Here is a 144,179-nt window from a genome sequence, read left to right on the forward strand (position 1 = left end):
GGAGCTAAGTAATACAAAAGAAATGTGGGGAATTTTGTGCAGAGTATGAAAATTAATCTCATTACATACCTTGCTGGCTGGCTCATCCACTTTCCTGCCGTGTGGCAGTCATCACCGTGCACCAGGCCTTGAAGCACCAGACACATTGCTTCTCCTCTGCTTCTCTCAGTGGGAAGATCCTGCTGCTTGAACAGCCCTTCAGGGTGGAGACAGTGGGACAGTGCTTGTTCTGCTGGAAAGCTTGCTTTGCTTATTTCCTGACTTACCTGTGCTCTACACCTTTCTTAGCCACCACCTTGAGTACAGGATAAGTGAAATAAAATGAAATGTTGGCGTTTAATCATCCCAGTTCAAAAACTAAATTTTAACTTTTTGAAAATGACTGGTCTGTGTCTGTAAATTGGACAATACCTTGAGTCTACCTCTTGCTATAGTAGGACCATTTGCCCCTGAGTGAAACTGATGCCCCAGACTGCCTCAACAGCTGCAGTAAGCAGGTAGTAGCTCATTTCCCTTCATATTTTCGTGTCACAGATGATGCTCTGCAGATCTGAATCTACATGAGACAGATAGCCTCGATTCCCACTGGGAAGGCATGAAAGGATCACTTCTCACGCTCTACGTTGCAAAACACTTTAGAATGACATTTGTAAGCTATTTTTGATTCGGAACATTGCTTCTGAACGGTTCGTACTTGGAAGTTTCTCGTGTTCTGCCGCGCCGGGTTGGAGCGAGACTTGAGCGGGGCTTGCGCTGCGCTGGGCGATGCGCGGTGCGCGGCCGGCAGGGGTCGCGGCAGTGCCGGCGGAGGGGCCGCATCGTCCCGCATCCCGCCCGGCCCCGCCGGGGCAGCGCCCGGGGCCGTCCTGCGGCCGTCCCGGGGCCAAGCTCTGCCCCTCTGGCTCCGGGCAGGCGTCGCTTAAGGAGGGGAAAAGGAAAAACAATTTAAAAAAAAAAAAAAAAAGGGGGGAGGGAATAGTGGGAGGGCGTGGGTGTGTTCTTCTAACTCAAGGAGAGGCTGGCAGGCAGTGCTCCCTGCTCCTCTCCGTGAGGAGCCTTGGAAATCAGACTACCCCCAAGAAAAATTGCTGAGAGCAGGGTTTTTGTTCTGTTCTTGGAGTAAGAAGGCAAGTGGTGAATATTAAATGCAGGTTACTTTCAGATGCCGCTGCCATAACCTCAACCTACGGCAGCGATGTGACATCGGAAGGGGAAACACATGACTCTAGATGGCATAGTTCATCAGCTGGGTCTTCAGACCTTCCTTACATCCATTTTTTATGTGCTCCATCATCATCGTCACCACCATTATTATTACTACTGTAGTTTAGAAGGGAGGAAGGTTCCCTGTTTCTGAAAGCTTTCCAAAAGAACCTCCATCTATTCCAAAGTTCCACTTCTTTCCAAGCAGTAAGAAATATTTTTAAAATTACATTGAGAGATTGGCAGTAGCAGGTTCACTTACATATTTATGTTTCTTTTGCTGTGGAAGCATAGAATGTTTATAACAAAGCTTTAGCGCTGATTTCCAAGAAAACAAGAAGGAATGAGATGTGGTGGAGATAATGCCTTAGTGCAGGGGTAGTCAGTTCACGTTTGTAATCCTGCAAAGAGTTTAGCTGAGTCCTTCAGGTTGCTCAGGACACAACACATTTAAAAGACTTCCCTGTTCTCTACCTGTATGAGGGTTAATTTTGGCTGTGCATTATCCTGGCCCACACATGAGCAGGCGAAGATGGACTTTCCTCTGTTTACTGCATGGCTCTCCTGAGATCCTGCGAAGTGCTGGGTCTTACAAAGAACACATAAACAAGAAGAAATGATACACAGAAATTAGGGCAATCTGAGGGTACATAGAAAATGCGCAAATGTGCATATGTATGTGTGGGTAGATGTGTATATATGAAGAGGCATCTCAAAAACAAGAAATGAGAGAAGCTATGTGGCACGGCAGGAGCAGGCAGTGCATTGAGAAAAACTCATCCTCAGCTCTCTGAGCTGAAGAGAAAGGATGGAGTAGCCCATGTACTTCATCTGTCTACTGGACAGCATAAGGATGATTACAAGGAAATGAAGAGGCTGAGGAAAAAGCAAGATTTCTCCTTTTCTATCCCTTTGCAGAGAAGGGTGATCAGTCCAATTTGCAATCCAGTTTTTGGTAAAAAACCCACTGCAGTCAGTGCTGTCTCCTGAGCGCAACAGAAAAGAGGACAAAGCTCTACGACCTTCAGGCAGATGGTGTTGTTATCATTTATAGTTCTTGTAGTTATTGCTGTTTCTTAGTTGTTTTGCCTTATTTAGTGTTTGAGAGCATCCCCTGCCCTGGCTGGCTGTGGCTGCCGTTTGATAGACGGCAGAGTAGAACTAGGCTGCGGCAGATGGCCGCGAACGGAGCCGGGACGGGAGCGTGATAGAGCCCCCGCAGGACTTGCTTCCAACCTGGCTGTTTCAGAGTGGCGGTTGGAAGGACTCGACGGGAGGGATGCGCCGGGGGAGCCGCTCGGGGACTCCGCCGGGGCAGCGACTGTGCACCGCGCAGGCCAAGCCGCTCTCCTGCCCTACCCTCAGGGACGCTAGGTTTTCTTCCACCGGGGACGCTCCCATCACGAGGGCCACCCGGTGCCACCGGGACGTGCCTGCACGACCGGGAGCAGGTGGCCTGGCCGCCCGCGTCGGGAGTTCGATGACGCTGCCAGCACCAGGGACAGCGCCGGCCGCGGTCCCGGCCCCCACCTGGCCCCCTCTCGGTCCCTCCGCTCCTTTGTTCCGAGGCCCCGCGGAACAAAGACTTCCGCCGCCGACGGCACGGAGACCCCGGCCTCTCCCGTCCCCGCCCCCGCCCCCTCCCCACACCTGCCGGCTTGGCCCCGCCACCGCCGTCGTCTCCACCGGAGCCGCCTCTCCGGTGCCCCTGGCCGCACACGCCCCGGCCCCCGCGCACGCCGCGCTGCCACCGCCGCCCCGCCGCCCTCCCCCGCGCGTAAGCTGCCCCGCACACACTACCCCGCCGCCGCCGCCCCCTGCTCCGCGCTCACAAATCGCCGCCTTGCTCCTCGCCCTGCCGCCCAGACCCGCGCAAAAAGTCCGCACGCCGCTCCGCTGCCCACCGGCACCGCTCTGAGCCTGTCTCCCCACACCGTCCCCGTACTCTACTCTCCTCCACTCCCCCTCGCAACCGCCGCACACTCCTCTTCGCGCGTCCCGGCTGCCTCTCCGCACACGTCTCTGCTGCAGTGTCCCCGCCGCACATCCAGCATCTCCCGCACCCATTCACCAGCGCCGCACATGGCTCTGCCGGCCCGCGGCACAGACGATGTTCTGCTGCCTCTCGCGCACCGCGCCACTGCCCCAGGGCCCGCGTTCCTCGGCTTCCAGAGGAGTCCCGCAAGAGGAGGAGCCACTACCGAGCGGGCACCCCTAGCTACCGGCTGGGCGATGCGCAAAGAACAATCCTCGCGATGATAATATTAGAAAATGTATTTATTTCCCATTAATCGACTTTACATGATTCAGCCCAAGAAAGCAAGAGGTCGAGTCACCACCACCTTGAAAAACCACCACGGCTACTCCAACGCTCCAGTAGTCCCCCACGGCCCCGTTACCTGCTGATGACAGCTGCCCTCGCGGGTACCCGTCCCATGACAGTGACATCTCTCCACCGGGCTGCGCCGATCAGTATGCCAGTCCTAGTTAGTCTCGGTTTCCATAGGTGAGTACAGGTTGTCGAGCTCTTTATTGCTTTGTCTCTCCTTTTTTTTTTTTTTGACTTTTCAGTTTTCTATTATTTTAGTATTAACGTTTTTGTTATGGTGTGTTCTAGCGAGATCTTTCATGCTGCTTTGAGGATCCGCTCTTGGCATTCACCGCGTGCCTTAATTGTATGACATTAAATCAAGGTCCGCTGTGAACACGGAGAGTCAGAGCCTTAGAGCGCTCTCTCTCTCTCTCTCTCTCTCTCTGGAAGCAGAACAGCAACTGATCCCCGAAAAAAAACCCGGTGATTTCCCTCTGCCCTAGTACCATCCTGGCCTGGGCTGCATATAACTCATGCTCGAATTTTCTGACTAGCTGGTCTGTTGTTTGCAATGCTCAGGAAGCTGTTAAATATGTATTTAATGGATTAAAAAAAAAAAAGGGGGAGAGAAATTAAACGTGTGCCTATTAGACACTTCCAGGTGATTGCTCTAATTTCACCAGCGTCTTCGCATGATTTTAAATACAGGAACTGGCTCTCCCCGACTCGACGTCTGTGATTTGGCATCCCTGGCTCAGGGGGATGACCGTTCTTTCCGGCTGCCTCGGTCCGCCTGGTCCTGCGGCTTCCCTGGAGCACGGGCGGGAGGAGCCCTCACCCCCAGAGCATCCCCGCTCCTCTCGGCCGGGGGAAGGAGGGGGGAGAGGGAGGTCTTTCGGCGATGAAAAATGAAAGGGCAGGACGTGTCATCTTTCTTTGTAAAGCGGAAAAAAATTTAACTCACTCGCACCTGCCCCTTTCCCGGGAGGGCCTGGGCAGCCCATCTGGCCTGCCTACACTGAACTGGCGAGTGAGGAAATGAGGGGTGAAGTCATTACAATAATTTAAAAAAAATAAAATCAGCCTAAGCTTTTTTTATTATTATTACGCTTTTTGCCATCTTTCACCGCTCAGGACGGGGACCATTCCTTTTCGGTGACGATGGCGCGCCGGGGAGAAGCAGAGGGGCCGGGCGCCTTGCATCACCCTGTGGGCTAGACCACGGCCGGACCCCAGGAACTGGGCGGCTGACCTCGATTGCTTCCTCGGCCCCAGGGCCCGGGAGAGAGAGAGGAGGCGAAGCGGGATGTACTGCGGCTGCATACGGCGGCGCCCGGTCTCCTGCGGCGGGCTGGGCTTCCAAGAGATTTTCCCGTAGCTTGCCGGGGCATCTGGGGGCAAACTGGGCAGACGGCTCCGACCCCCCTCGGCACCGCAGCTCCCGCGTGCGGCCGCCTGGAAAACAGACAAAGCAAGAGCGTTAGAAAGGCAGGCGGGGAGGAGAGGAAAGGCAGGCGGGGAGGGAAGGGCGCCGGGAGCCCGCACGCCGCGCGGTTGCCAATGACAAAAGGAAGAGAGGGGGGAGTCAGAGCAGGGGAAGGGCGGGGAGGGAAGGGGAAGGGGAGGAAGGAAAGGGAAGGGAAGAGCAGGGGGGCCACACGGACTGACGCGGATCTAGGGCCGGCCAGACCCGAGCCTGTGGGGCTGCTCGGTCCGCGGCCGAGGAGAGACAAGGCGGAACGCCCATCACCGCAGCGCCGGGGCGAGCGGGCATCTGAGTCTCTGCAGTGAGGTGGGAAGGGGCCAGCCGCGGGGAACCGCAGAGAGCAACCTCCTTGCCCGCCGCTGCAAAATCCCCGGAGAGCAAGCACAGGGGAAAGCTTAAAATGAAAAAAAAAAAAAAAAATTAAGGGTATGGAGGGGGGTGGGGAGCAGCATTTCCCCCTTCTTTCTCGGCTTGAAGAGCGTACGAGAGCAAAGAACTAAACCCATAGGGGGAAATCCAACCATTCAAATAAAAATAAGAAAAATGAAACCACTCCGAATACTAAAAAAAAATCATAATCAAAAAGAAAATGGTCAAACCTGCCGGGGGCTGACGGCTCCTCCGCCCAGTCGGAGCCGCGGAGAGCAGGAGAGAAGGAGAGTGCCGCTAGTTGCTTTCGGGGGATAGGAAGCGGTCCGGTCTCTCCCCCTCGCTTGCTGCTCCAGAATTAGGGATTAATGCCTCTCCAGCCAAACAAATAAGGCATCTGCCTTCAGTACAAGAGGATTACACGGGGTTGCTGACGTCACCAGCCAGGCAGATGTTGGCTCCCAAAGTCCTGATCATCTCCCGTGTCCTTGAAACCCGGCACAATCCCAGACCCGGGCGGCCCAGCCGGGTCCCTTCAAGGTCGAGGGGGACCTGCTCGGAGGGGACCCCGCCGAGCCACTCTCTCCCAAAACGTCCTCAGGCATCATCGGGAGAGAAAGGTGTGAAAAGCCGAGCCCGGCAGAAAGTTCATCCCTCCCCCTTCCCTCCGGGTCCTCTCCCCCAGCTCCCCCGCCTTCCTCCCACCTCCCCAGCCTCAATGTCACATGAATTTGTACAGTCATAGCGAAGAAGAAGAGCCTGATCGCCGGCTCACCCAGAGGTCACCCTTCCCGCACGGCAGGCGACCCCCCTCACTGCGGCACCGCCGCATCCCCCGGTCCCTCGCCGCCCCAGTCTCCCCCCCGCAGCACCCCGGAGCCCGACAAGGGGCCGGGAGCACGACGGAGTCGGGCCAGGCCGCGCCGTGCCCCACGGGCTTTGTTTCCGCTGTGCCCGTCCCGGCGAGGCAGCGGCGGGCAGCGGGCGAGAGCGGATCGCTATCCGTGCGGAGACAACTCGCTCCCCCGGCCCCGGAGCTACGCGGTGTCTCTGCGGCAGGCAGGCCCCATCGAGCGGGCAGCGAGCCGAGCCGAGCCGAGCCGGGCCGAACTAGGGCATGCAGGAAGCGCGGAGGTGGCTCAAGGCCTCCTCTCGCCTTGGGAAGCCGGTGGCAGGTGCAGAACTAGGGCTTTTCCTGGCTAAAGGACTTGGAAGTTGCATTTGTGCAATTCTTAGGTGGAGGTAGAGCAGCTTGTCCTTCCCGGAGCTCAGCCCTGAGTTTGCTGGAGCCGTGGGGCGGGTTGAAAGTGTCGCAAAGTGCATCTGAAAAGGGAATCCAATTAGAAGAGAGATCAAAATAAAAAAAGAAATTTGCCTGAGAATCATGTCTGTTGCCTTTGCTGTGGCATAAAGTCCATGACTCATCATTGTTAGTCCCTTTGCATCGAACAATGGTTTCAATCATTTCGGTTCTGCAGAAAGGCAAACTAGATGATGTGACATAACGGAGCAGGATGAAGAAGATGGGATTGCCAGTATCTAGGCTCCTGTTGGGTTGATGTTGTTGTTGTTGTTCAAAAGAGTTGTTTTATAGATCTGTTCCATATTATCCTTGTCTGTCAAAGTGGCATTTAATTTTTCCAATTGTGGAACTTGGTCACTGATAAAATCAATTTAATTTACACCACTGTCATTCAGCCGATCCGAGCAGTAGATTTATTTTTGGCTCGGAGTTGAAGGGAAAAAAGCAATCGTATGTGGAATGAAGAGATCCTTTTACTTCTTTTGCGGGCAGTAAGAAGAGAAATCCCTGTCATGGCATTTTAACAGACCTTGCTCTCCTGCAGGAGAATTATAAATGTAATTTCTCAAATCTTTTGCTTAGAAACTTGAGCAGCAACACGAAAGGGATAGCAAGAAAAACAGATCAGCCCGGCCTTCGGCGTTCCGTGGGGGCAGGCAGTCCCGTTTACCTCCTTTTCCCGGGGTGACACCGACTGCTCCCAGTCCCTGTCCATGGTCCTGACCCTCCGGCGGCAGCGGGCGCTGCTCCCGCGACCGTGCGGGCGGCCCTGCGCGCCTTTCCGCGCCATCGCGGCCCGCGCCACCGCAGGGCCGGGGAGTCTGCGGCCCCTCCGGGGCACTTCCACCAACATCTTCACTTTGTTGTGATCACTGATAATACTATTTTTTTTTTTTTTAAAATTCAGAACCTTAGAAGAAGGTGGTGGTGGTGAGGATTTACCTTTCTTGGGTTTTATTTGATAGCTCTCCTGTTTCAAAGAGCTTTTAATCACTGACGCCTGGGCAAGCCCACATTTTAATGGGAAGTGGTTGATATCGGACAAGGGTGTTTAAACCTCGGACTCTCATTTGTTTCCTTAAATGGATTAACATGGAAATTCAAAAGTGGTTTTTGGTAACTGGTACCTACCTATGGGCTGAAAAGAACCGACAACATTGCGAACTATATTTTTCATTGCACCTTGCAACGGGAATACCTTGCACACACTGGTTAAATATGCTCTAAAATCTCAGTTTACATATATATGGCCTCTTTCCGAATCTAAAAGAAAGATCTTACTACGTGGCTACATGCACGCGCACACAGATACGCTCTCTGTCTCGTGCACATACATGTATGTATACATAAAGTTTAAATAACTTAGTGGAAAAGTCAGACCGTCGTTCACGAATCTTTTCTCAGATCACAACACACACACAATTGGCCAACGCTGCTCCTTAGCATTTAAAATGAAGGACAGGTCTCGTAATGTTATTTCTTCAGTCCCCACTTCTCTCATAACCTGCTCTCCTGAGTTGAATAACGCGGGCAAAGAGCAGCTGAAATAGCCCCTCCGCTGCAAAAGGGTCTGAATGCAGCAGCTTTAGAAATTGTGCACTAGCCCTGCAAGGAGAAATGTGTGGGATCTCTCGAATGTGAGGTGCTACCCGCTGCGGAAAAGGCAGAGCTGAAGCCATTCACACTTCGTAGGCTGGGAGATTTCTTTCAAAAGAGCCCTGAAGTGTTTAAGATTTGGGGGAAAACCCTTGTACCGGAAGAAAATGGCCTAAGCACAATAGGACTCGCCATTTTCTCCTTCCAAAGCACAAAGCAGCTCCGCGGCTTCAGCACCACACAAAGAAAGTCCGGACCCTCTCAATTCTCTTACATTTTCCCCCACGATTTCAAAAGCCTTCCCTTCCAACCGATCCGCTTTCCCAGGAGCGCTCTCACAGAAATAAAGAAAGAAAGGAGGAAAGGGAGGGGGAGAAAAGCAACTAGGCTAGGCGAGAGGGAGACAGTTCTGGTCTTAGTTTATTTAAAGCAAATCCTTCCAGGGAAAAGTACTCCTATCACACGTACACTTGAGGAGCGTGTGTGTGTGTGTGGGGGGGTTGGAATTCCAAAAAACCAAACATCTGGAAAGCTGTTTTGACCACCGCATTCCTTCAAGCTGGGCGGACGCACCACGCACTACACAGACCCGAGCAGATCGCGCTGCCTGCGGATGTTTATGTACACACACAGGCGTGCAAATTCCCGTGCCAAAAAAAAAAAAAAAAAGCTCATTTTCATTCCAGTTAAGCCCACAAAATGATGCCGAAAACAGTCCTCTGTCCCCACCACTGCCAGCATCGGACAATCCTCCGCGCCCGCGGAGCCCCGCACCCCCGGCTGCTGCCCTGCCGCCGTGCCGCTCTCCGCTCAGCCGTCCGCCCCTCTCCCGCTTTTATTATCTTATCTCAGTAAGTCGGCAGAAGACTGATAGACCGATAAAGAGGGGGTGATAGATTAAAAAAAAAAAAAAAAAAAAGGTAGAACAACAAGGAATCAAAACAAACCGGAGCAACACCAACCTAAACATCAGCCTGTCAGTATCGCTCTGAAATACAGCAAGAGACCTCGTACTTACAGCCAGCGCTAAAGTGAGTAATCCTCATCCCAGCGTGGTTGGGTTTGTTTGGGTTTTTTCCTCCTTTTTTTTTTTTTTTTTTTTTTTGTCTAGTTGTTTTTAAGTACTTGTTCGTTCCCATTGTCCATCGCTCGGAGTGGATTCAAGCAAAACCAGCCGGTTAGCAAGAACAAAAATAGAAGTGATTTCATTGTGTAAATGCAGCAAAGAGACAAGATGCTGTGTTTCTCCTAATACTTTCTGCTTAGGAACCGTCAGCTCTCAGCTCAGAAAAGCAGGACTCCGTGTGAGTCTCCCCCTCCTCTCTCCTCTCTCTCTCTCACACACACACATACACGAACACGAACATGCACGCACACACACACACATACACACTTACTTTTCGTCTTCTTCTTACCTTCTTTTTTTTTTTTTCCAAAAGAGGGCAGGTCGTTCCCTGAATCCCAATGAGTTAAGTCAGTCACTTTCCTTCACATGCATCACAGCCTCCTTAGAGCTGCAGGCACAAAAGAGCATTTAGCTGCCTCCAATTTGTGTAGAAGGTCTGGCCTTATTTTTTTTTTTAAGTATATTTAAATCATGTATTTTACTCAGTATAAAAATACCACATCCTCAACTTTGACGACTGAACCACTAATTGTAACCTTTTAAATAAATTCTTGAACTTGTATGCATACTTAGCTGGTCTGCAGGGGCTTCCCAAGAAATTGATGCACAGTATTTCTCATCTGTGCAGACCTGCACCCTGCTTTCTCCAAAGGTCAGAGCTATACAATCCACAATTACTTTCTGATGAAGTCTTATATCAACAAAATCTCCTTGAAAGGATTACAGGCTTTTAAAAATAAAGCTTTAATCTTAAATATACATGGTAGCATATTCCATTTCAATCAAATATGAGGGATTGTTTCAAAAAGTAACCGCACACACATACACGTGTTTTAATGTGGGCTGATTTTTTCCAGGCGGACAGAGAAATTCATAAGCAAGGTTGAATTTACTCCACATTTCATGGTCTATTTTATGTCAGTTCTTTGTTCTGGCAAATGTGGGAACATCCATCCATGTGTATGTGTGTGTATATGTGTATATATATATTATATATATATATATATATATATATAACATATTCATGTATGGCAGAGTGTGGCTAGCCTGGCCATGTCAGAGAGCCGCGAGGCTGGCAGAAGTCTGTCATGAGGCAAATGAAGTGCCAAAGTGACCCAGCGGTTGCCCTCCAGCTACGGAACCACAGTGAGAAGAAAGACTGGTCCGTGCCGGGGGCTGGTGGGCACTACCCGGCCCAGGGCCACCCGCCATCTCCTTGTTCCATGGCCTGGGGCCCTGGGGGACCCCTGGGCACTGCGGGGTGGCCAGGGCAACCCCAGCATCTTGGTCACCTCAGGAGTTCTTGGCACTTTCTTTGCATGCTTGTCATCTCCTAATTCCAGCTGCACTTGCACAAATGGGTGGTAATCCGACTCTAGAGGAGATTAAGGAACCAGAGATAGCTGCATTTGGGATTACCAAAAGGAAATGAAGGAATCTAATCCACTCCCACCCCTTACGCTGCTGGGTTTCAATAAGACCTTATACCACCTTTTAGGATTTTAAACAAATGAATTCACTTGGAGAAGGGGACAGAAAGAGACCAAGTGATGGAGAGCGTGTTTACACATTAAATGAACTCTGTAGCAGAGGATAAGGTGAATTGCAAAAGTAGCCACAGTTGATCTGCTTTCTTCTGCATCCGTGTACAGGCCCAAGGCTTGCAGCTTCCTCAGTGCTCTCCTCAGGACCAGGACAGGTTTTGGGACGCTACACTGGAGCCCCACGTATAAACCGCAAAATCAGCCTAGTACCGATTAGGACACTCCCGCCCACCTCCTCCCTCTGTCAAATCACACACCTCAAAAGCCAAAACCCCACAGTATAACGTGAAGCTGTAAGTATGTTGTTTCCAGTCAATAAGAATTATCAGTAAACCCTAGAACATCCTTACCTTCAGAGGGTTTTTTTCTGCTGTATTCTGATTGCATGAAGTCAATAAGAAAATAATTAGGACTTACTACAGTGATAAAAATAAAGTCCTCTTGGTTTTTCCTAGTTTTGCTGTCAACCAAGGAAACAGCATATGCTTTTGCTTCCAAATATACAGGAAGTCCAGAGGAAGAGGACTGAACTAACCTAGTACTAGACCGGGTCCTCCTTCTTTGGAAAGACCATAATAAGAGTGTCACAGAAATAAAAACCAAACCAAAAATAAAACAAACAAACAAATAAACAATCAAAGAAACAAAAACTCCAACCCCCCCCCCAATCCCACAACTAACAGAAAACCTGTGAAATTTATGGGTGTTTCCTTTTTGTAATTTAACATATGACCTTCCCTTTTCCCAGACGATTTTTATATTCGAAGTGCTAGACTGCCTACAACAAGCCTCTCAAAATAGTATTTAACATGAATACGTTTAATTGCACTGAGCTTCTTCATATACTGATTATCCTTGGTGCATCATCGGGGTAGTCTAAAATACTCTTCAATTGTAAGAAAAGAGCCTTAATATGAAGGAAAAAATGGCTAGTCATCCCTGAGTAAGATTTTGTTTTGTAGAGTGCTTGTCATGATCCTTTGCAAGTCTGGAAGCAACGTGAATCAAAAGCCTCGAAAGAAGACCTACGTCGACAGAGGTTCCATATATAGCAGGCGCTAATTATTAAAGCTCATTCTCTGATTTAGGACTCTATTTTCCTTAGCAAGCCCATCATCCTGACACAACGCAGCTCAGGATGTTTGTTCAAAGCTTATGAAAATGTAACCCTACTCATTGCTAGAAGTTGTTGCTAATTAGTTGATAATAAACTTCTCCGTCCAGGACACAAAAGTCTTTCAGAAGTGCAAGGTGTTCTTTGTGATTCCCTCACAAGGGGAATTAGCATATCAATTCGGCAGTGGAACAATACGGTAAGGCGCTTGCCTTCCCCCCCCCCCCCCCCCTTCTCCTCCCCCCACTCCCTTCTTCCTAGCGCTGATGTGGTGGGCATGAAAGTGAAAGGCCGGGTCCCCTGCTCCGCACCGCCCCGGCCGGGGGCTCGGCAGGCCCCGGGGCTGAGCCCGGCGCGCTCAGCGCACTTGTAGCCGCGTCCCGCTTTGGGCATCAGCCGCTGGGTGTGCGGGGCTGGCGGACCACCGGCAGCCCACCCCTCCGCACCGCTGGCTTTACGACCCCTCCTCTGTGGCACTGACAAATGGGTTTGCGAGCCCCCGCCCTGCCTCCCCCTCCCCTCGCCACCGATGAAAGGGTTTCAGCCTGAGAGCTTTTTGCACATGGATGTTTTACAACGCCTCCCGCCCCCGCCAAGGTAATTCTGCTACCCAATATCCTTAATAAAGACTGTTGTTCCCCCTTCACTTGTTAAAGGTTTCTCTGACAGACTGGTCTTTTATTCCTCACCTCCAAAGGGTGGATTTCTAGACCTCCTTACGCAGGTGTAAACCCTGAGAAAAACCAATGGTCCTGATAAAAATGTTCAGTCAGTTATAAATTCAAATAACTGAGGGGGAAGAAATCTCATTCTTAGCAATTTAACAGGAATTTGTCCTATTGATTGCAACCTCCTCCTGGTCTTGGTTGGTTGTGTGTGCTCTTGATTTTTTGGTTTGTTTGTTTGGTGTTTTTTGTTTGTTTGTTTGTTTGTGGTTTTTTTTTTAATGCCTGGTAAATTCACAAGAAGACACAAAACCTGCAAATGCAAGGCACAACCAAACACTCAAACCTACTAGCCACTTGGTGACATGTGTAAGTGGATTCCATAGAGGAATAAAAATCTGTTTATAACAGGCCAGAGAAAGCAATTAGACAAAATTCTGAGATCCTGAGGCCTTTGATCCATCTAACTGTTCTTCTACCCAGAGGCTTGACAGCTGCAATAGTTTTTATCCACATGGTTAGAGTACAAATAAATGCCTAGATTGAAATGAGAAATGTGGTTTGGACCCTACAGGTAAATCAGAGCAAGTCTATGGAATGGCATTTACCCTCCTTGGTGGTTGTGGATAAACTCTTTGTTTGGAGTGTGGGGAAAAGGCCAGCCTTTGAGGACATAAAAGCTAGGCTTTCCTAATCAGGGCAGAAATAAACCAAGAGGTTTCAATTTTCTGCTTTTTTTTTTTTTTTTTTTTTTTAAAGAAGGACCACTGTCCGGTTGTCTCTCACTCAAAAAAGAGTATGCTTGAATACAGTTATTTTTACACATTACAGTGATATGTAGTGTGCATTAAAACGTGGTGATATGCTAAGGAATAGAAGAAAATAAACCTCACTTTTCCCCTTAAATCACTAGGGAAGCAGTATACGTTAGGAAAAATATGTTGTGTAATTAAAAAGAAAAAAAAATATTTATTAAGAGAAAATGTTTGTTTTCTTAGGTTTGTAGAGAAAGTCTTGAGTAATGAGAATAAAAGCCCAAATCCTAAGAGTTTTCATGAAATTCAGTGTAGGGAAAAAAAACCTGTTAAGGATGGTTGTTTCCCCGAATGCAAAACATCAGGGAAGAATCTGAAGAGAGCTTTACTTTCTGTGTAAAATCTCCATTGTTGCTTGGCAAACAATGGGAGCTCTGGGCGACTGGAAGGCTGTGAGAATGAATAGGGAATCCACAGGATGTGTGCGGGTCAGTGCTTGGGGTCTCTGTCCTAAAGCCCCTTTCTCAGCTTGCCACAATAAAGTAGCACAAGGTTTAGTCTTTCCTGGGTCACTGGCCATCTTCTATTATTCAACACTTCACAACAAAAAACACTTATTAATCAGCGCTGACCAGAGGCCCCTTTTGAAACAAGAGAAAGGGAGAAAGAGAGGGGGGAGAGACAGAGAAAAGAAGATTGAGAAACCCTGAACAGACCCTCCCAATACAAGAGCAACCATAGGCACTTTCTCAACTGGCCAAAGAGATTTTTTTTTTCTTTTTGCCACAACAAAGTTTCCAATCAGGTCAGAGAGGACTGGACTTTCCCCCCTACCCCCACCCCTGTTTTCCCTCTCACTCTCTTTCCTTCTTGCTCTGAAGATGATGGAGACTTTGTTTTGCAAGTAAGGATAGCTTTAGGTCAAATTGCCAGGGTCTGATTTTAGAGGTGTATCCTTGCTATATTGGAAGATAAGGCTGTTTCTCATCTGGGCCTCAACTCTGGAGATGGCGTAGGAGAGAAGAGGTTTGCTTGTGGGGTGCTGCTCTTGGGCTTTAAGAGCTGATGGATGAGGTGTCAGGGCAGAAGTTGTGTGAGGACTTGGTTCAAAATGGTATGAGAGAGAGTCGAATGTGCCATTTATTGACTCTGCTGAGTGTAATTGTGGGCTTGTTGTTGTTGATCTTGATTTTCTGGCACTACATATTGCACAGGGCTAAACGATGCATTTTGGAGGGAAAAGGAACTAATGGATATAAGAGAAAACCTTTGTATTCCTCTGTGCAAAAAAGGATTCAAAGGCAGCAGCGAAAAGGGATCTTAAAGGACCTAATAAGTGATAATTTAATTTGTAGGGGGAGGTGTTTGTTTGTTTTTTTCTTCTTCTTTGTTGCCTTCTGATAAAATTTTGAGTTGTTTAAATATTCTTAAATAAGCTGGTGTGTCTATGTAAAGAAGTATGCATAGATTGTCATACAGCCCACGTTATGATGTTCATGTCTCTTACCCCCATGAAAATTATATAAAAAACTTTGTACAGAGAAGTTTCTTTGTTGACTCGAATTATTTTTTGAGTGGAGAACACAACTGAAAAATTGTAGTTCAGACTTTGTTAACAGAACAAGAAAAGATGTACCTAAGAGAACAAAGATATTTGTACTATTTTTTTTTTATTTAGCAAATGTATAGAGACAGTAAATATTGAATCCCCTGTGGATTACCTGAGAAAATGAAATTGTTATTTCAAGAAAAAAAGTAGTCCACAAAAAAGGTAAAAAACTTTTTTTTTCCCTGGTTAAATCATGTGTGTGTGCTGTGTCACGTCGCGGGGGGGTGGACTTTTTTTGTTCTGAAGTCGATGTGCACATTTTAGCTAAGGTATATAATTAAATATTATGAACATAAGGAAAAGCTGTTCCTTAAGCCCTCTGAATATCATACTTTGTGTCATGCAAGTTGCGACTAGTGTACCAAAGAACTGCTCACTAAAGGGTTTTGTTAGTGGAAACTGGAATAAAGTGTTATTTGGAGGGCAGCCTCAGTGGTGCTTTACCATAATTGGCATTGCAAACATCAGGCTGCAGTTCACATTTTGTTTGCAGTAAATGTATTTTACTTGAGTGTTTATAGTAGAGTATTCTCTCTTTTCCCCTCAAATATTGTGTTACTCAGGTTTTGCAGAGCTTGACGTTCCAGCAATGGAGTAATCAAGTGTTACCTAAATTATTTAAAGCCTGGGATTAAAGGCCTTAGCTCTGAGTGCTGACAAGCTTTCAAATGTAGCCTGGGAAAAGTTTTGTATCTTATCCTGTGTGTGTACACTTTGAAAATAATTTGGAAAAGTACGGTGAATTTTTCTCGAAATGTATGCACAAAAAGAATGAATAATTCTTTTACAAGTTGCTCTCCAAAGGAATGAGTGACTATTAAAAATACAGCAGCAATATATACACAATAATATTGTGGCACCTGTAGTGTTATTTTAAAGGATCTGTTTCTTTCACCAGAGCTTGTTTAAAGGAGCTCTTTTATTTTAGAACTTTGGTTGGGTCTGCAACAGAGAGATTGCATTAATTCAGCATATATGACCATTTCAAACATTAAATTCCTGTATGTTTGGAGGCCTTGCCCTGCATTTCTTAGTCTTCAGGATGCTCAGTGGCTTCATGCTTCTGTGTACTGAAAACGATGTTAATGTATGATTACTTTAAAATGTTGTGTAAAATATATATATAAATGCATTTTTAACTAGCTACATTTTATTTACACCTGTATGTGGTTTTGGTGAGCTAGGTCTATATTTATTTATTTGTGTTCTTCTTCATCATAACTTTGTTTAGTGAATGGATAGATTGTTGGTGTTAAACAGCTGTAGACAACTCATTCCTTCTACTAGATAATGTATCATTTCTGCTATACTGTAATGTAAAAACAGATTCATAGGTCTGCTATATTCTGAGCTTTCATTGCATCACTGTGATATACTTTGGATAATATTCTGTAAAAGGAATATCATTCACAGAAGCGAGGATTTTTCTAGGTTGTCAAAAAAAAAAAAGTAAAGACAGTTACATTTTTGTAAAAGTTTCATCATTATCAGGTTGTTCTGTGCCATCAGAAGACATGTATTAGAAATGTTACTATATAATGTCAGCTCCTCTTTCCATTCTTACTAATGGCTGATTGCGTGAATAAGTCCCATTTAAATCAGTGGGACTATTCAAAGGCTGAGATCCTACTCTACATGACAAAGGGAATGACAAAATTTGGCCCACAGAATTGAATGGGACTATTGGAAGAATGAGATGGCACTTGGAATGAGGAAGGATACTCAAATCTGTCTTTAGTATAAAGCACCATCTTTACACAGTGCTTTAAAAACACTGACATTTCTGCATATATGAGTTTGTAGCTACAGCCAAGAGAGGCAAACACAAGCCACTGGGGATAAGTAAGGCATGTGAGTCTGGCAAGGATGGAAAGCGCAGAGTATGAATTGCAGGTAGAAGTGAGGCTTAAGGTGATGAAGATCAGAAGGAGAGGACACAAGGACTTTGTCCATGGAACATATGCACCAGGCTAAAGGGCCAATATAGAGCTGGAGAAGGGTTTAAGAGATAAAAGAAGCTTGAGAGAGCTACTGTAAAGTACTCGGAAAACAGAAGATGATCTATGTGTTTATACAACATTTGTGGTTTTAAAATAGTTTCATATTTCCTTACATTTATATTTTAGGCTAGAAAGATATTTAAAATATTGCCTCATCTCTACAGTACATCCTGGGTTAGAAATTACTTACTTTACAGTAACTGTTCCAGGTATCTAAGAGAATTCAGATGCTTTTGTCATAAATTACCTTTGATCCAGTGAAGACTGCTTTACTCATATGAGAGTTGTATCCACTCTACTAGCTAAAGGCTTTCCAGCCAACTTAGCTCTGGGTAGGCTCTGTTACATTTTGAGATATATAGATCAAGGTTTTATAAAATGAAGTCCTGAAAATCTGACAAGGAAAAGGCAAATTTTAGTCTGGTACAGATATACAAATCTGTCTGACAGACCTTTGAATGGCTACATCTTTTACATTTGTTTTCACATTTCACTACAGACTGATGAAGGAAAGATCTTGCATACACACATGTTGGGTCTTCAATCTGCAAATTAGATGTGTGTAAACATCTGTGTGTTTATTTTAGTAAGTCTTCTCCTTGATATTGAATACCAGGGTTATTTTCATTCATTAGAAAGTGTGCTATATTTAAATATAGGGAAAAAGAATATATGATTTACCTCCTAAGATACTCATTTATTTATCCACCCCAAAAATTGTAGTGTTACTATGGCTGACGGTGTTTTTGGCAAAGACAGATACAGAATAATCAGTTAAAACAGCATCAGAGGTATATCATGCTTTCTTGGGTGTAAATGCACTTTTAATTAACTGAGAACACAGAATATTTGGAGCTGTGTGGGATACAACAAAACCTGATGTGCACACCTCAATGCACCTTCGCTCTTCCTCACATCGCAAATTTTCCTTCCAGTTCTACACAGCAACATTGTACCTCTGTGGAGATTTTCTCCCATGTTTTAATAAAGGCATTTATTTCGAAGGCCTGTGACATGCAGTTCCATTTAAGAGCAGGCTGATGACAGCATACCTGCTGGAAGGTCTCAGATCCTTGTAAACCAGGAGTTTGGGACCCACGATCTCAGCTGCTGATGAGCTGAAGGCCTGCTGGGTGCAGTGGCAGGGAGTAAAGGACTGAAGCTGTTGGTTGGTTTGAAAGCTGGTTTTATAGCTTTTTTTTTTTTTTCTTTTTTAAGGTGGAATCTGACTGGTGAAGTGCTCACCAAAAATAAGTATGATGTATCTGAAGAATTCAAAACTAATGAGTCATTCTTTCCAAAGCTTTGATTATTTTTTTAATAATACATTTAGGGTTTGTTTGCCTGCTTTTGAGCCTGAGGCCCTCATACTTTCAGACTTTTCATCTGCAAAGGCTGGAAATGTACTTTAAAAACAAGATTTGAGCTTCCCTTGCAGATATCTTGATTGCAGCAGCTGGGGCTTTATGAAACACTGGCTTGTGGAAGTGAGAGAGCTGGCAGCATTAAGAAGCTAAGGAAAGGGCCTGAAATTATTGTAAAGTCTTATAGCTCAGAGAGATCAAATAACTATTCAAAAGGCTTTAAAAAGCCTGTGTCGTTCTGTGTGTGTATGTGTGTGGGTGGTTTGTGTAGGGGGGCGAGTTTGTTCACAGATTCTCAGTAAAGGACTGTGGAAATGTGGTGAGAAGATACCGGTGAGAATAAAGTTTGTTGCCGATGTGTTGGAGATAAGGCTGCGTATTGATGGATGAGCATCACAGAGGTGTGCAGGGATGGAGGCAGTAACTCCTTGCAGAGGCAGGTGCAGGGGTTTGGGAGGGAAGCTGCTGCTTGTGCACCTGATGACTAGCTGCTTAAGCACATAAAAGTTGATAATCTAGGCAGCAAAAATTCAACTTGCTGCAGACAAGAACTTCTTCAGCTTGGCTGCCAAAGCTTGAACTCCATGCAAGGTTGAAATTGCTTAAGTATGTCTTTCATGGCAAAAATGTTTGGCTTTTTTTTTTTTTTTTAATGATAGATGTCACAGTTTCAGTAAAATGTACCAGTAGATGGCGTGCAAAAATATGCAGCACTGCTCATAGGTTTTATTGGACAGATGCGAGTTCTGGACAGATTGCAGCTGACTTTGGGTACAAAGACACGTAAGAAGTGAGTTTAATGAGGAGGCTCCTGGTAAGCAGGGAGGATGTCCATGCAAGAGGAAAAAAAAAGTGAGATTAATTCAATCTATTCTTCATGTGTTTTCAGAAACAGCTTTTCAACTGCTGCTGCTTGTTTTTCGACCAAGTCAAAGCATACACACTTCCACCAATGGTCATTTTCTCCCTTGGCTTCCCACGACAGTCTCCTTTTCTGCAATGCTGCCCAAAATACATGGTTAGGGTTTATCCTGGGGAGGAAAACACAGAGAGAGAAGCTTGTTTCTTTGCATTTTATTCAAATTTTACAAATATCAGTGCTTTGGAGAGTTATGGTTTCATGGAAGAGGGGCTGTTTGGCTTTCTTAATTTTAGTCAGTGGTATTTTTATTGCATATTGATCTGTTTAATCTTGTTTGATCTTCCTGCAGAACTGAAAATAGTCCCTCTGAAATAGTTTCTTGGTTTGTTTTTTTTTTTTAATGTGTTAAGAAAATCAAGATGGTAGGTTTTGATAGCTGCCAGTTGATACTGCCCACCTGAAGAGGTAAATGCAGCACTTTGTGAATTTACTGCCAGTATCTCTTATTCCAATATAAAAAGGTTTGGAAACTGTTTCTAATTATAGGTGATCATGGTTGTGGTTGTCCTTACATATATGAAAATAGGCATATTTGGTAATATTAGTGATGCTCTGCTGCCTCCTCTGGAGTTCTCCAACAATGCTTTTGAGGTTGGAGCTGTTCCTCACCTGCTCCACAGAAAAAAATTATATAGTGTTATGAAGCAGAGTATGATATGGGTGTCAGATGACCTACTAGAAAGACTGGACTTTGTTAGTGGTCTGATATACGTTGAAAAACTTGGAGTCACTGATTAAATCCCCTACTAGCCAGCTTTGTTCAAGCATTTACAGTGACCAAACACTTCTGAAGATGCAGACTTCCAAAATCTCTGAGAAGCATCGTCCATTTCTACTCTTATCTATTTACCATGGTTCACTGAAATACCCTGAAGGCATATGAGAATTTGCACAGATGAGATTTCTGTTACAAAGTTGTGATATAAGTGCATCCATGCAAATGACCAAGAGAGAAAAGTCTGTTGGACAAAGGGCAGGAATATTCTGTGGTGCTTGTAGGCTTTCTAGCTTTAGCACAAACTGCTGTGCATGGAGGTTCAGAATAGAAAATATGAAAATCTAGATTGTTGCTAGGTTCTAAGCTAGAGTTTTTCAGAAGTGGAAAAAGGAGTCTGCATGCACTGGAATTTTTTTTGCTTCCAGGAAAGTTAGACAGACAGAGCTTTCTCCTTCTAGAAAAGCTTTGCAGTTATAACAGATTTGTCAGTTAACAGAGACCTTCTTAAAAGTTTTGCTAATATTTTAAGCTCATTGCTTCTCTGTGTCAATTCTGCTTGTTATTTGCACAACTATCTTTGTAAGTGGAAGGATATAAAATGAAATATCCTGTGATGACTTTTTTTCCTATTAGGTTTATATATTTTATGTCTTGTATCTCTACAGTGTGCTGTCTTAATTAAAGCTCATTTGCAGCAGTCTGCATAAGTTGTCTGTTTCTCGTGACAGTGCTACAATTTAACCCAAAACCAATAAAACCTTTTCATCATGCCATTCTTTCTTGATTTCTTGCTTTTATGTGTATGATGGCAATTTTTAGGTGAGATTACAGTTTGAAGATGTAGCATACACATAATTCACTTAATTAATTTATATTATGTTTCGGTACATTAAAATGGTCACATCTATTTTATTTACTTGACAACTGAGTATTCTATGTCTGCTGGCAAAGTATGGTATCATCAAGTACACTATGATGAAATGGAAATGGAAGATGCTGAATTCTGTTCTGTTGTATATTTTCGCCCATTTAAAACAAAGCATGTAAGTATCCATACTAGATGAAAGGTTAAATGACAACATTTTAATTTTTTATTACTCACTTGCCCTTTTGGCAGTGGAATTTAGTAGGAGTTAATGATCTGAGGTTTCCAGTGTAAAACATCATTCTAGTTCTACTCTTTTAATCTGTAATTTTTATTGCGATTCTTTTTTTTTAATAATTTAATATTTCTGAAAAGTAACTGCTTTCTCTGTCAAATCAGGAACTTTTTGTGGGACACAAAAGCTAGTTTTAGTGACTCAGATTATTTGAATCAAGATTTAATGTGGTGTGTTATTTTTCTGTTTTGGGGTTTTTTTGTTTGTTTGTGTGTGCTTGTTTTTTTTTTTCTGGAACACAGTTCTGTGGAATGATGAAATGGGAAAAAATAAATCATTTTTTAGTAATTAGTGCTTTGTACAACAAACATTGTATTGATTTTATGTTTAGCAAGGGTCAGTATTTATAATATGAACTAAGAATTATTTTGTTGTGTTTCCATTGAGAGTGATGTATTGCATGTCCATTAATGGCTCTACTGGGTGCCTTGAGACACTTATTTGGGAACCACCAGATAACATGTTATGTATGAAGGAAGATAAACAGTGCTGTTAAAAAACATCTAGTTTGATGAAGTCTACCTAACTGAAATTTGAAATGAACTGCTTCTTAGTTATACCCAGTCTAACCAACATCCTCCAGATTTTATGGACCTTTCCTCCCCTCTCTTCCTTTTTAAAGGCAGCCAGTCAGCTCTTTGTGCCAAATAATACCTACCCAAAAGCTTTTTGAACCCCTAGTAAACTACTTTACATATATACATAGCAGCAGATAAGGTTTCTGTAAGCAGGCCTGGGAACAATGTTCAGGACAGCAGACTTAATTCCCAGAGAGCAATTCAGAGAAGCAGCCAAGCCAACAACAGCAGAAGGTGCAAAGTTAGAAAATTAATGCTCTGCTGTGATTTAAAATAGTTTGCAAGTATAATGATAACTGTTCCCTTGTCTTTGCAAGGATGCTTAGCTATATTTTGTCAGTCCCAGAGACTTACTCACCTCTAAAAATACTAGCTTCAGAGTTCATGTCTCTGTTCTTCTTTTGCTATCCTTTGGATTGATAAACCTGACTTTGGACAAGAGGATCAAAGTGAGCAGGTGGAATGGCATTTTTTAACAATTTCCGAGAATGATTGGGGTGAGTTTTAAGTTTTTCTTTCAGATTAGCCAGGCTCAAAACTAGTTTATTGTCAAAGGTCCAAATCACCACTGTTATATTTAAAAGCCACCACTACGAAATTCTCCACAAGTTAAAAAAGATGTGGGTTTTTGCTTGTATTCTTACTACAAGTTCCTAACATTCTTCCTACTGAAAAGCAGGGTCTCCATTCTTCAATGTCTCTCTCTGGGTTAAAAACCATCCTTGACTATATCCTGTATCAAATTCAATTTTTTTTCTCTGTTTTTGCCTTACTGCATGGTATATCACTCTCTGTCACATTTATTTTACCTATATAAATTTTTTCTTTCAAATTATCCTCTGTCCTCCCACACATTCTCTTCTACAATTTTCTAGAATATTATGAATACAAAGGTTAATTATCTAATAGTCAGATGCTGGTTTGACATAGATAAAGGAGTGTTCTCTCTGCTTTAGTCTAATGAAGAGTGAGGGAGAGAGGTTAGAAGACCTGGTTGGCAACAGAAGAATTTGGTTCAGAAGTTTCCTTCTGAGATTCTCTTTTTTTTTTCTCCCTTTGACCCATGTATGTAGTCTGATAAGGGTAAATCTTGGCAGAAAAATGGGTTACGTGGTCTACCCTCTCTACAGTTTGAAGAAACAAAACATACTACGAGCCATGATTTCCACAAACTTTAGCATCCAGCTTACCATGGGGTGCCAGGGAAGGTCAGGTCATTGGGCAGGAACAGGACCGTCTGTGTGAGCTATCACAGAGGAGTGTGGTTATCCGAAGGGTTTAATCTTTGACCTCAACTGTGGTACGAGCTGTAGCTTTTCCTCAATCCTGAGACCTGATAGACACCATCAGGAGGGCTGACAGGGGCTTGATAAAGGGAAGCTCAAGCGCAGTTTGTTGCTATGTTGCTGGTGCAACCTGTGCAAAGTCTGTGCAAACATCCTGTCAGCAGTGCTGGGCAGGGCAACCACCTCCCACGCTGGGCTGAAGATTTAGGTGCTCTTACTAAAATGACTTGCATAGTAATCGTGTGCTGACTGTTGAAACCTGGAGAGCTGGCTCTCACCTCAACATTATTGTCTGCACTTCATTTGCCCTAGTAGAGTGCATTTAGCTGGAATTAACATTGACCAGTGTGATAGTTTTCACCCTAGGCCTTCCTGGAGACCAGCTTGTAACCAGGAAGGAACTCGGAAGGTGACCAAGGAAGTATTCCATGCTCTTCCTTTCCGTAACACAACATATAAATAAGGCGTAGATAAGAGAGCTCGCTCTCAAGAACGGTGGGTCCCTGTCTCGGTCTTGCTTATCTGGAGCTGAGGCCTGCAGTGACTGCTGTTGTCTGGCATGCGTGAGGGGAGAGTGCTGGGCCGTGTTCAGCCATCCTGCTTCTCTCAAGGGAAGTGGCGAGATTTTCCTAGTTCTTTATTTTGCTGGTTTACTGGATTTTTAGGTGATACCTTAAACACCTATTAGTTTTTTATTTTTCTAATTTTTGTAAGCCTTATAAGTTTTATAAGTAGTAGAAGTATATTTTGAAAGCAGCAGCCCTCATTCCCTTACCCTGTAGTACAAGTAGTTTGCACATTCCTTAACCCTCTTACCCCATTCTCTGCTCCCCATATCAAATCTACCCCTGAATTCAGTGGCAATGTTTAGTCTCTTGTCAAGGCAAGGCCTATGCTGTTTAGAGAACACCCATATCTAGGCCTGAACAACAAAACAGAGTCAAAAACTAGGTGATTATGTACCCTTTGTGCTCTGAAGATGGTGAAGATGATGAAAATGTGGTCCCAAAAGCCCCCAGACTCAATTCTCAGGGGGTGGACCAGGAGGTGGACCAGAGCAAAGGCTACAGGGTGGACACACTTGGGATTGGACAGATGGTATTATAAAATGTAACATCTCAAGCACAGCCAGTGCGCATGTCTTGTAACATCTATTGCCTTGGCACAATTAAACCCTTTCCTTATCTTACCCCTCATTAACTGCTCCTGAGGTTTTTTTCCTTTAGTACCAGCCGAGCAAGCATCATAGGTTGTGCATACCTGTTTTGCTTCTGTCCCTTTTCATCTTTTTTTTGTCCTTTTTTCCCTTCTCCCTTCCCCTTTTCCCTTTTAAGAAGCTTTTTGGGGTTTCTGGGGTTATAGGTATATAGTATTCTCACTGTATATGTCTGTTTTATATGTGTAATATATTTTTTTTGCTATAGCTTTGGCTGTTTGGTTTTTCTTTTTTTTCTTTCCTCTTTGGGAAACAGGCTCTGTTGTTGAGTTTCGGAGACTTGGCGGGAAGCCAGCTCAAAACTTGCACAGCCAGCCTGATGTTTGCTCCTATGATGCACAAAGGGAAGGGATTGCAACCACTGTATAAATGGTACACACGGTAGAGGTGTTAGACCTGGGTTAAGCAGCAGATTTGCCAGAATAAAGCTTTACTTCTCTTTTAGGATGATATATTCTTTAACAAGTTCAATAAATAACATTACACACAAGCTTGAAAACCTTACTTCAAGTGATAATATTTACCTAGTTAGTCAAAGATAACTTATGTGCTGTGTAAATGGACTGTGATCAAAAATACAGTCATACTGTTAGGAGTAATCATAATTAATGATCTACAGATAGACCATTATATTAATGATATAGACAAAGGAATTGAGTGCATCCTCACCAAGTCTACACTTGACACCAAACTGAGTGGTGCAGTTGACACATCTGAAGGACGGGATGCCAGAGGGACCTGGACAAGCCTGAGAAGTGGGTCTGTAGGAATCTTATGCAGTTCAACAAGATCAAGTGCAAGGTGCTGCACGTGGGTTTGGGCAACCCCCAGAATCTTTACAGGCTGGAGATCGAACAGATCGAGAGCAGCCCTGCTGAGGACTTGGGGTGGATGAGAAGCTGGACATGAGCTAGCAATGTGCACTTGCAATGTACACAACCATATCCTGGGCTGCATTAAAAGAAGTGCATCTCTATCCCTCTACTCTGCTCTTGTGAGACCCCATCTAGAGTACTGCGTCCAGGTCTGGAGCCCCCAGTACACGAAGGACATTGACCTGTTGTAGCAAGCCCAGAGAAGGGCCACTAAGATGATTAGATTGTTCAGCCTCTGGAAAAGAGAAGGCTTTGAGGTGACCAAATTGCGTCCTTCCAGTACCTGAAGGGAGCTTATAAGAAAGATGAAGAGAGACTATTTATGAGAGCATGTAGTAAGAGGACAAGGGGGAATGGTTTCAGACTAGAAGAGAATAGATTTAGTTTAGGTATTAGGAAGAAATGATTTACTGTGAGGGTGGTGAGGCACTGGAACAGGTTGCCCAGAGATGATGTGGATGTCCCAACCCTGCAAGTATTCAAGGCCAGACTGAGTGGAGCTCTGAGTAACCTGGTCTAGTGAAAGGTGTTCCTTCACATAGCAGAGGGGTTGGAACTAGATAATCTTTAAAGTCCCTTCCAACCCAGGTCATTCTGTGGTTCTATGATATGGATAAATGTTCAAATACAGGGAAAAAAAGTGAGAATGTTTACTTATGTAAACTCTACATTTTCTGAAGATGACAATATCAATTAAAGGGATAGGTCTGGCCTACCTAAGGTGGGAGATCTCTAAATCTGATTCTTCCTCAATTAAAACCCCTTTGCTATTGCATTGACGGGTCCACTCATCACCTCTCAGAAGCAGGCTGGGAATGTGTACAAGATGTTAATATTTTTATGAGAGGAGACCATTCTAGACCACAAATCCCATGAGGTAGATTCCTTCTCTAATTATCTTTTCTCTGAGGTACTTATTCCAACTATACTTCATGGTAGCATAAATTGTGTTAATAATTTTATTAATTTAAATGGGAAATGGTTTCTCAAAAGTAGAAAGTAAAAGAGATAGAATCAGAAGAGGAAATGAAGGTTCCACCTTGATGCTAACACAGCTGATTTTGCAATGTCCTGCAGTTATGTATCCCCGTATGATGCCTGGAGTAAATGCACTTACTTTATTTCGTACAAGGAATCATACTGACTTCAAATGGAAGCTAATCGTGAATAGTCCCTACAGTATTTTTAAACACCTAGTTTATTTTAAGGAAAGATTTCATTATAAATTGTGTTACAGTATTAAGATCTATATACCAAGTACTATTTTTTGCATGGTCTAGGTGAGTGCTAATTGCTGCATTCTGCAGTCATAATATTTTTATCTTCATGGTCAAACTAAATCATAAAGAGGACATTGACAAGCCAGCTATGGCAATTTGCTATGATTAAAGATAGTTAATACGTCAAAAAGGTACAGGCTCCATTGTGTCCAGTGGTAGGTTACAAAATTATACCAAGCAGGGGACAACTCTCCCACCTCAAGGATTGCCTGGTGTCAACTGTGGTTAAAAGTTGAGGTTTAAAGTGACAAACATTGAATTGATAAATAAAGTGTTATTGACCAACTGAGATTAATCCCAGTTTATGAGAAAAAGAACTGATTCATCTCCACTGAGCATCATGTGCAGGACAGTGGTGCCAGGTGGGTATTGCAATGGCCTCTCATGTAGCTGGTTGTTGCTGCATGAAGTTATTACTGACTGACCAAATTGCTATGAAAATAGTGGTGGTTGGAAGGTTTGACCACCTGGGGTTTTGTAGTGATGGTCAAACACAAGGTGTAAGGTTGAATAAAGGTATTTGACATCTTCTGTCAGATTCTGGGAAATACATGTAAGGTGAGCCACGTTTGAAGGTGAAGAGACATGAGATACTGAATGAAGGGCATTTGTGGAAATGGCTACAGCAGGAGAATAAGTTTTGAACACAGGCCCAGAGCAGTTGTACTAGCCTAAAATCTGCCAAGAAATACAGGAATGAAAATGTCTTTGGGAGTAGCATCCCCTGCTTCTCCCCATCACGGCCAGAAAATATGAACCGAGTTCAGTGTGCCTGCAAACAGCTTCTGCAGGAGAGGAGATGACCAGGATCAAGCAGCACTCACTGCAGGTCCCCTCTACTGTGCAGGTTGGGAAGTCTAAGAGCCACCTATATTCCTGAGTTTATGCTTGGGTGCTTCATGGTGTCAACTTGCTTTAAAAATTGTACTCTTTCACACAAAAGATGTTAGTATGATCATGTGTTGGAACCTCACAAGACACAGTGCAGAAATCTCACTCTAAATACCTGTAGGGGAATCACCTATAGAAAGGGACCTGCATCAATCACCTAGTCTAATACCTGACTAATTCAGGGCTGACCAAAAGTTAAAGCTTGTTGTTAAGGCCATTGTTCAAAAGCTTCTTAAACACCAACTGGCTTGGGGTAACAATCACCTCTCTGGGGAGTCTGATTCAGTATTTGATCATTCTCTTAGTAAAGAAATGCTTCCTAATGTCAATTCTACACCTTCCCTGGTGCAGCTTTGAAAACCATTTCCATGTGTCCTGTCCCTTGATACTGGGGAGGAGAGGTCAGCACCCCCCTCTCCAAACTAGACAAGCCCAAAGTCCTTAGCTGCTCATCATAGAACATTCCTTCCAGCTTCTCACCAGCTTTGTTGTCATTCTCTGGACACATTCAAGGACCTTCACATCTTTCCTAAATTGTGGGACCCAGGACTGCCCACAGTAGCAGTGACTTTCTTTTCCTCATAGTAATGGGTTTTAAAAGTTGGGTAATATCTAAACACAAGCATATGTGATACTGCACAAAGAAATGAGACATATCAGTTTTAAAATCACTGATTTAAAAATATTGTCCTTCTGCTTTCCAGGAAAATTATTTTTCAGTTGTCAGAGGTAACATGAGAAAGGAGGGAATTGTAGCTATACGAACTGTGGGGCTGAGAGGCAGGAGAACTGGAGAGGGGATCATAGAGTCTAGCCATGAGAAAAGGGAGGGTGTGCCCTGCTTTGGGATAAGGGGAAAGACTGAGAGACCTGCGGTGTAAAGAAAAGAAGATTAAAAAGACTAAGAAAGTGGATGAAATAGGATAGACATTTAGAGATGTAAAAATAAAAAAAATATTTTAAAGATTAGGAAAGTAGCATTAAAAAAGAATAAACAAAGTAAGATGTTGTGCACCTTTGGTACTAAGGTGGATACAAGTAGTAGGCAGGGGTTCATTAGTTTTGCAGAGGCCTGGACAGGAGCACTTTTCTCATTCTTATTACTTTGATTTCTGTAGACACGAGTGCTTAATCAATTTTTTTTAAACATACCCCCAGTGAAGCAAAAAAAAAAAAAAAATCTCAACCAAATTTTTTTCTCTATGTTTCAGGAACCTGTTCTTAGAGAGTAAAATGGGAGATATTCTGTTAATACTATGAAACTCATGAAACTGCCTTCATTAGAGTATGTATCTGATTCCACTTGGAATTAGCAAAGTTTAGGTGCCTTAGGTACCTTCCTTTGAGATCCCCATCCCAAGTGCTCTGAAGATGGTGAAGATGATGAAGAGGTGGTCCCAAAAGCCCCCAGACCCAATTCTCAGGGGGTGGACCAGGAGGTGGACCAGAGCAAAGGCTACAGGGTGGACACACTTGGGATTGGACGGATGGTATTATAAAATGTAACATCTCAAGCACAGCCAGTGCGCATGTCTTGTAACATCTATTGCCTTGGCACAATTAAACCCTTTCCTTATCTCACCCCTAACTAACTGCTCCTGAGTTTTTTTCCTGAGAAAGTGTGGTGGGAACGTGAAATTTAAATTCAGTACCTCTGTCTCCAAGATATTTTCCTCTTTGGGACACTGTAAAGTCTAGAGGCTATTAACTTAAGATCTCCCTAGTTCAGGAAGCAAGGAGAAGCTGGGAAACAGTGTACCCAGTTGACCTAGAAGGGTTATACATATAGTTATCAGATTTAAGCTAAGAAATGTTTGTGTCTCCCTCTCTTTTTCTGTTTCTCACTCCTTTCTTTTAGGCTTTGGTTGAAATAAGGAATCCCAAGATTAATATTTTACTGTCTGGTCAGGGCAGATTGAGAAAACTCTTGATGTGCCTCTGAGCCAAGCCAGAGACACATTTCACTTGGAGGAGCATGTTTAATGAAGGGGCATAGTGCAGTTTTCTGCTTCTTTTCTCCTTTTCCTTTGTACTTGAAGCCGTGATTCTGTAGCACATTAGTATAAAAGAAAACCATTCTGAGGGAAGCCATGGATATTCAAAAAAAGATGCATTAAGATATTGCAAAGGCAGAAAAGATGGTGGTGAGACTGTCACCCCGGGAAAAAGCAACAGATTTCTCTTATGAAACTTTATACTGTGCAGTGTTTCAGTGTATCATATGGTAAGTAATCTCCCAGTAAAATACAAGCCAGAAATTGTCTTTGGCTCAGGTACATAATGTTGAGTGGACAGCCCATCACTAGGAGCTCTTGGTATTAACCAAACCAAAACAATCCAAACCAGAAATCTTATTTATTTTTTTCTGAAAAGCTAACAGCTATGTTAGAGAGTCTCTGTTTTGAGAGGATATTCCTGGGGGTTTCTTCAGGGAATGTTCTGCCTCTTGTTGCTGTTTCGTTAGTGAGTTTTGAAACAACTGAATTATGTCTTTTTTAAAAACAAACAAACAAGCAAAACTGGCAATTTATTATAATTTTTTTTCCCTTAAATACATAAAATGCTTTGTTTTGTTTCGTTTCTTAATAGCTGCCTACAGCAATTCACTAGATTAAGTTGAATTCCTTTTCACAAGAAATAATATGCAACCATTGTAAATTTGAGTGGTGGTTATGGTTCCTGGTGATGACTAGACTCTTGTGTGGAATTCACTTTGTTCTGGCTGCGTGAGAGGTTCTGTTTCAGTGCAAAAAATATCCAGAGTGAGGAAGGACTTATTTTTCTCCAAAAGAGCATGGGAAGGTGGATTAAAACTGAATTTTTCTTTCTGATGCTGAGATCAAGTTTCAGTTTGACTGTTGCCGGTTTACATGAGTCAGATGCCTCATCCAGAAATTGGCATGTCTTTCTTGTAATTTATATATTGTCTTGGATTAAAATTAAAATAGTATTCAGCTGCAGATGTGACCTAAGTCATACTGCCCAAACTCAACTAAACTGAGGGATCAGAATTCCAGTTACCCATCTCCACTGAATATAGAGAGACTGAAATCTTACCTCAGTATTGTGGTCTAATCTATATCTAGACTGACTAGTGGCTGCATGTTTTGAGGTGACCTGTGTCTCGCCTCTTGGTCATACATGTGAAAAACCTGCACAAGTTTTGCTCTGGTTCCTCTCTGGTACCCTTTGGGTTTCTTTCCAGTGGGGTTTGGTCTGTGAAGGACTGGCACATCTTAGGGAGAAGACCTCTCTTTCGGTTCATGTTGATTTGACCAGCTGGTTGTCCAGGTTGTGAGTTCCTCTCCCACATGACCATTCACAACATCACACGTGACCACGTGCAGCATCCATTTGATCACACACTGCTCACACAGGGCTCTTCCAGGACTGTCTCTCTCTCTCTGTTTGCACTAGTGCAAGAGCACAAAGGGTCTTCACTGGAACTAAAGAGAATCCTCACATCTCACATACACAGTCCTGACCACATCCACACCCTGCAGAGGTAGAGGGTGAAGGGTGGGGTGAAGGGGGAGGTTAGAGGATGCAGCATCGGTTGTGAGAGCTGGCAGAGGAAAGAGTAGCCATGGCTCTGGCTATGAGGGGCCATGTGTGAGAGCAGCAGAGTTCCTTGCACACTACTAACCCAAGAGTTTTGGGGTTTTTATATTAAAGGAAGAGTTTCATTTTGTAAAATGCAGGTCTCTGTTCAATGTGACCAGGAGCAAATTTATCTTGTTAGCACTTATTTACAACTGACAATTCTCAATTAGCATTTGATCCTAGATTTCCATTTCTATAAATCCCTAATGAGGGTATAAATTACTAATGAAAGACCTAAATCTTAGGGCCAAAGTCTTACTTCATTAACACAGTAATGTAAAACTGAAGTGTTTCTGTTCTTCTGAGCAGAGTTGCTTCACAACAACACTGGTGTAAGTGAAATGGGAAAGAATTCTTGACACTTTTGTAGCGGGCAGCATGAAGTGATATTGTTCTGTCTAATTTTCAAATTTCAGAGGAAACGTCTCAAATGTTTCTGCAGTGCTATGCTCAGACTTGTTTGTCTGATTTGTTTGACTTCGAACTATTTGATTCCTTTAAATGTCTTTTTTCTTCTTGCACTGGCTGCTCAGTGAATAAAGGCTGTGTGGAACCACAAAATATTTGTCATCTTTTGGTGTAATCAGTAAGAATTTTATATTTATTTTGACTAGCATCCAATTTCTAAATGACATGGCTCATAGGAAATAGGTAACAATTTTAATTTCAGAAAAAATAGAAATTATGTAATTTATCACAAATGTTTAAATTTCTCATTGAATGTATCTTGCTAGTCTATGATAGTATTAATAGGCTGATGTAGCAAAGACCTAAGATTAAACTTGCTGTACTGAATATGTCGTTGGTGTGAATGCTTTATAAGACTCCTAATACTTGGTTAGGTGTTGGGTATTTTACTTACTGTAACCACTGGAAACAGACCCCTATTCAAAGTGTCTTTTAGGAAAGATCTTTTAGGAAATCACCTGTGTAGTAACATGTGTCCTATCGGTGTCAGTGACGTTGGTTTTGACATAAATGTTAAAAAATTCAGTAGGTTTACTTGGTATTGCAATTTCAAAAATACGTTAAGGCACTGGTCCCAGTCCCACTGGGTACCACTCCATCTTGTCATCACTTTGCTCCATAACAGTGTATGGCAAGGGTCTTTCTCACTTTGCACTCTCAGTAAAGCTGAGGATGGCCTAACACGAGCTAAAAACTACATGATCCAGCTTTGTGTTCAATTAATCATGTTTGATGTTCAGATTTTAAAAGACTGAATGTTACAGGCAAGAATTGTACTTGAAGGCCAAATATCAATAAAATGTGGATTACAATTTTCTCTGTTATGTTTGCAAGCTCTTCCTCTTAATGAGCTCTTTTAGTTGAGCCTGTTCAAAGAGTTTCTGGAAAACTGTGAGGCAATTAATTAGAAATACTAACCAATATTATATGGATGACAAATTATAAAGCAACAATTGTTTTATTTATGAAGAAATAAAACTAGCCTGTTGTTTTGAGTCAATATCAATTTTACTATTTCTCTCAAGTTGAGAAAGTTCAAACACAAGTTTAGTAAAGAAGAAAAGCCTACTAAATATCAAAACATTGGCACAATTACAGTAAAAATTGTTCTACAGCTTTTTTTTTAAATCATTCCTTATAATATATGACTAGTTTATATGACTCTAAGTATGAATTTCTAGTATTCTTAGAGTATTAGCATTCTACCTTGTAGAATATTGTATGCTGTACATTACACGATTGTACTGATTTGTGGGCAATAGAAACAAGTGGGAAAAATGCAAATAGATGCTTTGACTATGCTGAAATGAGAGGAGGACCACACTCTTCTAGATCTTAGGATCTCTTGTCATTCTAGAAAAAAAAAGTAAGGAAGCAAAAACTTGCCACATGTTAGCAAAAATGCATGTATTTAACACAAAATACAAAGCTTTAGTACAGCAATCACAAACTGGTTTTCTTATTCTCAGGAAGTACTGAAGCAAGTAAAAGCTTGTAAGGGAAGTTATCCTAAACAGAAAGCTGTCTCTGTCATAGAAGGTCAGATTTGAGATGCTTAAGATGAGACTGGTCTTGTAGTTTATAGTTGCTGAAACCATTACTATGGCCTTAGATAAGTTTGCACTGTTTGTGTAAAGGCTATCTGAGAGGTTATGAAGTGATGCATCAGCTTTTTCTCTGAACAGCACAAAATATTTATTTCAAACCTCTCCATAACTGAAGATAAAACATAAATTTTGTGTCACATAGTTGGCAAAGGCAGTTTCAGAATTAGGCATTCTGAATCCTACGTGGCACGCTTTATAAATGTCTGGTTTTAATCTAAAAACAGAGTTGTCATTTTGCTAATATACCAATATGTAAACAGTAAAATGATAATGTGCAAAAATTGAAGAACAAGTATAAAACATTTTGTAACAGCTTACTTTATTTCTTGTAAATACTTACTTTTTGGTGACATACTAAAATAAACAATCATAAGTAGAACTGTAGCAATTTTCATGAGCACAGTGATATTTCTGAATAGAAATGAGAACTGGAAGAGATTCTCAAGTCTAATGTTTGCCAAGAATTTGTGTTTTAGGTGTGTGTGCATGTGGGTTTTTTTTGTGTTTGGATTTGGTTTTGAGTTTTTTGTGGAACTATACTCTGTTCAACATATTATTGTTTTGTGATTATAAAACTTCAGATAGATGTGAAAATGAAATAAAATTATTGTTGTATGGTGCCTGAAACCTATTTTAACTTATTAATATAATCAAGGTTTCAAAAGCAAAAATAACTGTAATTCTGGCCTTTTCTAGTTAAGAAACAAAACCAAATTGAAATCAACAGAACAAAATAAAAGAATTTTTTTAACTATTCAGAAGAAAAATCAAATCAGTAATACTATATTTAATTGTATATACTATATTTAGGTTTTACAGGAGGCCTTTTTAGAATTAACAGTTTTTTATATAGCATAAGTAAATAGATGAGGAAGGATTTCTGTCAGATACTATAGCGACAGGCTTTAGTTTAAATCCTTAAGACAGACAGATAGAAGTAGATTAACTGGCCTTAGCTATTTCATGTTCCCTGTCTGAGTGGAAACGTGGTTCCATGTTGAGCTAGTGTTTCCGAGCAGCCTGAAGTTGTAAGGTATTTATTGCCTTTTGATGCATCTTGTTTAACATTTGCTTAACATATTTATTCAAATGAGGCCAGGCATTTCTTTATCCCTTATCAAATGAAGTAGGACAGCTCTAGGACAAGAGCAAAGAGATGGCATCAAGAGAAGCACCTTAAGGCTTTTTTTTCTTTTTTGTTGATAAGGTAGTACTTAGTGAAGAAAACATCAACATCAGAAGATAGGCTCAAGAAGTCATTTGTTAGCCAAACTTTAAATAAATTTGTTCAATTTCTTTAAATGTAATATACTTTGAATGCTGCAAGAAAGCAAGTATTCAACAACCAATCTTAAACCCAAATCAAACTCCTCCCTCCCATCCCCAACCCAAACCAAAACAGCTAACTCAGCTCTGGGAACACCTAACTCAATCAAACAAATAGACAAACCTAAGAGTAAGGCTTCTAGATGGACTATGATTAGGGTTTAATTCAAGCACTTAAAAGATAAAGTCCCAAATAATCTATCCTGACCAGCATTTTTTTTTATTACCTTGAATAAAGGACTGTGCTGTGTAGTGTAGTTTCTAACTTTGTTTGTAGTTTGTAGTTTCTAACTCAACATGATGATGACACATAGAGGTTCCATCCATCGCCCATTCTCATTTTCTTTCTCCTGTTTTTTTTCATATTGGTTACTATTCTACCCTGTGCTCATCACTGTGATTTGTATAGACAAAATGTGTACCAAATCAGTAACAGTCTTAATCACAGCTGATATTTGGTTCTGGCCTCACTCTTCAGGCATCCATTGCTTTACATTATCTGCTTTAAGGATTAAGTGCCCAGACTTGCCCTTAGGTCTATCTAGTGTGGTCCCACAACATCAGTAGGTCACACAGGTGTATTGTTGGGATGGCTGTGGAAGCCAAATGCAGAATGCCTCTCTATTGACCCTGGGGGAAAAATCTGTCCATGTAGCCACAGTAACTTCCCATGTGATCTTTGCTTCAAAATGTTTACCACAAAATCTATGCTTAAGTGTCCTGAGTAAGTGAAATGTGATTTTAAGTACAAGAGAGAGTACCCCCTTAGAAATTACCTGCTAACCCTACAGCAATGAGTAGTCTCACATAAACACACTAATCTCAGGAGAGCACGAGAGGAAAAGATGTCTTAAAAATTATGGTGATTTAATTTTATTTTGCCCTAGAATGACATTCTCCTGAGTATTTGTGAAAATGAAGATGAATATGCAGGGCTACATTTGGTTGATTTCACGCCAGATGGCCAGTTGCAGAGGCTGAACTAAGCTGAACTGATTGATTCGTTTTTGCCATATTGCATGCTGGCGTTTACCAGAGTTCACATCATTCAAATACTAATATTTTTGGTGTTTTTCTTTTTATTTATTTATTTATTTTTATTTTTCTCAGTTTCTTGGGATGGCCTCTGCTTTCATAATGGACTCTCCCTTCTATCTTTTCTGCCTCAGTCTTTAAAGCTACTGATTTTTTCCCTACCATAGTGTTGTTTGGTTTTGGGTTTTGTTTTGTCTTTAAAAAGATTTAATAAACTGCTCACAGAGATATGAAAAGGAGAAAATGCAGAGGGCAAACATGCACTATGGCATATTTTTCTCCTCCAGAGGTTTAGCTTTCTCCTGCACTGATTTATCACATGTGAATAGAGAACACAATATCTTGCATTAAAATGTAATCCTTAAAATTCTGTGGCTTCAATTTACCTATTATTTTGGGGACCATATAACAAGTCACTTAAATTCCAGAAGTTCTAACTTTCCTGGAGATATTCTGATAAATGCTAATGGAGATAATAATAGTTCCCAGAAACTTCTGGAAATTAACAGAAAAAATGTTTCTATTCGCTTTGAGCCATTTTATATATATATGTATAAAATATATATACACATACAATAAACAATACATAGGGAGTAGGATACCATGTGTGGATGTGCACATATGCATCTTATAAATCAGAACAGGTATATTTTGGGGGAAGATTTAAAAACCCTAATGAACATGGGCTTTCTTGTTCAGTTCTGTGAGCTTTGGAGAGATTGCAGTAAAAGTCTCAGAAAAAGTAATATCCAAATATACACAAGAGATAAATATAAGGCAAAAGAACTGTGGCAAATGTTCTGTGGCAAAAGAACATCCGTGTTTGTGAGTGGAATCTTTCTTTTCACTCAGTTTCAGCCATAACTCTTAAGTGTAACATCAGGATCCACTGCTTTGTTAAGCCAGGTGGTTCATAAAGCACAATTTCTCACTGATTTCATACCTTAGATAATGAGAGCTTTGTAGGGTCAGAGGAGAGGGAAAAAGTGTCATAAAATTTATGCCTTATGGACAGCACTACAGGAGAAATCTGGATCAACATATTGGTCAGAAAAACAGGAAGAGATGGCAAAGCCCTACCCTGAGAGAAGCCAGCAGGGATTTAACTGTGGACCTGAGGGGTGCTGGAGTTTTTCAGAGAGGAGTATGGGGCATACTCATTTTGTGAGACTGAACCTACAGATAGAGCCATCAGCCTAACCTCTAGTATGCTGCAATGTCCAACCAATGCTTTTGGGGCAACTGGCCTGCGTGATTGACACCTGCAGGGACTGGGGATCCTCCAGATTACCTCAAAACAGATATTTATGCTGGCTGGCTGCCATAGGCAAGATGATTGCTTCAAGAACTACACCTAGGGAGGGCAGGGATATCCTTAGTTCTCTAATTCAAGTTCATTGCAGCTCAGATGGATGCTCCTCATCAAAATTTTCTTCCCTCACCCAACGGAACCGTATGAATTCTTCCACTGCGCCAGGCAATGCAGGGGCAGGAACACTGCTTGCCCTAGGTTGCACACCTCTGCTCTGAAATGCTAGCTCTTCATGGCCCCAGGGCTCAGTCACAGACGTGTTCTGCCACAGGCACCCACTAATGGGGGTGACAGAAGGGAAGGGGATTTTAAAGTATGGATCTGCACATAGAGAACAATGGAAAAATTAATAGAAAAACATTTTTAAACTATCTAGACCACTATGAATTTAGTCTTCAAACCCAAAATATTATCCAACCTTTTTCTTATAATTATTTTACCAGCTGGCACGATGAAAATGGTATAGCACTACAGTTTGTCAGCTACCTCACCCCAAGCACCTTCTGACACTCAAGCTCAAAAAATGTATGGTGGAATTGATATAAACATCAACTTTTCTCAACAATTCTCTGCACATCTCTGTCACCTATTACAGTGTTGTGAGTCAAAGAGAGCAGTCAGAAACTCAGCCTATAGGACTGAGAAGGATTAAAAAGGGTGAACCTACAGTACTTTATTGACCTAGGTCCTCACATTAACCTGATCTGATCCTTTAATTACTATGAATAGAATAGGGCTTACAGTCCTACTTAATAACACCCCATGCTTTTTATTCTATAAAGAGCTTTCCTATTCATGTGCCCTCTTCTTTTCAGATTTACAGATTTGTAGCAAGAAGGAATGCATGTTTTTTTTCTGGCACTCCAGGGGAGAAAGCTACCTAATGTGTATGTGTGGGATACTGGAAAGCATAACTGCAACCTTTCTGTTTTGAAAAAAGTTATTTGAAAATCAGTCCTCATTCAAGTTATTTGTCAGGAAAAGGTGAGAGTAGAAAAGCCAACCAAAACATAAGATATTAATTTTATAAAGGTAGTAGAAGGAACTTAACAGAGTTTATATGCTAATCAGAACTGTAATCACATCAGATGCTTACTTTTACCCCTTCCCATGCACATTCTCCTTCCCCATAGGCTCAGAGAATCAGCACATTACTGTAATCTAGGCAGACTGATATATATACATATGATCATATATATGGGTGATATATGATACTATAATTAATAACTGGCATTTTCTCTGAATTCAGGAAAGCAGCTGCAGCTCACTGATAAGATACTTTATGAGAATAAAATCAAAGCTAAGCATTAATAATTATAATTTGTTGTGATTGAGGACAGTGAGACTAATTTTATTTCTTGAACTGAACTGAAAGATGAGCTGGACACTGGGTTAAAAATGGCAAGGGGATACAGGTTGTGATTAGGAGCCTAAGACATTGTGCTAAGAGCGCTACACGAAGTAGAAACAGTCTCCCTAATTGTTACATGAACATATTGTACCTACCATTTTGTGCAGATCCGCCCTGAGGCCAGGTTGAGGGAACAATCCATATTTGGTTTTCAGTTAAAGATTTAATGAGTGACAGTTAAGAATCAGAAAATTTAGGGATTTTTGGGGGGAAAGGAAGGGGAAAGAGAAGGAAGAATCTGACCAAAAAAATGACTGAGGTGGAAGAGAGAACCCAACTGAAATCTGCTCTTCCTCTTTCAGTCATCACTTCCAGTATGATTTGCCTGAGAATATAATCCTTTGGCTGTTGTAATTATAAAAAGATTACACTTGCATACTGAATTTGGAAGAGAGTGCTGTAGATATTTTACCATTTGGAAGTTTTTCTGTTTATTAAGGAACAGCTATTTCAGCACTATTTTAAGGCTAAAACTTGATTAACATGTAGTAATGAAGCTGGTCTAATTTTATTTTACTAAATTTACTGTAAATAACACTGTTAGTAAAATAAATACTGAAAGAATACAGCATCTGACAGCAAAGGCGTATTTAAAGTGTTTTATTATAGTCCCTTAGCTTTCCCAAGACAGGTATTGTTAGGAGCCAGTCTGATTAGTCTATCAAAGACACGCTGCGTCTTTCTCCCCTACCTTCGTCCCTCTTGAAGATAGAATAGTCTTTACTATGCTTTTAAAGAATGAGGATTTAAATTGAAGCAAACCAGTGCTGAAGCATTCTTCCTGTTGACATTTTATATAAAAATGATTGTTAAAATTCTAACCCACAGACAGACAGTCAGATAGAGAGACAGACAGAGAGACAGATATATATAATCCCTACTTTAGCATTATAGTCTTTCTCTCTATTGCTACTCTATATGTCGGTAATCTCAAAAGACCATTTATTAGATGTGAAATATTGTATGTTCCTGTAGCCTCCTTTCTTGATTGTGTTCCCAGGGCCTTGTTGGGCAATTGATTACTCTGTGCACAATCCTGCTGCTTTAGGTATTAATGGCAAAACCCCCATTGTCTCCAGGATTTAGGCCCTTTATGATTTTTTTGAAGTTCATTATATTTTGCAAGCAACTGAGTTTAAAATCCCTGATTGGAAAGACTTACTTCTCACATCTTCTTGTGAAATGTTTTACCTTTAGAATGAAAAAGCATTCAGAAACTCTGGAATGGTTTTGATCTGCAGGATTAAAAGAAATCAGCACTGAAAATGGATTCACATCATTTTCTTTTTGGGTACCAGATCCTTGGGGGAGGGGAAGGAGGAGGAGAGAAAAAAAAAAACCAGCTGATTTAATATAAGTGGGCTGAATTCCCTCTCCTGGTGGGTCTTTCAAACCTCCAGTTTCTGTTCTTGCCATTGCTCTGTGAATATCCCCCTCCCCTTTTTGTTAAAAGCCATTTACTGTGAAAGCCGACAAAAGCAGCTTTCAATCTGATTAAGCTTCTCCTGTAAAAATATACAAAAATAGGGATACATTTGGGTCAGTGTCACCCCACTGTTCATCTGTCTCAATTCCCTAGACTGCTTACTAAGGATACTGTACATGACCATGGAAGGCTCCTGCAGCCATTAGGGGCTCCCCAAAATTTCATATATGAAATTCCAAGGTGTAATAATTACCACAGCCCAAGAACAAATTGTCAGAAGGGCCTGAGCAGCTTGACATAGCTGTGTGCTCACTGCTGGAAGGTACCAGTTTTCCAGCCTTACCTGGAGTGAGCTGTTGCTTAATACACATGGAGGTAATTATTGTCTCCTGAAATCCTCGGTGATGTCTCTGTCTGTTCTTCCTTGTGCAGGGGTTCAGTGTCTCATACTCCCAGTTGTGGATCGACTTCTGGAACTTGCTCACTAAATGGCCCTTGGTCAAGGCAAACCATGCCCCATCTCAGTCTACCAGTAAAATGGGTATAGAATAATTGTTTCCAGTAGGTTTTTGAGGGAGGTTCAGTACCTATAAAAATTCTCTGATGTTGACTTTTCTCAACATCAGCATCTGTATCTCTCTCTTGCCCATTTATAGAAATATATATAATATTTGTCTCCAGCAGATTAATATCTGCGTGAGATGTTTGTGCAGCAATTTACAAAGGTGCTGTGATAACACATGTAAGCATTTAAACTGTATAGTGCTGAAAAATAAGCTTGAACTGGAACTGTGATTTGTTTCTGCCCTTGCAAGAGTTTTATAACTTTTCTTAATAATTTTTGTCTCTAGTACACAGCAATGTTGAAGTGCAATCTTTATTACTAAATGAATGAATGACTGGTGTTGCTTAGGGCACAGACTTAAAAACCATTTTCACACGAAGCCCAAGTATTGTTACTGTTGCAGTTGTCCTGTTGTTTTATTAGCTCTGAACAATGTTGGACTATTCCTGAAATCTAATAATCTCTGTAAAGTGTCTTCCCTCAGTAGCGTCTTTGATAATGGAGAATAGATTCTAAAAACACAATAAAAGCATAAAAGAGAATATTATCATAATCACTATAAAAAGCTAGAAAAAAAATCCAAACAAATGAAAAAGAGACAGACTACCTAGGAAGAAAAAAGAATATATACTAAATGCTAACTTTTAGTAATTTTGTGTGTATATTTATGATTTAACCTGCTAAGAGCCATGTTAAATACAGCATAGGATTTGGTGGAAATTTCAGTGCCAACAACACACTCTTTATTTCTGAGGAGAAAAGGAGAGAATTAACCGAAAAATATGATATGTTTTACTCAAGTTATTAGTTGAATTATAAAAAACATATTTTGTGGGTTTTTTCCCTAATGGCCGTCAGTTGCCATCATACATATATAAAAGGAAAATGGTAGTTTTAAATATTATAACTGTTCTGTGTGTTCCTCATATTAACTAAGAGCCTTATGATCTCTGAAGAGCAGAAATGGCCCCCGAGACAAAAGCGTCTTTCCAGTGTGTGCGCGCGTGCATGCACGCGTGCATGTCTGCCTATGCATATATAGATATGTATGTGCACGAGGCAAAGAGCCTCACACGTTTATAACTGGAGAACAAACTCTTACAGTTTTCATTTGATTTTTAAAAGCAGAAAAGATGAGCACTAGCCTCAGAATGTCAGGATGTTACAGCTCTTTTGCTATGTAAGTGGAAGATATATATTTTTAATTATAATCTTTTATACCAGTGACTTTTACATGGGGAAACATTCAGATGTTTTATGTTTCACATTTATTTCAACAATCATTGTCTCTCCCAAAATATTTTCCCTGAAACCTTATGTACAGGTAATAAAATCCTTGTACTGGAGCAGGTTCATCTGATAATAGCAATACAAGGTTGTCTGATTATGCCAAAACGATACTGGATAAAGGAGATTTTATTAACTGACTTTGAATGAAATCCATAACATCTATGATCTTTCTCCTTTCCAAATGAACCGAAAGCTTCATTAGAGATCAGAAACCTTTTTTTAAAGGATACATGTTAGAGTATAAACTACATTTAAATTGAAGGTAAGGAACAAATTATAACCATTAAATTTCTTTGCCAGAAATTCTACTCTCTGCTCTGCCTCCTGCCACTCCTCAATGTTAGGATCTTGATGCAGCATCTACATGCTAACACTTCAGGCAATTCCCTCCCCTATTTTAAGTAGTTCGAGAGGTAACCTCAGTTCACAGAACATCCTAAAAGAAAGGTTTAGTGCTGCTGGATGCCATACTTACCTTTTCTTCTTGTGTCTTTGTAAAGGTCAGTAGTACCTAGGTTCTACCATCCATATTAGGTTTCGAAGCACTGCTCTTACTGGTGCTTCTGATGTGCATTTCATCTTAGGAAAATACTTTTTCCAGGAGGAATTTTGCCTGGCATGTTTCTGTGCAGGAACAAAAAGATGAGTGTTGTTAGCTATGTTCCTGTAGAAACAAGGTTTTTCATCCCTCTGTTTGCAAAGGCAGTTACCCAGTAGGCCTGGCAGTAACTTTTCTCCCTCTTTGGCTGTCTGCAGGATGACACGTCAGCACGAGCTGGGAGCAGAGAGTTGTATGCAGTCCTTTGCTTGCCAAAAGCTTGCTTTTTGTAGGAGCATTTTGCCTGACTCTTTCTGGTTTTGTAGGGAAAGCCTCAGCAGAAAGAAGGTGCACACTGGGGAGTGTCAATCTGTCTTCCTTTGGCTCTGTCACAGTCCTATGTCTCCCCCTTGGAAGGGAATCCAGCTTCCCATTTAGAACTTTCACAGGACTTCTCTGTGCCCAGACTGAGGAGGAACTTCAGGTGTTTCAGGGAATATTTCCTTCCTGAAATAGGAAGAGACACTTCGCTCTCAGCTATTTGCCATTGTGCACAGCAGATTTTCCAAGCAATGTTGCTTGTGGGTCTCAGGCTACTTTTTCCCAAATATTTTTAGCAATTCAGTAAATTTCTATTTCAAAAGATTTTATTTGAAAAGATGAGAGTAATTGATTGTTATCTTGCTTAAAAACAAGCCCCAAAAGCCTTATCACCACTGCAGCAATTTTAATGCAAATATTTTGGTTAAAGCAGTCAAACATCTAATATTCGTCAGTTTAGCAAACAACAGACTTCTCCCATAAAACACGATATAAATCTCCAGCATTAAAAAAAAAGCGTCAATAATTTAGGGGAATCCATATTTAAAAACAAACAAACAAATGCAAACACCTAAACTTTGGTTTCAGTTTGTGGTGACTAAAAATAAGGCCGCTGTGGGGAAAGTGTCTTGAACGATTTAGTGAAAATGGTTGTGTTTGGTCTGGAACAGAAAACTTTGAAAACTGCTTTATTTTAAACATTACAGTTATTTAAATCACAAATAGCTATCTTACAATTGACAAAAAATGAGATTGGAAGAAGAATTTTGCAAACCTGACATTTTAAATTCGGGACTATCCATTTCACATGATTTCTGACCTTACTTAAATACTGATTTCTCAACAAATTCAACAAAATACTGGATTTTGCAAATGACATGCAATAAAATATGAATTCTGAGTGCCTGCTGCAAAGGTAATTTATTTTAGTGAACTGGATTATTTTGATAAAAATAAGCTATTTTCAGCAGGGAAATAGTTGTTGTTTGTTGCTCGAAAAATGTATTTACTTTAAGAAAACTTATTTTCTATTACATAATGCAATTCCTTCAATTTTGAGTTTTTCTACGCTGCCTTGCAAATATTTTGCTCGCTTCTGTTAGATTTAGTACAGCTACACAAAGTTGCAGCCTTATATATTTCCCTTAAACTAATTTCTAGGGCCTTATTCTATAGCTCCTGAATATGCTTTTAGCAATAAATTAAGAGCTTCTGAAATAGACATTATTAAAAAAAACTAAAATGACGATATGGTAAGAGAAGTCATAAACCACTTCATCTGCCTAAATTTCTTTAGATACCACTGAGTCCCTGCTATAAATGCAAACAGTAGCGGCCACGCTTGCTTTTACCACACAAATATTTTTTGGACACTCAGGAGCTAAGTTTGTCTTTAAAGCTGCAGAATTGCCCTGTTTGGAGATCAGACTGTAGTCATCGAAGGGTTAAAGCCAGTTTTGAATTTAAGTTAATCCATATGCTAATCTATTTTAAATATTCCTGCATAACTACCATCATATTTTTAGCAGCACAGTTTGTTGTTCCAATTGCCAGCTATTTTTAATGATACAACAAAATAGGGCAGAATTTAGTTTTAAGGTTTATTTTGGCCTCTAACATTAAAAAGGGCAAAATCTCCCCTTGTCCAAGGATATTTTTGATTTGAATGGTCTATACCTGCCCTCTGCAATCAGCCAATTATTGTAAGTAGTGTGATGGGCCCAAGGTATTAGTGCTGAGAATGTACCTGCTGTCCCTTGGGTTAGGGATTGTTTTGCAATGATCACCTGTCCTGATTTGAAGATTGCATGACAGGACACTATTAAAGTAAGGGCAAGGAATTCAATTTCCCCATGTCATTTTCCCTGGCCTGGTTTTGAAAATAGGTCACTGTATTCTATTTGGATTTGTATATTATAACATCACCCACTAACATTTTTGTAGTGAAGGGTCTAGTCATATTTTCATTATAAATCCCTATTTTCAGAGGTTTATATACTGTAACTTGATCACAGAAAGAAGTTTCAGTCTAAATGGTGGCATGCAAGGTGTCTTCTAAGGAACATGGGTTTTACCCTGCAAATCACAACAGATACGTGTTCTGCCATTTCTACCAGAGTGAAAAATGAAAATATATTTTTAGCTGCAATTTGATATTGATAGTAGATTCCCTTAGAAAAAGATACCCTGCTATGTTTGTCTTTTAATTAAAATGATATCCAAAAGAGCTGGGTTTCTCACGCAAGTCTTAATAAGAATCTGAGTAAGTATAGGTTATAAAATTGGTGACTTGGCATGTATATTTTAATTATGCAAATCCACAGTAATAAATGCCCTTATATAATGGAAGGATTTAATAGGGTCAAAAACTGGTTGTTTGAAAAAGTTGGTAAATTAATCATATGGATCTGAATGTCGAGTTTATGTTTATCTCCTCGTTTAAACCACTTTTTCACATAACATGGAATTGTTTCTGAGGGAGCCAGCATCACTCCGTGGCCTAATATTTTAAATTGTGAGTAGATTCTAGCTTACACAACTGAATCAGCACAGCTGTGCAAATGTGTGTATTTAACACTGATTAAATGCTTCCACCTATACATTAAAAAATCCAAAGAGAAGTCCCTTACTACCATACTGTAGGTTTTTGCAGAATAGCTGTGGAATAGCATTTCATCACCTGCCATACACTTCTTAATGTATTTTATTTTTGTTGTTTTTTTTTTTTTTAAATAAGATCAGGAGCAGCCAGCCAGCCACCGAGCAAAATGAAACTTCTTCCAAGACAAAGATAATAAAGTATGTTTGAGCAACATGAAACGATAGTCTGAAGACTGCCGATGCAAGGAAATTCAGGGTTAATGCTGCGTTACTTCATTTTGAAGTCAACCCCATTGTGTCTGTTTATTGCAGGGGTCTTCAAACAGAGAGATCTCACAAGATGTGTCGAGGATGCTATAGCAGGCAGTAGGCTGAGCCCAGAGCCAGACTTTCAGATGGTTAAATGTAAAACTTCCAAATATTTTTTGGAGGGGAGGGGCATCAGGGAGGGAAGAGGAGGAGGATGGTCCCAGTTAGCATCACTGGTGGTGGCTGTGCTGTGGGGTTCAAGGCAGCACAAAAGAAAAAGGCACTCTATTACCCAGGGCCCTGCCTCATTTTGCCTAGATATCAAGATTCTTAGAGGTATTATTTTTACCTTGTCCTCGAAATACCCACCGATAAACCAAAATCCGCCATCCCTTGCAAAGCCAACAGTTTGCTCCTTAAATGGGTTTAGTCTTCATTTTAATGGAAGTGAAACATAGTCGACGGAGGCAAATTAAAACCATATAATTTTGTAATCTTAGTTTAGCTATAATTGCGGCAATAAAACAGTGGAAAGAATAATTGGGGAACATATGTTTGTGAGTGACATTATCTAGGTGACTTCCCTTTTACGGCACTGCGCTGCTGTCCTATTTGTCTCCCCCTCCCTATGCATTGGAATGACAAACCTGCGAGCCCAGAGTTAATGCTGATTGCGGCAGCTGCTTACACACCGAGTCTCCATGGCAACCGGGGACGTTGCCACGCAACCGTATTCTTTTAGGGACAGGGAAAATGCCCAAAGGCTTACTAAAAATACATGGAAGAGGGAGAAAAAAAATCTTAAATTTTCTTACTACTGTTAATGGGTATAAGGGACTGCGCTTGTGCTTGAAAGCAGAGGTCAGACAAATAAAAACCCAGCCCTGACCTTTCCAAAATTGCCTGCCGTTGCTTGAAATCTCCACCTTTATTGACAAAGATGACTTTTGATCGATTGTAAAATTGGTAGCTAACACGCGGCAGCCCTCGCAGCCTGCAAGATGCAGCGCCTGCCCATTGCTATTCTGGAGGGGTAGAAGGTCAGCTGAGAGCCATCAATGCCGTATTGATCAGCCGAGCTGAAAAATGCCCATGTTTCCAGCTCCTCGCACAGTGGGGCTGCGGCCCCAGCCTCCAGCACACTGTCGCCCTGGCACGCCACCGAGCGAGCCGTCCTCCCAGCAAAAGTGACATCACTTCACTCAGCTCAGCTGTTTCTGCAGTTTTCTATAAATAGCTAGATAAAAAATTGAAGGCTGCTTTTGGAGAATTTAGGCAGCCAATCTTATCATCGTCAGCAGACGAGACAGGCTGATTTTTTTTCCCCCCTACTAGTATTGCACTGCAAATTCTTCGTCCTGATTTCTGGAGCTTGACATAGAATAACCAAAAATTTTGAATGGTATACATGTCTGCATTCAGGATTGTGCTGGAATGGAGACTTAATTCATCATTCATCACCCCTCTAGCTGTTCAAACGTAATCAGATAGGAGTGAGGGATGGAGGGAAGAGAAAGGGTCGGCGCTGCCATACGAGATGTGCAGACCCGGCATTATGCTGATGCGGCATGTTTGCTGAGCTCTGTATCACTCTTACTTGCAGAAATCCCCACTTGTCAGGCTCCCAGGTGCCTCCCCTGAATTAAACAAACCATGAACTGGAGTCAGAGTTATACCAGGGCTCCTGTTGGCTGTAATAGTCGATACAAAGAATTAGAAGGAAGCAATCAGAAATGCAAACAAAAGCGCTGTTAATAAGTGCACTTCCTATTTTTCCTTGATTCCGGTTTTGCTACTCTATTTCTTAATTAACCCTCTAAGATAGCTGATGAAAGAAAAACATCATCTTCCTGGTCTGTAAATAACCTCTTTCTTGATAGTATTTATTTCTGGGAACAGGAGCGTTAAAAAGCTGCAAAACACAAAACGAACTATGGAAACTGTCTCAATAAAAATGGGCATTCTGCAAGTTTTATGAAGTTTTGGATCTTATGGCAGTTCTTTTGGAAAAGGAAAGGAAAATAAACTTGTAAACATGAATAACAGCAGGTCCAGGTGAAGAAAAGCATGTCTTCTGTAGACTCCATCTGTAGGTAGCCATTATGGTGTTGTGTACCATGCCTTTACCATCCCTGGGTTGCATTCCCAGTAGGAAACAAGTGGGTGCCAGGGAAGCTCACAAACCTTGCTCAGCTCTTCAGCATTCCTGAGCACAAGCCTCCATTCAGCATCACACAGGATCAAACCACGACTGTCCCCATCCTTGTTGATTTGAACAGGGAGTTGAAACTGCTAGGCAACAGAAAAGATGAAAGTACTTGTTTTTCAGAAAAGTTAATGGCACTAGAAATAGAAACCAGACAGTTCTTTGAAGGTGGGGAAGAGGGGACCAGCAGGTTTTCTCTCCCTACTGCTGTGCTGATTGCGGCGTGGTGAGTATTGCAAAGTCAAACACTATGGCATGTGTAGCATGAGGTATTAGAGCAGAGGACTACACTAACTCATGCCGGCCTCAAAATATGCATCTGTCCCTTAGCACTGAAAGAGCAAATGAATTGCAAAATATATGTACAGTTACTGATGTATGGGACTTTAAAATGCATTTGTTCTCTATGGAAACTGGTCTATAAATGATCCTGAATGTAAAATTCAGACTCTGGTCTAGGGATGGAGATCAGTGAGGGTTGTATTCTTAAATATCTTTTGAGTATTTGGGTGCACATGATCCAAACCCAAGCCACATCTGTTTATTGAAATGTTTCTGCTAGGGTTAATGGCCATAAACTAAAACACAAGAAGTTTCACCTCAACACGAGGAAAAACTTTACATTGAGAGAAGCAGAGCACTGGAACAGGCTGCCCATGGAGGTCATGGAGTCTTGCTCTCTGGAGACATTCAAACTCCACCTGGATGTCATGTGTTTCACTATGTGACCCTGCCTTGGCAAGGGGGTTGGACTAGATGATCTCCAGAGGTCCCTTCTAACCATAACAATGATGTGATTCTGTGATTCTGTAACGTTTAGTCGTTTCAAATGGTCAGTACTGATGCTCTGACTTGGGAGTCGAGAGGAAGAAGGAAAACAGTAGAATGAGAGAAGTCCAATATCTCTTCTCTGTAGAGTGGACAAAGTAGTATTCAACCCATTCATTGAGTGGAATGCAAATAAAATAGGCTAGAAGAACTTGTTGCACATCATTTGTTGCAGAGAAAACTAGTGGTTGAAAGATGGACTTTAATTTTGCCCAGATACTTGTTAAAAATTTATCTAGCTTCTAGAAGAACTACTAGAGAAGTACTGTCTTAGGAAAAAACCCCCAACCCCAAAACCAGCAACAGTTAAAATTATTTACTGAGATTGTATTTAAAGATCTGAACTCTGTTTTAAAATCAATTTATTTTTGCATATAAATGATTGTTGAAGCCTTGCTGATTTTTTCAGCAATATATTTATTTTTCAATAAGATCCACCTTTCCTCCTTATGATTAAATCCTGCAAGACATTTTAAATAGCACTTTTCTAAAATATACTTCTTCCACTTTGAAATAAAGCACACATAACTGCGATTTTTGGTCTTCTTAGTTAAAAAATCACCTGCTTGGTAAAGGCAGAATAGAGAGGCCTGAAAAGAAAGACCTTCCTACATTTCTAAGCCCAGTATCATCTTGTCTTATTAGTCAATACAGCTGGTATGTATTGAATACTGAAAAGCTGGACAACTGATTTTATTATCTGTGCCTGGTCTCAAGCCAACCCCCTTCTGGGGACAACGGTCTTGACTCTGCATTCTGTGACCTTTTCAAAATCTCATAATGAAAATATGAGTGGATTAGCCAAATTTGTGAATCACGGTCCTGCTCACTAAGTCAATAAGGCTTGCTTTCTAATTTCAATGGAAGCAGGAGCAAAACCAATGTCAGAGTGTGCTCCAGTAAAACTCCATTTGACTTCAGGTCAGGATAAAATTAATTTCCATCATCTTTATTGTCCTTTTATGTCTTTTTATGGACAGACGAACAAGAAACTTTATGTTTTCTGAATCCTTTCCCGAGAAAGGTTGGGTGAGTCTACCACTTTTATTTCTGAGCACACGAATATCATCTGTATAGAACCTCCTCTCAGTTCACTGTTGGTAGGAGTAAAAAATAACTTATAGTGTGGGTGAACATTGGTTGAGTGTTTGCTGGTATCACCAAATATGATATTTGTCTGTGGAAGAGAGGAGGAGTGCCCCAGGGAACAATTCACCAGACAACCTGAACTCATGTGTAAGAGCCCTGAAAACACTTCTGGGCCCCGTCTTTTCCCTCTCCCTCCCTGTCAGCGTAGGCAAAGCAGTAGTCATGTAAAGAAAATGTTCAAGAAACTGTGTCCTAAAACACTGTATGACACTATCTGGAAGGAGAAGGGGATTCCTTCTGTTGTCTGTAGTCTTGTCCTCAACTTTATTCTTTAAGGATTTTTTTTTTCCTGTGTTTTTCTCTTGCCACACAATTAACCAGACCTTGAAGATTTCTTCAACATTAGAGGTTGGCTGAATAGAAATAGAGTGTACACACAGGGACATCAGCAAACACAATGCTTTATTACAGGACTATTTACTAGTGGAACTATAGACAGATTAGCCACATTATTATTATATATCTGTTTAGTATCTTACAAATAAATAAACCAATAGTCTGTCCAAGGCTGTTTTTTTTTTTTTTTTTTTTTTTTTTTTTTTTTTTTTTTATTTTCTGAATGAGTTGAAGTCTTTCACAAAAAATCCTTCTTTAACAGTTATATGTTTGTGTCAAAGTATCTCAGGGCACAAAGCCCAGCCGAAAGCCAACTTAAAAAAAATAATCTTTGTAAGCGCTTTCATGACAGCGAACCATTAAATCTCCTGAGTAATGTAGGGAAGAGCTGGATCATGCATAGATTGCTCTTTACCCAGGATGCACTGTTGCCTGCAAGACTCTGAATAAAGAGACACACCTGCTAGCTAGCTGATAACACTCTGGGGTCATTTCATTGAAGAAACTGTCAGCCAGGAGGTATTTAAATAAAGCCACAGATGAATTCATGACCTGCACTACTGAGACTAAAAAAAAGGTGTTAAAGCAAAAAGAGAATGCAGATAAATGCACATTCCTTTGTACTGCAACAAAACTTCCCTGTGTAAATCAACTGAATGGGAAAGAATGGTGAAAGAATGCGTTTCTCCATACAGTAGTGGGGAAGTGAGATGGTACAGCTGCACATCTGGCTACCAGCCAAAGCAGTCGTGTGCCATGCTTGTTTGCCTGCTAGTGCTGCTTAGATTGGCAAATGCCCATGCAGTTTGAAGAGGGCAGGCGCGTTACTGGATGGCTGCCAGTAAGTGTGCGGGACTGATGCCACTGCTGGACGCCATAGCCTGGTAGGAATGAGGAATACAAAGGCATTCAATAATCTGAATGTCCCTTTGCTTCAAGAGAGTGATGCCAGGCAGCATTTAATGAGAGATTGCTTTGTTACAAAGTCCTCGACATCAAGTGGGCTGGTGAGCTCATTAACCTGACTGGAGCAAATAAAAAAGGCGCACTCAGAAGACTCCCATGATAGCATACTCAATAGTGTAAGAGTCCTTTTGCTTCCTTTATGGTGATCCATTAGCAAGCAGCAGTGTAAACACCATAAAGCAAGCCAGTTTTCTGATTGTTCAACTAAAGTCTGTTTTCCCTTGGGGATTATGCCACCAGTTGATGCAGAGACATCCCCCCACCCTTGTTATCTATTACATAATGACCTTCTATGTAATGAAGGATTTCCCCATATTTCTTAGGAGTGCAACTGCAGCTAAGGAAACTACTGACAACTCACATCTCTAAAATGTGAAAGGCAATGATGTAGGGCACATCAGAAAACAAATAAAACACAAAGTGATGCCAAGGGGAATGGAAAATATGATTATGCTTATGTTTATACAATTTCAGTTAGAACTTATGAAAATGGTACATATCTTTCTGTGTTGTCTTTGTTCCTGTTTACACAGGGCTCTGTATCCTTGCTTACCTAACTTGGTTCTCTGCATTTTCCACAAATGCTGTTTGCCCTCAGGAAAATTCATTATAAAGTAGTACTTCCAGAACATGTGCCTACCATGTATCCATTTGAAACACAGCCTTTTGCCGATTTACTAATCAAAGGGAAAAGAGGGAAGAAGCAAATCCCCAAAGAATTTCCCCTTTCAAAACAAAGGGGAAGATTTCTTGCTGTAGTTATTCCATTTAATCCACTGGAGTGATGCTAGTGAAAACATTTTTTTCAACACCTAAAAAGGTCACATTAAAATACCTGTGTTTAATCCCCAGGAACTGCAGAGGGCTGTTGCTTACCCATAAGCACCCATCAAACAGTACTAGAAAAATAGCTAAACAAAGTCAATGATTTTTTATTTTTTGGCAAGTAGGTGATCAGCATGGATCTGCTATACACTGGTAGTAATGATTTTTGATTATTCAACTGCTCAGTCAAGGTCTTATTACTCAAGTATCTGGCACAAAAAAAAAATTAAAAATCCCATTAGGCACTAATTAATATGCTTTTCGGAAGAATTACGTACTAGTTAGAGTTAAAATGTATTCTGTTCTCAGTAATAAGATTATTTTTAATTTTTTAACAAATTGCAGATTTCTTTAATGATTTTCAAGGTGCTGCCACCAATCAGATTCCATTATAGGATCAATTTAAAGTTCCCAGGCAGTAATTGCAGCACCACTGTTAGTATGTGAAATTGTGTAAAAAGTACCAAAGTAAATAATTAGTCTACCTTTTCCTACCCTTCTGTATTATATGACATAACAGTTAGTCTGAACTGTGTTTTGTCTTCAGTGCTTAGACAGTATTTCACATTTGTCGTAAAAGATGTTTTTGTCTCTATTTTCACATGTTGCTTCCCACCCTCTCAGTAAGCAAAATGCCAATCAACTGGAGCAAAAAATCTACAGCGGATTGCTGTGGCAGATCAGGTACAGACTCTTCCAACCCCTTCAGAAATTGTGAAAGAGAAGGCAGGGAAATGATCTTATAAGCTTTTTGTAGATTTTTTTCTCAACACTCAGAAGTAAATAGTGATGCCATATGGGACTGGATCCAGTGAAGGCCACCAAGACAGTCAATGGGCTGGAGCACATCATATATGAGAAGATGCTGAGAGAACTGTGTTTGTTCAGTCTCAAGATGAAAAGACTTTGGACAGATATTACTGCTGTCTAGAACTGCCTCATGGGAGAATGTAGGGAAGATGTAGCCAGCTTCTCCCGGAAGATGCATAGTCATAGTACAGGAGGCAGCAGACAGGCTGGAACATGGAGAATTCCTCTTGTATATAAGGGTGGATTTTGCATCTTTTTCACCACAACTGTGGCTATAAATTTTGGCAGGGTGTCCAGGAAGGTGGGATTGCTATCATTGTAAACATTAACAACTCAGCTAGAAAAGGCCATGAGCAAACTGATCTGACTGAACTTGCTTCAACCACAGGATTCAGTTGAGTGTGCTTCAGAGCTCCTTTTCAGTCCAAATTATTCCTTGGTTTTGGGGCTGGTCTGTGGGGAAGATTGGTCAGACACAAACTGGGATTCCAGTGAAGGACTGGCTGATGTGCAGGATTGACCAGGAACAAAGAAAGATGGTATCACAGGGTTGCTCTGCTACATAAGTCCACAGAACTGCAGCTCTGAGTGGATGTTTGCAGTATTTCACAGTGCAGTTCTATCTCTGGTAGCAAGTCCTTCACACTCATAAAAAAGGTCACTAAATGCAGGCAGCAATAGCACCTTGTCACTACAGTACCAAACACTTGCATATGAATTTTTTATTTGAATCATGCAACGCCTGATCCAAAGGCAGTCCTTGAACTGCAAACTCCCAGTGAGAGGACATTGCCAGTGATTTAACCTGACAGTGCGCTAAGATGAAAATCACTAGATCTACGAGCACTCATAATCAGGCCTTAAGCACAACGCTGGAAAAGAACAAAAGAACTGGAAATGTAAGAGACTCAGGGCCACCACTGTAACTTTGAACTGAACACTGTAGCAGAACGTAGCTCTTTTTCCTTTGAATGCAGCAACTTGGGCTGATACTGAGAACAGTAAAGAAAAGAGTATGATGAAGTTGGACTGACTGCTGACAGACTAGGAGAAGACAACAGGGAAGAAGCCAAGCTATCTCAGAAGCAGAGAGTTGCTCTGGGAACAGCTGCATGGCATGTGACCTGCAACAAAGCTTGAAAGCTAGGGAAGGCAAGAAAGATAAGCTTTGAGAAAACCAATATGAAATCAATATATTAAATACTACCTGTGCAACCTCTAGCCCAGCAATAGAAAACAAATAGAGTAGCAGGCATTATCACTTTTGTCAAGCAGATTAAAGGCAAATATTAAACATAGCTAGATTAGATCCAAGATTATATTTTTTTTCTCCATTCTCTTAGTGTTGTTACATGAATCTCTCTCCTTTAAACTTGAACAAGGTTATGTTGCAAAGTACCTGTGCTGTTCCTCTGAAATTAACATGGATGTTTGTCTATGCCACAATAAAAATGGCAATCCTAATGGTAAAAGTCTGATTCACATACATGTTTTTGAAACTGCTTCAGACAGTCCTGATAGTAGAGTGGAAAATTCTCATTGCTGTAGTATATGCTGCTTTTAACTCCTTTGGCAGACTTTCCTTCTGCCTTTAAGTCACATTTAATGACTTTGACCCTGCTAAGATAGGAGTGAAGAGGACTGCCTGTTTGGTTTAGAGCTGGACAAAGCATTTTGAGGAAAGAGAGGAAAGGATATACAGGAAGGTTCAAGAGTCATTGCAGCAGTGCAGAACTTGTTTCTCAAGTATTTGATGGACCAGCACCAGTAAATAAGATAAAGAACTCTTTAACCCTTCTCATAGACTTTGATTCCTTTTTGTCCACTTTGTTTGCCTTGCCAACTAACATCACACATAAAGCAGTAAGAGCATTGCTATCTAGGAGCATCCCAGAGCATTATCTGTGCTGGGCTGATGGGCACTGCTTTTTAAGCACTTTATTCTCCAAAAACCCCCAACTTTTAAAGTAGGCTATATGATTTGGTAGAGATTTATGATTAAATGTTCCTAGGATATCAGTTCAACTCGCAGTTCTGCCATTATCCAAAGAATGGCCAGACTTTGCAAACAGTGCCTGCAAAGTAATAAATTATTCTCTTCAAAAGAAGTGAAACTTTACTCTCTGTAAACCCTGTCTCCTGGGCAGAGACAGTACAAGTTCATGGGAGATTTTCAGCCATCTTAGGCTACTGGACCATATAATGTCAGCATTGAGCAGTGCAAAGGACCTATCTAAAGCTAGTGCATGGAGTTCAAAAAGGATCATGATATAATATCTTCCTGTACTGTAATACATTTGTCTCCTCAGCTTCATTCTCAATGCTTAAGGCATTCTTGTGCATTCTGTTTGTGTATGAGTTCCGCTTCGGGAATTTATTAGAACTAGCTGGCCATTTGGTGCTAAAATGGTGTAGGAACAGCAGCACTCCTCCACTTTTCAGTGCTGTCTATTCTGAGGTTGCTACTCGTAGCAGGAATACATGCTGAATGGTGTAATGAGTAAAAGCAGCTTGAGCTCAGCCTATTTCAGTGAGCCGTGGTAGTGTCTGCCCATGTTAACGGGGAAGTTTCAGATGGGGTTTGCAGAAGTCCAGGAGAGTGCTACTACAAACACAACATGCATTTTGTATGCAAACAGACCAACATTATTCTGATAAATATTTCCTCTGGCCCAGATGCACTGAACCATTGAAAAGACATAGTGTCAGCCAGTGATTTCAGAAAAAAAACCTGTCCTCATCACAGTCAGGTTTTTTTTGTTTGTTTGTTTGGTTGGCTGTTTTTTCATTGTGTTCTTTTTACAAGTGGAAAAAAGTGGCAGCCTTGATTTTCCTAGACTTACAGTGCTGCAGAAGCTAGTGCAGTATCATATCATGTTAAGATAGATGATAATTTTTCATTTCTCTGGCTCTTCTGACCCTTCTGATGCTTTAGTTGTTTATTCCTTTTGACCCCAAATATACAGACCCACTTCACAGAATCACAGAATAACAGAATATGCTGAATTGGAAGGGACCCACAAGGATCGAGTCCAACCCTCAGCCCTACACAGCTCCCACCCCAAGAGTCACACCATGTGCCCAAGAGTATCATCCAAATGCTTCTTGAGCTCTGTCACGCTTGATGCTGTGACCACTTCCCTGGGGAGCCTGTTCCAGTGCCCAACCACCCTCTGGATGAAGAACCTTTTCCAACATCTAACCTAAACCTCCCCTGACACAACTTCAGACCATTCCTTCAGGTTCCATCACTGGTCAGCACAGAGAAGAGAGCAGTGCCTGTCCCTCCTCTTCCCCTCATGAGGAAGTTGTAACTACAATGAGGTCTCCCCTCAGTCTTCTCTTCTCCAGACTGGACAGATCAAGCGACCTCAGACACTCCTCATGTGGCTTCCCCTCAAGGCCCTAAACCATCTTCATTGCCCTCCTTTGGATACTCTCTAACAGCTTAATACCTTTCTTATATTGTGGCTCCCAAAACTGCAAACAGTATTCAAGGTGAGGTTGCACCAGGTCAGAGCAGAGCAGGACAATCATCTCCCTTGACCACCAGCTGGTGATGCTTTGCCTGATGCCCCCTCCCCCCGGGACACAGCTGGCCCTCCTGGCTTCCATGGCACTGCTGTCTCACATTCAACTTGCCATTGACCAGGACCCCAGGTCCCTTTCCATGGCACTACTTTCCAGCACCTCATTCCCCAGTATATTGTGGGTTGCCCATTCCAGGTGCGGAATCTGGCACTTTCCCTTGTTGAACTTTATATGGTTGGTGATTGCTCAGTCCTCTGATTTGTCAAGGTCTCTCTGCAGGGCCTCCCTGTCTTTGAGGGAGTCAACAGCTCCTCCCAGTTTTGTGTGATCTGCAAACTTGTTTAGTGTCCCTTCCAGTCCTGTGTCCAAGTCCTTTACAAATATATTGAAGAGCACAGGGCCTAAGATGGAGCCCTGTGGAACCCCACTAGTGACAGGTCGCCAGTCTGATGTTACCCCATTCACTATTACTGTCTGTGCTTGACCTGTGAGCCAATTGCTCACCCACTGCATGATGTGTTTATCCAGCTGTGTGCTGGACATTTTGTCCAGAAGGGTCCTGTGAGAGACAATATCGAAACTTCACTGAAATCCAAAAAGATTACATTAACTGGCTTCCCTTGATCATCTAGGTGGGTTACGTTGTCATAAAAGGAAATTAGATTTGATAAGCAGGACTTTCCTCTCATGAAGTTGTGCTGGCTATGACTGATGATAGTGTTGTGTTTTAGGTGTTTTTCAATAATTCCCAGGATAAGCTTCTCTGTAACTTTACCAGGCTCTGAAGTGAGATTGACAGGCCTGTAGTTTCTGAGGTCCTCCTTCTTGCCCTTCTTGAAAACTGGGAAGCATTCACAAGCTTCCAGTCATCTGGGAACTTTGTGGATTCCCAAGACCACTCAACAATCATTGAAGAGGTTTTGTGATGATATCAGCCAGCTCTTTGAGGATTCTGGGAGGAATCCCATGAAGCACCATAAATTTGTAGGGATCCAGCTGGAGCAGCAGATCCCACACAATTTCAGGGTCAACAAGGAGTTGATCATTCTCATAGTCACAGTCCTCCAGCTCAGGGCACTGAGACGCCCTTGATCTGTCATCTGTATTCAAGGTAGAGGCAAAGACAGCGCTAAACACCTCTGTCTTGTCTCTGTCCCTTGTTTGTGAAGTGACCATGACTTCCTGCTCCCAAAACCTCCAGACCCGCCATGAAGACCCTTGCACTCCCAATATTGAACCTTACAATCCCAAATGTTTAACCTTTTAGATTTCCCATGTGTGGTATCCTAGAACCTCCATCAACACTTGGGCCAATTCATATGAATCATGGAAGAAGGAAGGAGTATACCGTGCCTGTAAGAGCTTTTCACAGTTACTGAAGAGGTTAAGTGGCAGGGTCTCTTGAAGTACAGTAGATGGGTAGGACAGAGTGAGAGTTTGTACAGTGGCTGTAGTAATTATTTTCTTTTTTTTTTTTTAAGTAATCAGTGATATTTTTATAAATCTGTGATTAGTTAAAAGACCACATGAGCTGAGAAGTTATTTAATATATACATGACCTGTCTTGATAGTTAATTTCCAGATACACATTTCATAGATTTTAACTGAATTTTTTTCTTCATTGTATGTAAGTTTGCTTAAGATAATTAAATTTTGGGTAGAGTCGGACAATGTTCTGATAGAAGAGGATTTTTTTTTCCACCTACAATTTTGAATCTAGTAAGGTAAGCATTAGATATTTTTCTTTTGTACAGCATAAATTCTTTCTGCAGCAGCGCTGGGAGAAGAGACTGAATACAGATTAACAGCAATTGCTCAATTCTAAGTAGGCACCATAGGACAGCCTTTTAAAACAGGGATCAAATAAGCAATGTTTGTCTTTTTCTTTAACTGTTATGCCATGTGATTAAAAAGGGGGCAGAAGAGATAGGTCTCATAGTTTCCAATCACAGGAGAAGCCTAATTTTGACCTTTTTAATGACATTTATGGAAGGAAAACATTAAAACTATTTGTGACCTAGGATAACGTTCTCCCAGGTCTACATGGTAGTTAGCAGTCATGTCGTGAAACTCACTAATTTCTGGCAGCACAAAACACCTAGCACATGCAAACCTAACACCAAAATCTGTATTTTTCTGGGTTTTGTGTCTGTAGAATAGAAAGAAGCAGCAAATCTTCATTGATATGACCTCGATTCTTTTCTTCCTCTAGCTTTAACCAACGAAGAAAACTGGACTTTGTGTGACTGCACCTTGTCTCACAGCCTCTGAGGAAAGAGGAGCCACTGATTATGCTTGCATGGGAAGGTACAGTGGGACACTGGGGCACAGTAAACTAGGAAAAGCTGGGTGGTTTTTCATATCTGAAGAAGCTAAGGTTAACCCATTTGCCTAATATTCATTTGGAGATTTTTTTTTTTTTGGACGATATGAAGAATAACACAACCTTCTACAGTATTTTGAATCTGACCTGATGGCACTGATTAACATCTAAAGATGCTGGTTCATCTCACATATTTGGCTGTATGTCTTATCCGGAGTTGTTCCTCCATACCTTGAAAAAACATTTTTGAAAACTGCTGGAAACATAAACTTTCATCCTCAGATAGGTCATTCTTGGCTTGTTTAAATTCTTGTCATCTGCAAAGACAAGAGCAGCTGTCAATATGCTCTTTGAAGCAGTAAAACTTCTTCAAAGCCTTGCAAGTCAGTTCAAGAAAGCCTAGAAAATGACAATATTCAGATAATTATTTTCCCAGATCTGAAGATAATGGTCAAGACAGGCACAGAAGTGAATTTCTGCCTGGAAAATGTTGTTTGCCCACCTTTGTTCCCTTTTCCTAATGTCCTCAGATGACAGCAAGACAGGTATTGATGAAACAATCAGGGTCAACACCAATAACAACAGGGCACTGTATTAAAGAATTCATAATAAAATTTTGGGTCCACATCTGTCTAAATACCAGGGATGAGCTTATTGTGCTCTTCCTCTTAAATCACAGATTTTTGGGATAAAGTTCATCTGTATCTAAATTTTGTGAGTTTTGTCACTTGGGCAAGCCATCCCTTGCCTGAAGTGGTGTGCTGTTTGAATCAAAAACTGAATGCAGATAACAAGGTTTGGTCCTTTGCTATTAAGGCAGCATTTAACAAAGCACAGGGTTCCCAAAAGCTGGCATAAAATACATATGAGGCAGTATTAAAAATAGACAGAAATGTAGGAGTGGTAACTATGAAATTAGCAAAAGAAAAAATAACTGCAAATAAAAATGTGCAATGTTACTTTTTTGGGGACTCTGCTGAACAAAGTGGGGAGGTTGAAGAAGCTGTACGTAGCTGTGAGTCAGGAGAAACAGCTGAATCCTGTAGCCAGGCTGCAGCCCCCCCCCTTCCCTGATATCCCACCTGTGCCCGCCACCAGCACAGCTCCTACTTTGACAAAGTGGGAAAATAGGTTTTACTGTCCCCAAACTACTCTGCTCGCCAATTGCCACCCAATTTTGAGGATCCTGGTTGCCTGGGAAACATAACAGGGTGTTGCTGTGGAAACTCAGCTTCACTGACCACTGGGTTCCCCTGCTGCCAGGCAAGGAGATGGGACTCTCCACATTTGTCTGTGCTAGCAAGTGGCAGGAGATAGCTTTGCCACCGGCGCTATCAATAAAGTTGCAAAACAGTGATAATAGGTTCTACTTTCACTTATTTAAGCCTACTCTGCTGTTGACTTTGGGAGGGAAAGAAAGATGAGGAAAATCCATTTAGGTAATAGATTAGAGGAACAAGTCAGAGTAGGAGGAGGCATTTGTATATTTATTTGCGTCAGAAAAGTTTCTAAGACTTTTTGTGCACAAATTGCTTGGAAAAAATGAACTTGAAAGCCTCACAAAATGTACTATTTCACATTGCCTTAATGTAAGCTTTCTGAAGTTTATATAGCCCATCCTTTGCTATTAATGTTCCTGTGTAGTCAGCTGGCTTAAACTGTTCATCTCACAATGAACATATGCTGTCAGTAAAAGCAATAGTTGCTGCAGTGTGCATTAGTTCCTTGTTTCCAAGACTCCTGACAAGTAGAAATGGCATTGACCGTGTTTAACCCTGGTTCTGTATTTTGGGGCAAAAGGGGTTAAGAAATATCTGAAGTAGAATGCTGTAAATTCCTCAATGGCCCCTGCTGGCTTTGAAAACAGAGCAATGGCTAATTTTTCTTCCTCTTTTAAGTAACAAATTGGAAAAAAAGACTATTACAGCTCACATTGACATCAAGGAAATAATAATAATAATACTTTGCACTTATATGACAGCTTTTATCCCAAGGTTTCAAAGGATTTTTCAAACATTAATGGTGTACCACATTATTCTCTGTTGGCAATGAGGTCACATGGTGGTGTGGGAGCTGAGGAGACATAAGGCAATTTATAGGGTAGTGGGACACTAATGCAGAATTTAGGAAGCAATGCAACCTACTGACAACAGCTCTATGGCTAAATCTTGTTTAAGATAAAATAGCCTGTCTAATCTGTCACTGCCACAGTTTGCTACAGAAAGGGATGAAATCTCCTCTGTAGCCCACTGATTCTACTGCAGATGCTACAGCAAAGGAAGCTGAGTTTAGGCTGGTTTAGCGGTATCTTGATCTATTTGCTTCAGCAAATTCTCGTCTTGTTTGGTTTTTTTCCTCTTCCACAATACTAAAAAATGCATGTAAAAATCTGTAGTTGTGTTATATCTACCTATGTTCATGGAAGAAAATAATAGATTAGAAATGCGGAATAACTTGAGTAATTGTCCTGATCTTTTTACATTTTTGGAGCTCCAAAATATTCTGTACTTAGACTTGCTCAAAGGGAGAAATTTTGGCAAGTCAGGGAAAATATCTCTCTTCTCCTCTTTTTTTTTTTTTTAATTACATACTGTTTTCTCACTTTAATAAATAATCACAAATTTGATATTTAAGTGAGGAAAGGAAAAAAAGGGTGATTGTTTTTCCACTGTAAAGGGGACATATGAGTAGCCCCCTTTTAAAAATACACCCGTATCCAATTTATAAACAGTCAGTGCTCTGGAGGCGTCTCTTAAGTGACCTTATGGATGTAGGGAATACTATGTTATCCGAGGCTCACAGGAACCCTGCCTTATCTGTAACTAATATAAATCAGAGAAGCTCTGATGAAATCTACGGAGCTACATCAGTTTACACGGGCTGAAAATCGTGCTCAACTGTTCCCAGTCAAACAAAGGCACGCAATTCCCCATTTGCCTCAACAAAGGCAGATGCTCTACCTCCTTACCTGCTCCATTTACTTTAATGAGGTGTTCACAGCAAAGCGTAAATGGTACCATTTAGACGTCAACATTAAGCATGGTGATGTTTTAAGAGTAGCACTTAAGGAAATTAAATGCGTAATCTGAGCTAATGTGAATGGTGTATGACTGTTGTTAAATAAAGCTAAAATGGACAAACTAAAATTCTCTCAAGTGCCTCTAACGAAGGAATGTTGTTAGTTGTGTGAGTTACATACGTGAAGCACAATCTTGGAATGTTGGAAATTTATCCATTCAGATTTTTAACTAGAAAACAGCTGATTAAGATGACTACATCTGTTCCATGGCACCGGCATTATCTGTTACAACACTAGTATTTTATATGTAAAACGCTAAAGGTGGAGAAATACTGTATGTTAGGAAATACAACCTTTGGGGAGGGACTGTGGCTGTTATGTATATGCGAGGAGACAGGGAGCTGCTCTGTTTTGTCTCTGTCCACACATTACAAACATAAGTAGCAGAGGCATGATTCCATAGATTTACACCAGTGATGTAGGTGGCCTCATTGGTTGTGCTGGAATTATTCTAGATTTACTTTTGTGTGAAACCAGAATTGGGAATAGCTAATTTAGTTTAGCGTACTGATATGAAATAGAAAGTGAAAATGTCATTCATTTATGTTTCTTCTTGTACCAAAAAAACGCTGGAGGCCTTGTAGGAATGGAAATATTAGTACAAACAACATAGCATTACTTGTTTATATATATATAATTTCACTATATTTGTTTTAAATCTGTTTTTAGGAACATGTTAAGCCTATGTTAAGGCATATAATTGATCACTGGCTAATCATGTTTATGATATCTAGCTTCTGATTTTTCCTGTGTCTGTATATTAACCTGAAGACAAAGTAACAGCCTTTGCTAGACTCAACAGAGCCCTGTATTCATGGGGAAAACATTATCACAGATAAAAAAGTGTAGGATTTAAAATAATTTTGGACCTTTCTACTGCCGTTAGGTTAAAAAAAAAGGAAAAGAAAAAGCAATGAATAAATTAATCCGCATCTTAGTTCCAACAACCTAATTTCAATAGTATTGTAATAAAAGGACAAAGGTCATAGATTAAAGTATTGTAATGGAAATGCAAAATCTATATCTGCTCATAGGTAGCGAACTGTATTTTTAAAGATAGTACTACTTGTAATGATTATAATTTGAGCCTAGTGTCACTAATAAGAAAATAGTATTTTTCATTCTGAATCAAGAACCAATGTTTACAAGTTTGGGTGTATATAAACATAAATAAACAGTTAACAACTGCATCAAGAATATCTGCATTGAGTTTTGGGTCAGCTGTAGTACAATTTATCTAATGCTCTTATCAAGAGATCCATTACAATTTAAACTTTTTTTACCTTCTCTTAGTAGGGGGCAAGTAATAGACTCAAGATGTGGCCAGAAAAGGAAAACAGGAATATTATTTTCCTGGTTTCTGTGAATATGTTAAAATGCATAAAATCTATAATTCATAAAATGTCAAAACTATCAACAATGATTTGACTAAAATCACAGAGAGTAATGAAGCTCACACCCACCAAAGTCTGCTACTCAGAATCCTGTATCCTAAATAAACAATCCTATTACACATGATGAGAGAACCCAAAGTGGCTTCCAGATCAGTAAGTTCAGAAACTTAATCTCTCTCTCCCTAGAGAGCAGATAGAATAATTTCCTACAACTTGAATGTGAACCGTTCTCCTCCTTATTCCTACTCTCCTTCAGAGGCAAAAATGCATGGAGGAGGCTGTCACGAATGCCAGGTGTACTAAACTTTTGTCTGCTGTTTTTTACATGAGGTTATTTAAAGGGAGATAAATAATAGTGGCTTCCTATGGTATCTTGCATTCCCTTCCCCAGCCCCCCCACTCCCAGCTTAAAACTGCTTCACATATGGTTGAGGATCCATGTAAAAATAACTGACATTCCCTCTACCTAACGTGATAGTACATAATCTGGAAAAAAAATTCATTTAATGTCTGTCATTTCCTAACAAAATACTTAACAAGCGGTTTGTGATGCCAAGACAATGACATAGGACTCTCTCTCTCACCAGATCAGAACAGCAATAAAGAAGCACCTGAAGGATGCCGGAGCTTTGTGTTCAGGGGATCTGTTCTGTATGGTGCATCAGGCAACAGACCTGGGGAACATGAGAATGTGCTTAGGTGGGAGGACGCTTTTGTCCTCACGAGTGCATGCAAATGTTTGCAAACCTGCTCTATCAACTGTCAGCTGGAGGACAGCGGAGACTAGAGCAGCCTTCAGCCTTCCGGGTCGTTTTCATCCACAGGAGTAGAGCCCTGACTCCTGTAGTGTTGTGTTGTGTTGTGGTCACTCCTAGTTCTATGTCCCAAGCCTCCCTCACTGAGGTAATGAGTTCAAGAGCACAGATATACAAAGTATGATATCTGGGTACCATTAGTGGCATATGGACTGCTTTAAAGCCATAAGCCTGTACTGTCTGTAGAGAAAATTGGTGCTACTGAGCATGCATTGGACATGGGAGCTGCTTCTGGCAGTGTCTCCCGAAGTAGCTCAGCTTAGAAACACCTTATTGGAGGCATAGTGGAGGTGCAGAACACATTTAGGTCTTTGTCCACCTTCATTCTTGTGCTCTTAAGTCTTCTCTGTCACTAGCAGGACTGATCCCTGACTCTGAAGTGCTGCCTTTGCAAAGCAACTTCCCACTTGTCCTGGTGTATTTGGAGAGGAAAGGTGAGCAGAGCCACTCCAGCCTCTTGCTCCTGGAGGCCAAGGTGTAAGGATGGCTCTAAACATGGCCCAGGAGGGTGAGAGGGAGAGAGGAGCTCTTTATGTTGCTATCTAGAAGACTGTTTTGCCTGTGTAGCACTTAATTGCTAGTGGCAAGAAAGGAGCCTTTACTTGGAGATTAAAGGTGGAAACTACAAACCAGTCTTATGCAACCTCTTCCTGGGAACACAGGCGAAAGAGTAAGAGGCTACTGTAAATGGATGCATGATAGTGGTGGGATGTGAGGCAAGGCTTGGGCAGTGCTGATGTCCATGCAATGTTTGTTTTAATCCGTGTCTTTACCAGCCGCTTGTGAGTCAATCAAACAACTTAATGAGCCACAGCTATAATTTGGCCTCCTCTGCCCTTCAAAATATTCTTAGGGATAAATACATTCTGGAGATTTTGTTTTACAGGAAAGCTGGACTTTTTCATAGAAACTCCTATAGCAAGCCAGTGCAGTGCTCTGTGTTTGACTTGGCCTTATCCTTACGTGCAATTGCAGAATGTAGAGATAGAAAACAACTTGCACATAATTTGTGTTGTGTTTCTTTTCCAGTGACATTCTCTTCTTTACTGTGAACTGCTCAGGTTTTCCAATCTGTTTTTAAATAGCTTGTGGTTATGGCTTCTCCTTCTTCCCTTGGGATACTATTCCACAATCTAATGGTTCTCAAAATTAGAATTTTTCCTCCATCCTCGATATAAGACTTTGCTCATAAAGCGGTGAATTCATGTAGTAATGTGCATGGTGCAGATGTTTCACATGGGGACATTTATGTGAAGTGCTTCTATTGAAAAATGGGGTTAAAATCAAAAAACCTTATTAAGTGAATTTACAATATATGATATGTAAACATACTTTTATTTTGCAATTGCACTACAAAATTAGTGACACATACAACTGTAATATCGTATTGCCGCATAAAAATTAATTACCAAGAATTCTATTTTTCCAAAGCTTAGGATCACAGCAAATTAATTAAAATTCTCCATACAAAAGAAGGAATTTCATAATAAGTTTTGCAAAATATATGTATAATACATTTCAACCTTTTAAAATTTGTGACTATAACATGGGCTTTTTTCTTTTTCTGCATTTTTAATAGGGCAGCAATTGAGATCTATCACATCCATAGCATGTATCACTGTTTTTATTCAAGAATTCTTGTGAAAATAAAGCACTTCTTTTATTCACAAAAACCATAATTGCAATATACATAAAACCTGTCAAAGCTCCAATTTCCAATATTCTAATGAATATCAAAAGAGTCCAGCATTTGTGACTTTGACAAATTGCAAATGAGGTTTTATTCATTAAGAGGGCTGCTAATGTTTATTTAAATGCAATTTACTGTTGCATTATTGATTAGCTACTGCAAAATTATCTTACAAGGAGCACGTGTAGCAAGAAGATTTCAGGTTGAGAAAGGATTTATCTAGGGAAGGCCTTTAGGCTTGATTTAGGCCCCAGGATATGAGAGTTTTAATTTATCTGGAAAGAAAGGCCTGGTGGAAGGTTTGCTTTGTTTGCATTTAGACAGCAGATGAAAGGGGTTTTGATGTTGAGCTGGGAGAAAATGGCTGCCACTCTTGTTATTCACAGAGAGAACTGAGCAAAAGGAAAAATCTATTATAGGGGGCAAGATAAAAAAAGTGTCCGTTCTCCTCTGCCCCCCCTCCAGTCATATTCAGCGTTAGACTATATGTGGCCTGTTATTCTCTGAGGGAGAAATAATAAAGAAACTGTTGCTTGTTATCTAAAATCTCTTAAAAAACCCCGATGTATTGAATTTATTACTGAGCCCCTACTTCTTTCAATGCCACAAAACTTGAGTGAGATTGCCATAGCTGACGAGAGAGTACAAATTAAATCTGGGCCTATATATTTTAATGAAACCCAAACGTATAATGTTTTCACTGTTTCCCAACATAAGCAAACATTTTCTGGCAACGTTTCATGGAACTGATTGAGAGCAGCTCAAAGAGCTAGAGAGTGATACAGAGCCTCTTTGGCTTCCACCTTAAGGAGGGACGTGTCTGCATTACTTACTTGTTCTAGCACTGGTTTTGTCTACAAGAATCAATTAGTCATGTAAACTACTGGCATGAATCCTATCCTTCCTGAGGGGTTCTTCTGCAAGATTAAAGAGGACTTGAGCAAATACATAGCAGTGATAGAGATTTAAGAAACTAAGGATAGTCGTCCCATCGATCGAACAGACAGAAGCCTGTGAACCTAAACAGTGACACTGGATCAGGTGGAATCTGGTGAACAGGAAGCTTGTATTCCTGGAATAAACTATTTTAAATTCCCAACTTGGAGAAAAATGTCTTAAACAGAACAATGTGCTGCTTCAAAAGTCATAGATCAAGTACACAGTATCAGGACTCGAATGTCCTTTTCTGGATTCTTTACAACCTGACAGGGCTTTTCATTTCAAATGACAGTCAGGAAAACTTGGAAAGCCCTCAGCCAATTGCAAGGAGGAAGAATGATCCAACTAAAATTAAATCTGAAACTCAAATATTACACCAAGACCTTTCAACTTGCTCATTATTTCATTAAACCAACTGTAAAGGCACCATTCTTCATCTGAAATGAGTTTAGAAAAACTTTCTCTGTGTGACTTGGTCCACAGATGAGAGTGACAGGAGCAGAATGATATTTTCCTTTGGGGCTTATACCTTTAGTGACTCTGATGATGATGACTAACTATCAGTTCTGACAAGCTGAAGGTTAATTACTTACTCTGTCTTTCAGGTCTGTCAGGGCAGAATATCAGCATTGATTCATTTACCAAAAGTCAGGAGTATTTGATATTTACTTTGGACATAGAGAACTGTTGTTCTAAAGATTCATTGTCTTCTGCTAACCTGCAAATGTTTCTCTGCTTTCTGTTGTGACCTCATTGAAATTTTCCTCCTTTCCTCAACTTCCAAGGATTTCTTGGTATTTTTCCTCTTTACTTTCAGTCCTTGGCAAACTGTAAAATACATCACATCATATCAGCGAAGATCATGAGCAATTAGAAGGTTGAGATAGAAAGCAAAGTAGATGGTATATCTTTGAGATGGAGAAATGCATAGCAGTGGTCCATTAGAAAACACAGAAAACCTTAAATCACATTGTTAATAAAAGGGTCTTCTTAAAAAATCAGGTAGGAGACAAAAGTTTTTCTCCATGAATGTGACATATTTCGATTATTAACTTCAAATGGTGAGGAAAACAGATTAGGTGGTGCTGCTGTTGCAAAAAGGAAAGGGATGTCTTAAATGTTGCAAGTGAAGCATTTTTTGGTAAACTATATCTGACTTTTAGCCTTTTCTAATTTCTATTTTTTTAATTACTTTTTTGTTTTGATTTGGGTTTTTTTTTCAGTCTAAAATTAAAATGGAAACAAAAAGTCATGGGAAAAGGGATCTACTTACATCACATACCTTTGCAGGCCTCTGGAGTCTTCCTTAGTAGCATTGCTCTCACTTTTTTTCTGACCCTGTCCTCCATATGTCCCCATATCCAACTACTTTGTTTTGCCAAAACTCATGTTCTTTCTCACTCTTTTGTGGTTCTTCTTCTTACTTTTCTCAAAGAACTTCTTCCTCCTTGATACCTGTGTTTTATTTGGATTTACTTGGGTGCAGTTAATTAAATCTGGACTTCACCTGGGTCCCATTGTAAACAGACATCAGAATTTCACTAGCATTGTATGACTAGAGCCACTTAAATATAGACGCAGTGTCCTATTTATTTTTTGTAGTCTTTAGTATCCTGTTTTTGTTTGTTTACTTAGACTATATATAGAGTTTTGCTCTTTTGTTTCCAGAAAAAAAAATTCCTTTGCATGCATTATCTATCCATAAATCCATTTCTTTGCTGTGTAGAAGCCTACAGCTACAGTTAGAGCCAAGATATGCTGAGATCCCTGATCAAAACGTGCACACTTCAATAGAAACATCACTCTGGGAATATGCTCTGACATTGCCTGTGACATACATTTAGAAACTGTTTTCTTTTTTGTATGTCTGACTTTAATTTAGAACCCAAAGTTCTGGTTAGTTACTTGTATATTTAATCCATGAGTAATAATAATGAAAAATACCTTATATGCAACACCAAGCCATAAAACTTTTATTCTTTTCTTTGACATTCTCAGTAGCCCCAAACTTTAACAGAAATGTTCTTCCATTTCTTTAGAAGACTGATGGCTATCCCAGTAGCTACTCAAGTCAAGGGCTTGAAAACAAATAATTTCTTAACTTTCCCCCCAGTATTTTTGTTCCAAAGACAAAGGAGACCTTCTCTAATGTCATCCTCTGAGCCAAAAGGAGTGTCAGACAAAACAACATGCTGTGTAAAATAAAATCATGAAGAAACTTGACATTCATATGAGACCTTGCGGAAAAATGCTACTTGTATATGTTGGGTCTCAGTGCTTTGCTTTACTTTGAATAACATACCTTGAGAATTTGACATAATATGCATATAAAAATCTTGGTAGAAGTAATATAAGAAGAAAAACTGTACAGTACAAGGGTACAGAAATGTAGAAAAAACAACTGTACTGGTGGAGCATTGGTCCTGTGCATAAAGGATGGCTTAGAGTCAGGTCAGGTGAGTCAAGCAACTACTGTCATCTAATGCAGGATATCTATGCTATGCCTACAGAGGAAAAGTATACCATTAAGACTATATCTGTGGTGTGTTGACCCTGGCTGGATGCCAGGTGCCCACCAAAGCCACTCTATCACTCCCCTCCTCAGATGTACAGGGAAAGAAAATATAAAAAGCTTGTGGGTCAAGATAATAACAGGGAGAGATCACTCACCAATTACCGTCACAGGCAAAACAGACATGACTCGAGGAAAACTGATTTATTACCAATGAAAGCAGAGTAGGATTACGAAAAAAACCCAAACCTAAATCTTCAAACACCTTCACCCCACACCTCCCTTCTTCCTAGGCTTAACTTCACTCACCATTTTTTCTGTCTCCTCACCTCCACTGGCCCTGGGGGGCAGGGAATAGGGGCCATGGTCAGGTCTTCACAAGTTGGATGTGCCCCTCCTTCTTCCTCAGAGGGAGGACTCCTCACATTCCTCCCCTGCTCCTCCCCTGCTCCCTCCCACTGCAGGCAGTCCTCTACAAACTTGTCCAAGGTCGGTCCTTCCCGTGGGCTGCAGCTCTTCAAAAACTGCTCCAGGGTGGGTTTCTTTCCACGGGGTGCAGTCCTTCAGGAACAGACTGCTCCAGCATGGATCCCCCATGGACTCACAAGTCCTACTAGCAAACCTGCTCCATCGGGGTTCCTCTCCCCACAGGGCCACTGGTCTTGCCAGCAGCCTGCTCCAGCATGGGCTTGCCATGGGGTCGCAGTCTGCTTCAGGCACCCATCTGCTCCTTTGTAGAGTCCTCCAAGGGCTGCAGGTGGATATCTGCTCCACTGTGGACCTTCATAAGCTGCAGAGGCACAGCCTGCCTCTCCATGGCCTTCATCACAGCCTGCAGGGGAATCTCTGCCCTGGTACCTGGAGCATCTCCTTTCCCTCCTACTTTACTGACCTGAGTGTCTGCAGAGTTGTTTCTCTCACATATTCTCTTTTCTCTCTCTGGCTGCAGTTGTAGTTTTTCTCCCTCATCTACCACCATCGCTGGTGGGCTTGGCTTTGGCCAACAGCAAGTCCATCTTGGAGCTGGCTGGCATTGATTCCACTGAATAGGGGGAAGCTTCTAGCAGCTTCTCAGAGAAGCAATCCCTATGGCCCTTTGCTACCAAAACCTTGTCAAGAAACCCAAGACACTATCAAGTTCCTGTTCTGGATTTACTCTCAAGCGTGAAAGGGACCAATGAGGCTCTGAGAGTAGAGACATAAACTTTGGTACAGATTATTTTCAAAAGGAGGGATTATGTAGAAATGTAAAACTTACTAAAAAGAAATTGAAGAGGGATTCAAATGGTAAAATAATGTCAAAATGCTTGTGAATAGAAAAGCAACAGGTTAAAGATACTGCCATGGATTCAGCAAATGAATGCTAACTATCACAAGAGTCTCTGGGAAAACAATTCCTTTCCTCCCAAACTGGTATGTTTTAGGCAGTAGAAAATTAACAATGAGATGAAGGACATTATTAAGCGTAAGAATTTTGACTTCCAAATCGAAGTTCTCTTCAAGTTAGGAAAACAGAAAAAAAAAAAAGAAGAAAAAGGAGAAAAGCTTTGGCAAGTAGGTGTTAAACACAATAAGGCAAGCCAAAAAGAGTTTTGAAGAGCAGGTTGTTAAAGGCATAAGAACTAAAAATGAATTCTCTTCAAACACATCAGAGGCAGGACTTGTGAGATAGTCTGTAAGGCCAATAGATGATGGATATAGTAAAGGAAAGCTCAAAGGAAACAAAGACATGTAGAGAAGCAAAATGAATTCTGTGTTTCTTTGTTCACTGGGAAGGGGGGAGGGAGGAAAGGTGAACCAAAATCTTTGTTTATGGGAGAAATACCAGATAAGAAACAGCATCAAGTTTTAAAGAAAGAGTTCTCTCTTTCAAATCTGTTCCAGTTTCTCAAAGGAGTCACTGGATATGATGGAAATAGTCTGCATAGATTTCTCCAAGTGCTTCATCAAAGGCTCCTAAAAAATTCGGCCTATCATGCTTTAATGGCCAGATAATCATACATGAAAGTTGAAAAGTAGGCACCTACTCTGTAATGATGCACCTGAATAAATTATTTTTCTTTTATTTATTTATTTATTTTTATTTGTGCATGTCTTGCAGCTCATTTCATTGACAATAGAATGTGGTTTTGGCTCTGTAGAAAGTATGGATTTCTTTTTTTAGGAGTCCAACATTAGGCATACAAACTGGCACATTTGCCATTTGATATCCATACAGGTACATACCTTGACACATTTTACTATAGCCAGCTCCATTAATAGCAGAAAATAAAATATTCCTTTTGCCATATGTGTATAGAGATGGAAAATAAACCCCTTAGTTCTATACTTACACTTCACCTGGCTGGATGGGTGGAAAAGCAGATTACCACTGAATTAAAATATTATCAGTATTAATTTGAGACAAGAAATCTCAACTTCATTGTACTATCCACTCTATAAAAACCCAGAGTAAAGACACAAACAATATAGATGTGGGAACAAATACAGAGAAATTAATAGTATACAGGTAAAACGTTTGGGTGAAATAATCATGAGATCTAAGAAAAGAATACTGTTCTCTGCTATTAACAGTAGCAGCACTTAGAACAGTGACAACATCAACAAATCCTAGCTGGCCACTCTGCCAGACTCCCCCATGGTTCACACCTCAGGTATTCTTCCATATTACTGCTGTTATTGAGAAGATTTTACTATTCTGAGGCAAGAGAAAGCAAATTTCATTGTACGATCTTATTTCTCAGTTTCATTTTCCACATTTCCCCTGAAAAATGCTAGTCTCTATCACAATAGCAAATCAACTACCGAAGATGCTAGGTTGGCCTGAAAGCTTTCTCATTTGATACTGCTACTGTCATTTTGGAAATAGTCTTAACAGAAAACATTTGAAGTTATGCCTCTTTATTAACAGAATCTAGAAACTGCAGAGTCTGTATATTTTCGAGTTGTATAGAAAGCCGTTCTATAAAATCATTCACAGAACCACTTTATGGGTTGAAAAGCACTCTACATGAAAACAGTGGCTTCAATGTCAAGGCCAGGAATAGCAAAGCTTTGCTACATTCTCTGTTTCAAATCCTGGATTAAATTTGGTGACTTCATTGAAATTATACTCTGCCAGGCTCTCCTAGGCAGCAGGTACTCTCTAAATGTAATGTTATAGCAAACCAAATTCTATATCAGAGATAGCATCTTCTCAGCAATGTGTGTAGCTCCTCTAAGATTTGTCTGAGCCTGCTAATAAAAGTAGTGGGTTATTTGTATGTGGGGTTTTTGTTTGTTTTGTGGTTTATTTTTTTAATTATTATTTATTTGAAATTAAGGCCCATACACAATCTCAATAGCTTGTTGCAACACTGATTGGAAAGTGGGAGTTGTGCTTTGGTGTGCTTTCAGTAAGCAGGTACAGACACGGGCAGGTTAACAAATGCAATGAAGATCACCGGTCCTGCAGGAGCTTCTAAATACTTGTCTGAAAGATGTTGAGGGCAAAATAAAGACATTGTAGACTGTTGCTGTAAAACTATTTCATTGGTGACTATTTTCTATTCTTCCATTTTTTCCTTTTAAATTTCAAGTTGTTAATTTTACATGTCCTGCGTATCTTCTACAGAAACACGGGGATTCTTGCCAGAAAGCTGAATGGTTGGTATTTTGCCAGAAAGACCTCTTCCTGCCCCCAGGATTGACACTCTGTCCCTCCTGTCTTTGCAGAACTAATTACTTGGAGGAATTAAATTACAGTAACAAATTGGCACCTCATCATGATCGGAATGTGTTTGAAGTAGGCCTTTTTGTGGCTCATTGTATTTTATAATTCCTTTTAAAATAACCCATTGAGGGGATCCCAGTAAGATTCATGGTGATGGGACAGTCTGTGGAACACTGCCATTTTATTTTAAATTGCTCTGAAGAATGGTTGCTCTATTTTGAAAAGAGATTCTAAAAACAGCTCAGAAGGGCTCAGTTTTTATTGATTTAGTCTTGTCATCCTGCTCAAGTTTAAAGATGACTTTTCTACTTGCAAGCCTTGCAGACTCCCCCAAGCATCTGAAAGTCAACCTGGCTTCTTTCTTTTGCCGAGACTCTTAAAAAGCCTAGCCCAATTTTGCCTCTGCAGCTCATTGACTGAGTGCATCTCTGATAGAAGTGTAGGATTGCAAGGTAACTGCTCCCATGACCCTGCCTTCTTGTCTATCCCTTTGCCTCTAGGAGATTCAAAGACATTTTTTCATAGACAGAGCAAAGTTCTCAGGTGCTATTAAAAAAAAAAAAACCACCAACAGTTATTCCATTGGAAAAGGCTATTGATCCAACCCAAAACTTCTCAGAGCAGTATGAGAGTTCTGATTCTGCTTTTCATCACAGAAAGTTTCCCAGGTTCAAGATGAAACCTGATCAGAACATGGAAAATAATCTGACTCTACATTTCACTGTTAATAGTATTTGTGTTAGACAAGCAAAGAGAACTGAATCAGTGCGTCAGAACATTGCACTTTCTCCAGCTCTATAAGAAAAAGGAGAAATTACAGATCCAAACCCCCCATTGTTTAGCCTAGAGTTAGCATTTCCAGTATTAAATGATTCTGTCTGCATCAAGGATCTGTTATTTTGGTAGCCGTTCATCTATGATCAAATCAAGGGATACCTCATCCTTGGCAAAATAAACATCTCACCTTCCATATGAAAAGATGAAAGAGAGACAATACAAAGTTGTATTGCATGAGGTAATACAAAGCTCATCTGCCTCTGAGATATTGGTCTTACAGCTTGCTATGCAGTTACGTATTATTACAAAACTCTGGACTAAGTTTTTTCACTTTACCTACTTCAGAAAGCACCTGTCAGACAGAGAACCTTGATAAAATGACTAAATTCTTGTACTCTTACACATTGTCATTTGTTTCCTAAATCATTCTGCTGGACAGACTACTCCCAGATCATGGAGATAATTCCTGGTTAACAAAGGTAACCATTACGAAGATATTAAATACAAAATAAGAGTGCAAAAACAGTTCCTCTAAAACCTTACCATGGATTTATGGCTTACCACGTTAAGGGATTATGATAGAGACAGTGCAGTCTTGCTTTAGCAGTCAACAGAGAAATTTCCTAGGAAAGCTGGAGGAGCTCCAGTTCTGAAGACGATGTTTGGAAACAGGGCAATACAAAGGACTGGTCAGAGCCTTGTGGTGTGATCAGATTTCTGGTTGAGATCTTCATGCTAATATTAACACTACATGTTCTTTCATAAATTGTTTACCTTCCATGTGACTTAGTTCAGGCTCCGTCCAAAACGCACAGGATCCAGGTAGTCTGGGTTCCTCATGAATCTCTCATCGGATGGTACAGCCTCGAAATATATAATTTTTCAGAAGTGAGCTAAACCTGAATTGTCTCTGAAATAGTTTCACACGATAGGTTCTAGAGTTGTTGATGCAGAAGATGGGCTGACATTAATGTTTATTCTCATTTACTTTACTGCCTTTGTGCAACAGATGAGTGGGAAACAGCACATACACACTCTATAGCAGAACCTAAGTTCGGAATTGTAAAGAGAAAGAAATAACAAGGCAAAATGTGTGGCTGAATTTAGGAACATAAGCAAGAAATAGCACATTGACATAAAATTAGGAAATCTGTGAGTTCAATAGCTGAAGAAGACAGTCCATTAAATAAGAAGAGAGGACCTGGAAAGCTGGAAAGAGCCTGGAAAATAAGAGTAGATAGGACATTTGCCATAAAAGAAAAATAAAAAATTTTAGTTTCTGAAGCAAATAATTTGCAGGGAATTCAAATAAAAAAAATGTAGATTCGTTATATAGAAACAGAATTCCAAGTCAGGAAAAGCAAAGAAAGAAACCCACTGCCATGGCTTCCACATTGCATGGGAGGCCAAGTATAGGGGAAACATGTCAGGATTGCACCCAGTGGAGGAGAAGCTGCCACACTGTGCAGGAGTCAGCCCAGATGGCTTGGCAGGGCTCTGCAGTGGCCAAGGTGGTGGCACCACTGAAAAGGCCTTACTGCCCCAAAAATTGCTTTTTCTGCTTCCATGGAGGTCAGGTCTCTCAGCTCCTGGTCTATTTCCCTTATTTTGAAGTCCAAGCACCTCAGGTAAGAGGTCTCCCACCAGGCTATAAAGGTACTCTATCCTGAATTTAGCAAGTAGCCATAGATATGTGTCCTATCTTACCCAATGCTAAACTTTGACTTCAACTGACCATAATGAGAAACACGTCTAGAATAAATTGAAATAGATTGAGCAGAGCAGTAAAGGCAGCTTTACTAGAAGATGAGATCTCAGTGACCTTTCTGTTTTTTTTCCCCATCTGCCGTTAGTAATAAAAAGCAGAGGTATAGTGAACATTGCATTCTGCAAAAAGAAAGTATTAATTGTTTTATTTATTATATTTATATTAAAGTATTATTTTCTTACAAAGGTAGCAAAATGTTATTGACGACTGGTTTGCAAATTCCATAAAATATTCTTTCATCCAAATTTACTATCAAAAAGAGTAAAATCATCATATGTTTTAAATTATATGTCTTTCAGATCACTCTGATTTTTTCTCCTAGGTACAAGTGGACTGTTCTTAGCTCAGCATGACTGAAAACAACAATGAATAATGGTTGGTTTTATCATGCCATTGATTATGGAGATAAGAGAAATTAGTTTATTGCTATACAGGTATTTTTATAGTTAAGTACAAGTAATTGTCATCTAATGTGCTTGATGACAAACTGGAAACTTCAGTTTACAAAAAAAATTATTACATAACAATTACTAAATAAGTAAGAGAGACATTTTGGAATCAAGTGGGAATTAAAAAAGCCCCACAACACAAATTTTGTAACTCTCTGCTTTTCCACTTGGAAGAATCACAGAAGAAGACAAGTGAAAAGAATGAATGGAATAATATATATTATACTGCAAAACGGTATTCATTCCTACATCAATTTTTTCAGACTTGTTTTGTAAACCAAAACCCACTAAATGTATCTGCAATGTAAGAGATTTGTAGAAAAGCTTAGGGAAGATTTTGAAGTAGTAGTAAAGCAAAGTGAACTGGTAGTGCTTTCATACTAGTTTCATACTAGATTAACAAATCTATTGTTTAGCACCTCAGAGACATGACATGCTGTGAGGTGCCTATGCTTATGCAGTAATGATTAGCTAGCTGGCTAACTTCCAGCCAGTAGGGTTATTAACACTACATTGTAAAGCTTCAATGTAAGGTTGATTTTCTTGTACTGTTTATTGCATGCAGAAAACTTGTATTAATCAATATAAATTATTCCCCAAACAATAAGGCATGGTGGGAGTAAGCAGGAAAGGCTGGAGAGGAGGTGTTAGTGCAAAAAGAAAGCAAAAGAATAAAGAAGGTTGCATGTTCTGCCTCTAATGAATGTTGAAAGAAAGTATTTGAAAGGCAGAAATCTGGTGGCTAAAGCAGAAGACTGACAAACTAATGGCCTGTGCTTTGTTAAGAAGCAGGATTGCAATGTAACCTGTAATTTTTTTCATTATGCTTCAAGTTTTACCTGTACAATAAGGATGCCATGTCCCTCCTATTAAAAAATTGTTAACGCATTAGGTGATTGACTGAGAAAGCTTTATATTGGGCAATATAAAAACTTCATATTGGACAACAGGAAAATTGCAGAATTTAAGATATGATATTGAAATAATATAAACATGTACAGATGAAGTCCAGAGTATAGATATCTTACTGATATTGTGCCTACCTTAGTTGTTTTTTATCCCTTAATTTCCAAGTAATATCTTCAGGCATGTACTTCCTGGACTGCTCACCATGCCATAATACTCAGTACTAAGTAGTGTCAATGCAGTATCTGAGACTATTAACTAGGTCAGGAATTGAATAAAAGCATGTAGAATTCAGATGGATTATTAATGCTTATAACCTTTGAACCAGCAAAAAAATTGTGTGTTTGAACTGATGGCTTTTCTATGGCGGAATATTGGAAATCGAAAAGACTATTCAGTTTGATGGTTTAAGTCAGAAGAACTGTGAACAGCTGCTGACTTCATGTTCACCTTTATGGACTATCAGATATTGATTTCTGGCCTCAGACAGCATACTCATAGGCTGGATGTGATATTTACCTCACAGGTGTGTTGTGGGTCAGATGTTTTCAGAGTGTTAGTTGTGCTATACAAATCACTACCTTGAATAGACAGACACAGAACCACTGACAAAAGAGATCCTGGCCTGGTTGGAAGACTCCTCAATATGTTTTGCTTTTGATTTGTTTTTATTTATGTACAGCCATGAACTCTAAAGTACTTCTGCTAATGCTTAGCACTGAGAAGGTAAATTGAGATCACAGTGCTTAGTGATAACGCAGCTTGGGTTGGGTTATGTGTTAGTGCCAGTTGAAGAAACCATTTCCATACATGCTTAGCAGTAAGCATATGAATGGAATGATTGACATCTATGTGACTACATAAAGATTTTTAAACACTTAAATAAAACAGGTACTAATCCAGAGACTTAAGCTTCACTAAGAAGTTTGCACACACTGCAGCCTTAAACAGAACAATAATTCTATCCTTGTTGAACAAAATATTTCAATATATGCTTAACTTTAAGCTGGACTCATAGACCTATGCGATCGATGGGACCTCTCATGTTCTTATGCCTGAAGCTTAGAATATACTTAATGGATTGCTAAAGTTGGGCCTGACAATAAACAAGTCTGCTGGTATCCTGAAGGTCCATCTCTTTCCCTCATACCTAAACCTTGATGGAAGTGGCTTAATCTGACATTTTACTTCTCAGTTGGAGTGGACTGGGGTGACACAACATGGCCAGCTATAGCCAGCGCTACCATCTGTTTGGGTTTTCCTAGATGTACTCTCTTCTATTGTGTGCGTTTTGGTCTAGATAGAAGATGCATAATTTTTGTAAATGCTAGGCAGAAATATGGCAGCTCTAGGGTCAGTAGCACAGTTAAGAAGACATTTAAGCATAACGGCAGATACAAACTTACAGTTTCTTGACACCAAGTCATGACTATTTAAAAATAGATCTAAACTATATAAGAGACACATAAAGGTGTCTTTGCAGAAATGCAGTCTCTTTCACTCTGTAGAGCCTTAATTGGATCAAAGTAAACTTTTCTGTAGACCATGTTTTTTACAAAGTGTTGCTGTACTTGTGTTTTGTTTCCAGTTTCCAATATTAAGGATATGAACACTTTGAAATACTTATATTTAAGCAAAAAGAGAGCAACCTTAGAAAGGTGTAACCCCCCCCCAAATATAGAGGAACAGCAGCAGTCAGAAAACAGTCCTTGAAAAGTATAATTACTCTGCTGAGCAAATAACAAAGGCTTTGTTACTGTCCCACACAGCACATCCAGTAAATGTTTTACACATCCCTAAAGCTGAATTACTAGTGAAGAGAATATCTTTGAAAATACAGAGGTTATTATGGTTTGCTTCTTTACACTTTTCATTTAATGTAGATAGCATGAGGCTGCTGTAAGAGGATGGATATAAGTGAAATAGTTTCCATGAATCTACTTTACTTTGTCATATGCATATGCAATGAAATATCAGATATGAAATGAAAAAAAATGGGAAGGAAAATAACAAAAAGAAATATAATTGAGGGAATGAACAGAGAAGAAAAGCGGATTTACATCTAGAGAAATGTAGAGAACAGAGATTTGAGAAAAGAAAATGGAATGATTAAAAACTAACCATAAAATAGTTATTAGAAATACATAAGATGAAGTCAAAGCCTAGCATAAGGAGTAAGTAAGCACAATTTCTAAAATGTGACAGATAAAAAGAGAAAAAAACTAAGAGAAAACCCAAAGGAAATTAAAAATACACATATGGTAAGAATCTAAATGAAAAGTTTAAAAATTTGTACTTAGCTATTAGCAATCATTTAAAATTTTTATCAGTTTAAAGGATTATCAACAAAGTTGTAAATTCTGATGGAATATTCTGCCTTGTTTGATACTACAATAATGAAGGGCATATATTTAAGGTGATTATGTCTCTAATTAAATGGGATTATTCCTGAGTTAAACTTCAGTTTGTCTTGGTTAGTCCTGTGATACCCTACTTGATTTATTCTACCCATAATAGATAAAAAAGGAAAGGTCAATAAAAATAAATGGAAACGTAGAATTAGTGAACACTGCAAAAAAAAGTATCAATTACTAGATATTGAAAACAGTTAACTAACAGAAAAGTTTACCATGGGGGCTAGCACATTCCCCAATAATGTGAAATGTTGAGATTTAATGAATGCCTTTCTGAAATGCATAGTTTATTTCCAAGATATGTGTCTGATGAAAAAATTGTTAGGATGTTTTCTCCATGGTAATATTGGCAACCACAACTATTGTGAAATGAAATATTCTGTTGCTGCTCTTATATGATAGCTCACTGCATTGACACACTCTTGCAATCATTTGCATGTCAGGGTAGAGTGACTGTAGGCAAGAGCTCCTGCAAAATAGCCAAGTCCCCAAAGGCTATGCTGGCACTTTTCTATTGCTAGGAAAAACCTGGATAGGACATCCCACATTTCATGTGGTGGCGAACAGCATTAGTGGTTCCTATGTCCAATAGCATGAGGAGAAACACCTCAATTTTCTCCAATCGTATTTTTTATCATTTTTATCTACTTGGAAATTGTTCAGATACTGAGAGATGAACACAAAGTTTTCCTGCCTCTGAAATGCCTAATTTGCAGATTGCTAACGTGAGGATGGGAACATATCACTACATGTTATGTTCTTCATGCTTTTCCCATGTGCTTGTTACAGAACACTGATGAATCTTTTATCTGAACTAGCAGAGTAACTCTTACACCCTTTGCTTTTAGTTGCCATGGTGTAGCTATGCCTAGCAGAGCTAGTGTTACTAGTGCTTACTGCCTGCCTGATAGTCTATTGATCAGTTTTGTTTCAGGTGCATATTACATCCAATATCCAACTCCTCCATGATTCAGATACACTGAATAACATCTGGAAGTTCATTGAATCTAAGTAAAAATGAATTTAAAATGGCAATGAGATCCTGTTATCCTTGTCTGTACTCCTCTCTCAAGAGGTTGTGGAAGTGACAACTGAAGGCCTATCCTGTGTATTAAAGTCTCTCCACATATCAAAATATTCATTTAAACAGGTGGTTTTACTAATGACCTAATTATATTTTTTTGCCTGCTTCTGATATACAACTTATCTGGTTTTCTGCCATGTTGAGAAGAATGGTCCACCTTAAAGATTAGGTATTCTTGGCATTAATCATAAAAGTAAAATTAAAACGTTAAAGCTTTTCTCCCTCCTCCTTCCCCAAATATCCCAGCAACACTGAACCCTGTATAAAGAAAAACCACAGAACTCTGTTTGGCCACTCCTGTGCTCTTGGACATGAACAGGCCTTAGTCTGTACAGCACAGATTGCTCCTCCACTAGCTTTTCTAAGGGAAGGACACAGACTCTTCTACTTGCGTTGACAGTACATAAAGAAATATTACAAATATTTATATCTTACATCATTAGACCCTTTGTAGAACAAATACATTTATACGAGTGAAGAGAAATCAGGGACAGAGAAGAAAAGATGTATCCATATGGTGTCTCCTGAAATATGATTGATTCAATCACATCTCAGAAGGGTTGCTTTATCTATATTTTGTTGAAGGTTTTATTTATAAATTAGGTCTTTTGACCTTAGTTTATGCAAGAGAAAATATCTGCAAATTAAGTGACTATAAGCTAGTCGTCCCTTTGCACTAGTGAGCCAAGGACTTAAAGATGTCTCGATCCCTTATGCATTTTCTGCTCTCCTAGTTCCTGTCTGATTTATAAATGGGAATATTTACGTACCTTCATCACCAGATACTGCCTTGAGATATCTGCTTTCTATTGTGAGGCCAGTGAGTCTTGAGGTGTGCTTTTATTTTGGTTGAAAACTTGACTGGAGCTCTTTGTTGGGTTCCAACTCTTGTCCTTTTTTCAGTGATGGTAGGCTCACCAGTGATGGTGAGAGAGCTGAAACATTTTCCCTTGGTCTGAAAACATTTAGGAACAGATCAGAAGTGCCAAACACAGAATAAAGAAGCAAAACAGTTGAAGAAAATAACACTGAGGTCCATGTGACCATCCAGAGGGACTACAGAAAGAAGCAGAGAAAAGGAAATCAGCTGCTTGCTGCAGTGAATCATACAATCAGAAGTCTTACAGGAGGTTATGAATAGTAGTTTGGAAATCAGTGTTTATGAGAAAAAATCATGGAAGTCCAAGGGAACAGAGGAAGCAGATACACCCTCTCATCTATTTTTTTTCCTGTAATAAAGTGTTGATGATATTTATAAGTCATAACAGTCACTGTGCCCTTGGTGGAAGAGAATCAGGTCACCAAATACTTCAGCAAAACAAACAAATATAAATCCATGGGCCCCAGTGGGATATACCCATGAATATTGAGGGAGCTGGCTAATGTCATTGCTAGGCCAGTCTTGTTTATCTTCAAACTTTATGAAAAAGTGCCTGAGGACTTGAGGTAGGCAAATGTCACTCCTATCTTCAAGAAGGGCAAGAGGGAGGACCCAGGGAATTACAGGCCTATTCCAATCCCCAGGGAGATGACAGAACAAATTCTGGAAACCATCTCCAGGCACATAAAGGACAGGGCAGGCATTAGGAATTAGTAGTCAGCATCGACTGGCCAAGGGAATGTCACACTTGACCCACCTGATAACTTTTCACAATGGAAAAACTGGCTCGGTAGTTGAGGCGAGGAGAGCGAATATTGTCTAGCTTCAGTAAGGCTTTTGACATTGTCTCCCATAAGATCATCATGATTAGACTGAGCACCTCTCCTATGAGGAAAGGCTGAGAGAATTGGGATTGTTAAACCTGGAGAAGAAAAGGCTCCAGGGGGATGTTGCGGCCTTTCAGGACCTTGAAGAAGACTACAGGAGAGCTGGAGAGGGACTTTGTACAAGGCCATGTAGTTATAGAATAATGAGAAACGGCCTTAAACTGAAGGAGAGTGGGTTTAGCTTGGATATGAGGAAGAAATTAGGGTGCTGAAACACTGGAACAGGTTGGCCAGCGTAGTTTTGGATGCCCCATACCTGGAAGTGTTCAAGGCCAAGTTGGGCACTTTGAGCAACCTGGTCTAGTGAAAGGTGACCCTGTCCACAGCAGAGGTGGGTACTAGATGATCATTCCAACCCGAACCACTCTATTATTCTATGATCAGAGATAAACTGATGAATTATAGGATGGGTGAGCAATGATGTGGACTGAAAACTTGCTGAACATCTGGATCCAGAGGACTTAATCAGTAGGATGAAGTTTATTGGAGGCCAGTAAGCAGTGGTGTACCCTAGATGTCAATACTGGGTCAAATCCTGTTCAATACCTTCATTAATGATCTGGGTGATGGGACTGAGTGGGTCCACTTTTAGCAGGCTCACTGATGGCACAAAAGTTGAAAAAGTAGCTGACATACAAGACGGTCATGTTGCCATCCGGAGGGACCTCAACAGGCTGGAGAAGTGGAACGACATAAACATCACGCAATTCAAAAGAAAACTTCAAAGTCCTACACCTGGGGAGGAACAATCCCAGCTACCAGCACATGCTAGAACCCACTGATTTGTAAAAGAGTTTTGCAGAAAAGACCATGGAGGTCCTGGTGGACACCAAGTTGAACGTGAGCCAGTCATGTAACCATGCAGAAAAATGTGCAGCAAACATGGCTAATGGTGTCCTGGGTTACATTAGGAGATGTGTTGTCAGGGGATATGATTCCTCTGTGAAATCATCTTCATGAGGATTAAAACAGCAACAGAGATGTTTTGTTGTTGACTCAGTTTTGAGGAATTTGTTTTGATTGTGCATGTGACACCACTGAAGATTTTTCAGTAAACTGAAGGAGGCAAAGGGAACACGAGTAGTTTTAACTACTGCAGCAGTATTACACAGAAGCTTAAGTAGGAACCCCACATGTCACTAGTTTCTGTTAATTTTAGAGGTTTGTTTTGTGTTGGATTCCAGCTCTCTCTCAGGTTTCTGGCTTGTGAAGTTATGTGAAGTTAACAGGTCCGGATCCTTTTCAGTCTACTCCTCTGCTTGTCAGATGCTGCACTTGAACACCTTTGCCCTGCGGAATCAACCGCCCTCAGAGGAGGGTGGTGATACCTGTAGGCCTCCCCAGGTAAGGGATATGCATCCCCTCTACACTAGAGACTAACTCTCTCTCCTCTTCCTGTGGGCTGGGCTATCTCAATTTCAGATTATCACCCTGTAATTCCTCTCACTTCTTGCAGATGGTGAGCATCTCTCCTTCCCCTTTCCAATCATCATTTGGCCATGCCACAGCACACATTGTTAGTTCTCTTTAATCTTTCCCTATAATTAAATGAAAAACCAATTTAAAAGGAGCTGTAATAAAATCTCTTCTCCTGAAATTAAATATAAAAATAGTTGCTTCTTTTTATGTATTGTAAGCGATTAATAGGGAATGGGGCCATTTCAGTAAGGACTTCAAACAAATGTTCCTTCATGCAGTGGTGCCGTTGCTGCTGGGGAGGAAGGGATATGTTGTGCCTGCTGACACTGGGTTTTCTCTTTCATGGCCATTTTTCATACCTGCAAAGCAGTTTGTGGACTCTTTAAGCAGAGAAGTGGGGGGAGGAGGGAGAGAGGGTTGATAGGTCTACATTAGCTCATTAAAAACTAAAAAACCATTTCTATTTTACATAATTTAACATGGTAAACTATTAAAAAAAAATAAGGTGAAAACTGCAACCCCTAGGCATGCGTTTAAAACATCCTCATTTAGATGCTAATTTTGATTCCTAGTGTATGGCTGGTTAAAAAAAAAAGCCATTAACAAAGGGGCAGATTACTTAAAAGGCATTATTAGGCAAATATGTATGAGTTTTCTGATACCAAGTGGCCCTTTTATGACTGAATACAGCTGCTAAGTAGAGTGACATGGAGATATTTGTTTTAAAAGGAAAGAAAAAACGACTGTATTTAAAAAAATACAAACCAAAAAACAATAATTATATAGAGTGTAAATCACACAGGTAAAAAAATATGCTTTAAAAGGCATGTAATACTTTCTCCATTAAATATTTAGCAAATGTGTGGCTCTGCAGGTGATGTATGTTGCCAGCTGAATTCTAGGATGTACCTAACATTTATGTAATAGTGAAACAAATGTTAAAATGTTGCTATTTAATTCTAATCATATATCCTGTTTTGTGTGTTAGTAAAATAGCATTGACAGAAGACTGAAATGAGGAAAATAGCAGGCAACAGAGGAGGAAAGTGCATGCTTTCCAGCTGAGACTGAACTCATGACTGGCAAAAATCAGGTTATAATGACATTAAAATGAAAACTGTTCAGACAGAAAAGATATAAGTAAATGTACTGTGCTGTATAAATTAAATGAGTAATAGAGGATGGGCAGATGGTTGCTTAACTGCATCACAGTAAAAGAACAGTGAATAGGTCTTCACTGAGAGCTCTTTTTCTGAACCTGAATAAAATTTTCCTTAACAGAAGAAAGGCTAAGGGAATTTCTAACCCTGAGAAGAAGAAATGACTTGAAAAGCAGACCTAATTTTGACTCTCTCTTGGTTGTCAGGATATTTGAATAATTTCTGTGTTCTCTGTAAATTATCCAGTTAAGAATCAGGAGCCTGAGCCAGAAAGAGCTGATCATTCAGATCTTTGCAGCCCCCTGCAGCCCCAGAAAAGGCGTTTCTGCTCTAGAGAGTCCATGGTGTTCACAAGCCCTTCTCTTGGCAAACAGAGGGCAGTTTGGATTTGTTTGATTAACATGTTTAGACTAGATAATAAAACATGGATTAGAAATGAAAGCAGCTCTGTCCCTTCCTCTCTCTCTCAAATCTTTCCTTTTACATGCAACATTAAAACTTGCTAAAGTAGATTCTCCTTACACCACAGTTCAAGGAGTTAGACCATTGTAAAACTGGTGTAGAGAACTCAATTCACCAGCACACCTTGTTAGCTGAAGTAAGAGAGAGAGAAAATTAATTGTTTGTTATTATAATGGGGTATTACATGAGCATAAAGAAGAACAGGATATCTGTCTTCATGTGTTAGTTGAACTTTTATATTTCCCTGTATTAATAAAAATGTTGGAAGAAAAATATGAGGATTTAGCGACTCATGTTGCAGTTCCTTAAAATGCACCAAGGTGATCAACATCAGTACAGCTACACACATCATCCTATTTAAATTGTTTTATTGTTGTCCAAGATCCTAAGTAAACAGTTAAATGGAGACTGACCATGGAAGTCTTATCTGAACTTAGTCCCAAAATACCTATATGACTCAAAACAACCATTTTATTGTTTTGTACTTGATATTTTTAGAGCTTAGCACCATTGGGTATCTCTGAATTATTACATGTGCTTACTTCTGTGTTCATTTCATTATTTTACAATAAAGCAAAATAAATTGATATTTCAAGAAAAGCAAAAGTAGACTGGCCTAAACAAAGGATAATTCATAATTATTCATCCTAATAATGCTGCTTTGAGTATTTGCTAAATGACATTGAAAAGAGGGTTAACAGCAAATGTAATGCATTTTCCAAACACAACTGTAATGTGGAAGTGGAAATTATTTGGCAATATCCCATACAGCTGAATCCTGGCATGAGGTGGAGTTGAGGTGAGGATGGAAGAGCTTATGCCACTGTTTTAAGTGCAGGTGTATATTAGTTTTCTGTTGCCAGTCAATTAATTGCCAGGTAGCTTGTTTTTTTGGCTATATTGTAAGTGATGGTGATTTATTCCCAGAGAAGTTTATAGAAGAAATGTCTATTCTACCTCTCATAGGTGCTAATTATTCCAAGGTAATCAATTATAGTGCAGAGGAATCCTTATGAAACTAGGGATGTTCTGCTTCAGGTATTTATTAAACCCGAAAGAGCTATTTGAAGTGTACTGTTATGGAAGTAGAAAGACAGTGTGTTTTGTCTACCAAAATGAGTGAATGAATAGCCTCTATGCACTACTCCGGGCAAATGCAGGATGTGAGACTTGAAAAGTGAAAGATGGTAAGTGAATATAACCTGTGGAATATAGAACAAAAGTGAAAACCACAGTTTACTGAAGAAGAATTGGTGAAGTGTGTAATAGGTGAACAAACAAGATAACAAGAACTAAGCTAGGTGTGTGAAAAGAAGAGAGATTTAACTTTAAATGGAGGAAATTCTGACTTTGTTTTCCATTGTGATGCCTAAAGAGAAATGAGTAAGGGGCTGTAACTCTTTCTTGTATTTCTGTGAAGCTACTTCTGACAACCCACTGTTTGGGAATGGGTAATCACTGTTTCAGACAGTCACACAATCACAATGTTGAGTGCAGATGAGGGTTTGATACTGCAATTTAAAGAAGGATGGCCATTTGGTAATTAAATATTCCATGCAAATTTCTTCAAGTCTTTGGTTTTAGAGCACTCTTCAGATAGGGACAGACTAAAGTAAAATTAGGTAAGTTTGTGTTTGGTGTGAATCTTTAAAGAAAATCCTGAATTCACGACTGCTGCAGATGGGTGGCTTATTTGGCCTCTGCATTTTACCTGAGAGCTAGAGAAAAACATCACACATCAAATGAAAGATGCTAAGTATATGATGTTTTAAGAATTCTGTGAAGGAGTCACAGTAGCATGTACTTGCAATCCTAGCCACCACCACTCATAATATTAGTTAAAATAGTTAAAATGGCAGATTGAAAAGGCATTGTTCTCTCTTTTTATTCCCCTTCCCCCCCCTCCCCCCCCTCCCCCCCCCCCCCATTGCTCTTTGTTTTCACTGCCGCAGGACAATGGGAGGGTTCTGGGAAAAGCCAAGCATCAAGCTTATCTCTTACAGGTCCTTCTTTCCTAACAAGTGAATTGGATGCGATTGTTGTGATTTCATAACCTGCAGCATGTAGTTTAGAAGGTGAGATGGGTATTTGGGGGTCGTTCTTTTGTTTATCTTTTTCTTAGAGGTTTTTGTTTTGGAGTGCTTTTTAAATAGATATTATTTCGCTATACATTTTGTTCAGCTAGGGTCTCTTTTATTTCCTGGTTGGTGTGACATTACCAAACAAAACCCAGTCCTCTAGGGCATGGGGAAAAAAAGTATATTTTCTATGCTTGAGGTCTGAGTGATGAGGGTGAAAGAAGCAACAACTTGGCTGAGGCACCACTAGATAAAACTGAATTAAACAAGAAGAGTGAAAACTGAGTTTTATCAAAGCTGCCATTTCTAGCATGTGTTTACTTCACCAGTTTACAGTTAAATATTTAAAAATTCTGCTTCCTTTCAGACTGCAATTTTTATTTTAACTCTGAAGCAAGGGGCAAGTCCTGGACAGGAGGTCATTAATTTTCCCGTTCAGTCACCACCTCCTTAGAGCCACTAGAGTTAATAGGGCTGCATATTAATCAGGGCCTTGAGTCCTCTTTGTAGGAGAAAGGCAGGAAGGAGGGGGTCTCTGAATTTACTCCATTAACTTTAGGTGACAAATAAAGGCTGTTCTTCCCGCTGGGCTGTCACTTAGGACACCTGGTTACAGCTGCACAGCTGATACGTTGTATTTTTATGTGATGGTAAAGATGAGCAGGGTTAAGGCAGGAGGCACTCCTCACAGTGCAGAGCTGAACACAATGAATATGTTCCTCACCCGGAACCAGTTTGAAAATGTCATTTATCTGTGTTGTGCAATAAACTGCTCTCACATGGGCATCTCAGAAGCACCTCTGTTCTTGAAACAAAGGGTGTTTTTCAAGTGTGGATGATTTAGATTTCCAAATCCCTATAACGGTCACAGACATTCATCCACTGTCCTCCAAAGGTCAAAACAGCATTTAAAACTAAAGGATGAAAGTAAACTGCCACAGAGGCCTGTGACAGGACTGTGAGGGTCCTTGGAGACGTCCCTTGAGAGGCTGTTGCCATCACTTCCCCAACCATGATGCACCAGTCCTATGTGGCTGCACAGTGAGCAGGAGCAAAGCAATAGTTTTTCCTTGGTTTGGTCCTTTTGCATTTGACTCACTCACCCACTGTCCTGATAGAGGCACATGTGCAAGTAGAAATGAGAGGTGAAAGGCATGGTTTGGGAAATCATGCCTGCAGAGAGCTGACTGCTACCTCCCCACACTTTCCTTGCTTCAGAGATCCAAATATTAAACTGGCTATTGAAGTGATGTCTTTCGTTTCTCATGTCAAAGGGTCTCAATTTTTTCATACTGGAGAGAATGAAAGCAATGGCACATAGCTGAGCTGGGGAATGTGCATTGTACTCCACCACTACTTTAAGAAAGCAGATAGTTAGTAACTACCCAAAATAAGGCTGCTGGCATAGATAGTCATAACACAAACAACCTGATTGAAAAAGCTAATGTTATGTTTAATTTTAAATACATGTATAATGCTACCCACTTCAGTCCCAACTGTAGTGAGTGGTGCTACTTGTGCTGAGGTCAGGTAAAACTTAATTGGGACTACTCTTATAGGAGAGACAAACCTTTAATTAGGAAAAAGACAGACATTTTCATAGTGTCCTTACTTAAGTGCAAGACAAAATCCTTTTACATTACTGATTTATTTACATTTAATTCTTTTTCCTCAATAGTTACCTGAAGGGAAAATTAAAATACTCTCACTTTGGAAACCGAAAGTCACATTGTTAATATATTAATAAAAGTATGATTTACGGTGCTACTAACAATAACATAATAATAATTTCCCTGTTTTCTATTTTGCAACTTCTCAGAAATTTCTAAGATTTTCATTTTTTTAATGAAGATATAATTTTCAAATCAATTTTATGCAGAGTTAGGTACCTCTAATTTTTCTTACTGCTCCCTAAAATTGAAGAGAAAAGCATGTCAGCTTTCAGAGATGTAGTGGGATAAAAAGATACCATCTTCATCTTCTTTAATAGCTTTTCAAGATTGGCTGGCATGTTTTGACTGAACTGGAATGGGGCAACTTTTCTTCGTGCTGTGAAATCTCATTAAATGGGTTTCATTGTGATTGTTACATAGAATAAGTCTTCATATTTCTAATGATTTATTTGCCTGTGATACATTTCAAGTAGAAAACGAATGTTTCATATCAACAGAGGTTGAGGTTGTATTGCTTGAAAAATCCTGTATTGTTCTTAGATCCTCATGAGAATTTATCTATGTGCATTTTCATCCATATGCATTTGATTTGTTCTAATGTAACTTGGTAAATCTATATATCTAAAACATTGGTGGTTCCTAAATCCAAGCTCCCTAAGGTAACTTGAAATCCAGTTGACTCAAAGGATGAAGCAAGAGATATTTATTTAAGTACAATGAAACTGCTTTCATTTGTGTATTAGTTTACACTTTGCATTAGAGACTTTAAAATATATTTAACTGGAGTGTTCTTTCAATAAAGTTCACATTTCTTGTATTTGTGAGAATCAACCTTTTATTCCACCAAAAAATTATGTCCATTTTTTTTTAAATTTCTGCTTTCAGTTTATTTCCTGGGAATTTGCAACAATTTTTTTTTTTTTTATAAAGGCAACGAAATGAGGTTCTTACTGGCATTGTTTCTTTCTCATCCCTGGATGATAAATTCAAGCAGGTAGAGGATGCTAACCTGTTAATAATACCTCTGGTTATTGCTACATAGATAGGCTGGTGGATGAAAAGGATTTGCAAATGGTGAGAGTTGAGCCAAAACTGAGACTGCCACTTGTCATGCTGACTGTTTCCATATGCTCTCCCATTTCTCTGCCTTTATCTAGTTGTTGTCTGCTGGCTTACTCTGCAAGATTTTTTGGACGGAGATGTTTTTACTGTTGAAAGGGGAAGGATCTGTTTTTGTGGGAGCCTAGGCACTGCCTCAGTCCAAATGTATGGCAATAATGAAAAGAGTATAAAGCTTTGACTAGGTTTTTTAGCATCAAAACAATGGAAAATGTGAATATTAATAATTCTAATTCAATAATTTTTATATTTAGGCAGTTTCAAAATCTACTTTTACTGAATAGTTTTAGTTTTGCTCAGATACATGCTCCCAATTAAAGAGAAGGTCTCCTGCTGTTGGTAAAGCTTTGAAGCTTTTTTTAAAGTTAAATCTGTTACTTCTTTTTGAAATGATTTCTCATAATTAAGGCTGTGAGTGGCCATAATGTATCAGGACAACAGCTAATTCTGTTGTGCTTTAGAAAAGAGGGTGTCTGATATTTTCTGGGTTTTTTCTTCTTTTCTCTTAACTTTCCTATCTCCTTTCATTGGGAGTCCTCAATGAAAAAAAATCAGTACTTTGAGCTAGTGGAGAGTTAACAACCAGCAGTATTGTTTGAATGGCTCTATATTTAGTTGCAGATGGGTTTTGAATGTATTTCAGAGCTGGGGTTCAAGTGAATCCTTTTCCCATGATCTCCCATAGCTCCATGGCCTGAACTCTGCCATTGAATTCCTTTTCCACTGCTTTCAATGTTTTAATTTTGCTGAAACAGTCTGATGTGTTAGCTGGACCTGATGGCAACATGCAGTCTGACCTAACAGGCACGAGACCATCAGGACCAGTTGTTGACTATCTGTAAGTATAGATCAGATGGATTTCTAGAAACAGAAGTGGGTAGTAACTCTGATCCTGATGGGAACTGTATCTGGGTAGTCAGACTTTCAGTTCTGAGACATGATAAAAACGTGTTTTAAATAAGCTGCATTACCACCCACAATTGATGTATAAGGGGTGGAAAGGGACGTACATAAGAAGTTGGAAATGAACATGCGTGAGAAGTTTGCAATAGAAAGGTACTTCAGCAGCCAGGAGATGAAGTAGTTCAAGTGTCTTACTGAGATGTGAATCCCCTAAGGCAAATGTTTTTTGACCTGAATACTTACTTTCTGTGGCTGACTGACATGCCATGGAGTGAGTATTTCTCCAACCCACAAGGCAGAGTCACTGTTTGATAGAACAGGGAAAGAAAATATGGTGAGATATGGAAGTGATCAGGAATTAGAAAGGATATGTGTAGAATTTTAAGTATTTTTTTGTCTTAGTGAAAGGAAAAATTGGTACATGGTGGAGTGGGGCCAGTGAAGTCACAGGAGAGAAATAGCAGTAAACTTTCTAAGCTCTTACCCCCATTTTATGCAAGTAAGATATCACTTTGATTTCTTGTTCATTTTTTTGGACAAAAAGTTATGAAAACTGACTTGACTGCAGTGAACAAAATCCCAATACCTTGGAGGAGGAAGTTCTTTCAAACACTAGGATCCCATGATATCAAGGGAAAGTAGCAGGAGCACAAAGAGGAGGGTTTGAGGCAGGTGTAATTGCTTCTCTGTGTATAGATGTGAGGGAGTACCAGTGACATGGCTACAGCCTCCTTAATCCCCTCTTCCCCTTGAATCTACACCCTAAAGGGTTAATAGCATCTTGTCTTTAATTTATAATGGTGAGAGAAAGAGAGTTAGAGGATGAGGGAAATGTGCTTTAGTAGCTGACCAGTGTTTGCTCTTCAATTCCACCATTCAGTGGCGAACTTCACTGGAGAACCACAGGAAAAAAGCTAGAGGGAGAGAGCAAAAGAGGGGAGGAAGAGACTTAAAGAAGAAAGAGAAATGATGGAAGAGGAGGAGGAGAAAAGCAAGTGGAAACAAGTCAGTAAGGAATGGTCAGAGGGACTATTATGGTGTCTGTCCCAGCAGCAATGGGTCTGGGGCAAAAGGAGCACGGTATTCTGTTAGGGCTTGATCCTGTTACAGCAGCACTTCACGAACAACCTTTCAGCTTGGCTATATGAATGCCTAAAGCACTACTTTAACTTTACAGATCCACAAAATGTATAAATCCCAATCCAACAAAACATTTGCTCATATGTTTAGTTCTAATGGCATAAGCACTCCCAGCTGCTGTGACTAATAACATTCTAAGTGTCTGAGTTATCCCAAAAATGTGGAAAATGATTTGCTATTTATCAATGATATTTGTGTCATTTTTTTATTGAACAGTTTTGTGATTTAAAAATGTATATGAATGGACTTTTCTAACACAAATTTTTTTTAATTGGGCAAACTAAAAGATTTTTCAAAAATTTATTTTGGAACAAAGTTTTCAACATTTTTTCTGGTTCTTGCCCAGTTCTTTCTCCTTCCTTTCCCACACTACTTATCTTATAGCAACTTGGTTACTCTGGTATAAATTCATGAAACACTTTCAACCTCAGTAACTTTTTTTTAGAAAAGGCTATAACGTTTTTTTAAAAATGAGTTTAAGTTCTGAATAAATGTTTAAGAATTGAATTTAAGGCAAAAAAGAGCATCTAATGGTGTGGAATAAAGTCAGTACAGGGAGATCAACAGAGATGTGGCAGTTTATCTCCAGTGGATGCTAATAAAATGCTTCTGCTGCCCTGTACCAGTGGACAGACAGCATGTGGGACAAATAATTCATAGATATTGCAATTTAAAATGTTCTGGAGAGTTCTAAAATTCTTTTCAGTTCCATCTTCTACATTCCTGTGCCTTGTAAGGTCAGTATTTTTTAATTGTGTATTAGAAGTCTATCTTTGGAGGGTTAGGAGGGAATGAAAGCAGCAGCTGAGACATATTAAAGACCTTTAGAAGTACCTATTTTACAAGCATCAAATGTGTCAGTTTTAGGGTCTGAGATCATGGATAATAACCTTGGGCTAGAAATGGAGAGTCTTGTAGCAGTGGAAAATGTAAGCCTCTCTGTTTTAACTTCAAGGAGTCTCATGGTTCATAAGAAAACATACTCTTAAACCCTTTACAGACTTCAAGTTGTTTGTGCTGAGCTTTGGGACAGTGTGATTCCTGTGATGAAACTCCTTGTTTGGAAAAGAGTACCATTTTTAATCGTGCCTATTCAATTCTCCCTAAAGGTTTGGATGGGACTGAGTAGTCCTGGACATAGATAGATTAGCAGGCAGAGTGAAGTAGAGACATGATTAATGCAGCTGCATTAAAAGATGCATGATAAATGCAATTTATCACATCACATATGTGCTCTATAATTTAATATTAAATAATAGAAGGAACGTTGTTGCCAAACAATAGGAGCGTGGATTAGGGAGAGGGTGATTGAGGGGTTAGAGTTAGGAGTGATATATTCATTGATAAGAGTGTAAAGGATTATAATTGTAAAGGGGCTACTGGGTAATGCAGAGTAATCAAATATTGCTTCTTGTATTAAAGTGATTTATTGCTCTTTCCTGAAATTAAAGCTGCTCAAGGCATTTTATGCTTAGGAAACAATTTTTGGAAAGTACTTATCCAGTTTTAAGGAGTAAAATCATGTAGGGATGAATAACCCTACTCTACATATTTGTTCATACTCCTATTATGTCCCCCAATTTCACATGGGAAAGTAATAAAATAACAAGAGAATTACATTATAGTGCCTAAGCCTTTCCTCTACTTAAGTAATAAAATACTGGAACATGGATTTGTGGGATGTTACTGAAAATAGGTAGCAACTTCAAAGTTGTCATTTTTTGACCAGACAGTTACCTATCTAAGAGAGCTGTATTTAATTGTCTCTCATGTAACTAGATGCAACTGTTTTACCTTGTTAGAAGAATAATTCAAACTCTGCTTTGGTGTTCTTTTGTTCATATTGTTAGACTTTCTAGTGAAAGTCAGGGCATATATTCCTGTTTTGATTAAGAAGTGAATGCTTTATTTAATTCAGAGTACAGCCTCCTGCCACTGTGTTGGGATCTTGAAAGCATAACATAATGATCTTTAGTAGCATTATAAAAGAATGATAATATGCCCTATTGCACCTTCTTTTTTATTGAGAAAACTTTCTTCTGCAGGGCAAACACCAAGTAGATGGAATCCCACAGACTTCCTGGGCAAGGTCCGGTGGTTATTCTCCTCCCTTTAGGGCAGGGCACGGAGTCACCAGCTCTCAGACCACTAGTTCTGAAAAGCATCTCTCAGGCAGTTGTGCGCCAGCCCCTCTCCCTGTCACAGCCTGGGAGAGTAGCTTCTGTGAGAGTCAGGATGCAGAAGTGTGGTGGCACAGCGCAGAGCAGGGCTGAGAGGGGGATGGGTTTTCTGAAAGAGAAATGCTGTCCACAGACAGCTGCTGGACAGCTCTGGTGTGAGGAGTCCAGTGCAGGAGGAAGAGAGTTTGGTAGAGTCTCTTACAGTTAATCTCCTTTGTCCACTGGAAAGCAGAGACTAGATGTTACACCAGATGTATTGTTCTGTTGTTTTATCACTTCCAGACAATAATTTACTCTGAGATTTTTGTTGCTTTCTGAGACATGCAAACACCAGTAGGATGAGATTTTCATTTGGATACACAGGGAAAGACTCGTTTGATGCAAGAAGGGAGAGTTGCTTTGATTTTCACTGTTCACAGTGAATGATACAATATCTCAGGAAAGGAAATTTCCACTGTATGCTTTTGACATTTGCATAGGAATCCACAGGGTACTTTAGAATCCAGGCACTCAAAACTCCAAATGTGGCAGTTACAACCAAATTGGTAACAGGGAGAGCAGTAACAACCAAACACTGCAGAAAAATGTGGATTGTGCCTGAACCTGTACTTAGACTCTGATTTAGCCATAGCTGAGAGTCTTGGATATGCTCCTGCTCCTTGGGCTGGCTCTTTATTGAGAAAAGTAAGTGCTGAGAAAATTTTAACCATGTAGGTTCCTATAGAAGGAGCCTAGTAAGGAATGCAAGTAAGTGAAAAAATCCCTTTGCAACACACTTCACAAAGTTTAAAGTGATGAAGAAAAGTCTTGGTAGCCTTGTTTTATCAGATTCAATGTTAGACTTCTCCAGGTTCTGCATCTTCTTTCATTTCCAGGGCTCTTATTCAGGATTTGGGTGCATGCCATCAGTTCTGGAGGGAGAAGAAACCTGGTCAGTCCCACAAAGTACTGTGATGATCTTCTCCTAGGGAGCTGTCCTTATGCTCCCCTTTCTCTGAGCTGCTCTCTCAGCCTTGAGGCAAGATTTGGTCCCATCTGTCCTTCCTGATGCATGTATCTACTTCTTCAACCATGCCTTGGTAATCGCTCCTTTCGCCTTCTGTAAGAAAATCCATGTTTACAAAATGTTTATGGGAGTAGGGAGACAGCTTGCAATGTATGTTTGGTCTTTTCGTTACCTATTGCTCAGAAATATTTATAGAATATTGTGGTATGACCAAGTTTGATTTAACATGAACCTGAGTCTTATTACTATCTTATTTTAAAAATCATATGTGTAGAATTGCCATTGTACCAACCACAATACTCAAGTGGTACTGGATAAGCACAAGCAAGCACAGGCACAGTGCATAAATGTAGTGAACCTTAACAGGAACATCTTCGAAACCAGTATATCAGAATCCAGCTATTTTCTTAGGAATGTTTTTGCATGATATTAACCTTTAATACACATCATTCTTTCTATAGGTTACAGGCAAGGAAGATTCCACAGGAGTGAAGAGGCAATGTTACTCCCTGGCAGAGGTAATGCTCGTGCTTAAAGATTACTTAGAAATATATATTCAGTGCTTAGAAATAAGATCATTCTAACATTAGTATCTGAAATTATGGCTCCATCTATTAAAATGCCTTTGAGGAGGTATGCCACCATTTCATATGACAATGCAAGAAAAAAATATTGCTACTTGATTTCAGGAAATGTTTAAAAAGACAATCAGAAATAATAAAAACCCCCACCATTTCTTTTGGTAATGCAGTATGATATAAAAGTTACAAATATCAGCTTATTTCATTGAGCATTTCAGGAAGTTATAGCTCAGCTGATAGTCTAGGGTGGAAAATAAATACAAAATATTAATTTAGAAAACCAGTCCATTTCAAAGAAATGGAAAATTATATAACTGTTATTTAATGGTATACTGAAACATTAGAATCTTCTTATTCACTGTTTACCTGGAAAAATTCTCCATTTCAGCTCTTGCTACAAATAAATGAAAAGAAGTTACCATTTGTCCTGTTTAGAGAACAATAAATATATTTGACAAATAAAGTATCGGTCTTTATTTGGATCAAATATGAGACAACAGAATTTGGAAGGCTTGGGAATGAAATTAAAATATATCATTTAAATAGCTTAATTGACTGAAAGTGTGAATAACAGATTGCAAGTATTTTCATAAATTCAGCAAATGTACCATAAATGGAATTTATCATTCAGTGAATTGATTTTCAAAAATCCTACAGAATTTGTTGTTTTCATTTTTTCTCTGAAAAAAAACCCAACAATTGAGTACCTGGGTACTCAATGCGTATGTATACTGTGTTCTTTGGGGAACACAATATTTGTACAGTTATATACTTTATCAGAATGGAGCCTTTGAAGGTCCATCTATGTATCCAAGTGTGTCTTTATGTCTCTGCAGCTGCAGTCATCCACATATCGAACACAGTGAGGATCAAACTCTGCATGTCTGTCTTCAATTGGCGATCCTCTCAGGTTTGACTGTCAGATTCAGAGAGTGGGATTCAACCCCTGGTCAAAATACTGATTTGACAATGACAACCCAGCCTTATTCCCAGGGTAAAGCTTCCTCTTATGTTGCAGGCAGGGCTGAGCACTACATTTTCTCTTCTGACTGCTAGTCATGAAGTCATGCATAACGTCACTAGAGGTTCTAGTTCAGATGCAAAGGTTAAATGGAAGGTCTATCCTTGCTTAAACCACAAAACAAAATTGTTAGTCCTTGCTGAGTACTTAAGAAAGAGTGGCTTGTCATAAACACTCAAATCTCTTTAGCCACAAGATCCCTAGGATTGTTGTGAAAGGCTGTGATGCAATGAAATAGTGGTAGCAAGTGACCAGTGAATAAAGGAACTGCTTTTACAGTGTTTTCTTATTGCTTCTGACAATTATATATGTTTCAATCATTAAATATATTCCATATTTCTTCAACCTCTTATATTGTACTTTTCCCATTAACATTCCTGGTTGTATTATTGGCTATAGATTGTATTTTATGCTTATGAAACATCTCACTGTTATTTTTTTCTTTTGATGATGAAAAAAGTAACATTTTAAAAAATTATATTGTTCAGATGCCTTTATTTGAAATTTATTTTCATTTTTATAAAAAACTTTCCATTGAGACCTTTTAGATTTTTACTATCTTTATAGATTTGACATAGATACTATTGTATGAGCTTTCTCATGAAGTGAAGGTATGTTCTTCTTTACCAGACAGATCTTATGTCAGTTAAAAAAATATTTCACTCAACAGCTTAAAAAAATATCTTTCTTACAGAAATAGTCTTTCTTACAGAAATAATTCACCAGACAAAATTTTAATTAGCAACACAAATTGTAATGAATTCCAAATTACAGAAGTCTGTTAAGTTGCAGAAAGATGTGGTTACAATATTAACAAGACAATGAAAACTGTCAAGTGTTTTGTAATAGGACTGTTTGTGTTTATGTGTGAGGAAGAGGGAAGTCGAGCCCTCTCCTTACGTGCAAATAGTAAGCTAAATCAATCCTGTTATTTTTATTTTAAAGCATGGAAATCACAGCTTCAGATGTCAGAAGTGCTAACATGATATACCAATCCAGCACTTGCAGCCCTAGAAAGATAATTTTTGCAGTTGTTAATCTCAATCTTGATATATCGGAACATTGTTATCTAATGTCTTTTCAGAGTCTTCCACAGTTAAATACAACATGCAATTTATTGGAAGCTTAGCTTAGCTGTGTTTAAGGAAACATGCATTTCTTAGCTTCTGTACTATGGTCACATTTTCATTTAGAAACTCAAATTGGAAGGAATTTAAATGTTATGCTTAGGTATCATAAATAGAAAACTTCTTCAAGGCATGGTCATACAAATACTGAATCTGTGAACAAGAGAGAAGACAATAAGAAGAAACATTTAATATATTGTACATTACTTGTTTTTAAAGTTTTTATTCCAATCCCAAGTAAAATTTACTTTTGAAGTGCTCTCTTTACTTTGGCTTCAAAGGTGCTTCTCAGACTCTGGCTGTGCTCTCAGAAATGCTTTTTAAAGTTTTTCTAATAAAATGTAAAGGAAAAACTTCTTGGGACAAATGCAGCCCTGGGAAAAAAGAAACTATTAAATCAAACAACAGATTTCTGCACACTGAAAAGGTATTGACACACCTACTGAATTATGCCTTGCTACTTTTTCATAAATTTCTGTTGTTTGGAGATCAAGCTTTGTATGATATGTGCATGGCTTTCAGGTACTCTTTTCTTTACATACCTATTTTCTAAATTCTAGATATCTGCCCAAGACAGAATGGGCCCCTGCTCTTCTCTTCCCTGGAGGCTAAAACATTTTGGTGTTTGGGTCATTACCAGAGGCCCAAAGGGAGAGATGAGGCCTTCTGCAGGGAGTTGTCCTGAGCAGTGTGTGCCAAGAATGACAAACACCTTGAGGGTAAGCTAAGAGAACTCCAGGCAAGGTTGCAGTTTAAACCTTTGACCAACCCTTATAAAGAGGACCAAGGGATCTGAATAGTATTAGAAGGAAGCGTAGCTTTTGCCAGCTTTGTTTTGGCAGAACCTCAGCACTTCTCTCTGAATTAACATCACTGAGCTTTCGTCACTGAGGTGGACTGCTGGCAAAACCTGTATCACAAATAACCATGCTTCCACCCACCCTGGAGTTCCCAGTGTTTGTCACAGAGGTTACTGGTTAGTTCTGTAGCAGTTCCTGAATTACTTCTACTATTTCTTTTCACAGATATGCACCAAGAAATAGAATCCTTTACTAGTCAGGTTTATCATCTGAAACCGCCCCCAAATATTTACCATAATGCTGTAGTATCCAAACACTTTAAATAATTTAGTTATAGCTTGGATGGAATACATGAAGTTGTATTATAGCTCAAAAATGTCTAAAGATGACTTGTGCATGATTAATATTATGCAGGAAAAGATGTTTGGAAACTTCTGAGCCAGATGTGTGTCACACATCTGTGCTTGAAAGGGGTCATCTAGAACACAGTAAAGCTGTTGAGAGGAATTTTCATTTGAATACAGACAACTTCTTTTAGTTGTTCTCTTCTGCATGTCATGCTGCTTTGAAAAGTCAAACATATATAAAAGACAGGATTGTGTCTTCAACAAGCAGAAGTGCTGATTTTGTACTGCAGGGGGAACCCAGTGAGGGTTTTCAGCATCTGTAGCATCACCTTACCTCTAAGCTCTGTGGAAATTCTCTTTGCAACTCTGGCTTTCAGGGAATTTGGTTTTTGTACATCTCAACAATTTTGTCTGAGAGAGGAGGGAATTATATCAGAAGAAAATATTTTTGCATTTTTAGATCCTAAGCCCAGGAGAAAGCAGGAACTCAGGAATACAGATCACCAGGGTTTTGTGTTTAGTCTATCTAGCCCATGGTTTTACAGATCCCATTTTCTGTATGGAAATTTGATTTAAATGGTAATCCCTTCAGAACCTAATGCAACAATAGAACAATGATAGGCTGTTTGTTTATGGGCAACCATGCTCAGTGAAATACAGAACTAGAAGGGGAGCTAAGAGTAATCCCTCCCATACTTAAATGACTCCATGTTCCTGATATATTGTGCTTGATGCAGATGGGAGAGGAGTGGACCTCAAGGGATTTATTTATCCTTCAGAATTTGGTGTGATTCCCTTTAGCATCAGTGGAGCCTGTTTTTGCAGAGGAAAGAGTTGACTTCATTTGTAATTAAAAGGACTGGTTTATTACTAAAATATGAAATATAAGGTTGGACTGAAAAATAAATTATAAAAGAAATAAGTCTAGGTATGTTCAATGCATTATCTGAAGGCTTGCCTGTGCCTTAAATATAGACTTGCTTCTATAGATGCAAATATTGTATGTGCTGAAGATGAAATAAAACCTAGAGGATCCTGTTAGGATCCTGTTATACTAACAGAAGGGATGTCCCCGTCATATAGTCATTCATTCTTCCCTTCATCTATTCACTCATTTCTAACAACGGCTGTTTCTGACAATTTTGTTAGCTGCTGGACTTTGAGGCAGACGGAGCCTTGGGATGAATGTTCTATTAGACTTTTATTTTCCAGTCCTTGAGGTAGATAACTGACAGGATAAAAATATTTTCTGGCAGTTTATTTTTCCAACTTTTTTCTTAAATCCTTTAAGCAATGCTGTAAGTGTGTCAGCTACAAACCTGATAGGCTGGAGGGGCATCTATTGTATGAGGAAATGGTATTTGCAAGTCTTAAGTGGTGCTTGACACCATGGTAAGAACAGTTTATCTTTGACTTCTGCTATGAAAAATGGTCCTTGTTGTATGAGTGACTATACAAACAGGCTAACATGGTTTTGTCAAGCTGCAGAAAGGTGCTATTTTTTTTTTGCAGATGCTGTCTGCTTTTAAATTAGCCATTTAATGAAAGACTGTTAGCAACAAACCTTGACGGTGTATTAAGCATTCACAACCACCTAGATTTACAGTTTAAATGAAGTGACTATATCACTCACAAAAAGACCCTTAGTTTAGAAGAGCAGTTTTTTCACTGTCTTTCATAAAACACGGTGCTGTTAATAAAATGCCTTCAGTCTGCAATGTAGGTCTTTAGGCATAATAGTAACAGAGAGACAGTTCTCTAAATTTATTTTCTAGATGGATGGATGATTTCTCTTTTAAAGGCAGCATTGAAATGGTCACCGTGTAAGGAAAAAAGAAGTAGCAAAACACAGCCCCCCTTTCTGAAGGATTATCTGCCCAGGTCAAAACACAAACAATGCAAAAGTGCAAGGGCTTTGTTATGCATGAGGCCTATTGGCCATTTCAGACCAGCCCTCTGTGTCACCGAACCGAGTTGATGACAGATGGTTAGAGTGTCCTTGCGAATTTTTCACCTTAACGTGACAGGCTATATGGAAATGTCCTGTGATCACAGGGGATCCTCCAAATGTCCCTTGGTAATCAACACAAAAGGGAATAATTTTTAATTTGAAGCCTGAAGCAGTTTTAAAGATTTGTCTTTATGTAGAAAGTCTTTATACTATTTTGCAAGAACTATAAACAATGGATGAATACAATAGATTTCACATTGTATTTATAATAATTAACCTTTATTTGCTTAGTGAAGAAAGACAGTTTATAAGATAATTCCACAATGGAAGTAAAACTCTTAAAAAACTTCAAGAAAAGAAAGCAAGTGATCAAAAGGAAACCTGGAACACTTTGTAATCTGTATTCAGGGAATATATCCTAGTCCCATTTGCAACCTCAACAATTTTTGATCAAGCATTTTTATATTATGTTACCTGTATTCAAAAGATAGAATTCTTCAATGTTGCATTACTTTTCTTTTCAAAAGGAAAACATCGTCTGTGAATCCAGGGACAAACAGGGTCAGCTTAATTTATGCTCAACATTAGTGGGAATACTTGACAGATGAGTTTCAGTCCTTTATCAACTTTACAGCTGCTCAGGGCTAGAGCAACCATACCTAGCGGAGACTGAAACAGAAACTCAGCCTCTACCAAGGGAATCAAAATAATCAGGCAACCTCTCCACCCACAAGCAAAATCTCTGGATCTCCAACCAGATCCTGTTTTGTGTGCTATTAGCCTTGTTCTTCCTCTACTCTCGTCCCTTATCCTTACAAATCCAATATTTTGAAGAAGTGCAAGTGTTTGGTGGGAACTGTGATGGGACCCTGAGGAAGGCTGAGTACCACCATCTCACCAGAAACTCAGATTTGGAAAAAGAGCAGCTAGTCTCTATGGTAAACTAGACTAAAGAGGGTGAAACTGGGCCATGGTAAGGGCTGGGCTGAGGGGTTAGTTACTGGATACCATTACCTCTATCCTCAGAGCTTTGCCTAAAGCAGGAATGGGTATCAGAGACTCTGATGGCCCTCAGCATTTCCCTTTTGGCTGGTGGAATAGGCATTGAGGCACTATGCTGATAAGGATCAGAATACAAATACAGCTATTTCATACCCTGCTTTGACCTCAGGCTTGGACTCCAACTTAGCCACTTTTGGAGACTGATGCAGTGTGTTCTTTTTTTAACTTGCAGCTGCTTCAGGGAGCCCCTAGTTATGTTTGGACAAAGGTCTTGAAGATTTTTTTGAAAAAAAGCTTCTATTTCTAAGTGGAAAGTGTCACAATGATTGTATTTTGTAATCCAGTTTAAATTTTAGGCTTTGTAGAGTACCCTGAGCTCAAGTTTTCATTTTGCTTTACTTTGTACTTAAGCTACCCTAATTATTGATATAAAGGTGGTCTAAGAAAAGACTAGAACTTTTCTGGGTGAACTGGGAAGTTTTGGTACTGTGTTGGTGGCTGAACTGAACGGACCTCATACACTCAAGTTATTCTTCCTGATTTTTGGGGTTGCAGTATGTTTCAGCTTTGAAATTAATGGGAGCTTGTAGTCCTCAGTGACTTTGTCATCTGTGCCTTTAGGTGCTCAACTGCTTTATGTGCTGCTTGGTTTTGACAGTTTTAGCCTCCAAAATGGTTTTAGGCATTTATATAACTCTCTAAAACCTTATACCTATGCATAGATAAATATGGCTTTATAGTCTACAGATGCAGGTGGTTTAGATTGAGTAGCAAATCAATTCTGGGAATTTCAGGTAACATATTTTATCAGGTTTTATATACAGAAATCGTATCTGTTCAGAAATATAGTGCATGAAGGAATGGTTCTTATTTATTTATTTATTTATTTATTTAGGGGGGAAAAGTTAGTTTTGACATTTTTTCCAACCTAGATTTTAATGAGAAAAAGTTTGCTGTCATTTCTTCATTGTCAGCATCAGGTACTGTAATTCACTCATGTAATAGATTGTGGCCCAAAGGTATATTGCCAACCTACAGAGTGATTTCATAACAAAAGAATCAATAGCTCATTATTTTTGGACTCAGATAGTTTGCATGTTACTTTAGAGATTTCATGACATTTAGGAGATTATTTGCAAATTAAAACAATCTTTGGATCAATCCATTAAATTGTCAGTTAATCTTCTTAAATTACACTTTTTTTAAGCTCCATGTAAAAAGAATATTAATTTTCTTCCCTCCCACCCCCCTAAAAACTGGTGGAAGTTTGAACTGGTTATCTGACCGGATGATGTTAGCTTCTGAGTAGTTGTTCTATTACATCTCTCTGTGGAGTACCAACAGCATAACAGCATTAAAACTCATCTTCTAAATTTATTGGTCTGATTATTCAAACACACAATGCTGCAAGTGGACACAAAGAACTGAGCTTGAATTAGCTTCTTCCTCCAAATTCTTTTTCAGAGATATCCAAGGCAGAAAAACAAGTTCATAAGGCATCGAAAGAAAAGCTGTGACTTTTGAGTTAAACTATACAAAACTAAATTTTTAAACATAGTTTTTTTGTATTTAGTTATTTCTAAACAAAGGCTACCTTCTCCAGCACATCCCTCCTCCTCCCACTGTGCTCTGTGGGCTGCCTGGCTTGAAGGTTAGGGATTCAAATTTATGATGGGCCTCCAGTTAGGTAGTGACTAAAGCATTTCTGTGCTTGTGCCAACCTTCCCTGAAGCCACTTTTCCATGATAAGGTCATCTCTTCTTCTCAAATATACCTGTAGCTATACTCCCAGGATGTTTGCTTCCTGGGCAGGCTCGTCTCTGTAGGGAGCCAAATAGCAGCAAAAGAGCTGCATCTATTTTTCTGGTTGCTGCATTGCCCCTTAATTTGTCAGCAAAGGAATTGTTCTGTGTACTTGGTCCTCACCGCTGCTGTCCCAATCCCTTTACATCTCCATCTGAGCCCCTGCTCTGACAGCTGGATGCTGTAGCAGCCTTCTGTGATGCCCAGAGATCTTCCCCAGCCCTCTTGGCAGCACAGTTCCTACTTCCAGACCTCTGTCCTTCCAGTGAAGAGAGCAGGGAGATTTTCTCCTGATGAGGTTACTTGGTTTATTAGTCTGCAGATTTTGTGGCAACATATAAACCAGGGGAATACAGACAACTTTATTTGCTCATATTTCTGTTATTCCAACATCTTTGGAAAATAGCTGGGGAAATAAGCTGAAGAACAAGCGCTGGAAGGATTTCAGTCCAGATATCCCTCTTGTTTTAGATCTCCACCACTATAAGTTTCACTGGTCTGAATTTCCATGGAAATCAAATTTAGAACCAGTAAGTGAACTTTTTTTCCAGCAGAAACCAGTTTTGGAATGTGCATATGGCTATATTCCTGCTGCAGGTTTTCTGCCTGATTGAACTGGAAAACAGGCAGTGCATCCTGGTTAGACTAACTGCAACCATCCAGTGTTCACCTGACTAGAAATTACAGAATGCTTTTCGCTGGTACGGAATTGATCCACTGAGAAAAAAATAATGACCCACGTGTGCCGATGAATAATGACAAAAATAAGCCAGAAAATGTCCCAATAATACACGAATTCTTTGAACAGAATAAAAAGCTACAGTTTCTTAGTATCGTTGTAAGACTGTTTTGTCTTGGCTCCACATGCTTTGCCATTTATTTATGAATCTATTTTGCTAGAAACAGTCATCTAATCATGAGAGACCAGAGATGAAATCCTGTTTATGTGTGTGTGTATGGCAAAAGATTTCATCTTTCTTGACCAACACGCTCAATCAGTTTGATCCCTCAGAAAGTTTTTCACACACTTGCTGAATTTTCTATCAGTATGCTAAAGCTTGCTCTCTTCAAACACTGAAACTGCTCAAATGCAGTTATGTCCTAGATAACTTCTGACCACCTATTTTAGAAATGCAAATCAGATTTAGTTCACAAGGATGCTCAATACCACAAAAGCACTAAAAAGACAATCTTCTATCTCTTGATAATGCCCTAATGCAAATAATTATGACACACAATAACACAAGCAAGATTTCTGGACAAAAGCTGACATTTTGTCCTCCTAAATCTGAGTGACTTGAAAAGGCATCATTGTGCTACTCTTTGAATGTACCTTATTGAATTGGTGTGCTGGGGTCTGTGTTTATTCTGTGTTTATTCCACTAAATTTCCAGTATTTGAAACTATCACATTCTTTTAAGAAGACTTTCTGTTTGAAATAATTTCTAATGTATTCAGAGTTGAGAGAGTTGGAAACATCTTAGAATGGGTTTGTGATATGCACACGAGGGAATACAAATATGAGTTCTCCTGTTAATGTTATTTATTATTTGTAGTGTGGCAGCACTGGTGATTCACTGATGTGCTAGCAGGTGTATAAACACAGAAATGAAGCATACTGAAGAATCTGTAATTCTTGTTCCTCCCTTGTTGATCCCAGTATGACTTGCTGGAATGACAGTTTGCTAGATGGAATCAATAACTGAAAGGTTGCTTTTTTAAAATTGAAGGCCTGTAGCTTTTCTGAAGGTACTAAATATCTTAATTTCTGTTTCAACTCTCAATCTGTTAACTTTTAAGGGAGAGGGGCAATGGGTCTCAAAATTAGATTTTTAAAGCGTGAGATTTGATGGTCCTGAATATTAATATAGAGGGACTAATCCTCTGAACTGTTCTATGCTTGGGACCTCTCTGAAGCTGCTCTCTTATGTGACAGACATGAATTTGTCTGGCATCAACTGGACAACAGAAGAGCTAAAAGCATGAGCCCTTCAGCATGGGATGAAGTTTGGGAGCAAAGCTCTTAGGAAGCTTCAGTCTCCTATGACCTGGGATCAACACAACAGTTGTAAGACTTTAAGTGGAGGCTTATTCTGGTGCCTGCTCAGGTAATTTTTTCCTTGTTTCTACTTGCTGCTTCCTCTGTGCTGCTCTGGAGGTGAAGGCAGAAAAGGAACCAGTTTGACAATGGCTCTAACAGCATGCGCTTGTCACCATCTCTTCTAACTTTAGACATGGAAAAATCTGTTTTTTAACTCAAAGATGATGTGATTTTCATCCTTGCATGCAGACTGAATGGCAACGCAGAAAAAGGAAGAGGGTTCTTTGTCATAGAATCATAGAATGGTTTGGGTTGGAAAGGATCCCTAAAGATCATCTAGTCCAACTTCCTGCCATGTGCATCCACAACTTCTCGGGGCAACCTCATTATCATGTGTCTCAACATTATCATGATAAAAAATTCTTCCTTATGTCCAGTGTAAATCTAACCTCTTTCACTTTAAAACTGTTGTCCGTTGTCCTGTCAGGTCTTGGCAAAAGGTCTGTCTCCATAATAGGACCCTTTATTTATTGAAAGGTCACAGTAAGGTCTCTTCAGAGCTGAACAACCCAAACTCTCTCAGCCTCGCTTCATGGGAAAGGTGTTTCATCCCTCTGACCACACCTGTGGGCCTCCTCTGGACCTGATACAACAGGTCCATGTCTTCCTCATACTGTTTTTCTCAGAGCTGGACACAGCACTCCAGGTAGGGTGTCATCAGAGTGGAAGAGAGGAGCAGAATCACCTCCCTTGACCTGCTGGCCATGCTGCTTTTGATGCAGCCCAGAATATGGTTGGCTTTCTGGGCTGCAAGTGCTCTTTTCCAGCTCATGTCTAGTTTTTAATCCACCAGGATCCCCAAGTCCTCAACAGTGCTTTCAATAATTTCAACCTGTAGACTGTATTGGTGCTAAGGATTGCCCCAACCTAGGTGCAGGACCTTGCACTTGGATTTGTTATACTTCATGAGGTTTATATCAGGAAAATCCAGCTGTCAGTGAGCTGTGATTGTTTGGCAATATAGCTGATGAACCAAGTTCATTATAGCCTGCCAGGATTTCTGCTATTCCTTTTTTTCACTTATTATTTCGCAGTAAAATTTCTCTTACCAAAGCCCAGGTGATCTCAGTGGCAGAGTGGCTATGGAAGCAAATTTGTGCCTGATGCTCAAAGGATGTAAGCAGAAAAGTATTGCATCTATATTCTTCCACAGGAAGCACAGAAGAAGAGTCTGCCCAGGCTGAACTCTCACTCACAACTAGCAACTTGTATTTGTATTTTAAATTGAAATGATGTTTATTCCCAGACCTTCTTTAACCAGAGAAAATAGCAGAGTAATGTAATCTTTTGGAGAGAGAGGTGGGAAAATTGACAAGATGCCTACCTCAGCAGTAAACCTTGATGCTTTGATAATCCTCAGATGAAAGTATTTCCTTTTCTCCTGCTGCTCCTTTGCTGCTTGCTGCTGATACATCCATGTAATAGGATGTGGGATGCCATGGTATCCTGAAAGAAGTGTGGGCTTCCAAAAGCTACCTTGCTTTGAATGCAGCATTGTGTCCCTTCTTTCTTCACCCACTGGATGTTTGTGATAAATTGGGTGCATCTTATCTGTGACTTGCTTACATAATGACGTTGGTCTTTACTATCCCATTGCTGCTCTCTCTAGAAAGAGAAAGGCTGAGCTTAGGTTTTAGATCTTTTGTAATTACAAGACAACATGCAACTATGTTCTTCTCACAAGATTCTCAAAGATTCTCCATTAGATCCTTCTCACTATTTTAAGAAGAAAGTGTTTGGAAATGTCTATGCTTTTTTATTTTATCTTTTTTATCACTCTGATACTTTAGGAATGCATATTGTGCAATTGTGTTGGATGCATGATTAATGTCATCCCAACCTGCCTAGAAAGATAATGATCTTAGTGAGTATTTTCTCCAAGTGATGCATGGAATTCCCATTAATGTTAATGTGAGTTGGACAGACCCACCCAGTGAGTGAAGACAAGGCTGAAGATGTGATGGTTGTGCCAGGGCTTATTTCCCTCATGGCAGGCAGGCAGATTTCTAAGTGGCAGGCAGGTTTATTTGAATTTAACAGAAAGCTATGCTAAAAAATTCCAGCTCTGTATGATATGCAGATATATTGCCATAAAATGTTATGCCCAAATCTTACAGCTGTAGCAGATTGTACTATAGAAATAGGCTTTTATTAAATACATTCCACTAAATAGTTTCCATAAGTCCAGCATGATGGCTGTAACTCAACAAAGGATTTTGAAAATTGGCATAAGCTGAAAATGAGGAAAGATGAAATTCAAAACATATCCCAAAATTATTCTTTCTGAAGGAAGCAGTGAGGATGAATTGAGCACCAAAGGCAACACTGAGAAGGCCCTGAATATACATTCCTTCCGTATTTTCTTCTGCCAGCAAGAATCTAGTATGAGCGTGTGTGCAGCTTGGTGTGTGCAGCTGAGGTCTAATGTTTGCACTTTCAATATCTGGCACAAATTTTCTGCAAGTGAAGGGGCAGGTTTTGTCATTCTGACATCTACTGTCCACGAGCTTTGTTACCAATAAGATGATTGTTTACATTGATCAGATAAAGGAAAACACACAGATTTGAGCAATTCTGGAGAATCTCAGAGTTTATGACATTAAAATGGGCATACCATTTTATGGTTATCTATTTTGCTGATATGTTGTTGAACTCTTGGTCAGCATTCTGTCATGAATGGATGAAAGACTTGACAGGTTCTGTAAGTTATTTTTAAAAGCCAGCCATGCCATCTTTTATATTAAGATATTTTGTTGCATTTAGAAATCTTAAAAAATGCTTTGATTTTGATTAGTTTTACACTAATCATAGAATCACAGAATATTTTGGGTTAAAAGTGATCTTTAAAGGTAATCTAGTCTAATCCTCCTGCAATGAGATGCCCTTCAAGTTAGAAAAGCGAAAATTATCTGCTAAAATGGTCTTTTAAAATTGTTCTGGTAAAGAGGACAGAAACTCTGGTGCCTTGAATACATTCTCACACAAGATCACATTATGGAAAATCCTTCCAGGACCATGGCAGGTTAGATCAGCATTTAGGAGAAACATCTGCCAACTGAGAAATATTTTGTCATCACCATTCTTATACGTGGTGCATGTTGAATTCTGCTGGTCAAAGCTGTTGGAGAATTAAGATTTTTTAATACAGAGCTCCAGGCCCTGAAATTGGATGCAATTGTGCTTTTGCAGACCTTGCAGTGAGGGCTGAAGGAGTTCACTGAAGTTGACAGGATTCTGCAGCTATTCTTTCCTCAGTAGACAGAGGAGCCAGGGTGGGGGCTTGGGTGCCAGATCATGAATGTCCATAGTATTTGGTTAGTAGCACTTGTCCTTGGCACAATTCAGGCTTGTGCCAAATAGCATTTTTTGAGACAAAATGTTGGCATGTTCTGGAGAATAACACCAGTGAGGGGTTGCTCTCAATAGGCAGGTTGGATTAGACCACATCGTTTTGGGGAGGAAGAAAGAGAATCTAGCCAGATGGCTGTGAGCCATTATGACATTTGCCTTTAGGCTTCCCTAGTCTGTTTTATTTATCAGGGTAGACATCACCTATAAAGCCTCATATGTTTGTAGCAGTGGGATGCCTGTTAGTAACTAAGACAAAAATATCCTTATTCCTTTGAAGCTTTTACATGCATTGACCCAAATCACTCAATTTTTCAAGGACTTTGTAAAAAGCATCCAACATATGAATTAAATCAATTTGATATCTCATCTCTCAAGTGTTCAACTGAGAGTCTGTCTGCTAATCCTGGTTACTCTCTTTCCCAGGGCACCTTGGAGACGCACAGGAGCTTGCTCCAGGCTAAACTAATTATTCTAGTGATGGTGGCAGCTGCATGATCCCAGCTGTCTTCTTTTCTGGCCACATGATAGCGGTAGGGCTCCAAGAAAACGGGCCACAGGCTCCATGTATTAATTGAGTAGTGGGGACCCACTCCTGACTGCACTTGTTCTGTGAGTCAACCCCTGAACACATGGAGTATGGTGCATGGGAGTCCAAGCATAAGTTCCAGAAAGCATCGAGTCTACTGCATTTATGATTAGGTCTGCCTGCATTATGTCTGTTGATATTTGCAGAGAAAGAGGTGGGCCATTCAGCCAATAAAGCTGTGTGCCATTGCTGTACAATATGACCTTGAATACTGAACAAATGTCCTTTTGTTCCTTTTGAGCTTAGTAAATCAAAAACAGAAGATAGAATCATAGAATAGTTTATGTTGAAAGGGACCTTTAAAGACCATCTTGTCCAAGCCCTCTGGAGTGCTCAGGGATGTCCTTAACTAGATCGGATTACTCAGAGATCCATCCAATCTGATCTTGAATGTTTCCAGGGATGTGAGATTTACCACCTCTCTGAACAACCCATGCCAGTGTTTTACCACCCTTATTGCAAATAATTTCTTCCTTATATCTAATCTAATCTGAACTTGCCCTCTTTTAGTTTAAAATCATTACCCTTTGTCCTATCACAACAGGCTCTGCCAAAAGTTTTGTCCCCATCCTTCTTATGTGCCCCCTTCAGGTACTGAAAGGTCTCAGTAAGATCACCCCGGAGCTTTCTTTTCTCCAGACTGAACAACACCAACTCTCCCAGCCTTCCCCCTTAGGAGAGGTGCTCCAACCCTTTGATCATCTTTATGGGCCTTCTCTGGACTCTCTCCAGCAGGTTCATATCTTTCCTGCACTGAGGACCCCAGAGCTGGAGGCAGCACTCCAGGTGGGGTCTTGTCAGAGTGGAGTAGAGGGGCAAAATCACCTCCCTCAGTCTGCTGGCCACACTTCTTTTGAAGCAGCCCAGGGTAGGATTGGCCTTCTGGGCTGTGAGCGCACATCACTAGCTCATGCCTTTCATCCACCAGCACCCCCAAGTCCTTCTCCACAGGACTGCTCACAATCTTTTCATCCCTCCGCTTGTATTGATATCAGGGGCTTGCCCTGACCATGGTGCTGGACCTTGCACTTGGCCTTGTTGAACTTCATGAGGTTCCCTTGGGCCCAGTTCTCAAGCTAGTCCAAATCCCTCTGGATGTCATCCTGTCCTTCAGATGTGTCAACAGCACAACTCAGCCAGGTGTGGTATGCAAACTTCCTGAGGGTGCCCTTGATCCCTGTGTCTGTGTCATTGACAATGACATTAAATAGCACTGGTCCCAGTATGGTCCCCAGAGGGGCATCACTTGTCAGCTGGACTTTGAGTCATTGACTGGTGTGGGTGCAGTCATCCAACCAATTTCTCAAACTCTTGACCCATGAAATTCATGTCTCTCCAATTTAGAGAGAAGGACGGTGTGGGGAACTTAGAGCTAAGTCCAGATAAATAGCATCTATAGCCCTTCCCTTGTCTGCTGCTGTAATCACTCCATCATAGAAGGCCACTACGTTGGTCAGGCAGAACTTGAACTTTGTGAAGTTGAACTGGCTGTCTCAAACAACCTCCCTGTTCTCCAGGTGCCTTAGCAGAACTTCTAGGGGGATCTGTTCCATGATCTTCCCAGGCACAGAGGTGATGCTGAAAGGTCCTCCTTTCCACCCTTTTTAAAAACGGTTGCAATGTTTCCCTTCTTCCAGTCAAATGTTTGACTATAGGGTGTCTGGGTCCTTCAGTTTTTCCTGTGTGATCTGTCATTTGGACCAGAGATATGAAGATTTGGTCCTGAAAGAGTTAATTCACAGAACTACCTAATTTAATAGATGTCTAAGAACCTCATTCCAATGATTCTTAGCTATTGCTTAACCCTGTTGATGCCCTGGGCACCTTGGCATGAGACAGCAGTCAGAGAATTCCTAGTGACCTTCATTTCTGTTGCTTGGCATGATACCTTTCAAGCAGGGCACCTGAAAACACCAAACTAACTGATCAGTGCCAAAACCACAGCAAGATTCACAAACCATGGGTGTGTTTTTCTGATTTTCTTGGCAAGCCCTGATTTAATAAAATATTTCATAATGTCTTTATCAGCTTCGGTCACAAACAAAACCCAGTGACCCATCTCAAATGCTCAACAGCCCAGTGCATGAAACACTCATGCGTAATATACAGGCTCATTTTCTTCTCCTGCTTACTTTAGTACGCAGATTTGAAGCTATATCTTACCCTCCCAACAGAAAATCTTCTACCAGATCAAGAATTCACTAGCTATCACACAGTAGCATGCTCTAAGATTAATCCCTCATCCCTTCTTGGTGAAGCTAATCTACTTAATATAAAATACTTAAAATATTCATAGTAAATATTCAGACTCTCTAACTTAATGGCTATTACTGTTGTCTGGAAGACTGTGTTTCTAGTCACTGCCCTAATGAATAAACATCTGAGATTTACAGATAGTGGACAATGCCAAAGAGAAAGTACTCCTTTCATGCTAGGGTGCATTATCTGCGTTTATTTAGCTAAGTAATTATTACAGGGGCAAAGTTTGACTGGAGAGACCCCTGTGTTTGGGAAGAAATTATACTTGCAGTGCAGAGTTACCATAATGATAGCATTCTATACAAAAATAAAAAAGAGCCTAAGACATTCTTTAACCCAGTCTCAGTATTGTTGTAGCCTACAGGAAAGATCTTGAACTGAAATTACAAAGTTAGACTGACAGTGGTGCTTTTGGATGATTGCTCCTATTCATCAGACTTCCAGGCCTTAGTGAAATCAGGATGAAGAGCATTACATTGTTTTTTTCTGTAGTGTAGGCTTAGAAAAAAAAAATGTTGTCCTATTCATTTATTATCAAATCTGAACAATTTGCTTTTGAAATGTTAAGAGTTACCCCAGATGAACTCTCTTTTTAGGCAGTAACTGTTTCAGACTGCCTTTTATGGGACTCTAAAAGCAATACAGAGAATGAGAGATAGATGGGAAAATATTCATTAATCCATTAATTTAAACTTCATCTTCAAGTCATTATGCTAAAAAACCCCCAAGATTCTGGTACATTGGACTTTTTTCTTTACTCAGGATTCTGGTACATTGGACTTTTTTCTTTTCTCCTACGACCCACTTAGAAATCCAGAAGTCATAAAGTTTTGCCTTGTCACAAGCTATAAGTTATGGTGGCACAGCAATATTTTTTACTGTCCAGATAAAAAAGGAAATTACTAACTCCATCCTTGCCTGGTGATGCAGTTAGCTGCCTGAGGTCTCAGTGGTTTCACTTCATTTAACATGAGGAAGTATAAAACTGACATATAAAAATTCCCTTGAGCAATCATTCATAATTGTAAAAAAAAAAAACTTTTTGTAAGGTTTTGTGATCTATCCACACTTTGATTTTTATGCAGAGAGCATCTCTCTTTTTATAAACAAAAAGTTCTTTCATATTTGTTACATAGTTTTCCATCTTAGTACTCCTTTGTTTTTATTTTGATAATGTATTTAAATTCATCATCTATGCCCATTCTTTGTAGCCTCTGAGATGGGTATATGTTGAGATTTTGAGAATCATCTGCCTTCTTCAGGTATTGCTGGTGTTTCTAACATTGGTAATGATGCTTTCTTGATTTTTTTCAATAAAATCATTCAGATAATTCAGCAAAGCTACTTTTGCTGTTATTTTATTAATCTAGTCTCCCAAATTCAATGAGAGAGAAGATTATGGGGCTCTTGAAAATGAATTCTTGTGAATAGACCACATGGATTTCCAATGTGTTATTAGGCAGTTTACAAACCAAATGCATTTTGAATATTTAAATTCTCCAAATAGGTTATATTTACAGGAAATGTTGGTCACATCATGGTGGTTAGACTTCATGTGTATAAGGCATTTGGAGTGATTGAAAACATATTAAGGCAAATGTGCAAATACTAATGTTTTGCAGGAAGTGCTGAAGCCAGGATCAGTATTTTCCGTGTAATCCTGAATGTGTAAGATCTGCGTGACATCAGTGCCATGAAGGAGAATGGGGGCATTCTTGTTGAAAAGAAAATGGGTTGTTTTGCAGAGCTCAAACTCTTTTTTCCTCTAACTAGCTACCAGGGAGTTTATACTATTGTTACCAATCATTTAGTCAAGGTAAAACGGTGATGAGAGTGACCAAATATCAAAGAACAATTGAAACGTACAAGTGTGCTCACACATGCATTAGATGGGGAAATCAGTTAGGAAGATTTGTGTTTCAAGATTCTGTGAGGAAGCTATAAATAAAGACATGTTCTAAATAGAGCTCATTAAAAAAAAACAAAACACCCTGAGAATGGTCTGTTACTTGTTTATAATGAGGAATTAGAACAACCAACACATAGCCTTCTCAGAAAAACTGTGTATGCATTTTGAAAGTTTATGTCATTGCAGCAATATGAAATCACCAAAATCTCTGCTTTTAAGTAGGAAAAAAAATTTCTCCCTTCATGGTTGTAAAGAACAAGCTGGAAAATGGGATCCCAGAAGGCTTAAGATAGAAAAGTGAGTCATGAGGCATAAAAAAGTTAAAAATGTAGCTCTATTGATTTTTATAGCAACCTCAGCTCTTTGATGTCTGCCTGAAAATCTATGAAGAGTTGTCACAGAGAGACCTTGCTGATGGCATCCAGTGCCTCTGAGCTCCTAAATTTGGCGGGAAGAGTCTCTGAATTCAGTGTCACAGTAGCAGGTTGGTTCATCTCATCCTTTTCTCTCTCCATGGAAGAAAAGGACCTGAGTGACTGAACATAGCATATGCCAGTGTTAACATTTAGGATATGATAGTATGTCTTTTTAATTTTCTAGAAGTTAAATGTTGGTTACTCAGGCAATCAGTGGAAGACAAAGGAATCTGCCACAGATAATTCCACTCATCTGCCCTAGACACCTGACTTAGACTGGGATGAATTACCCTTGAAAATTGGCCACCCTTCCTCACTGACTGTTACTGGAACTGGAACAACTAGGTCAGGCAAGCTGTATCTCTTTTAGGTGCTTCATATCAGGTGAGAGCCCTTATTACAGGCCATTAAGGTTTATCCACCAGCAATCACCGTATAAGGAAATTCCTCATGTGAACTCTGTGAAGCTATTGAAGCACAGTGTCACCGCTTTACTATCTAAGGACAAGTCCCTGTGCTGGCATATGGGACATTGAGGGTATCAAAGTTTTGTTCCACAAGAATAAAACTGTATCCTTTTCCCTGTTCAGAAACAAAATATGATTTTCAGTTTGAGTCTTCCAATAAATCCTAGGTTGTCAGGCTGAAGTAGGTATCAACTAGGAAGCTACCAGCCCACAAGGTGAAAGGGATCACACTACAAGTAAATGAAAGCAAAATCTTGCAATGAGAGGCCCCAGGCAATCCTGGGGTGGGATGCTTGTCAGCTCTACCCACAGATAACAAATATAAAAAGCACACAAAAGACTTACTAACACTGATTATCTGGTTTGGGTATTTGAATGGGTAGCTTGCAAATTTTATGTAAGTTATAGGAACCACAATGTGTATAAAATCTCTACATACATTGTTGCAAGAATGATATGATATCCAGAGATGAATGAAGAACCATATATTTTCTCAGGAGGCTCTTTTGTCTCAGAGGATGATAAAATACTCAGGGTCTTACAGATGGTTCCCATTGAGAGAAGCAATTGATAATTGAGTACATTTATTTTTCAAGGACAATCAAAGTTATGTTTTCCTGAATTGGTAGGCACCAAGGAGAAAGAGAAAATCTTTTTGCTTATACCTATAAGCCCCATTCACACTGGGCTTGCTTTTTCCTTAAGCTTTGTTTCAAGTGCTGGTTCTAGCTGTAACCTTGGCATTTCTAACCCAGTCATGAGAGTGCTGGGGGTGTGTGACAGCTTGTGACTCCTGCTGCTATTTCTGTAGCAGTAATCAGACCTCTCTGTGTTATGGATGTAGGAAATATCTTTTATGCCTGTAAATCCTTAGTGCTTGCAGTGACCACAAAGATGGGAACTGGATGGGTTCCACATCTACTGGCACTGACACTCATGCAAATATTTTCAGGTCTGTGATTTCACTGTCCTTATACACATATATACACACACTTTGCATTTGCCTGAATTGAAATATTTGAGAAAATGCCTCTCTAAAGTTTCTCCATATGCCTATATGCTTTCCCGATGGTAAAGACTAAGAATTCACTCCTGTTGTATAAAATGAAAAAGTTTTCACTAAGTAAACTGTATTTTAAAATTGGATTAAAGATAAAATGATCAGTGCTGGAACATAGCTGCCAGATTCTTCCTGTCAGCTAGAGATTATATGGTATAGACTGATGGGCACTTGGCCCTAGGAGTCTGGGTCCTGCCTGTTTCATTAAGCTGGCTGTCAGCTATTAGCATGCAGAATATTAGAAGCACCATACCTGTCAAAGAGGAAAAAAGAACCTCCATACAGCTATATCACTGTAATCCATTCATCAGTTTATTGAACTGAAGCTTAATAGGGGGTTTCTCAAATGCATGTGATGCCCCATGCTGTTAAGAGTTTTGTATTTTGATCTCAGATTATGCTGAAAGCTTTGTGCTAGCTCCTTTCTGGTTATGTATCTGAAGTTGTTCAAAGGTAAGTTATTTCTTCCAGAGTGGAGTGCAATTTGTACTTACCATGTTTCCCCAGAGACAACTATTTCATGCTTTGGGGAGCGGCAGGTGGATAGAAATTCATCCTTCCATTTTGTTGAGTGTGCCAGCAGAGGTGCTCCCTGCCCTCCTGTGGTTCTCCTGCTGTTGGCTTTCAAATCTGAGCCTTGGCCACTTTGTGTCTGGCCACAGTGCAGTGAAATCTGGCTACAGCAAAGCTGAGGAATGAGGCCAAGATGCGGATTAGGCAGGTTCCGCTTGATGACAGGCTGGTGTACACGCTTTACAGAGGTGAGATGGTTTATGATAAGAAAGGTTTAAATCTGAGAATTAAATGAAATGTGCAAGGACAAAGATATACTTGGTATCTTTCTGTAAGCTTCAGTGCCATTCAACTACCAAACACCCCTCTCCAGCCCCACTCCATCTCTGTCCTTTGTGAGCTGTTGGCTGAAGATCCTAGAGCTCTTGAGAAGTCTTGGCAGAGGTTAAAACTGCTTGAATGCCTGGGCAGGTTTCTGTGTGGAAATCTGGAAGGTTGGCAAGGAGCAGTCTTGTGGATCTTCTCTTTGTTCACTCTATTTAATGACTGAGAACACAGTAGCACCATAAACACATAGAGGTCGTACAAAACTATCTTTACGTAGCCTCAGAGTTCAAATTTCTGATCTTCTGCGTCCATGGTTTACCTCCGTGGTTCTTACCCTCTGTGTCTGGGTGCTTGGACAGTGCTCTGTCACTTTTGAGAGACAGTAAATGTAATCATCAGCCTTGATCCACAATACATAGTTGGCAGCTCTCGTCCAGCCCTTAGTGCATTAGAAAACATGAAATTTACTCAGAAATCTTAGAATGCATGAAGTTGGATCTTACACATTCTACAGAATAATATAGGCCTGATTTTAGTGGATGACTTTTCATGTTTTGTTCAAAAATTCTTCAGTGTCCTTTCCAATACTGACTTAAAAGTATTTTTATTTAAGATTACCTTACTAGCGAAAAAGCAAAAACTACTAATAAAACCAGAGAGCTATCATGGGGGAGGTCCTTTTAGATCATTCTAGTAAAATATAGATTAGACATTTCCTTCAGGTTCTTGAAATTGAAATATTTATTTGTAAATGGTGGAGCTATAAGCCCTTGGTAAGATTTTTGTTAGTCTAAAAGCTTGAGCCTTATTTTGTGCTATAAATTGCAAGTTTGCTAGGATACAAATCTTGACTTTTGTGTTACTAGTCTACATTCTATACACTTTATTTACTATGTCAACAAGTTTTTCAATCATAACTTATTTTTCTCATGTAGTTTTATTCCCAATAATTTCGAGATATGTATATTTAAGGATATACAGAGTTTATATACACATGGTTCTACAGCCAGGAAGCTGGATTTTCTGCATGTTTATTAAAATCTGTCACTTTTCTTAGTAATGATTGAGAATTCTTTAACCTTCCTGCACAGAAAACATCACTTGAGCAAGAAACTATCTGAAAACCTGGTACATGATTGGGTGAAACTTGAATCTCTCAAAAAAATGTCCTCCAAAATTTCCTCAAGATGTCTGGTTGGAACGCTCTAACGAAAATAGTCAGATTTGGCATTTGTGATATCTTACCTTTGTGAGATATCAAGGAGAGACACTGAGACACAGTTTTATCAAAGCAAAGATTGCATCTACATAAAGGCTTTTTAGAGGAAAGTTTCCTTTCCTTTCCTTTCATCTTTATTTTGAAACTCTTTATTTTCCAGGTTATGATGTTTCATGAAAAGTGTCTGAGATACTGTGATAATATGACAACAGTAGTCCAATGTTCTGGAAAACTAGCAAAAGCAAAGAAGCAAAAATCAAAGCCCAATTGTTAAGAACATTTCCACATTTTTGTTCTACAGTATAGACACTAAGTTTAATCAAAAGGAAAAAGAATGTCCATGTTGTTAAAGTATGGGTTAAATAGACCAAAGTTCTCCCACAGACCAATGTATGTGTTTGGAAACTAAGCTACTAAACTTTAAAAAACTCCTATATATTGAGCTATTTAGAGGAACAGTACTTGTTTTACTTGTACTTGGGCGTACACATCAGGTAACAGGTAAGAGCAAAACTAAATATTGGAGTTTGAACTGTCTGTGAGGTGACTGCATTGAGGACAATGAGTCAGCTGCTAAGGCCTTTTACTATCAGTCTTCTTCTCCACATGTTTAAAGATGACATCCAGAATGAGTTGTTTCATCACTTTTCCAGGGATGGAGGTGAGGCTGACTGACCTCTAGTTTCCTGGGTCCACCTTCTTGCTGTTTGTGAAGACTGGAGTAATACTGGCTTTCCTCCAGTCCTTACGCACCTCTCCTGTTCTCCACAACCTTTCAAATATGATGGAGAGTGGCTTAACAATAGCATCTGCCAGCTCCTTCAGCACTAGTGGCTGCATCCCATTGGAGCCCATGAATGTGAGGGTGTCAAGTTTGCCTAAATGATCTCTAACCCAATTCTCCTCAACCAAGGGAGGAGGCAAGACTTTCTCTCTTTCCTTCAGTGTCTGAGATTCCTGAGGGCTGGCCTTAGCAGTAAAGACTGAAGCAAAGAAGACATTCAGTAACTACATGTTCTCTGTATCCTTTGTCACCAGGCCACCCACCTCATTCAGCAGTGGACCCACATTTGCCTAGCCTTTTGTTACTGATGTACAAAATCAGTACTGATGTACTGATGTACTTCCTGTTACTGAAGGAGCCCTTCTTGTTGTGCTTGACATCCTTTGCCAGATTTAGTTCTAAGTGGACCTTAGCCTTCCTTGTCACATCACTGCATATTCTGACAATGTTCCATATTCCTTCCAAGTGATCTATTTTCTGTATTCTCCAAATATCCTGTAAATTTCTGTCTTCCATTTGAGTTTTTCCAGATGTTCCTTACCTATGCAGGTCTTCTGATCACTTTACTTGATTTCTTACTCATAGGGATGCACTGATCTAGGGCTTAGAGAAAGTGATACTTGAATTTTAATGATCTTTCTTGGACCCACCCTACCTTCTGGAGCCCTAACCTGTGGGGTTCCTCCAAGTAGGTCCTTGAAGAGGACAAAGTTAGCTCTCCTGATGTTCAGAGTTGTAATCCTACTTATTGCCCTGCTTCCTCCCTAAACTCTGCCATCCAATGGTCACTGCAACCAAGGCTGTCCCCAAACTTCACATTTCCAACCAGTCCTTCTTTTTTTGATAGTACAAGGTCCAGCAGGATACCTCTCCTCACTGGATCCTTCACCACCTATGTCAAAAAGTTACCTGATTTAGTGCAGCTCCCTAAAAACTAACTCTGCAGGAATCTTCTAGGCTGTGTGTGCTGAGCTCTGTTTCTACTTTCCATTAGATACCAAGGTGGTTGAAGTTCCCCATGAGAACCGGGGTCTGTGACTGGGAGATATCCACCTCATTTCTAGATTCAGAAATCACATTTAGGTTCAGCTAGACTGGAAAATTTTTAGATTTCCCCATATTTAATATAAGTATTTCTGTGTAATTTTAGGTACCTTGGCCTTCATCAGCATTTTTATCTATGTATATGTCTCTCCTAAAGATTTCTCTGTTTCAAAGCAAGAAAGAGTAAATCACTGCAAGGGTATCTCTATGACAATTGCACACTAAGTCTACAAATTGAAAATGTGTTTAAGAAGAAAAGTAACCTGAACATGAGTTTCTCTGCAGAAGGATTTTTTATTACTCTTAATGTCCAAAGGCAGCACTTCACATTATGAACTAATGGCCTGTGAAATGTCATTTAAAAATAAAAGATGTGTTTGAGCCAGAGGAATAACAACATCTTTGACTGTCCTATGTTTTTTCCCAATGTTTTGAAAGTAATTTATTTTTTCTTCTTCTTTTTTTTTATTGAAAATTACTTGATCTCAGGCTAAAGAAGAACAGACTTAATTACAGATCATAGCTTTTTTGTCTCAATTTACACAATTTTGACAACAGTGCTTTAGATGCAGGGACACTAGCACAGCTTAATTGAAATTCTGATGATGTTTTTGCACTAATTGATACCCATGTTGGCAGACTGAGCTCAGCGACCCAGGAATGAATGGACAGGAAGAATGAGACTATCAGCTTAGCCTTGCAGGTGGTCTTTCCTGATCAAGATTAAAGAACATTGGCAGGGCACTGCAGGAGAGCTAGCACTGCTGATACCCTATGCTATTCTCATTTTGTATTTAAGCACAGGATTTCAGTGTTCAGGCTGAGATTTTCAGTCTGACTCCATTTGCAGTAGTAATAATAATAATATTGAAAAAAGACTGAGAAATTACTTGATCACACTGTGTAAGGAGGTTGGCAAGTAGAAAATGCCAGGTACAAAAGAGGCTTTTAATCTTGTAGAAAAAAGGAGAGGTGAGAACTAATGATTTAGCTTGGATTTAACATGAATTCAGATTAGTATGAGATACAGATTAATAATGGGGTAAAAGTAGGGTGTTAATAAGCTCTGGAACAAACTTCCAAGGATATGTTAGATTCCACATCCTTCAAAGTCGTCAGATAGCTGTCTAGCACAGGGTCTTGGGCTCAGCACAAATAAAAGTGCCAGGATATAACACGATCTACAATATACATGAGATCAGACTAGTCAGTTCTGTCCCTTAAAGGCTACTAATCCTGTTAATTCTTACTTCTTACATAGAGTTTTCATCAAAGAATTTAAGAAAGCAGATCAGTATTAGTATTACCATTGTACAGATATGGGGACTGTATCTCAGGGGTGTTAAATCACTTGTCAGAAGACATTTAAGAAGCCAATGGCAGAAAGAGTAGTACACAGCCTGTTTGTCAAATTCTGCCTTATCAACTAAACACAGTGATCTTTGCAAAAAAACCCTCACAGATACAGTTAATTTCATTTTATATTTAAAAACAATTGAGGGGAATAATATTTGGCAATTGAAAACAAAAAATGACAGAACATTAGATTAGATTAGCATAATGATCTCTCAGTGCCTCTAGGATGCACACAGGACTCTCTTAAGAGTAAGTTAGCAGGTGAAGAAGTATAGCTTAAACCTTATTTCAATTACTTCAGAAGCTTCCTTATGGAAAGCCATTTTTGAAGGCATTCTTATCCCATTTGGCAAATGTTTGCATGAGGAACTTCTATTTATTTTTTAAATTAAAGAGTATAACAATAAGTGGCCTAGGTTTAGGGCAGCGACTGCAGCAGTTTTCCTTGATAGGGAGAGGCTTTGTTGGAACGGTGGGGCTGAGAAAGCTGACAGGGCACTTAATCTGGCTTCATGATAATTGAAAATGAGATGACCTATTGGCCTGAGATGTGCATTTGGTTTTTAGGGAGCTGCACTAAATCAGATTTTAAGGTGGAACTTATAAATGACTTTAGTACATCTGTGCCAGACTATTTCTTACTGCTTTTTATTTCATAAGGTTGACCAAGTACTAGTATAAACTTTGTCTCGAAAGTTGGTGAATTTCTATTGATAACGAACTATGCAAGAATGACAGTAAGCAGAAGGGGACAAGCTAATAAAAAATACAGAAGCATTTTGAAATGTTACAATATTGTTTATATTAAATTCAGTATCTCTATTGCACAGCCTAAACAGCTGCCAACATTTTGTGTGTGACAGGCTGTGCCAACATTTAAATTCAGATGCTCAAAATCTTGGGAGGAGAAGGAAAAAAAGGCATTTTAAATGAATAGATAGTACAGTCCTTCCTCCACAACACAGTGGAATGTTCCCTGGTTACTAAATGTGATCAGCTAGCAGTTCTGAATGCCCTATCACATTCATCACTGATGTTTATTAATATTAAATTTCTAGGGCAATAAATCCAGGTTACTGTTAAAATGATATTGTTCGCATGAACTAAGGTTCATTGACCTAGAATTAGGTTTAAGAATAAGCTCTTTCCCTAGGACTGAGTGTCTTGCATACATGTAGGCTGATGTACATTTTCACAAAGGTGCATGGGTATAAATTTGAATTTAAATCTCTCTACTGTACCTGCTGATCATAGATAGCTGCATTCTTTTAAAAACAATTAAATCCCATTGTTATCAATTGTCTACAGCTTGAAGAGCTCACAGTAAGACATGGCACTTTCAAAGCTGAGCAGATACTACTTATGCTTAGTTTGCTTTTTCTGGTTGATTGGGAATGGTCACAGTGCAAGGTTTGGTTTGTTCATGGCTCTGCACAAATCAGCAGAAGGGTAAGTTTAAGATACCATTAGAAGTCACTGGTAGAGGAAACCGGGAGCTGGAATCCTTCCCATAGGGTCTATGGAGGCAGAATGAAATTAGAGCTTTTAGTTCTACTACAGCTTTGTTTGAAGAATCAGATCATTCATCTGAAGGGCTGGTCAGTTGGGCATTTGCCCATAATAAAAAAGAGAGGATGACACGAAGAAGGAAGTTCTAGAGGAATATAGTCAGGGTTTGGGAAGTTTCTCATGTGTCGTGTTCTGTAGTTTGTATGCTACAGATAAACTTATCAGGTAACACAATAGCAATATGATTAAGTCATGTGAATATTTAATTACAATTAGAATGAATTCATTTTAGTTTTCATATAAAAAAATGAGGCTGCCTTTTTTTTTAATGCATGTGGGTTCTGTTTTTGTTTAAATTTAGAAGGTGTAAGAACATGCAAATGCAGCAGCACAATCATATAATCATTTTGATTCAAAAGTCAATGGCCCTCAGAGAACCATACAGCAGCTCATGCATCAATAGGATGGTGAACAGGAATGTAAAGCATGCTGGTGGGATATTACACATGCTGAGCCTGATTCTCCTCTCATGTACGCTGCTAAATCACTGGAGTAACAGTGCTGAAATCAACACTGTTATGCTGGTGCATGTGAAGTAAGAGTCAGGCTTTCCATGTGTCAAAATCTTTGATCATCTCTGTCTGGGAAGGAGAGCCATCTTAAATGCTTTGGAAACTGCATTCACCTAAAATGCTCAGCTGCATCAACACATTTTAAAAATGATATATTCTTGTGTTCTTTGAAGCACTTAGTCAGCTAAATAATTTGAAATACATTATTACAGAGGCAGTCACTGTCACTGCCAGAGCAAATGTTCCTTTAGAACGTCCATTATGAACCTTGTTTTGAGTATTTTACGTAGTAATTCAACCATTTTAATTTGCTTTGGACTGAGACACAGCAGTTTGCAGTCTTTGTAAATTCCCACTAAAAAGGCATGAAAGTCTGTTTGGCTTTGTTTGTTTCTTTTCTTTCATTCTTAAATTTGAAAAATGAGATGAATTTTTTTTTTCTCTTCTTATTTTGAATATTAGATAGAGGTTAAAATTATTAACACTATAATTCTACAAATAATTAAAAAAATTGATCTGTCATATCTTAATCTACTATTTTCCGTGTCTAGAAAACTACAACACCTCGTTATCTACAAGTCACCCCATATATTCTATTCTCAGTTTTGACTTTCAAGACAAACAGCTAAAACTCGATTTGTACCTTAAGTCAGCATATGCAATCCTTCCTATCCTTCTGAAGACATGGTGGAATTCAACCATTCCCTTTTTACAGATTTTACAAAAGTCGAGAGGGTGTAGTTTTATAAATATGGTGACACCTAGACATGAAAAGCTTGTTCCACAGATGAGAAAACAAAGCCCCAAAAGATTATTATGAGAATGAAATAATGCCCATTGTTTGTGTGAAGGATGGAGGACTTTTTCATACATCAGTTTTTCAGCGGGGGTTTCTTGAGAAAGTTAAAGTTTTTTTAAGAGGCACAATTTATTGCATGAAGTACACAGAGGCATCAAGAAAAGACCTATTTATGATATCAGTGAAGAATGTTGTAGTTTCTTCTCACATTTTAAGTGGAATAAAAAGATTTATGTACATTGTGTAGTAAGTTAGGCCTTTCCTCAGATTAATATTATGATCATTTTTTAAACCCAGAAAAAGGTCTATAGAAAGCTCCTGATTATGGAAGAGACTGAAAACTCTCACACTTTTTCTGTGTGCATTTTCTTTTTGAATCATGCTTGTGATATATTTGCAATGTTTATTGTCTACATGCTAAAAATGGTGCTGGTTTTGCAACTCACTTTTCTGGTTCACCAGCAAACTTTCTCTCTTGTGTGGTAACACGTACAATTACCCACTCACGAGAATTGCTGCCCAGGCTGATGGGCTTCTGAGGACTTCCACATATTCCTGGCTGATGTTATTGAATAGTAGTACATTGGTTAAGGCTTCTCTTCAAAAGCTGTAGCCTTGTCTAGGGTCATGGTGATACCACCTGCCTGGGTCCCCAAGTACTAGAGGGAGAGCTAAAGCTGAACAGCTGCTAGAGGTATCCCCTTGCTTTGGATGCCATTTAGCATAGATGCTGGAGTTCTTAGCTGTGGCATGGTCTTTGGTATTTTTCTTGATGTGCATATTATGATTGTTTGATATTTTGTGTTAAATATAAATCATATTGTGAAAAATGTTTCAGCCTGAAAAAGTTTTGCTAGATTTTAAGTACATGAGTTGAAGTTTTCCCTAATGGGTATTTGCTTCAGCAGATTTCTTTCCTTTTATTCTGTCTTTCTCTTGAAGTTCCTTTCAAAAATGTTCTGGTTATTTTCAGTAAGCAGGTTTGAAAAGCAGCAGAAATACCCTTTTAACCCTACACAGGAAAACAAAGGAAATTTCTGGTACATTTCTCTTTGAAGAGCTCAAGCATCCCTCTGCTTTGGAGCAAGGCATTTAGTAGAAAGGAGCTTTCTGTGCTCTGTTTTGTGGCTGTGCCTCTTGCCAACCTTGTATTTGGCCTATTCTTGTTCCTTTGGAAAACTGCAGTTTACACTGCATAGCTGGTGGAGAAAACTTGGATTTCGTCAGCAATGTGGCTAATGAGGAGCCTGAGGCTCCTTTTGAGGGGTTTACTACCAGTTACAGCTTTTACTCCCATTACACAGTGGTTTGGGTTAGGAGAAGGGATGCAGCGCCTTTCTTACAAAGACAGGCTGAGAGAGTTGGGGTTTTTTATACTGGAGAAGAGAAGATTCCAGAGAGACTTTATTGTGGCCTTTTACTACATAGAGGCGATTCATAAAAAAAAGGGAGAGTGACTTTTACATGGGCAGATATTGATAGGACAAGAGGTGATGGTTTAAAGCTGAAAGAGGAGCTACTTAGATTAAATGTTAGAAAGAAATTCTTTAATGTGAAGGTGGTGAGGCACCTTTAGAATTGCTCGTTTGACTAATACTCCTGTGGACAATGCTTTTGATGTATTTAAAAAAAAATTATTTTTGCTTTGGAGCTCTGCATATGAGCATCAGTATTTAGTTATTTGTCTTCTCTGACTCATTTTTAGATCACTTTATAAGATGAAAAAAAATATTACTTTTTACCATGCCAGGGTTTGGGCACCTTCATTATAATTGCTAATACACTGTTGTACCATGTGACTGTTAGTAAAATTTGGCTTAATGTTTACAGAAAGACCTTTACTGAATTAAGCCTATGGATTGAATCCTTACCTTAGAAATTATCTTTCCAACAAAATCCACACAACTGTCTTTTTTTTTTTTTTAATTTTTCACCAAACAGTTTCAAATTTATCCTGAAGTGATTTCAGAGAACATAGTTTGTCTTGTTTGGAGACTAAAATATTTAGGAAAGATCATTCCATTCTGTTATGCATATTTCATCTACATGAGATACTGAGGTTCATTCAGCAGCTAAAGAGCACAGGCATAAGCTCCTCTAGTGTTCTGTTTCTTTTTACTTTAATTTCTCTGAGATTGTTCTTCGATTAGCTGTTAAAAGTAAAGAAGTATTAAGTATCAAATATTGGGAGCCAAAGTTTTGCTATTTAGAGTTGTGTGAACCTAGTGTACTCTGCCCCAGGGTGATTCCTCTAGGTACAGACTGAATTAAGTCAGAAAAAAAAAAGAGCAGTTAGGTATGTGTATTTTGTTTGTAAGTTGTGTGATTGTGTTCAGTATTTGTGTATATGTATATACATACACATAAAAGAACTTTTCCATAGAATAGTCACTCACCTTTTCTTAGCTAATACTATGCATCCAAAGTATTTCTTTGATTGTGACCTTTAAAATAATTTTTTCAATTTGCTGTTTAGCAGCTGACTTTAACATATTTCAAATACAGCTATTTAATATAGCCCATTACAATTTTCCAACCTCATCATAATCTATTTTTCTAACAGGGTCACCTTTAATATATGATGAGATGAATGTATCTTATTAACATCTATTCTTTTTATAAGGATGTCTGATTGAAGGCTGCAATTTTTTTTTAGCCATAAGATTTTAAAAAAGAATCACACACAACTTTGAAAAATTCGAAAACGGGTTATTCTTAGATAAAAGTATATTCTCTTCTGCCAGTTGTCTTCTGTCTTGAATAATATTTTGTAATCTTCTACTGACAACTGACTCTAAAAGATGTCTAATCTGTCCTTAGACATGGCATATAGCTGCAGTTTGGTATAATATCTGTTTCTGCTGCAAAAGGCATTTATAATACTTTCTACATAATTTAAATGTACTGTGTGGTTTCCTCATTTTGGGGGAGAAAAAAAGAAGGCAATTCAGAGCTCCACTACTGAGGGCTGTCTTAATCTTCTTCCATTGTTTTATTTACATAGATTTATGAAATCCCAACAGAATTATATTTGTTTGTGTGTAGTGTTGCTACTTTGATATGAAGAGGAAGTAGTGGCTCTGCCCCTCATATACAAATTTGTCAAAATGTTTATTCAGTTTCAAGCTCATTTGTTTAATCTTTTAGACAACAATAGCAATACAGAAAGCTGATCAACAGGACTTTTGTTTAGATCAAACTCTAAAAGTATGGATTTTTATTTTTTTTTTAATCTGCAAGAAGGTTTATTTCTAGTCTGCTCTGACAGAAGGGTGATAGGTTTCTATCTCTTAGTCTAATTAATACCTTTAATCTTTTTTAATGGTTAAACAGTCTCCCTTTAGTTTCAAGGCAGAGAAGAGATAAAGGCACATAAGGCTGAAGGTTAATCCCTGTATTTTATTTCTTAATTTCTGCTATAGGGATTCCCTTCCCATCATTTCTGTTTACTTTTAAGCACTCTTCAGTTGCTGCAAGAAAGAGACAACAAAAAGTTTGATTAGGGCTATCACTCAAGATTAGGCAGACATTAAACTTTTTGGAATTTAAAAAGAAACAATTGTTAGCTGAAGAAATAGGCTAATCTGGTTCTACATCCACTATTTTATTATAATATCTGAGAAGGAAACAAAATATAATACTTTCATGTGGAGTATTTTGTTCAGCTGGTGCTCTCTGCCTTGCATTGTTCCAGAATAGATTGTATAGGAAACTCAGTAGCACAAATAATTATGGATAAAAAATGTTAGGTGATTGGCTTAGGAAAATTCTGTATGCATTTTCATTGGTTTCTACCAGTCTTAGGTCACTTTTTCATGGACAAAACCTAATGCCAATGTTATGTTAACCTAATTATGAAATTATAAAGGCATGGAACTTTATTGGCATTTTATTTTATGTGCTCTCACCTTATAAGTATGAGGTGAGATTTTGTTTGAGTAAGTTCTGAGACGGTTTAAAGGAATTCTGAGAAAAAAAAAATCTCATGTGAGTAGAATTGGGGTAATTAGTGGTGTGGGTCCGGTTTTTGTCTTATTTCTGAAGAAAAAAAAAAGCCAAGCTATTTTCTCTTGATAGCCTACACAACTTAGGAAATTGTTCTTTAAAGGTTGTAAGTACTATTTCAGAAAAGTTTGATGATAAAAATTACCTTTTCTTGACTTTTCCATTTAGATTTTTAATGTATTTAAGTGAACAGTAGATGTGGGAGTATTCTGCAAATAAGATTAGAAGCTCTGATGTAACCCTTCCAAAGAGATTATAAGATTTAGGATTTGGGCTCAGACATGTACATGTCCTCAAAAGAGACTTTGAAAAAAATTGGATTTGTTGTTTCTATTTTCCTTTGTATACAAAGAAACACTGTCTTCTTCATTAGGTCATGCTTGCATGCTAGAGAAGCTAGAATAAATGCCTTTCTATTTGTCATTGAACTCATAATGTCTGTGTTCTGAAGAGGAATTCCTTAAGTAAAAACACAAATCCGAAGACTACCAGCTCGAAATATAAAAGTTAGATAAGAACAGATAGTGCCTGTAGTTTTTATTTTTTTTTTTTACTTTGGAAAGTTACAACAACTTCATTAAGAGTTGTGCTTCTTTGTACACAACATACCTGTTCAGTGCCAGCTTACAACAAAAATTGTCAATAAGTGCCAATATTGCCACAATCTCTGCAATATGAGTTTTCTGCACTACAGGTGCAGCCCAGCTCAGCCACAGTCTTGCCTGTGGTGCCCACGTACTCCCCATATGCCCAACAGCCACAGGCCTGCAGCAGGAGAGCTTCCTCCTGTTCACCTCCCCCACTTCTCCCCCCGGAAAGAGCCCTTTTGGTGGTGCAATGATTCTGGTGGCGATCCTTTGGGAAGATGACATGATGTTTTTCTCGTCTAGGTGGCAACCCTGCAGAACCGTTGGCAGATTAAAGGAGGTGTCTGGGAAAGGGGGAATTTTTGGTTCTCCTGGTGAATTGCTACATGTTGCATAGATGAAGTAGGCAAACATATGTGATATTGCTGTTGTCAGTACATAGGCAAAACAACATTTGAAAAGAAAGGAGGTGTCCTTTGGTTGACATTTTGGAAAAAATATGCATGTTTTGAGGTACATATGTTATGTTTATAAAATACCTCTTAATGGTTTATATTATGAAGATTAACAAACTAAATACAAGATTTAAAGGTCAGAATTTTAGCTAAATGCCCTGTAATGTATGAGGTACTTTTACAAGAGGTTTATAAAGTTGCTGTACTTTGGACTCTTCAGCTGATTGAAATTTAAGTACATGCGTAACTGTTTTCCTGAAATGGATGCAAATTGTTCAAATCTGGCACAAATAAGTCCCCGATTGTCAGTTATTCTTGCTCATATGATTCACTGTGAATTAAAAAATTGAAAGAATTATAATTAGTGGTGCCAAAAATTTTGCACTTCCTTTTTTTTCGTTGATAGGATTATCTGCTAGATGAAAGAAAATAGTAGGTCCTCCTTTCCAATTTATTGGCAGAAAAGAGCAATATGTCCAAACAGACCAAGGGTCTTCAGTGTTAAGGGACACTATGTAGTTCTGGGTTACCCTAGATTTGTGGACTGAGGAATTCCTGAATTCCTAATTTAAAACAAATCCAGTAGTAGCTGTACTAATTTCACAGACACTGAGAGCTCTGGGACTACCACGTCTGAGAGGACCCTGCTCTGAAAGGGACTTTGGAGGCCAGGTTTTCCCGACAGACATCTCCTTGGGCCATGGAAGTCAGGAGGATGAAGTTTGTATCTGTGTTAGGTCTCAGGTAGCTTTGTTGATGCTGCCAGTTGAATTGTGAACCTTTTCAAGATCTGAAATGCCATTCAAATGAAATGGGTTTTGGGATTTTTCTAATGTGCTCTTCTTTGTAAAATTCCATAACACAGTTTGTTATGAAAAGGTCAAAAAAGCCTGATTCAAGAAACTTGTTAATTTGTAAAACATTATTGTATTTGCCCCTGTGCTCGATCCACTTCCATTTACTGTCATGTCTCATACCTCAACAGTATATTTTCTATAGTGGGGAATGTTCAAATAAGGCACCTACTACAAGAAACACCCAATTTATTATTGGGATAGCTAGGTACTATAATAACACAAATAATTAGCACTAAGTGTCCTTTAAGGAGGGATTTGAAAGGGAAGAACATATTGCCTTTATAGACTGTTCATTAGCCATGAATACATACCTAAAAGTCTGTTTTAATTTAGTGCTTCATAGATAGGAGTGTTTTGTCATAGAGGAAAGAGGAAATGACTCTTTTCTTATGCTGGCCTCACCTCCTTATCAGGAAGATATTGGCAAATGCAGAGAGCAGAAGTAGAGTCATGCTATGTTTTCTAACCCAACTACATCCTCAGAATTGCCTTTCCATATATGTTTCCTAAGAATGACTTTTTCATATTTCAAATACTTACTGGGTCTTTGCCTCTCTAGATGAAAACATGCTTAGGAACCCTTGATTTCTGCAACCGATCCTTGGAGTGAAAGATTTCTCATTTTTACCTCCACAATCTAATAGAAATAAATTAAAAATTGAAAAGGGGATGGGAGAATAGTCTCTGTTATGGTGATAGGCTAGAAAACTTAAAAGTATATGATTTAAGTGCAAGATGATACTGGTCCACAGTATTCAGAGGGTCAGCCCTTCATAAGAAATTATTTAGTGCATTAGAATTAGGTGTAATGGCCTAAAATATAGCCTGAATATATGTAAAGCTTCTTGACTGATAAATCTTATTAGTCTTTGGAACAGTCGCAAGAGAAGTTATAGAAGCCAATGACTTGATAATTAAATTTTACACTGAAAAATTTGTTACAGGAAATGGTTCTTCCTTGGTTTGGGAATAAAACTAGGTTACCTAATAAGACTTCTAAATCTGTAGAATATCCATTCACAAGATAATTTTCTTTAACAGTAAAGGAAATATCTTTTCTCCATGCAGCTTTAGAACAACTGCTGGCTCTCTTGTGGTGATACCTCTGAGATCAAAGGTATTTCATATGTTGCCACAACATTAACATTAATATTTGTTAGTCTTTTTAAGTTAACTGTCATTTATACAAAAAGATTGAACAAATATCACCTACTATCACTTTGTTAGGGCAGTGAATTCACAATCTTATTTTTTTAGCTAAAATTCAAATGTGTTAATTAGATATGAGGAAAAGAAGGGACAACTATAGACATTTTTTTGATTGAACCAAACATGAAGCACATCTATGAGAGGAAGGCAGTTAGAGCAAAATTTCCATTCATAAACATGCATCCACTATTTTGCTATCTTCTTTATCTACAGGGTATTTTAAAAATGAATTAGATACTGAAGCAATTAAGCCATAATGCAGTATTTTCTGAACTACTCATCGAGTAATCCCAGTCTTAAACAGATAATTGTCAATAACACAATAAACATTTATAGCCTGGGTATGCCCCTTATGAGAAGTGTTTTCCTGTTGCTATGCTGGCTTTCCAGGGAAAGTGCACTCTGCCCAAATCCTATTGTATAAATTGTCCTTTAGTACAGATGTTTTATGTATAAACACCCAAATTTTATCCAGAAGGCCCTTTTGATTTTAAAGAAGCACCATTTATTATATTTTACTCATATAAACTAATTTCTCTTTTCCTTACAGGTCAGATTCTACTTGAAAGCTAGGAACATTGTGATCCTGATTCATTTTTTAAAAGTATTTATTCTGAAAAATAACATTCTGTAAGATACCTTTGAGTGACACTGTTGTGCTCCCTCTGAGTCAAATTCTTTCAGATAAATCTGGTTGCCAATTTTGTTATTGTGAAAGACTCAAGTTTTTGACTGCATCTACTTGTTTGCTATAGAATGTGAACAACAATGCACAGGGATGAAGTTTTATTAAAGTTTGAGAAATGTGGATATGTACATGCTTTTTTAGGAATATTATCTCAGAAATCTTCTCGCTTTTCTTTCACTTTATAGAACCAGTAAGATTTCAGAAAATAAAAGACCCTTTCTTGAAGTCACCAGGCCACACCACTGTTTTTCACCATTGTTTTCATCTCATATTCCTTTCTGAAAAAAACTTCTTTCATTGTAGTATCCACTGTTGTGTAGTAAGGAAAGTCACAGGGTCAGCTGTAGTTTTGAATCATAACAGAGACAGAAGCTGCTATTTTTAGTCAATACCAGAAGTTTTGTCATCCATTTGTTCTTCCATCTCCCATCCAAACCATTTCTCTAATATACATGCTATACAAAATATCTTACCCAAAGAGGGTTGCATTCTTGAAAAGCTAATGCCTTATGTCTTCAGTGTCTGCATAATCTCTTAAAATGACAAATGTGTTTTTATCCAGTGTTCTGAACACAAAAGAATATCCCAGTATATAAATTCTGAAGGAAAGTAGGGTTCTTATGGCTATGAATGACTCATTAACAATATTAAATAGAATTTCTGTCCCTAAAATCTTTCTTACTTTGTCCTACATACCGTACATGGAAGAGTGCCACTGCCATAAAGGCCAAAGTGCTGGAGGTTTGACTTTTTATGAAGATCAGGAAATACTTTGTTCTAGTTCACAGAAACTGTCTTTATGAGCATTTGAGAACAAAATAATGTGCCATGCAAATAGGCAGAACTGTCTCCTCTTACATGATCAGCCCACTCATTGCGTGGTGTAGATGACATGGACAGAGAGGTTCAATCCAGGATGGAGGTGTGATATTTCTGAGTGTCTGTCAGAACATTTCCAGGAGGGAAATGACATAATCCATATGATAGACACTAAAGCATGGCCCTGTGCAGTAAAACAAACACTGAAAGGAAAAAAAATGGCCATTATAATTGTCTAAGTATAATTGACACAACAAAGCTTATGCAAAGGCATTTGTGTCAGTGATGAGACTACCTTTGCAAAGTCTATATGTTTCCTAAATTATTTCTTTTGCTACTTCTTTATTAAACCATAGTGTTGAACTGAATTATATTTGCTATAAAACTTGTTCAGTAATTTATTTTCAATTATAAGAAATGCATCTCTGTTTCATGCTTTAAATGGATTAAGCCTGTTACTACAACTATAGTTAGTTAGGAATGCTGTCTAAAAGTCCTAATTTAAAATGGAACTAAATGTCCTGCAATTTCAGAAGTTTTTCTACCTTTAAAAAAATAAAAATATTTCTTTAAAATTGATAAGCTCCTTCACCCAGAGCTTTTGTGAATATACAAAACTGGAGAGAGATGAAGGCTCTGGCTGTATTTACATGGCATCTTAGTAGAAAGACAAACTCTAAATCACTGTCAATCCAGTCACAAAGTGTTGTCATTAGCTTCACCAGGGAGACAGACCTCTTCTCATGTTGGAGGGAAATCACATCAGAAGCAACTGGCCCCTCTCTTATACTGGAGAGGATCAGAGGCAGAGGTTTTCCCTACCAGCTAACAGCTCTACAGCTGTGGCTGTGCCTGTCAAACATCTGTCTGGAACAGCCTCTTATGGCTGGGGGAACTTGTCAGCTTCATAAGGTGATGGGTCTCCTGAGATGTCCCAAAACGAAAGACGACACTGTGATACGCTTTCTCTCTCAGCACTACACATGCAGCATCAGCAACACTAGAGCAGATGCCTGATGCTCTGGCTATTGGAGCTCATTGTTGTATAAACACACTTACCACGGGTAAGGATTTGGCCTTTTCCCTAATATATTCTTGATGAAGTAGCCATGATGAACACAAGCATCTATAATTTCTTTGTTAAAAACTGGATGAGTAAGGGGGTGAATGCTTGAGTTTCATGTGTAGGGTAGAAATTGGAAGCTTAAACGATGGCAGAGGGGACTGGGCAGTACAAACTCCAACTACCTCTGCTGAGGCCACATATGCATCCAGTGGAAACACGTTCCCGTGTCTTCTTCTTGGGTCAAGCCAGAAGGTAACCTCTGTGTTTTTAAGCCATGCTCTTGGGAAAAATAAAAACTAAAAAATAACTCCAAAGCACAACACACCAATAACAATGTATTTCCATGAAAACTTCAAGATTTTCAGGTTGTGCTGTATTTACTAAGTGACTGAGAATCATTGGAGATGTTGCTTTTTTATCCACAATACATCTGAACAGATTATCAATGTTTCCACTTTTAGCTAATAATTTCCAGTTCTGGAACAAGCCATTTTTAAAAGTTGAGCATTGTCAGGAATGGCTTTGCAAAAAATAAAGCACTTCAGGAGCTCACAATTGCCCACTTTCCCCAGGACTGTTGATAAAGGCCTTCTTTCCCTGTGAGAAAGTATTTATCTTTGAAAAACGTCAACCTTGTTTTTAATTCCCAGCATTGTTATTGAATTGACGTATGGCCTTGGGCAAGTTCCTGAACATTTTCTGTATCTTGGTTTATCTATTTAGCAGAATGCTTACCCAGCACAGTGCACACATTCTAACACTTCAGAAAACAGGCAACCCAGCCAGTGCCATACCTCTGTTCAAGTAAGTACTTTTAGGGAGCAGCAGAACTGCTGATTATCATCGTTTTGCTTGGAGAGAGAGAGAGTGAGATGTGCTTTCTATTTCTCCTCAGTCAGTACAATACACTCTTCAGGACTGTATTTTGGAAAAAAAAAAAGGGAGAGAAACAGAGGACAATTGAGAAATGGACCCCCTCTAATTACATACTTAATTTCCTGACACCTTAAGTGGATGTTGCCTCTTCTTGGCGCAAGTGTCCCACCTCTGGGCAGATGATCACCTTCTGGAGCCATCGTCTAATGCCTATGACTACATTCTGACATTATTGAGTACACATCAAGGGGATTCTTGGTGAACTAAGAAAGGAGGCTGGAATAGGAGACCTCAAAGGTAGGCAGGGAGGCAAGAGACAGTTTTCAGAAAATGCAGCTTTGGAGGGAATTCTGATCAGAGAGAGAGAGAGGAAGCAATGTCTCCTACTCCTTGAGGCAGCAACAACAGGAAGAAGAAGTAAAGGAAAACACAACCACACATATTGTCTAAGTAATGTGTTTGGGGCCTGGGGAGAATAGAAGGAGGAAAGTGGTAACTTTGGAAAAAAATCCTGCATTGGACCCAACTCCACCCTGAATTACAGGGTGTTTGTAGCATCTGGCTGTTTGTGACAGCATTGGCCACCTGACTGTCAGCTGTACTGTGGTCCAAGACTTCATCAATTCACAAAGCAGTGTATAATCAGTTTTGACTTGCAAGAAGTAAAAGAAGAAATCTCAATGAGATCTGCAGATCAAACAAGACACATAATTAACTTCCACCTTGCTCTTTCACATTGAACATCCCTACCATCACTTCTCTTACCTTTAGGCCAAATTGTAATATTTACCACTGTCCAAAGTAAATCTTGAGGTGGTATAGTGCAGTATTTAGAGTGTACTTGGAAAAATATCTGACCATATGTTATTTCTACACTCTCTTTCCAGTGTCCTTTGGATGGATGGTATAGGGAAAATAACATTGTTTTGGTTTAAAAAGTCCCAGATGAATAAACATTAAATAGTACTTTTATCACTCTTCCTAAAGTCTGTGAGGGAATACACAATACTGTACATTTTTTACTACTCCTTCTCTGTTTGTAGGATAGGTTGTCATATAATTCTCTTTTAAATGGCCTGTAGTACCAATTCCTAATATCAAAATGAGCTTCTTTAGGTGGTGGTGACTCATATGCATATCAAGAAGCAAGTGCTAAGTGGGACAGGCCCACAGTGAGCACTGTTGCCTCTCTTGGAGGGCTAGGAAGGGGAGACTCAGAGGAAGAGCTTAGGGATGATTTCTGACACAAAAGAATGTGTAACCAAAGTTCATCTTTTATTTCAAAATATAAATTCAATATTAAGACGCAGTGGCATCTGCTGTACTGTCTGGCTCTACGTGTTGAGGAGCCTTTGATGAAAACAACATGTGCTCTTTGTTGAAACTATAAACAAAAATCTGCCAACTTCTTTTAGACAGGAATGCTACCCTGATTATGAATTAATTAAAAAAATTTTATTCTGATGTGCTATGGGAAAATGAGTTCCTTTTGTGGCCACCGACTAGTTTCCTCGTTTTAAATAATTAAGTATGTATCTTGCTTAGTTAAAAATTTTTAATATTATTTAAAGACAAAGTTCTTCAAGGCTGAAAATAAAATGCTTCCTTTCATTTCTAATGAATTTGAAATTTGGATTTGCATTAGTGAGAAATGAGTTTGAAAAATAGTACCCACTTTGATGTAAGAATACAGGTGTGGATAAAACCTCTGGATAGTTATCATGCACTTATACTTCCTTTTTCTTGGTAACCTTATAGTAAGAATAAAACTAGTTTTGAAAATACAAGTGTGGCACACTGCTTTGATATAAAAGTAATCGTGTCTAATGATAGGAAGTAATTATTTTTAAAGTGTAACTTGACATATTTCTCTTTATATACTATTCATTTTAGCACTAGCTGTTTCCAGAATGTATTAAACATTTAGTATGACAATACCCACAAGATATTTATATGTAAAAGATTTAGATCTAGTAATCCAACTGCACATAAAGCTGTTATTCAGAGCTGCAGCTTTCTGATTTATATACATATATGCACACCTATATATACAAACAGGCAACTGTTTTTTATATGGAGAGATAGCTCTCGAATGGGCAAACCAGTTAAATATTCCATATATTGTTGCAAAAAGGAATTTAAGAGTCAACTGTTCTAAGGAATAAAAGTTCTTGACTGCTAAAAGTCATATTTTTGTTAGACCTGAACTGAGTCTGCTGAAATGAAGTAGCTGGTCTGTGAGAAATTATTCTAAGCAGTGGGATAAAAATTGGAGGTATATACTCCTTTCTTTACTTCTCCAGCCTTTACAGTATCACCAAAGATGAAGATGAATAAAACAGGAAAACCTCACAAAGATTGCCCATAAAGAAAACTTGCAAGAGGATAGCTTTCTCAATCTTGCTTATTTTAAGAAGTCTTTGCCAATTATTTTAGAAGCATTTTGCCAAGGGGACTACTGCCATAGACCTCCTAACAGGAACCAACCTTTGGAGATACAGATTTATATTCAGAATGTCAAGAATCTTCAAAATGTGTCAAATTGCCTGCATGGTCCATCCCCTGTGATACACTTTTTGTTGCGCTTTGTGCCCCCAGGCCTTCTACCCCAGCAGCCCAGGAGAAGGCAGCTTCACCTGCCAACTTGTGGGGAGAAGAGCCAAGGGACAACATGTGTCTGCAGCCCCATGTCTTGCTAGTTTGGGTTAGGAAAGGGTTTGTGAAACTTTGGGTAGAGACACCGTTGTGGTCTATGAAAGCTCGTCATGCTCACTGGTGTTGTATTTAAACTGCAAGCCCTCAGAGTACTTTCCAGTTTGTGAGTCCAAATATGTGTTAGAGCAAGATCCAGGAATGAACAAGTCCTCTTGCTGTCTTCTCCTAGATCCTAGTTTCCATGGGAAGAAATACAGACATGACGACCAGAAAGAAGACACGTCATATTTCTGAGTATGGTACTCAACACAAATTAGGACCAGCCAATAGATCATACCTGTGGAGCTGTGAAGAGGAATACATCTACCTTAGGAAGTTATATCCAAAACTACAGTTGGAATATCTGTGAGCATCAATCTATTATTATGAGCCAGGGCTTATGCAACAGTTCCTAGCTTTCTTGCTCTGATAATTGATCCACCTTATTAATGTATGCTTAAAACTTTGGTTTAATACTGTTTCATTTGTATTAGTTGAAAGGGCAAAAGAAGGTTATAGAAAGGAAAAGTCATTTTTAAAAATGCAATTTAAGGGAGGGGTGGGTGAGAGTTATGAAAGCTGAGAATCATTGTCATGATTTATACCCAGCTGCAACTCAGGCCCATGCAGCCACCTGCTCACAAAAGTGAAAAAACTTGTGGGCTTATACAAAGACAGTTTAACAGGTAAAGAAAAAGTTGCACACTCAATCAATTCAAAACAAGGGATGCATTCACCATTTGCCATGGGCAGGCAGGTGTTCAGCCATACCCAGAAAAGCAGGGCTTCATCACATTTAATGGTGGCTTGGAAAGACAAACGCCATCACTCTCAACATCCCCCCCCTTCCTTCTTCTTCGCCCAACTCTACACGGTGAGCGGGGTGCCATAAGGTGTAAGATATCCCTTTAGTCAGCTGGGGGCAGCTCTGTGTCCCCTGGTGCACCCCAAGCCCCCTCACCGTCAGTGTGGGATCAGTAGCACAAACGGCCTTGAAGCTGTGTAAGCACAGCTCAACAGTGACTAAGTCATCCTCGAGTTCTCAACACTGTTTTCAACATAAGCACAAAACATAACCCCATACTGGCTGCTATGAAGAAAATTAACTCTACCCCAGCCAAAACCAGCAAAGTCAAGATGAGAATATTTCTCTATCTAGGGTAGAATTGGTTGATATTTTACCTATTTCAGTAAGGAAAGGTAGAAGAGAAGTAGAAGAAAACAAGGTCACAACTTTCCTAAATGCTACAAGCTGGTCCAAATCAACTACTCATGCAGTGGTCCTCAGGGACAATCTAGAGCTTAGTAATTTAGCAGACTAATTAAAAATGTGTGTGTGTATGTGTGCATGTGTACTTGTGTAGAGAAATTCTTCTAAGGTCACTAAAAGACAATATGGATTGTCTTCTACCATATTTCTCACCAAGCTACTCGGTCAATGCTTTTCAATACAAGTGACAAAAGATATTTTGCAGTACTTCTTCCATCAAGAGCAGACTCTTGTCCTTACATGGATGATCATCCATACCCATGTTTGTATTTAAGTTACAAGAAATTAAATATTACTCTCACTTGTTTAAGACATAGAACAACCCACCACCTTAATACTTCATCTGACTTATTCCTTAATGTGTTGAAATGTCCAGTTCCATACAGTTGCTTTAGCAACTGTATTAACAAAGTTAAAATATCAGAAATAAAAATAGAAATTCAATCCATTTCTTATGAGAGGGAATGTACCAAAGGTGTGCGACACATAGCATGACAAGACTTAGTTCAGACTTAGGTTATTTTATTCATTTTATATTCATCTCATGCAAAGGATATTTAAATATAATGCATGAGATGACAGTTATTTTTTTTCTCAAGTCAGAGGAAGAATCAGACCAAAAGAAATTCAGACTCTTCTTCATATAATTAGCCCAAGGGAAGCAGTACTATCTCCAAAAAAAGTATTTTTTAAGGTGCCTAAGCCCATCATTTAGTGCACAGTCACAAAACTGCTGCTCAAAACCCACCTTTTTTTTTTGCTAGTAAGTCTGAGCCAAGCAATCTCCGTGCTGCCACAGAGAATAAACCACTTAGAATACTTGGTCCTAAGATCTGAGTCAGTTTCCCAAGTTAGTTTAGTCTCATTGTGCTGGATTATGATTGAGAGATGTGAAGGTGAAATGAAGTCTGCATCGCAGGTGCAGAAAGCCAGAAATTTTGCAGCTGTGTCCATGTACCACACCCCAAAAGACCATCACTGGGAAGGTACTTCAGGGACATAACAGATCCATATGCAAGACCTTGCTCTCAAAGAAGTACAAAAGATATCCCAAGCTCACATTTTTTTTTCTGTTGAAATTTGCTCTAGCTTGCTGGGTCTTGTTCCACTGAAAGTCCTTTTCTCTCTAGCTTTTCAGCAATGGAAAAACTGGGATAAAATACTTTCGGAAGAGCATGCACTGCTACAGACTACGCACATGGTAGAGCAATTACCCATTTGAGTAGAGGTAAGTGCCCAAGCTTCCTTCCATGAATGTCTCCTAGTTCTTGAAACCCCAAGTGAATTCTTATTGCACTAGTTTTCCCAAGGTTTTTAATTGCCCTCTGCTCTAAATGGGAACAGAAGCTCTTTCTTTGGGGCTGAAGCCTCAGGGGACCTCTGAATGTTTTGACAATCTGAGGGGTTTTTTTCCGGTGTAGATTTTGGTGTCTCAGGCTGTGGGACCTTAAATAACCCAGATAATTTTAAGAATGTTACCTAATATCACTACAAGCAGCTTTGATTTGCAAACACATCTGAAGGAGGGACTGTGTGCATTTGAATTGTGTATGATTGAATTCAACAGGACTGTTGACATGCATTGGGTTAATGTGTATGTTCTGACTGACCCAGACCTAAGCAAAGACATTCTACCAAGATTTTCCCTTCTTCTTAAAAAAACTACTGTACTACAGAACAGCATTCAGACATTTCCATTTTCCTTTTGTAGAAGTCCATTTTCCATTTTGCTTTTGTAGAAATCCATTGTTGTTTCCTCTGTTATTGTCCATGGCTCACATGTTTTTTACTATCTTATTTTTCCCTTGATATTTATAATTTATTGTGAGGTAATAAGATTTAAAAATTAACTAGAATTAAATTGCAGTGTCGTTCTGGGATATTGCTGTAGTTGTTGACTTGGCAAAAGGATGAATTCCCCAGTGCCGTTCTAGAATTTTTGTTAGGAGAGCATCTATAGCTATGTAAAGGTGATTTTCTGGAAGTATACAAAATATGAAAACACACAAAGAAATACATAGCAATTAGAAAAATATCTGATATAAGGAGTAGTTTGTAGATCCTCGTCTTGCCATACTGTACCATCTTGCTGAGATTCTTATGATTTTTTTAGTAGGAACAAGAAGAAATAGCTATTTCTCATATCAGAGGGGTTTTTTTTTGATACACAGAATACAAGCTGTACAGTAGTTCGCACTACTGAAATCCAACAGTATTCTTTGCTTCTCCTGGTAATTAGAAATATCATATCTTGCTCTCTTTAAAACTATTTTTCCTAAAGAATGACCAAATTTTTTGCTCTGTCTTATACTGCAGCATTATTTAATTTTATACTTTAGGGATGGGCACACGGGTGGTACAGTCCAAAGATAGAACTGGCCTCTGGTGACACTACAGATATAAAACTGAATATCCTCAGCTTGCAGAGTAGAGTGTTTCTAATGTTTATATTTCTCAATGGGTTTATTGAAATCATAAATAAAAGAAAGGTGATCTAGAAAAGAAAGGTCTAGAGGGTCTCCCAGTTGCACTCCATCTATTGTACAAATCAAAACTGCAGCTATTAAGAAAAAAAGAAGGGTAGTTGTAGTTGGTGACTCCCTTCTGAGGGGAGCTGAGGGCCCTGTATGCTGACTGGACCCAAACCACAGGGAAGTCTGCTGCCTTCCTGGGGCCTGGATGAAGGATATTAGCAGGAGACTCCCCGAGCTAGTTTGGCCCTCTGATTATTACCCATTGTTGGTAGTCCAGGTTGGCAGTGATGAGATTGATAAAGAGGTACCAAGGTAATTAAAAAGTACTTTAAAGCTTTGGGTCGATTAGTTGATGGGACAGGAGCACAGGTGGTGTTTGCTTCAATTCCTGCACCCCATTTTATCAATACGTGGCTAAAGCATTTGTGCCACCAGCGGAATTTTGGTTTTTTTTTGATCATGGGGCAATTTTTATGGTACCAAGCCTGTTAGAGTTAGATGGGCTTCATCTATCTAGCAACGGCAAAAGAACCCTAGCATATAAGCTGACAGGGCTGATCAAGAGGGCTTTAAACTAGGTTTGAAGGGAAAGGGGTTGAAATCGGGCTCTCCAGAGATGAGCCTAAGGGTAGAAACCCAGGGTTAGGAGTGATATCAGCAGTGCAGCTGAAGTGCATGTACACCAATGCACACAGTATTGGAAACAAGCAAGAGGAGCTGGAAGCCATCGTGCTGCAGGAAAGCTTAAGATGTAGCTGCCATCAAGGAAACATGGTGGGAAGAGTCATGACTGGAGTGCTGCCATAGATGGCTACATGTTCTTCAGAAGAGATAGGCAAAGTAGGAGAGGTGGAGGGGTGGCTCTATGTGTTAGAGTCTCTTGAGTCTGTAAAACTTGAGGTCAGTGATGACAAGGTTGAGTGCTTATGGGTCAGAATCAAGGGGAAGGCCAACAAGGCTGATATCCTGGTGGCAGTCTGTTACAGACCACCCAACCAGGATGATGATGGTGATGAATTATTCTGCAAGCAGCTGGCAGAGGTTTCAAAATCGCCAACCCTTGTTCTTGTGGATGATTTTAACCTACCAGATGTCTGCTGGAAACTCAACACATCAGAGAAGAGGCAGTCTAGGAGATTCTCAGAGGGTGTGGAGAATAATTTCCTGTTGCAGCTGATAAATGAACTTACCAGGGCTGGGGCCCCATGAGACCTGTTTTTTACAAACAGAGAAGGGCTGGTGGGAGATGTGGTGGTCAGAGGCTGTCTGGGGTACAGTGACCACAAAATGATAGAGTTTTCAATACTCAGTGAAGTAAGTAAGTAAGTCAATGAAACCTCTATCCTGGACTTCTGGAGGGCAGTTCAGGAAGGATACTGAGGTGCTGGAGCAGGTCCAGAGAAGAGCAATGAGGCTGGGGAAGGGACTCAAACACAAGTCTTCTGAGGAGAGGCTGAGGGAGCTGGGGTTGTTCAGCCTGGAGAAGAGGAGGCCCAGGGGAGACCTCATCACTCTCTACAACTACCTGAAAGGAGGTTGTGGCCAGGTGGGGGTTGGTCTCTTCTCCCAGGCAACTATCAGTAAGACAAGAGGGCATCATCTTAAGCTCTATGGCCTGGCTGAACAGGGAGATTTTGCAGGAAATTAGAGATAAAAAGAGAGTTTGTCACCTTTGGAAAAAAGGGCAGGCAACTCATTATGTGTTTAGGAATGTAGTTAGGTCATGTAGAAAGAAAATTAGAGAGGCAAAAACATAATTTGAACTTAATCTGGCCACTTCTGTTAAGGATAAAAAAAAGTGTTTTTATAAATACATAATAGCAAAAAGAAGGGCAAGGAAAACCTCAATTCTTTGTTGGACATGGGAGGGAACATAGTCACCAAAGACGAGGATAAGGCTGAGGTACTTAAGACATTCTTTGCCTCAGTTTTCAACAGTAAGACAGGTTGTCCTCAGGACAGCTGGCCTCCTAGGCTGGTAGACAGGGAGCTGAATATGCCCCCTGTAATCCAGGAGGAAGAAGACAGTGACCTGCTGAGCCACTTAGATCCTCACAAGTCTATGGGACCAGAAGGGATCCATCCTAGGGTGATGAGGGAGCTGATGGAAGAGCTCGCCCAGACCCTCTCCATCATTTATCAACAGTCCTTGATCACCAGGGAGGTCCCAGATGATTGGAAGCTGGCTAATGTGATGCCCATCCACAAAAAAGGGCCAGAAGGAAGACCCGGGAAAGTACAGGCCTGTCAGCCTGACCTCAGAGCCTGGCAAGGTTATGGAGCAGATCATCCTAAATGCAATCACATGGCACCTACAGGACGGACAGACGATCAGACCCAGTGAGCATGGGTTAAGGAGGGACAGGTCCTGCTTGAGCAACCTGATCTCCTTTTATAACCAGGTGACCCACCTGGTGGATGAGGGGAAGGCTGCGGACGTGGTCTATCTAGACTTCAGCAAAGCCTTTGACACTCTCTCCCACAGCATACTCCTGAAAAAGCTGGCAGCCCATGGCTTGGACAGGGGCACTCTGTGCTGGGTTAGGAACTGGCTGAGGGCCGGGCCCAGAGAGTGATGGTGAACGGTGCTGCATCCTGTTGTTGGCCAGTCACTAGTGGTGTCCCCCAGGGATCAGTGTTGGGCCCAGTCCTATTTAATATCTTTATTGATGGTCTGGATAAGGGGATTGAGTCATCAGCAAATTTGCAGGTGACACCAAGCTGGGGAGGAGTGTGCGTCTGCTGGATGATAGGAGGGCTCTTCAGAGGGACCTAGACAGGCTGGATAATTGGGCTGAATTCAATGGTATGATGTTTAACAAGACCAAGTGCAAGGTCCTGCACTTTGGCCACAACAACCCCCTGCAGCACTACATCCTGGGGACAGAGTGGTTGGAGAGAGACCAGGCAGAAAGGGACCTGAGGGTTCTAATCAACAGGAAGCTGAACATGAGCCAGCAGCGTGCCCAGGTGGCCAAGAAGGCCAATGGCATCCTGGCTTATATCAGGAACAGTGGGGCCAAAAGCTCCAGGGAAGTGATTCTACCCCTGTACTTGGCACTAGTGAGGTCACACCTTGAATACTGTGTCCAGTTCTGGGCTTCTCAGTTTAGGAAGGATATTGAAGTGCTGGAGCGTGTCCAAAGAAGGGCAATGAGGCTGGTGAAGGGACTAGAGCACAGGCCATATAAGGAGTGTCTGAGGGAGCTGGGGTTGTTCAGCCTGGAGAAGAGGAGGCTCATCACTCTTTACAACTACCTTGAAAGGAGGTTGTAGTGAGGTGGAGGTCAGTCTCTTCTCCCAGGCAACCCATAGTAGGACAAGAGATCACAGTCTTAAGCTGTGATAGTGGAGGTTTAGGTTAGACATTTAGGAACAGAGAGAGTGATAAGACATTGGAATGAGCTGCCCAGGGATGGTGGTTCACCGTCCCTGGAGGTATTTAAGAAGAGATTGTATGTGGCACTTAGTGCCATGGTCTACTTGACAAGGTGATGTTGGGTCGTCGGTTGGACTCAATGATCTCAGAGTTCTTTTCCAACATACTCGATTCTGTGATTCTCTGAGTCTGTGATTCTGTGATTCTGTGAATTTCTTCAGGATGTTGTATTGGGTCTGGCTGAGCTGGAGGTCATTTCCCCACAGTAGTCCTCACAGCGCTGTGTTTTGCATTGGTAGCTAGAAGGGTGTTGATAACACACCGGTGTTTTGGCTACTGCTGAACATAGCATC

The 144,179-nt window shown here is 39.6% G+C and overlaps 1 protein-coding gene and 2 long non-coding RNA genes across 3 annotated transcripts; all 3 read left to right on the top strand.

Moving 5' to 3' along the window:
* Nucleotides 1-1,860: 1,860 nt before the first annotated feature.
* LOC135419925 (atherin-like) lies at nt 1,861-4,618 on the top strand. Its single transcript, XM_064670855.1, has 3 exons — nt 1,861-1,878; nt 2,578-3,709; nt 4,223-4,618. The coding sequence occupies exons 1-2, from the start codon at nt 1,861-1,863 to the stop codon at nt 3,460-3,462; spliced, it is 903 nt and encodes a 300-aa protein (XP_064526925.1). The 3' UTR covers nt 3,463-3,709; nt 4,223-4,618.
* A 4,249-nt stretch (nt 4,619-8,867) lies between these two features.
* LOC135412942 (uncharacterized) lies at nt 8,868-96,566 on the top strand. The gene is made up of 4 exons (XR_010430040.1): nt 8,868-9,299; nt 57,987-58,081; nt 95,005-95,061; nt 95,961-96,566. It is a non-coding gene; the product is annotated as an uncharacterized LOC135412942 (long non-coding RNA).
* On the top strand, nt 41,242-46,299 carry LOC135417145 (uncharacterized). The gene is made up of 3 exons (XR_010431940.1): nt 41,242-41,304; nt 42,279-42,436; nt 45,011-46,299. It is a non-coding gene; the product is annotated as an uncharacterized LOC135417145 (long non-coding RNA).
* Nucleotides 96,567-144,179: the final 47,613 nt, after the last annotated feature.

The sequence above is a fragment of the Pseudopipra pipra genome, chromosome 1, assembly GCF_036250125.1.
Source record: "Pseudopipra pipra isolate bDixPip1 chromosome 1, bDixPip1.hap1, whole genome shotgun sequence".
In the NCBI taxonomy this organism is placed as follows: domain Eukaryota; kingdom Metazoa; phylum Chordata; class Aves; order Passeriformes; family Pipridae; genus Pseudopipra; species Pseudopipra pipra.